At 38.3% G+C, this 144,179-nt stretch overlaps 6 protein-coding genes across 7 annotated transcripts in view; 2 read left to right on the top strand and 4 right to left on the bottom strand.

Moving 5' to 3' along the window:
• The window catches only part of drosha (drosha ribonuclease III), a 56,798-nt gene extending 19,861 nt beyond the window's left edge, over positions 1–36,937 (bottom strand). Inside the window, exons 1-21 of the mRNA XM_067430195.1 lie at positions 36,793–36,937; positions 34,783–35,519; positions 30,958–31,261; positions 30,534–30,675; positions 27,633–27,793; positions 26,011–26,091; positions 23,799–23,885; positions 23,623–23,709; positions 21,463–21,534; positions 21,072–21,153; positions 20,858–20,929; positions 17,758–17,927; positions 13,384–13,508; positions 10,473–10,572; positions 10,092–10,199; positions 5,816–5,923; positions 5,325–5,463; positions 5,175–5,235; positions 4,948–5,007; positions 4,663–4,762; positions 2,163–2,265 (exon numbers count right to left, since the gene is read on the bottom strand). Of these exons, the coding sequence (XP_067286296.1) occupies positions 2,163–2,265; positions 4,663–4,762; positions 4,948–5,007; positions 5,175–5,235; positions 5,325–5,463; positions 5,816–5,923; positions 10,092–10,199; positions 10,473–10,572; positions 13,384–13,508; positions 17,758–17,927; positions 20,858–20,929; positions 21,072–21,153; positions 21,463–21,534; positions 23,623–23,709; positions 23,799–23,885; positions 26,011–26,091; positions 27,633–27,793; positions 30,534–30,675; positions 30,958–31,261; positions 34,783–35,519 (2,899 nt within the window). The 5' untranslated portion in view covers positions 36,793–36,937. The remainder of the gene's footprint in view (positions 1–2,162; positions 2,266–4,662; positions 4,763–4,947; positions 5,008–5,174; positions 5,236–5,324; positions 5,464–5,815; positions 5,924–10,091; positions 10,200–10,472; positions 10,573–13,383; positions 13,509–17,757; positions 17,928–20,857; positions 20,930–21,071; positions 21,154–21,462; positions 21,535–23,622; positions 23,710–23,798; positions 23,886–26,010; positions 26,092–27,632; positions 27,794–30,533; positions 30,676–30,957; positions 31,262–34,782; positions 35,520–36,792) is intronic.
• Positions 36,938–39,215: 2,278 nt separating this feature from the next.
• lsm5 (LSM5 homolog, U6 small nuclear RNA and mRNA degradation associated) lies at positions 39,216–46,674 on the top strand. The gene is made up of 5 exons (XM_067429816.1): positions 39,216–39,332; positions 40,884–40,979; positions 41,334–41,361; positions 44,264–44,336; positions 46,436–46,674. Exons 1-5 carry the CDS (start codon positions 39,287–39,289, stop codon positions 46,466–46,468), a joined length of 276 nt encoding a protein of 91 aa, XP_067285917.1. The 5' UTR covers positions 39,216–39,286; the 3' UTR covers positions 46,469–46,674.
• Positions 46,537–54,466, bottom strand: psme2 (proteasome activator subunit 2). Its single transcript, XM_067429815.1, has 11 exons — positions 54,309–54,466; positions 53,934–53,966; positions 53,780–53,842; positions 53,541–53,627; positions 53,409–53,454; positions 49,924–50,021; positions 49,772–49,840; positions 48,896–48,963; positions 48,416–48,470; positions 47,234–47,320; positions 46,537–47,092 (listed from the first exon to the last, which is right to left on the bottom strand). Exons 1-11 carry the CDS (start codon positions 54,354–54,356, stop codon positions 47,012–47,014), a joined length of 735 nt encoding a protein of 244 aa, XP_067285916.1. The 5' UTR covers positions 54,357–54,466; the 3' UTR covers positions 46,537–47,011.
• Positions 54,467–57,842: 3,376 nt separating this feature from the next.
• emc9 (ER membrane protein complex subunit 9) lies at positions 57,843–65,721 on the top strand. The gene is made up of 6 exons (XM_067429338.1): positions 57,843–58,008; positions 60,521–60,715; positions 64,922–64,998; positions 65,077–65,146; positions 65,220–65,314; positions 65,398–65,721. The coding sequence occupies exons 2-6, from the start codon at positions 60,521–60,523 to the stop codon at positions 65,576–65,578; spliced, it is 618 nt and encodes a 205-aa protein (XP_067285439.1). The 5' UTR covers positions 57,843–58,008; the 3' UTR covers positions 65,579–65,721.
• Positions 65,722–72,436: 6,715 nt separating this feature from the next.
• On the bottom strand, positions 72,437–98,624 carry irf9 (interferon regulatory factor 9). The gene is made up of 10 exons (XM_067429268.1): positions 98,526–98,624; positions 97,319–97,375; positions 96,702–96,824; positions 96,040–96,220; positions 94,284–94,423; positions 93,966–94,047; positions 93,793–93,855; positions 93,279–93,683; positions 77,717–77,829; positions 72,437–73,225 (listed from the first exon to the last, which is right to left on the bottom strand). The coding sequence occupies exons 2-10, from the start codon at positions 97,373–97,375 to the stop codon at positions 73,103–73,105; spliced, it is 1,287 nt and encodes a 428-aa protein (XP_067285369.1). The 5' UTR covers positions 98,526–98,624; the 3' UTR covers positions 72,437–73,102.
• A 5,165-nt stretch (positions 98,625–103,789) lies between these two features.
• atp2a1l (ATPase sarcoplasmic/endoplasmic reticulum Ca2+ transporting 1, like) lies at positions 103,790–119,659 on the bottom strand. Of its 2 annotated transcripts, XM_067429335.1 has the most exons (24): positions 119,369–119,659; positions 118,257–118,274; positions 118,061–118,143; positions 116,439–116,543; positions 116,193–116,331; positions 115,534–115,614; positions 115,074–115,159; positions 114,452–114,749; positions 114,064–114,230; positions 112,062–112,150; positions 111,856–111,958; positions 111,642–111,773; positions 111,431–111,547; positions 110,992–111,210; positions 110,683–110,794; positions 110,349–110,572; positions 110,035–110,255; positions 107,797–107,999; positions 107,623–107,708; positions 107,398–107,531; positions 105,519–105,636; positions 105,316–105,433; positions 104,951–104,993; positions 103,790–104,114 (listed from the first exon to the last, which is right to left on the bottom strand). In XM_067429335.1, the coding sequence occupies exons 1-23, from the start codon at positions 119,484–119,486 to the stop codon at positions 104,989–104,991; spliced, it is 2,976 nt and encodes a 991-aa protein (XP_067285436.1). In that variant the 5' UTR covers positions 119,487–119,659; the 3' UTR covers positions 103,790–104,114; positions 104,951–104,988. The 2 variants fall into 2 exon arrangements, with proteins under 2 accessions (XP_067285436.1, XP_067285435.1); XM_067429334.1 differs by lacking the exon at positions 104,951–104,993.
• Positions 119,660–144,179: the final 24,520 nt, after the last annotated feature.

Genomic DNA, 144,179 nt, shown 5'->3' with positions numbered 1-144,179 from the left:
GATTCTGTCTCGAAATGGCCTCCAAGGTCGAATCAGTGCCCGGAAGCCAGCACTAAACAAAAGACAATTGAAAAACCGTGTGGCATTTGCCAAGGCCAACAGCCTGCTAAAAGGATGGACGCTGGAAAAGTGGCAGAAGGTGGATTTTACAGATGAATCTTCTGTTGAATTACACCACAGTCACCGCAAATATTGCAGGAGACCTACTAGAGCCAGAATGGATCCGAGATTCACCCAGAAAACAGTGAAGTTTGGTGGCGGAAAAATCATGGTCTGGGGTTACATCCAGTATGGGGGTGTGTGAGAGATCTGCAGGGTGGCAGGCAACATCAATAGTCTAAAATACCAAGAAATCTTAGCTACCTCTTATATTCCCAACCATAAAAGAGGCAAAATTCTGCAGCAGGACGGTGCTCCATCGCATACTTCCATCTCCACATCAAAGTTACTCAAGGCGAAAAAGATCAAGATGCTCCAGGATTGGCCAGCCCAGTCACCAGACATGAACATCATTGAGCTTATGTGGGGTAGGATAAAAGAGGACGCATGGAAGACGAAACCAAAGAATATTGATGAACTCTGGGAGGGATGCAAGACTGCTTTCTTAGCTATTCCTGATGACTTCATCAATAAATCGTATGAATCCTTGCCAAACCGCATGGATGCAGTCCTTCAAGCTCATGGAAGTCATACAAGATATTAAATTTGGATCTCACAGCACCACAACTTAATTTGCTGACATATTTTTGTATTTGCAGTAAATTTGTTCAATTTCTGTATAGGCGACAAAACTTTTGTCTTGCCAAAATTTGACCTTTCTGTCTTGATTAAATGATAAATATTTTTTCTGTGAAAATTATTTATTTCAGTGCATTAAACATCATTTGGGAGGGTTTTAGCTTTTCATATGAGCTATTTCTAACATCAATTAATTAATTAAAAGTCAGGTTAATATCAGGTATTTCTAGAAAATAGATAAGCGACAAGACTTTAGTCAGGGACTGTATAAGACGTTCCCATCAGGTTTCAGTGGACATATGTATAGGCGGAGTGTGTTATAATCAGTCATGACTTTGCTGTTGTATTTTTTCATACTATCTAGCTGGCATTTCAATTATATGCTAGTGAAATGGTTTTTAATCCTGGTTCTGGGGACATAGACTGGCTCTGCCCTCCTATGTACTTCCGCTCAATTGTAATTTTTCTTCAGTTTACGTCACTTTAGGTCAACATTCGTCAAGATTTTGCACAGATTTTCCATATAGTACTGGTAGTTCTTTGGTCACTTTGTGAATATAGAAGGCAGCGAAGTTAGTCAAGGACAGTGAGCTGTAATATTCATAAATATTACAGTGACAACTCTATTCAAACAAAAAAGTGAGGAAAATCTTTGCCCTCCTTCTCATCATAGTCTGCCTCCTTATCGTCTGCGCACAAATCCGCTGGCTTCTGCAGCACATCAACTTATTAATGAATGCGTAAATGTTGATTTCAGTAACCTGTGTTTAATTCAGTATAATTCCATGCATCTTTGTTCTTGTTCTTTTGTGAGTGTAAGTCATTTCAGGATCGTGACCTGTTCAGACTCAACATTTAAACATTTAAAAAAAAATAAAGAGCAATTATTTATAAATATATATATTATATTTATAAATATATATATTATAACGGTTGTCTTTCAAACTCCCTCTGCACGCGATAGGATAGTGCTACCACAACCAGAGCAACGAAGGTGAAACAGAGCTCGTTCATAGATTAAACATTCGCCGTATCCGGTCTTCCCTTTTTAAGAATGACTTCAGTGCCATTCTTTGTTATTTTCTCAGAGAAAAGCTTAACTCCAAGTCTTCCAGATTCGTGGTCAAAGCTGATTCAAAAGACCGCCGTTCGCCAGTTTCTGTGTTTACTAAAAGCACGCAAACCCAACTCGGCCGTCGTCATTATGGCCACGCACACCGACTCTGTACACGATGTGATTGGCCCGCCAAGAGTTTGCCGATTAAAGCTCAGAAGGGTATTGAGAGTTGCTAGACGACACACGCGGGCAGATTAGATTTGCTGCCGCTAGGGTGCGTCTAGATTTCTAGGCTACATTTTGACCCCAGTGTGTTAAAATATAGTATGAAAACAGACAGTCATAATACATGTGTGACCGCACTCACCTATGAGGGCTTCAAAACAGTTTGCCATGGCATGTCGGAGGTCTGATTCTCTGCACAGGTCAGGGCCGTGAGCATATAACATGAATCGATCCAGCTCCAATTTCTGGGGATCCAAAACAATGATAAAGATTAACAAACACAAATATGAAATTTGTGGGACGAGGAGTTGTCCAGTTGTGTCACAAGGTCTCTTCATTCAGGGTTCCTACACATTTTCCATTTCAAAATGTCATACTTTTCCAGACTCAAATTCCAACCATATTTAATTTCTGATAATAAAAATAAATAAATAAAAATAAAACAATTGTTGGAATATTTTAATTCATAAAAATACATTTTAATTCAATACAATCTCATTTAATTTCAATGTACAGTATTTTATTGAAACTGCAATGCTAAATTACAGGATTACAAATAATACTGTAACTGATATTTTGTTGTTTTTGAAAATTCAATTTTTAGTAGCATATGCTATTCATCAGTATAATAATGTTTGCTGTACTATAAACGAGGTAAACTAGTAATCTTTTTTAGGTAGTATGTTTACTGTCTCTTTTGGCCATTTCTGATCAAAGAAATTTAAAGAATATACTTTCTAGTACATATTAATATAGTATAGACTTTCAAAGCGACTTTTCATTAGGTACAGCATTCACGATTCAATATGCGAATTGTGAATTGCGTTTGTTTTCCAGTTTTGCATACATTTAATTATTTATTTACGAGAGTCTATGTGCTGATATGAGCAAATATCCAATCATATGCACTAAAGTTAGGGGGTGTTTAGCCACGCTTGAAATGCGGGTGTCAGAGAGTTATACTTACGGAACACTAGTTATTCGCAATCACGAATGTTCATTATTTGCATGCGTTTTAAAGCCTTGCCGGTTAAACATTTCATTTGCGTGCTATGCACTGTTTTACGTGCGCTGAGTGCGCGCACTAAAACTAAAAGCCTGTCAAACACACGTGATTACTGGCCTGTCTTACTAATACTGTTGAATACACAAAAGATTTATATATATAAACAGTCGGTTATGTCTAAAGTGAAAGTAAAATCGCGTGTGTATATCCAAAGCGATCATGTCTTAAATTGATAGCAGCACAGCCTAGAGAACACGCTGTCCTTAAAGGGACAGTTCACCTTTAAAATTATGTTAATAAATAAAAGTATGTTGTATATTAAAGACTGTAATTTTATTTTTAGCCTACATTTATTAATTCAATTTCATACTTAAATGCTACTGTACATCTCTGAGCTGCCACTGTAAATCTTTATATATATTTATTTTATATTATACATACACTAGGAATGTATACAAGGTTTTTTTTTTAAGTAAAGTTTTAAGTTTAAGTAAGGTTTTTCAAGTCTTTTAAGTAAAATAAAATAAAAATCTTAACGCAGCACTAGGTAACTTTTGCCCTCAGGGTCCCGCTACAGTTGGGAAAAAATATTGTCCTCTACTACTGTCGTAAACTCTGTCATCCTACATCAGGGGATGCGCGCGTGCATTTGTTGACATGACAACCATGATAGCCCTGAACTAGTGATGAGCGGGTCGTCTCATAACCCGCGGACCCCGTATGTCTATTTAATGGTCACGGGTGCGGGGCGGGTTGTAAAAATATATACAGTGGTGTGGGGCGGGCCAAATAATTTCATAAAAGCGGGACCTGCGGGTTGGAAAAAAAAACGACCCATGGATTACTAACAGTTACCCTGAACACTCTTCACATGCAGGAGTTCTGCTTGCGTCGCGTGTGAAATGTTTTCATCCCCGGTACAGTGGCATATGTTTCAGCATGTCACATGAATATAATTTCATGGGTTTTATTTTTTTCAAACGCCAAATGATCACGATGCTCACGTTTACAAGCCAGCATCATTATAGTAGCCTAGTCTATTGGTTACCATTTTACAGAATCTATGATACTTCAATTCAGTGTTTGAGTGGTAGGTAATAATAACCATAGCAAGCATCAGCCAAGTCAGCATCAGTCGGGCACGCCTCCTCCAGCTCACGCCAATGAGCAAACGCTGGCCCAGTGTTGTTCCTCATCCTGCCTTTAACCCGATCACTTTTTCGTTTCCTCTTATTGCTTTTCTTCAACAAAACCTTTGCTAGAATTTTGTAGTTCTTTTTGTTCTCGGGTTACTACCCGAAACCCAAAGTTTAAAAGTACGATTAAAAACGATACAGACCCCGTCAGGCTATGGCAGACGTGTAATTCAACCTATTGTAAGTCGATGTATCATCACAAGAGTCTAGAAAATATATTATGAAGGTTGAAAAGTGACCTAGTGCTGCTTTAACCTCTTTCTGTTCCTGTCGCCTAATACAATAGCAAAAACAACGAAAGCGAAACAAAACGAAAAACATGGTTAAAAACCGAGGTGTGTATTGAACCATGGACTAACTGTATTGTTGCATCCCTAATGGCCACACTTACTAGACTTTCTTTCCAAAAACACACCTTTCAACATCTAATAAACAGTCACCTTAGCAAGCATCGCAAGATGCTGATTCTGAACGATTGCTGTGCGATATGTGGCGAGTCCTCCTTCCTCCAGACTTGGGAACAGGTAGTAGAGATGAACACTGAAAAAGTAATGACAAATATAATACTTACAATAGGCAGACAAACGAAAGTTTGGGAGAACAACAGACTGCATTTGCAATCTGAGCAACAGCTCTGAAATCATAAGGAAACATCAAAAGCTAAATTTAGTGAGACACAATGTAGCGACAGATTTATAGCAATGGTGAAAGGTCATAGATCTCACCTGGTCAGGAACTCAACCACTGCATCACCAAGAAACTCTAAGCGCTCATTATGATTGATTCTGTTAAAGAGACAGGGACCTTTATAAAAATGTACCTATTTGTTTGATTTTGAATGGTTGTCTTTTCATGGACAAAATGTAAAAAGTATATTTTTTCCATAAATGAACACTAAATGTACAAAGTAACAACAAACTAATTACTTTTGCAAAAAAAACAAAAAACAAACCTGGAGGGTGATGGGTCATCCTGGCCCAATCGTGACATAATATTGATTAAGGTGTTAATTCCTGGTGGAAAAGGGACAGAACCGTCAGCAGAGTAGGACTTCTTCAAAAATGCTCTCGCATACAGTACATGAACTTTGAGATTTACTAACCTTTTTTCCTCATATACATATGATGCACTTTCCGGTCTCCATATTTGGGCTGGCGTATACCACAGTTGGACAGGGAGTTGCGAGCATGGTCAGGATTCATCCCAAAGTTAAGATGATGACTGGGGTGAGTCATTGCCAACTGAGTGAGAAAGAAAAGCAAATGAAAAACTAAGTGAAAATGATAATACATGATATGAATCACAGCACTGTCTGTTGAACACAGTAATGACCTTTTACGACCATTAAATACTTTAAAGCAAGGCTAACACGTAGTAATAGTTACATAATATGCTGTATTATGCATGCCAGACAAGTAATTTGGCAGTCATTTTGTAAAGAAAAATGACACGCCTGCGCATATATGTATTCAAACACGCTTGCCTATAGACAAATATTTTGAAGTTTACATGAAAATGATAACGGTATCATTTCAAAACAATTTCAAAGTTTGCGTTCTCCAACCAAAAACTGTTGCCATGCCATTCTCTCACCTGCAGCAGGCATCGTTCTTTGAACATGTAACCGATCAGTTTGTCCAAATGCATCAGGCACTGGTGGTAGCGGATGTGGTGGGTGAGAACTGGCAGCATCATGGCGTGCTGCAAAAAAGCAAAACCTAAGTGCTCTGAACACTCTCAAGACAACAGCATTTGGTTATACAGACATTGTACATCCAGATTATTACTTGTATGCTTTGATTTAAATATTTAATATTACTCAATTCAGTTAACAATTACAAAGATTTGAATAACGAATAATTTGACCATACATATTTGACCATACATCATACATATTAATTACCAGTCTGCAATTGCAATGATATGCCAATCAAGTAGTTGTCCTAAAGGTTTTATTGACTTTGAAGTGAGTTAAAAGTGGGTCCCCAGGAGCAGGGTTGAAGACCTCTGTCTTACTTCATACGCTAGAACGCCAGACTCTCTTAAACGCACATACGACAGTTAGCGGAAGTTAGAGATTACAATTTGTAAAGTTTCAAAAGGAAAAGGACAAAAAAGCCGCTCGGGCATTCATAACGTGGCAGAGCAAAGCAAGCCTTTTTAATGAATTCCTATGGTTAAGCTTCCATAGGCATGAACTGAAACCACGGCAGTGGACATGCGCCGTAATTTTACTTTCAGTTTAGAATTAACGCAAATTCAGGGACGGGTTGCTTGAATTGTGGGTTCATTAGCCTATTATTCTTAATGAAAAACACAACAACAAAACAGTACAATGACATACTCACTTAAAGGTCCACTGAAAACAAAATTTAAGTTTTTTAGCTTTTAGTATGACTGTGTTAGCCTTAAAGTTATGAATAAGCTGGTATTTTCCAAAATTATGATACAATTTGCATTTAGGAGATATAGGCATTCAAAATTTACAGTCTCCCATTTCCGTTAAAACGAATCTCAGATTTTGGTGACATCATCGCAGACTTCACTTTCTCGTCAAATCTTCTGTCCAATCAAAATGCTCTCTACAATCTAAAGCCCGCCCCCTACACTGCTGAAGCTAAGGCTGAAATCGGTTAGTTGTTAACACACATTTACTAATTTCTACATGGTGAAAGGCACATAGCACACTATATATGTGATAGGAAACGATTCAGTGTAAATATGCTTTCATTTGAGGCGAATAAAGTCTGTTTTCACGTTAGTTTCACACACTGCAGCAGCGCACACACCAACGGATCTGGTCTAAATTTAGACTACAGACACGAGAGTGCAGCGTGGATCATATGCGCGAGTCCACGCAGACAACAAACATATCGACCCATTTGAATTCTGCACAGAATGCTGCATTTCAAAAGCGATATGGAGGAGATTATGATGGTAAACAGTGTTAGAGGAAACTGGCTTTACCAAACAGAGAAGGTTTGCTCTTGCGCTCTAGTCAAACTGTATATTAACGAAACACTATTGGCTGTTTCAAAAAGGGGGAGGAGCGGCTAACAGCTGAAGCCGTTTCAGGGGAAATTACGTCAACACACTGAATAATGCGGCGCGTTTCAAGGCACTTCAGTGGGCCTTTAAATAGGCTCTTCTGGATTTAGTTTTAAAACCAAATCGTCCACGATCATCTTGTCTGTCAGCTCTTCGCACTCGTGATGAATGAAATCTGACTCCTGCTGTGTTTGTGCTAGGACTCATTCAGCTCATTAAGGCTATATTAAGCAGACATTTCAGTTTTTAATTGTAGTGTCTGTTCTCTAACTTAACCAAATGATTTTATTACTATAAAAATCAAAACGACAGTGGGGGCAGTGCCGCAGTGGGCAAGAGATGTAACTGGTGTTTCGCCTGAACACCGGCAACACCGAATATCACAGCTAGCCTAATTGAGGGTGAGAAAAATTTTTTTTCAAAGAGCATATTGCAGGTTAGAGACTCCAGTGAGTCAGTGTATAGAAAAATAATGTAGGACCTAGATTTTCTTTAAAATATACTTGTAAATACGCTAATAAGGCTTTTTGAGTCGTTTTTGTGAGAAAATTGTACTTCCCCATCTAAAAATGCCCAAACCGGAAGTGACATAACGAGAGGGAGTGCAGTGAATTTCAACGATAGGAAAACAATGGATCGCAATGACAGTTCTGATGCTGAGGAAATTATAAATGTTTATTAATACTTATATGGCAGACCACAGCCATACAATTATGACACACAATAAGAGACAGGCCAGTATTAGACAGAAAAATGATTAGAGGAGATTAATGGAGTTGTTGTGTGAGGAGAAACAGTGGAAAACGTTAAGCTCATAACGTTATACAGTATTATATGAACACTGTGCTCAGATTACAATACTTTACAGATAATTATCATGTATAAGGTAATCACAAAGCTATTGTCATTTAGGAGTATTGATAGCAGAAACTAATAATAAGTTTTGACCATCTGGTATAAGTCACACTCGTTAATATCCGTCCACACTAAACGTTAAAGCTGGCCGAACATTACACAGTGCGGCTTTTGCCGTCATACGAGCTCGCAGATGATTTCTTTCTCTTGCGTGGGCAGAAATACACGACGAGCCGAGCATGTTTCTCGCACCTCTCGATCTCACAATATTTTTTAAACATAAAAAAATCTGAAACTTTCTTCAGCGTTTGACTGTCCCCTATTGCCAAATCATGCTAACAACCATGTCACATAGGCTAGATCTATGAGTATTATTATGCTATAGCTCAGTGGCTGCAACCATATAGTGTGACGTTTTTACACACACACACACGCACGCACACACACTCTCTCTCGCTCTCTCTCTCTCCTCTCATTGTTTTTGTTGAAAGGGCTGCTGTTCTCTGCTTTTCAACAAATCATTTGCACAAAAATATTTATTTCTATCTGAAGCTATAGCAGCAACATTGAGTCTCTGTTTTGAGTCTCCAGTCTCTGTTTAATGCGAAAGCTCGAGTGTAGCTACTGTGCACTGCGCACGCCTTATTACGGTGCATAGTTCACGTGATTTCTTCGAGCTGCGTGACAGTCATACCTCCCGCCGCGGCCAAACCACAGACAGTATAATGTTAGTGTCATTGTGTGTTTTATGTGATCCTTTAATCACTGTGTCATGGGTTTGTGCTGATTTACCGTCGATAGTGTGAGGATGTATGACGTTTTGACGTGTATGTATTTGAGCATGGATAAAACATTGGCATGGATAAAACATTTACATTATCAGCACATGATTCAAAGACTTTTTGTAAAAGTGAGAGACTATGCATTTGTGTTAATGTAGCCTACATACTTTGTATTCATCAATGTTGAAATTGATTCACGTAATAACAACAACAAATAAGCATGGCGTGTGGGTGTTTAATCATTTAATATTATCCTTTAAAAATACAATGTTGCAATGTTGAACTCCATCATATCGCTGGTATGATAATCCGCGGTGTAAAGTGAACGCTACACACACCACCGCGTGTGTCAAAGCAGATGCAGAAGTGAAGGCCGTCTCTTCACCTGCACAAAATGCCACCATGCAGCTATTCAAACTTTTTTTTTTTTAGGAAACTTGTGGACTCGATGTCCTGACAGGCTGGTCATAATCATTTTTCATGACAATGATAAATTGAAATAGAAAAACTACCGAAAATACACTGATTCCTACAGAATACTATTCTGCACTGAGGCAACGCAGAGCTTGGCAGACGACTCCCTCTCATGACGTAATATGACACATAATTTTTCAATATGTTGAAAAAAACAGCTGTTTTTACAAACAGCCAACGAAACGACCACTTTATCTACTAAATTGTTGCTCTTATGTGTTTTAAAAACATTTTAAAGCCTGCATTACCTTTTCATATGGCATTTTCATATAAGGTTATATATTCATCTCAACAATTTTTTTTACCTGCAATATGCTCTTTAATAATTTACATTTTTGGGTGAACTATCCCTTTAAAACTTAAAATTTTACTTTGGGACAAGTGCAATGATAAGATGACTAAGTTAACTTATTAAGGAATCACCTTTTTTCACATTTTGCCGATTTTCACAAAAATCTTCACTCCATGTGATGTGACATAAAAATAATTTAAAGCATTTTAGCAATGAGCTAAATGTGAAGTAAAAAATAGAAATAAAATAAAAATCAAGAGATGTGAATACATTGTGTTTTTAAATTATTCAAATTGTTGCGAATCACTGCTCGCCACACATCTTAACTTCAAATGAACATGTGTATCTGGAAAAAATTTATTCAGTTTGATTCAGACACTCACTGTGTCTGTGTGTTTGTGTCTGCGTGTGTGTGTACCTGGCAGACATCAGAGCGGATACCAGTTTTCCAGAAACCCTGACTGCTGAGCTCCACTGTGACCTCCCTTCTCATCGTATTCTTCTGCCTGATTTTCTGCAGAGCTTCCTGTAAATCAGTTTTTGGACACAGTCTTCAGACTATTAAGACAATGTACTTTCCCAAATTTCTGGACTAAAAACTCTTGCCACTCTTCAAACTGCTCATGTACAGAGCCTTGTACATGTACTCATGCAGAGCCTTGATGTGGTATTTTTGTTTTTGTTTTGTTTTTTTGCATTTCTAAAATGGAAAAAAATATGCTACCCTTCTGCCATATTTGTCATTTTAATGTCATATTAGCTATTTACAACTACAGAAACAACACATGCAGACACTTACCTCCCTTTGTGTTAACTTCTGTTTGTCAATTTGTTTAACCTTCGGGCTGTTGGCTAACAGGTGCCGCAATTTCACATAACTCTTCCACAACTTTTGATACCTGAAATGAAAGCAGTAATCTACAGTATTGTATCCATTTCATTATATTATTATTAAAATCATTATTCATGACAAAAAAGGGCCAAGCCCATATATAGAATTCAAGCTAACAAATATGCAGGTGTACAATCTTTTCAAAAATTAGCTGGGATATTAGTTTAAATATGAATGCTAAAAAAGAAAAAAAGAAAAAAATGAAAATCATGATACTTGCAATTATAAAATCCCAAAGGCAACCATTTAAAAAAAAAAACAAATAAACATGTTTCTGAGTGAAGGGCAGCACTGTGTTTATTTAAACAAGCAGCTCATGATCCAGTGTTTTCTGTGCCTTGGAGTGACTCACACAGCAAATGCTGCTCCACACAAACTCCATCTCTGCATCTGCTCTGGGTTTGCGTTGCTTATAACATGAATTTGGAAATGCAACATGCCTAAGCTATTTCACTAGATTTATAATAAAAAGCATTTATAAACCAGTTGCCAACAAAAGAGAAACTTTAAAGCTGTAGTCCATAAATTTTGCTTCTTGGTCACCATCTCTGTTTGAAAACTGCAATTGCTGTTTGTTTGTTTTTCCGGAACGTGGGTTGTGGACTGTGTGTTCTTGACTGTTCTTCTGTGCCCCCGTTCTTTCATTTTGTGTGCATAATTGTGACAAATGTCAACATAGATTGACATAAAAGTTTTTTTAAAATATTTTTTTAAATTTTTACAAAAGATACCTACTGCAGATTTAAAGAGGAAACATTACATATGTTTGATTCATAAGTAGGACATTTAATGTTTGTTAGACGAGTCACTAGTCAACTTTCTGTTTAATCTTCAATTAAATTAGTTGTGGCGCAGATCTAGCCAGACAAGCCAGACCAACATCAAGATGATTGGTCTGGAAACTCACCATTGACAGGGCTCAATCCGAGGGGCGGGATTAACGGTTGTCTTTCAAACTCCCTCTGCACGGCGTGCACGCAATTGGATAGCGCTACAACCAACCAGAGCAACAAAGGTGAAGCAGAGCTTGTTGATAGATTAAACTTTCACTATATCCGGTCGGTCAACCAAGTCAACCAAGCAGGTGCCAGGTTGTGCTGAAAAACGAAATCTTCATCTCAATAAAGCTTTTCAGCAGATTGAAGCATGAAGTGCTCCAAAAACTCCTGATAGCTAGCTGCATTGACCCTGCCCTTAATAAAACACAGTGGACCAACACCAGCAGCTGACATGGCACCCCAGACCATCACTGACTGTGGGTACTTGACACTGGACTTCAGGCATTTTGGCATTTCCTTCTCCCCAGTCTTCCTCCAGACTCTGGCACCTTGATTTCCGAATGACATGCAACATTTGCTTTCATCCGAAAAAAGTACTTTGGACCACTGAGCAACAGTCCAGTGCTGTTTTCTGTAGCCCAAAGTGTCTTGACCTGGGGAATGCGGCACCTGTAGCCCATTTCCTGCACACGCCTGTGCACGGTGGCTCTGGATGTTTCTACTCCAGACTCAGTCCACTGCTTCCGCAGGTCCCCCAAGGTCTGGAATCGGTCCTTCTCCACAACCTTCCTCAGGGTCGGTCAGCTCATCTCGTTGTGCAGCGTTTTTTGCCACACTTTCTCCTTCCCACAGACTTCCCACTGATACAGCACTCTGGGAACAGCCTATTCGTTCAGAAATGTATTTCTGTGTCTTACCCTCTCGCTTGAGGGTGTCAATGATGGCCTTCTGGACAGGGTCGGGTCGGCAGTCTTACCCATGATTGCGGTTTTGAGTAATGCACCAGACTGGGAGTTTTTAAAAGCCTCAGGAAGCCTCACTTTTGCAGGTGTTTAGAGTTCATTAGTTGATTCAGGTGATTAGGTTAATAGTTTGTTTAGAGAACCTTTTCATGATATGCTAATTTTTTGAGATAGGAATTTTGGGTTTTTATGAGCTGTATGTCAAAATCATCAGTATTAAAACAATAAAAGACCTGAAATATTTCAGTTGGAGTGCAATGAATCTAAAATATATGAAAGTTACATTTGTATCATTACATTATAGAAAAAAATGAACTTTTATCACATATGCTAATTTTTTGAGAAGGACCTGTATATACATGTATCCCTGTAACACATGCATTCTCTCATATGTGTGAAAGCATCTAACCATATAAATAAACCTCAGTACCTTAATTAAGAATTTGGTTTAACACAGTCACCGCCAAAGGAACAAATTATCTTTTGTATATGTTCTTATTGGCCCGCGTACATGTAACCTGCGGCCCGAAGGGAGAGCCTCCAAAGCAAAAATGGAGCGGGTGAGATTCATTTGTCACATACTGAAATTGTTTTTTTTTTTCATAAGATGTGAGAATAGCTCTTGTATTGAAGTTTGTTTCTGGCTGGCTATCTTACTTGCTTCATTAATTACTTGTGCCAATTTATTTTTCTTCCTTATTGTTAAATTTCCATACCATAAAATGTTGTTATACGTTAAGATACTTTCGATAATTCATCTATAAACATTAGTTCAAACCTCAAACCAATATTAAAATTCCTTAATTTCCTAAGCAGACCTAAACGCTGTCTTCCTTTTTTGTTTATATGGTCCATTTTTTTCTGGAATGAAAGCTTATCATCAATAATGGTACCTAAATATTTAAACTTTGAAATTTGCTCTAACTTTGCACCCTTTAAAGTAATTTGTTCAAATAAAATACAAGCTGTAATGATCCTAGTTTGTTTCCCACAAAATTATACCTTTGTTTTCTCAATACCATCAGATATTAAGCTAAGAAGCAAGAAGAGAAGTGGCTAGTGCTCTGTCACACTTACTGTGGATCTCCGGCGTAGCTAAGCTGAGCAGGTCGGATACCAAAATGCACAATGATCGGGAAAGTGATGACACTGGAGTTGAACTGCTCACGGTCTAACTGGTCAATCCTCACAGAGCTGGGTTTCTGTGCAAGTACAGACACACATAAAGACACATTTAAAGGTGCAGTCGTGTTTCGATGCCATGGCCTCTGTCTTGAACTTAACAGGCTAAATATTTATCATATTGCAATTACAATATATGACAAAATAACAATGATATTTTAAAATTGCAGTAGCTATTAGACTCCTCCTAGTCAGCTAGACTAGTCAACTTTTTTGCACAATGGACAATACCAAAATGCACAATGATGGGGAAAGTGAAGACACAGGAATTTCGGCTCGCAGTCTAACTGGTCAATCCTCACAAAGCTGGGTTTCTGTGCGAGTACAGACACACACATAAAAAAACATTTAAAGGTGCAGACATGCTCTGATGATGTGACATCGGTCTTGAAATTGGACTGCAACAGTCAGGTTGCAAATTGCAACTTTTCCGCGATAAATTATAAATGTTAGCTAGAAGCTCATTACCTGTCTAGTGATGTACATTAATAGCCTGGCCCTGGTCCTACAAGAGTCTCATACATTTAATTTGTAGAGAGTCTGGCCACCCTCCAATGACAAGCATTTACTTCCTTGAAGGCAGGTACTCTGTTGAAGTTGGAAAACTATTGGATCTGCACAGAGCCACCCTGGATCTGCCATAACCAATCGCTAACGTGTGGTTGTGGCGTATGTCATCTCAAACCATAGACTGTAGTGCACAACATCAACATCATCGTTCTGAGCCACTCCCTCTGTTCGCTGATTGGACCCGTTAAAATTTGATCGGCAAAAACCAGAGAATATACCGCAATGCCAGATGGAGTACTGAAGGAAAATGAAAATTTAGAAGTAGTACGTAGGAGGGCGGAGTCAGGCTAGTACGTTTATGCTGAAATATAATTAAATAATGTTTTGTATAAAAAATAAATATTAAAAAACAGTCGCAAAACTTGTGTCATTATGTGTATAACTTCCATTAAGGGAACATGGTGAGCATCACACCCTATGGTTTTCATAGTGCATTGTGGGACTTTTTATGGAGCAAAAGTTTCAGTGGACTTGGATTGATTTTGCGATTGAGACAGCCCTTAAAATGGCCAACTCCCTCATAAATGCCCTGACTACTGAAATGCTGAGCTAAAAGAACCTTTGAACATTTTTCTTTGGACCTAAAGAAAAATAGTTCCCAGACCAACTAAACTGAAAAAGTGGACAGGCACATGTTAAAGCACATTTTTTGACATGCAGAATTACAGAAAAGCAAAGATTTTCAGCTACAGATATCAGTGTAGAAAGACTATTCTCACAGACACATCTCACCCATTCCTTATTTTATTCCACAATACACTCACCTAAAGGATTATTAGGAACACCATACTAATACTGTGTTTGACCCCCTTTCGCCTTCAGAAACGTCTTAATTCTACGTGGCATTGATTCAATAAGGTGCTGAAAGCATTCTTTAGAATTGCTGGCCCCTATTGATAGGATAGCATCTTGCAGTTGATGGAGATTTGTGGGATGCACAGCCAGGGCACAAATCTCCGGTTCCACCACATCCCAAAGATGATCTTGCTATTGGGTTGAGATGTGGTGACTGTGAGAGACATTTTAGTACAGTGAACTCATTGTCATGTTCAAGAAACCAATTTGAAATGATTTGAGCTTTGGGACATATATTTGGGACATTATCCTGCTGGAAGTAGCCATCGGAGAATGGGTACATGGTGGTCATAAAGGGATGGACATGGTCAGAAACAATGCTCAGGGAGGCCGTGGCATTTAAACGATACCCAATTGGCACTAAGGGGCCTAAAGTGTGCCAAGAAAACATCCCCCACACCATTACACCACCACCAGCCTGCAAAGTGGTAACAAGGCATGATGGATCCATGTTCTCATTCTGTTCATGCTAAATTCTGACTCTACCATCTGAATGTCTCAACAGAAATCAAGAATCATAAGACCAGGCAACATTTTTCCAGTCTTCAAATGTCCAATTTTGGTGAGCTTGTGCAAATTGTAGCCTGTTTTTCCTATTTGTTGTGGAGATTAATGGTATCTGGTGAGGTTCTGCTGTTGTAGCCCATCCGCCTCAAGATTGTGCGTGTTGTGGCTTCACAAATGCTTTGCTACTTACCTCGGTTGTAACGAGTGGTTATTTCAGTCAAAGTTGCTCTTCTATCAGCTTGAATCAGTCGGCTGATTCTCCTCTGACCTCTAGCATAAACAAGGCATTTTAACCCACAGGACTGCCGCATACTGGATGTATTTCCCTTTTCACACCATTCTTTGTAAACCCTAGAAATGGTTGTGCGTGAAAATCCCAGTAAGGCCCCGATCACACAGAACGCGTTTTTCAGGTTCGAAAACACAAGGCAGTTTTTAAAAAAAATGTTTCTAGGCAAGCCCAGAATCACCTGTACTGTCAGTCAAATCAATGTAACGGTCAACACAACGGAAGGCCCGTCTCTCCATTCATCCGATTGGACAGGCCCGCCTGGCACTAACAACCATGCCATGCTTAAAATTGCTTAAATCACCTTTTTTCCCATTCTGACATTCAGTTTGGAGTTCATTAAATTGTCTTGACCAGGACCACACCCCTAAATGCATTGAAGTAACTGCCATGTGATTGGTTGATTAGATAATTGCATTAATGAGAAATTGAACAGATTTTCCTACAGGGTATATACAGCAATCCTTAAGTTAAATTTACTACTTTTTAATACCTTTTTTACTACCTTCAGAATAATTTTTAAAACCATCACGACACTGAATTGCAAGTGTTAATCAGCGACCTTTCTATTATTTACACAGATTTTGACATATATAACATACAAAAAAGAATATTTAGAATCAACACCAGGAGGTAATCTGTTATAAGCTATCATTCAGACACAGTAAAATAAATCTCAACATTCACAAAGGTTGGTTAAGGAGAAGCATTACGCATACACATTTGATTTCATTTAATAATTGGTAATTCAGCAATTAAATTATTTAGTGTTTTTTTTTTCAACAATAAAACCTGAGCCAAATATTACATTTCTATAACTGTGATAAGTTGTTGAATTAAACAAAATACTAAAAACTAGTGCTGTCAATCGATTAAAAACTTGAACTTTAAATCACACATTTTTTCTGTGATTAATCGGAATAAAAAATAAATATTTTTGTACGTTTTTTTAATATAATAATTTCACAGTTAATCAAATTAATGTAGAAACAACATAAAAACAGTATATTTTAAATTCTTGTTTAAATGGCATCTTTTTATGAATGAAGGCCAGTAGCCTATTACTGATATTAATACAGCTACTGATTTTTTTTTTTTTTTTTTTTTTTTACATTTATTATTAGGCTTTAAAAATATAACAGTTTTTAATTTAAGTAAACTTAAAACAATGCTAACATAAACCCATAATAAATGTCATGTTTACTCCTGCCCTTCCTGTCTGAACAGTTAGGAAATATACAGACATGTAATAAAGTTATCAAAGTATAAAGTCTGCACTGCCTAAACTATAAATTAAATAGTTAATCCTTATTTAAGCTACAAAAGTTATTTAGTCAAGAGCAGCGAGTCATTTTCTCTGTTCCCTTTTTTCTTTAACTTTACTGACAGGAAGCTTTATTGGCTGCTGTCCCTTTAAGAGCAGACAGACACGCGGATCTCACTGTTTACTGTCTATGGATCTCGCCTCGTTCTCTCACAACTCTTTTTGTTCATTTTAGACTTTATATAAATCATTTAAGATTGCTCTTATGAGGACAGTCGTTGAAGATATGCCTTGAAGCAAGTCTAAAATAAAACGTAAGCCAGCAACTTGTGTTAAGCGTTCAACTCAGTGTTCTGAGATGATGCCGAACGACCGCTGAATATGACGTCAGCATCAAACGTTGAGACGAAAGATCTTTGCTTATGTGCCCAGATATGCTAAAGCCCATATTTAAACGAACTAACGCGAACGCAGATAGAATTTCAATCAGAATAGGACTACCTGATAGTCTGAAAAAATAATACCTAATCTGGAAAAAAATAATACCTCTGAGACCACATTTAACACTTTTAATGGCCTCAAATTTGACAATTTTGATTTATCACTTTTTAATACTTTTTAAAACCCCGCGGACACCCTGTCCTAATAATCCTTTAGGTGAGTGTATTTCATTGCATTAAAAAAAAAGTTAATTGACTTGCTCTGTGCCATTATCTCACAGAGGCATTTAAATATTCAGTCTGCTCCTGAACTGACATGCCACGTTTGTGTAAATGTGTTTTACCATGCCAGGGTTGGTGACGATCATGCCCTTGCACTCCTCAGCATATTTCTGCCACTCCAGTTCCTCCCACTGTAGCATATTTGCGATCTCCTCTTCGGGAACCAGAGCCGTGCTGCTACGCAGGAGATACAGCAGCACCTGGTGCATTGACAGCACCTCCTTTCCTCCATCTGACATAAAGTGAGCAGACAGGAAAACCCATGTGAAGTGGTTTATAATTTTATAAAAATGATTTGCTTGTGTGTGGACATTCACACATTAAACTGGTTTAGCAAACTAATTTCTTTATGCGAGTTTGAATAAAACAATGAGTTTCATTTGTATAACAGCGCACCAGTGTTTAAGCTAATCTAGATTTTTCTTTTTTAAGTGCGCCTATTATGGTTTTTCGAATATTCCCTTTCATGCAGTGTGTAATATAGCTGTTTGTGAAAGTAAACATTCTACAAAGTAGCAAAGCCGAAAGTGCACGATAAATAAAGTTATTGTTTCCCAAAATAAACAATCAACCCTGAACTGCCTTAACGAGTTGCTTTTTGTTAGAGTCCAACTGCGTGACAGTTCAGCATCACTAGAAATGATATTTGCATTACAACAACCTATGTTGTACGTTGTCTGCCCGTGAACAACTTGTTCATGTCCGGCCTCAAACACTTAATTTTACAGACGACTGCTCTCAAATCTCTGGGTTCACCCGGGATTCTCAAATGGCATGGGTCAGTACCCACTTTATTTGGACCAGCTTGCTGCTTAGAATCACAACCTGCAAGTATTATTAATTATCGATTTATTTATTTTATATATTTTCTATTTTTATATTGTGTATGGCTAACTCGTTATTACTGTCTTACTGAAATATTACTGTAAAGCAGCTGTGGGCCACTAATACCTAAAACTATTAATGTCTGTTAATGCAGATTCTCTTTTGTTCTTACTATTTTGATTAAAGAAAGGATTGAGCAAGATTTGTTTTGCAGACTTTAATGTTACATCAGTCATTCACATTAGTGCTTGGCAAACACGTTTGAGGTAAATAAATAATTTTGTAATGTGCTGCTGTTGCGGCTAGACGTGCAAATGTTTGGGTTTTGTTTCTGTTTTATAGAATTGTAAATATATCTTAAAATACTGATATTCAGAGGCCCGTTCTTCGTGCGTCGCTAACTCAGTTAGCTGGATTTGATTGTTGACGGTTTGGCTTGATCTCGGATTGTTTGGTTTTTTTCGAAGCTCATCCTGGACTTGATGTCATAGCAACAGGTCCATAAGCTTAAACCTGCTCGGGAGCATGTAAACAGGATTAGATTGCATCTTGAGGTGATACTTAAAATCTGTCCCAGCCACTGCTACTTTATTACAAGAGTTAATTCCTGAACCAGGGGCAATAATAATTTAAAATAATAATAAATATAAAAGTTTATTTGAAAAAAAATATTTTAATGTTGTGTAAAATGTGTGTATAAAACAATAGAGACAGTCACTTGATTGAGAGATTTATTTGTGAATTGTGATGGAATAATTACTTTATAGTTGTATTGGAGGTTTACACACATTGTGCAGTTAATCTTTGCCATGCATTAATTTGAGTGATGACGGATAATATGGGAGTGGATTGATGCACCGCAAGAGATGCAGATCTTATGATCTTGATTGTTAGGAAACTATAATTAATATTGTCACATAACAAATTTGCTTCAAATTGAATTAAAAATTAAATTACAACATTAATGTAAAATGTAAAGTGTGTACAAATATTATAAAATCGTGAATATAAATAATTGGGAATCATGTTCATCAAAACAGTGCACATTTAATTTATCTTACTTTAATGTTGGTTTGGTCGTTTGTCTGTTTCCTTATAAAAGTCCAGAAATTCGTGTTTTCTTCTTTTTTTTTCTTTGACAAGTTTTTTGCCAGGTGGCTTTTTTAATTATATGATGTCATTACGTTGTCTTGACGCCAGCCAATCGCTGCATTGCTGATCGTGGTTTCGAGTAGCGATGCATCTGCACTCTTCAGGGAACACAAGCATGAGCACTGATCTCAGATAATTTAATCCAGATATTTTAAAAATCCAATCCGCAAATTCGTTTGAAGAACCAAATTAGCCAGAGTTCAGTTATCAGGATTAAAAGATCTGGGATCAATCATCTCGGATGTATTAAGCGAGGTACGAAGAACAGGCCCCTGGTCTATAACTGTAAATAGTACTATGGTCAAAAACAGTGGATTTTAAACACGCGTGACACCAGACCGTTGCTATGGTTGCTTGCTTTTTTCCTTGTATTTACTAGTTTTTATTACATCCATCTTTGACAGTTGTGACACTCTTGAAGCAGCTTCCATTTTTATATTATTTTATATTTTATATTGTATATTTTTATACAGTGTTTTCCTAAATGTGCTGACATTAACCACTGAAAAAAAGTCAGATGGGGCATAATCAAAGGACTAGTCCCATTTTTTTAAAATAATGCAATAATGTAATAATGATTGAACGTTCCTCAAAAGCCTGTTTTATTATATTTAACACTTACAATTCGAGAAGTTTACAATTTTGTTTTCTAAAACTGTTGATGTATGGATAATCAAGTAAATCCAAGTTTAGTTAGTGAAATAATACTAACAACATAAAATATATTCATATGTTTACTTTATAAAAATTAGTATATATTTTATAGGCCTTTTTGTTATCATTTAGACAACAAAAGGCATGTAGAAATGTTGTTTTGTAGTAGAACATGTTCAGATCATGTTGATCCTTTAGAGACCTTAGGAATTTGTGTATCAAATATGTATACTTTGTAGGGATATCATAAAACTTTTAACTGATATATAAAGAAAGATTTATTTTACAGTGGATAGCAGCTTTACCTTGCTTCTGTCATTAGTAAATACAATCCACTTATATGTTCACCAAAATTTCTTTTAACTGGTTAGCGAAATTACATTTTGTTCTTTAAGATTTTTAAATCTACCAATCATTTGGCATCTGCATATTTGGAAATGTTCACTTTCATCTGCAGTATATTTGCCTGCTATCACAAGCTATATGACTGACACAATCACAAAACAACATCAATTAAATGAAGAAACTCACCTGGAAGGAACCGAACAAACCGTGGCATGAAATGAAACCTCTGACAACCTAAGGGGCCAGTTTCTTCAGGACCTGTATGACAGCAAAACTATATTACTATGGCTATATGCTTATAGCAAAACTCACTCAGTTGTTAAAAAATGAGTTGATGCACCCAAAAATGCACCCCTAGGTTATAGTGTGTTTGTTAGCTGTGTGTGCATGTGCACATTACCTGTGAGGTTCCAATCGTACAACTCCAAGATGTCTTTAAAGAGGTATGAGGAAAACAGCTCCAGGCCTTTAACGCAGTAGTTCTGGTGAAACACAAAAATTACTCTAGCAGAGCAATTGGGTCACTTCACCGGTGCTAGAAACAACCAAGATGTTCACAAGAAAAGTAACAGGTAGCTCACAAAAAAATATACATTACAACGGAAAAAGTAATTGCCAATTCATTTTCATGAATACTTGTTAACAGTTAAAAACATCAGGATATGCTTGTCTCATTATGAGACTGTTAATTGTATATATGAATATTGCAAATTATAACAAATGATAACTGGAGATTTGAACTGGAGAAGATGTGGACAGTGACAAATTTGATAATGTGGAGTGCCACAGACCTCAGGTGACATCTCTTCAATAAAGTGGATGGTGTAATCGATGTTGAAACGAATAACCCGACACAAAGGGATCTAAAATGGGGAGGAAAACACATGTCTGCATGTTAAATCTCATCAATACTCACCCCTAATGATACTGATTTTAATCCATTAACACTTTTGAGTTTATGCCAAGTTCAATAACAAACTTGTTGCCAATCAGCAGGTAAGGGGTATGTCTACTAATGATGGTGAGAAGAGAGGCTCAGTGCACATCATTATTCAAAACACACAAGTTACAAAGGAACGGACATTAGCCGATAACTAATATATGCTGGCTTTTGCTTGAATATTCTCGTATGTCATGTTTGCTTGTTTGTCCATTTGTGATTGTATTGTGTCTCACTTCAGCGATGATAAAGACCCGATCATTTCCACACCGTATGGAGCATCTAAATCTCCTCACTGTGTGTTTCAAGCGTCAGCTTACAAAATGTGTCCGACAAGTAAGATACTATAACTTACTCCTAATATATTTTTGTATCCTCTTTTCATGATAACCCTAATCCGGTCATAATTGTAATATGTCGTTAGCTGGACTGTTGTGCTCGTGTACTATCGAGTTGTCACGAGACCGGTTTGTGTTTCTCTGACTGCTATAACTCTAATCTTGTCATAATTGTAATATGTTCATTAGTTAGACTGCCGCAGTTGTGTACTATCAAGTTATAATGAGAACGGTTTGTGTTTTTGTGATGTAAGGTGTGACTTTTTCACAGAATATTCGACCTGGATTAGTAACACACAGATCGTGGCCTGGGTTACGTATGTGTGGGGCGGAGGTATCAAAACAGGGGCGAGACCCTTTTGGGGGTAGGGGCGTGTTTGTTTTTTTGGTTTGAAATATCAACAACGGTTACCAGAAAGCATTTACCCCACCTTTAAATACAACTGATGATCTATGAACAGTATCAGTAACATCCTTTCCACACTTCCCTCAATCAAAATCCACAATAATGAACTCACAAAAGAAGTATACTAGGCGAGACATTCACAAAAGTTTAAAATTAGATATCTACAGCACATGTTAGATAAACATTCTGCTAAACATTTTCTTTGGTGCTCCACAGAAGAAAACAAATCATACAGGTTTGAAATGGTATATAGATGAGCAAATGATTAACTAGAACATCAAAATGTATTTTAGGTGTTAGACTACTGTTATAAGCAGAAAAATGTAAAGCTTGCTTTACTGAGTTACAAAATGGCTAATCTGCTGTCCTTGTGCATTTGATGTTCAAGTAAACACAGACAAGGTTAATTATTTTTGTAACTGCTACATTAAATGGTAAATGGACTGCATTTATATAGCGCTTTTAACAGACCCTATGGCCATCCAAAGCGCTTTACATTTTTGCCTCACATTCAGCCATTCATACACCGACGGCGATGTCAGCCATGTAAGGCGCCATCCAGCTCGTCGGGAGCAGCTGGGGTTAGGTGTCTTGCTCATGGACACCTCAACACTTGGTCAGGTGGAACCGGGTTTTGAACCACCAACCTTTCGGTTTGTAGACAACCTACATGAACCACTGAACCACTGAGCCTCCGTTCATCTTCAGAACACAGTTTAAGATATTTTATATTTAGTTCGAGAGCATATCTAAGTGTATGCACACTATACTGTCCATGTCCAGAAAGGGAATAAAAACATCATCAAAGTAGTCCATATGTGACATCAGTTAGTTAATTAATCTCTTTGGTATGCTGATTCATGGCCATTTGAATCTTTATTTGAGGTTTGAAAACAAACGCAGAAGAGATGCAGAAGAAGACAATGCTGAATAAAGTCGTAGTTTTTGCAATTTTTGGACCAAAATGTATTTTCGATGCTTCAAGAGATTCTAATTAACCCACTGATGTCACATATGGACTACTTTGATGAGGTTTTTATTCCCTTTCTGGACATGGACAGTATAGTGTGCCTACACTTAGGTACACTGTCGGACTAAATATAAAATAACTTAAACTGTGTTCCGAAGGTCTTACAGGTGTGGAACGACATTAGGGTGAGTCATTAATTACATAAATTTCATTTTTGGGTGAACTAACCCTTTAACCACATAAGAATGCATTTATCTAATTATATAGTTTGAACGCAACCATGCTGCAGTTGCTTACATTAGTAAGTGGTGTGTGAGAAAAGCAGGAAAAGCCCTCAAACAGGTACTCATGATCGTCGTACTCAATAACTGTGGGTCTATCTGTCTGAAAGAGAGAGAAAGTTACATTGAATTATAGAAACAATATGAAAATTGAATTTAAATTTGTTAGTTTAAGACAACACAGAAACCTACCAGGAAGTTGGTCGGTGGGGAGACAGTTATTCTGTAGTGGAACAGCTTGCCGGCATTGTTACTCATCGGCCGACACTCTTTCACTGGCTGTGAGTGAGAGAGTTAGAGTGAGTGAGAGTGAGAGTGAGAGAGAGAAATTACCAATCCAATCAGCTTGATGTCCCAGACTGATGACTGACATTCAAAATGCTTGGTTTAAATAGATATTTTCAGACACAACAAAATGCAACATACTGAAAACTGAATACCAAAAACTGCACAATTACTGTAATAAAACTGTAAATCACCATTATGTCTAGAATTGACTTTAAGTTAAACCCTGCGGCTCGTGATGACACATTAATGTCTAATGACACGAAATGATCGATTTGTGTGAGAAACCGAACAGTATTTATGTTATTTTTTACCTCGAATACAACACTATGTCCAACAGCCGTGAGCTTCCACTGGATGAGGTTAAATTACACGATATGACGTACGATACACACGAGACATCACTTCTGCTGCTTGTATCCCATTGAGATACGCCATATCGTGTTCATTTGACCTCACCCAGAGGAAGTGATGGCGTGCTCGTGGGTGTTGAACAGTGTTGTATTTGAGGTAAAACATTATATAAATACTGTTTGGTTTCCCACACAAACTGATCGTTTCGTGTCTTAAAGGGTTAGTTCACCCAAAAATGAAATTTATGTCATTATTTTATGTTCCACACCTGTAAGACCTTCGTTGATCTTCGGAACACAGTTTAAGATATTTTCTATTTAGTCTGAGAGCGTATCCAAGTGTAGGCAAACTATACTGTCCATGTCCAGAAAGGGAATAAAAACCTCATCAAAGTAGTCCATATGTGACATCAGTTAGTTAATTAGAATCTCTTGAAGCATCGAAAATACATTTAGGTCCAAAAATAACAAAAACTACGACTTTATTCAGCATTGTCTTCTCTTCCGCGTTTGATTTCAAACCTCAAATAAAGATTTAAACGGTCATGAATCAGCGTTTTGATTTATAATTTGGATCGCGTGTCAAACTGCCAAACTGCAGAAATCACGTGACATTGGCGATCCAAATCATGAATTAATATGCTGATTCATGACCGCTTGAATTGTGTCTCACGAGTGTGGAACAACTTTAGGGTGAGTCATTAATGAAATAAATGTCATTTTTGGGTGAACTAACCCTTAAGACGTTAATGTGTCATCACAAGCCGCAGGGTTTAATTTGAAGATGTTTGTGCATGTTTTTCTTTACTCTCATAGAATTTGAGTTAAAAAAAAAAATCTTCATTTGTGTTCTGCAGAAGAAACAAAGACACCAATATCTTAGATGCCGTGGGGGTAAGCAGATAAACATAACATTTTCATTTTTGGGTAAACTATCCCAGCTACACATCTAAAACAAAATGGGAACTTATTTTATTTTTATTTATTTTTATTTTAACTTATTATTTTATTTGTTTTATACACCAGTGAAAATCAACCCTAACCCTTAGACATTGTACCTCTTACATCAAACAAAAAAAGAGCTAAAATTCTGCAAAATATCCTACTAATAAACTGACACACAACATCATTTAAATCTGACTCTTGCTCTGTGCTGCGACTCTGTAGCTAAGTTTATAATTGTTGCTTCTGTTTATTAACTGAACTAAATAGTTATTACTTTAATAAAAAAGCAAAAAGAAAGTGGTGCTGATGTCCAATAAAGTCTGGCACCTTGTGTGTTGTCCAGTTAAATGGGGTTTATCTTTAAAAAATGCATACTGAGGTTCCCAGATTTCCTTCCATTACATCACATTCTGTGTCCTGTGAATGGGCACCTAATGCAATACTTAGCTCAGATATCATATGCAGAGTCCAACCAAAGTATCCCATGAGAATATTTAGTACCAAGTGCTCGCAATAATAGGTCCATCAGAGTCCTGCAATCATTTAGCCCATTATGTAAAAATCTAGCTCATTATTAAGTTCCCAACTGTATCATTTCAGAGAATTACATATTTTTCTAACTCCTCAGTTAACAGTTTATATATGTCTGTTAACATATGTGATATGTCTTCTAAAGCTTCTCTCATGTACCCCTATAGTTTGCACTTTTCAAATTATCCAGAAGTCGTCTTTTTCCTCCAGTTGTCTTATTAATTCTAAAATGTAAAAATGTCATATGTTTAAATAAGACAGATGAGATGATTGCATGAAGGCATATATACCTGTTCACCAGGGTAAATACTGTGTCGAATGCCAGTTCGTCTGGCTTTGGCACTGCACTTGCATAATGGTCCATCATTCATCTGGGATTTAAGCATATGATCAAGAAAATAAGAATAAATGTAATTTAACCATAACAATAAATACATTAAACTTACAGTAATACTTTCAATTCAATTCACTTTTTTTTGTATACCGCTTTTCACAATACATATAATTTCAAAGGAGCTTTACAGAAAATGCATGTGTACAGAAAATGTCTCTACATAAAACATTTAGAATGACCTGTCATCAAAGGTGACTGTGTCCAAGTTATGCATTTTAGAAATGTACATATACAAATCACAGTTAGCTAATAATGTATTAATTTAAGCCAGAAACAATGCGATAATTATGTTAACAAATACATGTTGTTAACAAATGATAAGGATATATAGGAAATTTAGCATTGGTGTATGTTGATTTAGAAATCTGACACTCAATGTCATGAATTTATAATTAGTGGTTAATTCAGGGATTATTTTTCCTTTCCTGATCTGAAATCGTTACTGAGCAAACATCACTGGCTGTGGCATAGATGTGTACTAATGCTTAAAGAGAACCTTGCAGAGCAAGTCAGTTAAACGTGTCAGAAGCTCAACCAGACCTGCTTTACACGTGAGAACAAACCTCTTGTGGAAGCTCAAATGTGCTGTGTAACAGAGAATAAGCCTCATTGGTTCTCGCACGTCGCAAGTGAACATGCTTGAGCTTCAGTTTACCAAATCTGATGTGTGGTCTGATGAATGCTTATGTGTGAATAAAAGACTAAATTAATTTATCTTCAGAAAATTACTCAGGACTAAACCGCTCAATTCATATGGATTAGTTTTATGATCTTTTTATGAACTTTTTGAAGCATCAAAGGGGTAGTTTGAGTAGCTGTCAATAGAGGGACAACGATTTAATCAAAATAGCTTCATTAATGTTCAGAAGATGAATGAAAGTCTTACAGGTTTGGAATGACATGAGAGTGAGACATGAGAGTTTTGGGGGGGTGAAGTAACACTTCAATAAAAATATAATATTAATTTGTTTAAGCATTCCAAAAGTTAAATGAGTATTTCTGGATTTGTTTTCTGGCCTATATAAATATTGTCCAGATGTACATTTTTAACATAACTAGTTTAAAGGGTTCATTAACTGCACATTTTCAAATATGTATAAATGTTCTTTGAAGTCCACTTATAATGTTAAAACATCCTAATTTAGAATTAAATAGTTAAATAGTCTTTGAAACACTCGAAAGTAAACACTCACTGTTATGATTGGGTAACAGTAATACTTGAATATTAAAATTATTTCCAACATTCCTGTCATTACACATGAAAATGACAACCACAAGAGTTTGATCGTCACGGACACTACATCCATATTTTTTTTTTTTTTTTTAACAGTCTATGGTTTACATCAACGATACACATCACCACAATTTTTATAATCGTGATCTCGTTACACCCCTAGTCAAAAGATCGAAAAAATTAGATTTTTCAATTCATGAACCCTTTAAAATGGATCTAAGCAAAATATACAATACAATCTAAATTTTTCAGCACAAAGAGGCTACAGTGAAGGTGAAGCACACCTGTCCGGGGTCATTGTACCACAGCTCCTCATGGAGGCGGTCAGGGTGAGCTTTCTTCCTCTTGATCTCAGCGATGACATCAAAGACCTCTGAGTCTGAGCTACTGGAGCAACTGCTCCCTCCTCCATCAGACTCACACTCCGACTCACTGGAGCTCTCTTCTGCACAATTATAAAATATTTGTATATATTTATACTTCTAAAACAAACCAACAATCATCTTTTACAGCATGTCATTTTTGATTATATAAAATATCTTCGTCTTAAACATCTGCTTAAACATTGATTAAATTCTTTAAGGTCTTAAGGGGTCATATTTTAATAGGGGTACCATAATTCCTCAAATGAAACCCTGAAGTCAATAAAACGCCGGGCCTCTGATAGTGGCCTTGGGCGTGGTTACTGGTCAGCACAAACAATAATGTTTGGATAAGCTCCTAAATGCCTTTCATTTAATGTGCACTCAAGTTCATCATAATGTACAGTAGGGTTGTGCCGTGACGGCTGACCGACATTATCGAAGGAGCGCAACCATCCTGATGCCATGCACCCCGGCGTTGTGAGTCTTGCGAGTGCGACAAATTAATCCTGGTCTCTTCTGTAGTTAACCTAAAAACTTTGCAGGGATTGCTCTGTAAATTAAATTGAAAATATAACTGATGCATATATGCCATTTTAAATAGGCTACTGTTATGATCTACACAATATTAGCCTCTCGTCTTTTTTATATGTCTTATTCTGCATTTAACTTAAAATATTTTTTTTTTGTACAAGAAAACAGCATAGGCTTCAAAATAAACAATGTTGTTGACATATTGTAAAGTGGTCATATGAACTATGCTACACGAAAGACCGTTTAAAAAACAATATGCAAAATCAAAATGTAATATCTCCGTAATAGATTGAGAAAAGTGTATAAATAACGAAATTATAGTTTTCAAGAATAAAAATAAATAAATATGTAAAGAGACATAGGCTAATAAAATAGAAATTGTTTAAATGTGCACAACTCTTCTTAAGTGGAAGGAAGCTTTTTTCCAACCTATATAGAAATTAAGCAAGGATTTTTTTTCCACTCAATGGTGGTTACCAATTAGGCTACCATATTTCTGACCCAAATTGCTTTGTCGCCTTTCTGGCTGTTGTTGAATGGTGATATTTTTGCAAATGTTTCTTAAAAAAAAAAATAATAATAATATCTGTCTACTGGAACTCTATCTCTTTAACTTTAAAACGGTTTATTTAAAGCCATTATTTTTCAAACAGATGGAATTAGAAATACAGGCATGCCCCTAACAAAAGCCTGCCTCAAATAAAAGCCTGTTCCCTTCTTCAGTTCAGGTAAATAAAAGCCCTGGTCTTTATTTGAGGAATTACGGTATATGTTTTGCAAATAATTTGTTCCGTTCATTTTTAATTGTAGGAGAAAACTGCACAGCCTAGCTTTAAAATGAACCAGTTTCGCAATGATAGTACTAGGGATGCACCGAATCCAAATTTTTGGGGTTCGCTGAATACCCAATCCACTGGTTAAGATTCTGCCGAATTCAAATCCTACTCCTATCCTCAGTCCATTAAAACAGTAAAAAAATTACTGAAGTAAACAACATCCACAGCAGTGTATCTTTCATTTTATTTCATTGTAAGAAAAGAATAAGAAGGAAAAAAAAGAATAGCATTATGCCAGGATGAAAAACGATTTTGACAATTACCATTTCTGTAGGCCTACCTGAAAGTTGCTGCATTTTGGCTGTTATCTGTAGATGCACAACTGACTGTCCCATAATCAACGGTGGCGCAATTACGTCGACCAGCCGAGGGTTCGGTTCGGTGGAAAAAAAAAATCTAAAATTCGGTAGAAACCAAACCCTGTCAAAAAGCCCAATATTCATCATGGATTCGGTGCATCCCTAGACAGGACAAACCTTTTTTGTTCCTGGGACATCCAAAGATATACATAGACCCTGAGTCAACAAATGCAATTCAATGCAACAAATGCAATTCATCTACTGTGGGTGTAACCAGTCTTTATGGCCCCTTGATATAACCAATCAAACGTCTTATAAAAGCACAGCAAAATAAGCCTCAAAAAGTAATTAAAGACACTACAGTGCATTCATTTATTTTCTGCCCTCTGCAGCGTACCACGCCCACTTTTGTGGATTGCAGCACTTTTAGCAACAAATGGTGCTGAATCAGGGGCCTTTAACAGACAGGATGACTTTGTCAGTTTTGAAGTCCATTTGAAACCCCTTGTCATGTCTTAATCCTTCACCTTTAAAATATTACCCACCCACACCCATCTCTTCTCAGAGTGGTTTCATGAACGATTAGTTCAAAGCTGCATGCTAGTAAGTGTTAAATCTACAGGTACATTGTCGAGAAAGGCAATAATGTAGCACAACTTGTTAAGGCAGCAGACTCTGCACACAACCTATATGCATCCATATGCACATGGCTTATGTGGAAATGGATGCAGTCAGTTTTGACGTTATATTTTGATGTGGCATTTGGATTGGAAGTCATGCATTTACAGTATTGTGCCTGTTGGTTTTAATGTTATTTTAAAGTAGGGAAGAATGAAATGAACAGCAAAACTTAGCATTTTGTTTGCGTACTCCCTCTGTCACCTTAATTACCGCAGTTTGGGAACCACTTCATAACATCATGGGATGTTTTACTCCACTCAACTATGCTTGTGGCTTTTAAATGATTTATTTTGTTTTGTTGTAGCATTTTTAGCTTTATTTTACATACAGATTGAAATAAAAATGGAATAAAAAACTATATGAACTATTAAGTTGTAAGTTACGTTTAAAAATGGACTCATGTAGACTTAGGCCATATTATGTTGGTAAATATTTTAGAGTATGTGCATATTTAAAATCTTAGGACACGGTACCCTGATCCTGGTCCAGTTTGGTCTTGGGTGGTTCCCATTTAGGCCTGGTGGATTTGGCCCGCTCCTGCCTCCGGCCAAGCTCTTCCTCAAAGCGTTCGTACAGATCTCTCAACTTACTGGTTCCCACAACTGTAGAGTCACCCTATGGATGAATAACAACACATGGAAGATAAGTAACAACTTCTGAAGTATCTGATATATTTTGGTCATGACTCCATCACAATATCTGGTACAAAATGCTGCACATTTTAAAGGCGTAGAGTGTAATGTTTTTATTGTTCAGAGTCTCTAGAAGAAAATCATTGTTATTTTGACGAAAAGTTTGTAACAGAATAAATCTCTCAAAACATTAAACTGTTTGAGAAGCCCGACATGTCAACTTCTGTTAAGTTTGTCAGCTGTTTGTGTTCACTACGGTGTTTACCACTTGGTCCATTGGGTCATTGGAGTAGTAGTTCTCAGCATGTGTGCAGCGGATCCAGGCAGGTTTGAGTAACTCTTCCTCTCCTTTCTCCTCCTCATGGCGGTCAGTAGGCATTTCCTCTGCCTCTCTACTCCTACTCAACCCAGGTCTCTCTCGACTGCTAGAGCCTCCATCTGTTCTCCTCTCCTTCTCCTCGTCCACACGTCGGCGCTTTCTCTCTCGACTGCCTGAGCGACTGCGAATGTGTTTCCGGTGTCTGTCTGAGGGAGGCGAACCTGGATCGTCTCTATGACGATATCGTTCTCTGGTGGATGAAGGCAATATTACCGCGGTAATAATAACAGAGGAACAGACAACCCAGCGAAAGTACTTAAACTATCGCCCGTTTCACACATACTCCGTCTGCAGTCCATATGCGGTGCATATTTTTTCTGTACCCCTTTCACACTGCACGCGGATGCTGTCCATCAGTCCGTTCCAGGCGCAGTGTGTCTGCAGCAGTGCAGTGATCGTTTTCGTACAGGGTCTATTTTTTGCTGTGCTGCACTACTGCATTTAAGTGATAGAACATTGTTCGCATTAAAATAAACATGTACTGATGCAAAAATCAAGTAATTTCACCACAGATGCATATAATTTAAAATATACTCGTTTCAAAGTCAACACATGGCTTTTTTTTCTCAAGTAAAGCAAGGAAACGACACCTTACTGGCATTTAAGTTAAAAAAAAGTGTCATAATGGAGAGCACTCGTCCTTTCTTGGAGGTGGAAAGCAAAGTTCTTTATGACCTGCAGGATTTCTTTTAAAAGGGTTTAAAAACGAAAGACAAGATGAGAGTCGGATGTTTTTGAATATCCTATTGTATTGTTTCTAATTTAAAATGTTTGTGATTTTTGGCTATGACCTATGTTTAAATGTTTTGCCGCTTGTGTGAGCTAAATCTAAAGTACTAGGCTATATAAATATGAATGAATGTACTGAATAAAATGTTGTTTAAATGTAGTATGTTAAAACCTGACTAATCTAAGAGTAAACAAAGAGAATTGCAATTCTGACGAGCCATGTTCAGTAACAACTTTTGGATTTTAAATAAAAAATTATAAATAAATGCTGTGTTTGTGGTATGCAACTGCGGATCAGTTGCGGACTGCAAACGCAGCATATGTGAAAGCACAACAGGGCGTGTGGATCCTACACCGCATACGCACTACAGATGGACTTTGTGTGAAACGGGCGTAAGTCTATAAATAAGTTTGGGCAGTTTAAACAACTGAAATCACACAAAAATGAAGTAAAAAGTAACTTGCTTGGTCACCTGTAATATTGTCAGAAGGACCCAGAGATGACAAGCAATATTTCTTCTTTTCTTTACATAAATCAAATTCATGCAGTACCAGTAGTACCAAGAATTGGGTCAATTTGGTACCCGCTCATAGGCAGCTGCTTTCAAATGCTCCGGTATGTATTTGTGTGCACACTCTAAGAAGAACATTAAAGGTTTTTACAGCAACATGTTTTTGCTGCATTATAGCCAATCACAGACATTTTTTGTTGAGCAAGTGAACCCAATGGCCAATCAGAGGGGTTAAAGTAAATCTAGACCAGAGATTTGTTCAGCATGAGTTCAGCATGCTCACAAATCATTTTGCTATATCCAGCAAATTACATATGTAAAAAAATAAATAAATAGAAATGCACCGATCTCAATTTTCTTGGCCGATTCTGATTTTTTGTTAGTGAGATCTGCCGATATTGATTTTTGCCTATTCAGATTTTCTTTCTAAGAACTATAATTGACAGCATATACAAACTTTATCTTCAAAGCAATTTTTTTTAATATTATATAATAAATTATTAAACATTATTACAGGATCTCATCTCCATTAAACAACTCTTAAAAATAAGTGTTCTGTACCAGGAAAGAAGTAGACATAACAAATAACAAAAAATCTGATTTATGAAACAAAACATTATAAATTGACCTTTTTCTCTTTTTTACTTGTCTTACAAAAGTCAAAAGATCCTATGAATGAACAAATCTGAAGTGTACAATACTCCTCCAAATAATACTTCAGTAATTGGGTAATAAATGTTGCCAGCTAGGGATGTCACAGTACCAAAACTCCAGTAGTCGGTACCAATACCATAACATTTTTATGGTACTCTGTACCAATTTTGGTACCACAGCTAAATGTTAAATTTTTTATTTGATTTATTTAACCATTAACATTTGTTTTTATGTATTAGGTTTATTATTTATGATGATGATAACCATTATAAGTAAATAATACATAAACATTTAACGGCTGTATGCTGCTTAACAGTGGAAAAATAATCAACCATAAAGGCATAATTATTATTATTATTAACAGTAGCCTAACATATTCTGTCAATTAAAAAAAAAATTAAACCGAACTTTGATTTTGACGGGTGTCTGTGTTCATGATATGACCCTTTTCTCAAATGAAACGGAAATTCTCATGAAGGTTTATGCATTCGGCCTTTCATCCAGCGCCATGAATTCCATAACTTTCCTCATAATTGCTTTTGGTCCGGTTGCGCATCTTGTTGTGTGAGTGTGACACATTAATCTTCTTCTATAGTTTGCTCTGTAAATTAATTTGAGAGTTTTACTAATGCATAATGCATATATGCTATTTTAAATCCTGTAGTCAATGCCAGATATATATAGACTACATTTTAAAATAATAAAAGCTCAAACATCCATTTCATAAGCATGCATGTTTCTTTTCTGTCAGTGAAACAACACAATAAAGCCTGTAAAACATTAAATTGATTATAAGTAAATAATGGTAATATTAAGAATATCAAATATTTGTTTAAAAAATATTTGTTTCATAGCCTATTTCTCCACAAAGACGCTTCATGCCGGTCTGCGCTTTGAGATGAATGTGGGACATGAGCTGGATAGACAACTTCTTGAATATCTTCCTTTTAAAGGTGCACTATGCAACTTTCCGTCCACTGGAGGGCGCCTATTTTAAACAAAGGTGTAGTTTGATGACGCCAAGTGTGAGCGCAGTATCTTGGGACATGTGGTATTCACCTCACAGCCGGTGGAAAATAGGACACGGGCAGAAATCATGTTCATGAATCCGCTTTTTCCGGTCATGATTATAAGGTAAAGCAGCTCTGTTTATCATATTAGATACATTTAAGTGTGTTTAAAATTATGTTATGACGTTACTCTGTGCGTTCGCTTGGCGCTGCTGTGACATGTTCACACTGCTAAAAGAAAAGCGCTTCTGCAGAATAAAACTGAGGGTAGCGCAGATATGACGCAATTGACTTGGGACTCCCTCAAACGCTATGCTAACACGTCCCGGGTCCTTGGTTTAAATAGGAATTTTCTAACAATTTACAAATAGTTGGAAACATTTGGGATATTGTTAGTACTCAACTGAACAAAATATATAACCATGGCCTAGTGGTTCTTGGATATTTTACAGCAAAAATATTACATAGTTCACCTTTAAGTGGAAGCTCTTTTTTCCCTCACGTGCAACCTAGCGCGGATCAGTCCTTATTTGGGTAAGGAAAATAACAAAATGATAGTTTTTAAGTAGAAAATAGTATTCAGCCTATAGTAAATTAGATATTTTTATACTAATAAAAAAATGACGATGTCATCGTCCATCCCAATAAAGTGAACATACTTTTTCTAGCAAAGATTATTAAGGCTGGAATGTAAACCTTTTTTTTTGTTGTTGCTGTGATGGCCCGCGGTAGGCGTCATGTGATCGTGGTATTGCAGAAAAACAGTAACCGTCCCAGCCCTAGTAGTGAGCAGTGAAGTAAATTACCTGCTGCGATGTCTTGATGGCACACGCCCTCTATCGTAGTCCGCTTTACACCGCGGGCTGTCTGATCGCCTGCGCTCTGAACTGCCCCCTCTGTCCCGCTTCTCTCCTCCAAACTCACGGTTATGTCGGCTTCCATATCCTCCGTAACTGGGGCCCCTGTGCCGGTGGTCATCATGGTGACGTCTCTCAGGCGAGCGGGAACATGCTTCTGTCTTGTATTGCATAGTGCTCTGGCGTGAGCGTTCGGTTTTGAAGGAACCACCGGGCTGCACGTAAGTTGGGTTGAAACTGGGTGGAGGGGGGAGCTGTGGCTGTGGAGGGTAACTCATGGGATATGATGGTGAGTAGGGCATGGAGGGTGGCACTGAGGGGGGCACAGGTGGCAACGGTGGGGGTGGGACATTGGGCATCATGTAGGGGTAAGAGCTCTGAACTGGGATAGTAGCTGAGCCGTCTGAGCTGTGAGAAACAGGTGGTGGAAAAGGGGGTGGCTCTGGGAAGACCGGTGGACGTAAGGGACATTGGGGCAGAATGTTAGAACCCTGTGATGGTGGAGGGAAGTGGAAAGGCATGAAGTCAGGATAAGGCGGCATGTAACCACTGCCACCCTGAGGGTTATAGACAGGACCAGGAGGAGCCGGAGGGTCGTAATGATACCGTGGCGGAGCGGGCCGATACATTGGGCCCGGAGTGGCTGGTCTTCCCCTCGGGCATCCGCGGCCAGTGTGGAAAGACATCTGTAAAGAAAACATGGGCATAAGAAATATATTGATATAGAAGATTTTTGTATAAGGACGGGTTACACTTTACTTCAATTGTCCAATTTAGACATTCTTCTACTATAAGTAACTACTATAAGGTGTTAGGCTTCGGGTTAATAGAATAAGTTGGCATGTAGTTGCAATGTTACTTATAGTCAGTAGAATGTCTATTAGGGATCCATGAAAATAAATTGTTTGCAGATATTAAGCAGACAGTCTACTAACAATCTAACGAGAGTTAGATTACATGTAGTTACAAAGTTACTTAGTAGAATGTTTAAAGTGGAACATAAAAAAAAAAACAATTTGCCCAAGGATGTACTTAAACTAATCAGTCCGAATTGGAGGAACCATCAGAATTTTAAAATCTATTATTTTACTATTGAATGTTTACTTGACTTCAATACATTTTTAGTTATTTTATTAGTATAGTGTATTACAGTACTTAAACCGATATTTTATTTTGCAGCGTTATCTAAGTTGATACCAAGAATTGTGAAGTTTCATGAGCACCAAAAAAAAAGTAAATATCAAAACAATTTGCAGAAAAAATAACTACTGTGATATAGCCTTTTCATGAGATTGCCCTTCCCCTATATTACATGCTTTCAGGTTTCTACTATACTTTAATGGATGTTGAGAATACCATTGCTTTAAAGGGGTAGTATAGTAAAAATAAAAAATAAATCTTTTCTTTTGTGGGATATAAAACAAAGTTGAAGCCAATGGTAATTCCAACAGGGTTTGATTATCAACATTTTTCATAATAGAAGAATGTCACATCTAGATTAGGCACGAGATGAGGGTGAGTATATAATAAATTATTTTCTATGTGAACGAACAGTCTGATGATAAAATAGCTGGTAACGAGTAACGTGACAAGACATTTCTTTCGACAAAGTGGCATTTTCTAATTATGAAGCCAAAATAAAATGACGTCCCTATGGTCTGACTCTGGGATGCAGAAATTATATGGGCCCAGGTTTTTTGTTCGTTTTTGTGGTGGAAAGTGACATTTTTAACAGGGCAAATGAAAATTAAGTTAAACCCGCTTCGTGATACAGGTCTTTGGACGAGTCACGTCTTGTAGCCGTCTCGAAAGCTTCTTTTCTAAGGCCTTTTCACCTGGTGTTTTAACACTAAAAAAACGCACTACAGTACATCAGTTTCTGCATCTCCTATGATTCTATGACAGAACAGCACTTTAATAATAATGATGCCAAAAAACTTCCTGAAGAATATAACTCACCTTTAGAAGTCTTTGCTAAAGGTGAGGAACTAAATCAGTGGTGCTGTTTATAACGTTTTATGTTTACAGCGGTAAAATGCTCAGGTTGTGATGCTATCCTGTGCTCGTTGGTAATGCGGTGTGCTGCTCCTTCCAATCAGATTATTTAGGCTATATGAGAAGTGACCAATGACAACGCGAGAAATGACTCCACGCGGAAATACTCTTCTTCTTGTTCTTCTGGTGCATCACTGCCCATGATCACTGCCACCAACTGAACTGGAGTGTGAGGAGTCGATGCAGAAAGACAACTCTTCCTTTACAAGGGGATTTTTATTTTTATTTTTTACACATTGTATTCTTTAATCTAGTACACTTTCGCTTTGACAACAATTTTCCTATATGTACATTGAAGGGCAGCTTTTTGTTCAACCGTATAGGCGCGCTCCCAAAAATTACACATCCACAATGCCACCTTAGAATTAAGGCTCTATATGCATTTTCAGCAGTTTAAAGCTTCAAAGTTTTTTTGTATTCCATTCGATTTTGTAGATAGAACCTTTTTGTTTTTAAATAAAAAAGTCCTAAAATGTTCACAACTTAAAAAGTTAATTTAATTTTAAGGAAGGATTCTCTTTATAGAGAAACACACCACTTCAAAAACAACTATGAATTTCAGTATTGTATTTATCTCTTTTGATTTAATGACAGCAGCCCTAACTGACCCCAGCTAACAAAATATGATCTAAGAACATTTTGCGAACAAGACACTACTGTTATTTCTGAAATGTTCTCTATTTTTTTTAAAGTTCCTTTAGTTATGTAAATGTTAAAGGGATAATTCACCCAAAAATAAAAATTCTGTCCTCATTTACTCACCCTCAAGTTGTTCCAAATATGTGTGAGATTCTTTTTTCTGCTGAACACAAAAGAAGATATTTTAAAGAATTTTTACAAGCACATAGAGCAACCACCTAGCATAGTATCAACCCCCCCCCCCCCTTTATAAGGATTTTTTTTAAATGCCTTTATTAAATTTCCCAGCTAACAAAAAAATCTAAGAACATTTTATGAAGTTCTTAAATGTTATCTGCACGTTCACAGTAAAAAAAATAAAATAAAGATAGTTTAATGTTTTAAGAATGTTTAAGGGAACATTCCATTTGATCACTTTGCAAACATTATAGAAATGTTACTTTTGAATGTTCTCTGAATATCCTAAAACAAGTAGTAACAGAAAAAACAACAACAACAAAAACGTGAAAACATTAATCATCCACTAACATGTTTTTTTTGTTTGTTTGTTTTTTATCCATGAATGATGTAATGTTTTGTGCTAAGGTACAAGGAACATTATTGATAATTCTTAACAAATGTTCCAGTAATTTTATTGGAAGAGCTTTATTTGCTCAGAACTTGAGATACGTTCAAAGTTTTGAGAATGATCCCGTGTTAGCTGGGATGCTGATTAATCACATAGCAGAACCTGATTTCATCAAGTGTGACATTTTCTGAGACACCCCTCGCTGCAGCCTGTAGCACGATGACGTTTCTGGATCAGATCCAATACGTACTGGATGGTGGATCGTTATGGCAATGTCATTCATACAGATCTCTGAGTTAATTTATCATGCCTATGTGCTAGTCTTAATGTATGATCATTATTGTATATAGATGATGTTCTAAACTGTGTAGTTGTAGTACTGATAAATAGTATTAAGTAATTATTGATTAATAAATCATCTTTTCATAAATGTGATGCTTAAATTATCCTAGTTTCGCTGTACATGCATGCAAAACAGTTCATTTTTATATATTCGGATCATACTTGCTGTTGAGTGGAAGGAAAAATGAGTCAAGTAGCCTAATTGTCTCTGTAATTTTAATTCAACACGATCTGTAAAGAACTTTAAAATACCAGTACCCCACACATTCATGGGAAAATGCAAAACGTGTGTCCTGATGGCGTGAGCATGTTATTAATCGTTATTTTTGCGCGAGCGGTTTGAGTATTTATCTATCCAGCAAAACTCTCCTGTGCATTCAATGATGTCCCCAAAACTCTTCTGCGCATGCGTATATGACGTCATCGAATTGTGAATGAAACCACCGCGCATGCGCGTCCAGTACGCGTTGGATCTGATCCAGTACGTCATCGTGCTACAGGCTGCAGCGAGGACTTCTTGCATTTTCTGGATCAACGTTGGAGTTAAACTGTGCAGGACAATGGCCTTACAGTTTGATAACCCTGCTATATATAATTAATAAGAAAAAAAGAAACCTGCTATATTGGAGTTTGTTTGCTGTCTACTACTTTATTCTGTCTGAACGAGGAACGCAAACTGCAAAAAGTAGCAGCACCTCCTGCTGGTGTGTGTGTGTGTGTGTGTGTGTGTGTGTGTGTGTGTGTGTGTGTGTGTGTGTGTGTGTGTGAAAAGCGCGTTTCAAATCTGACATCGATTTCTCGTGTCTGTCATACGTTTCCGGTGACCGATTATTCAGGTCTATTATCAAAATGGCGGCAATAGCAGCTACAAATCCTTCGCAGCTTTTGCCTCTCGGTATGTGTGACTTTCGTTTTAAATGAATGTTTGCTTTATTGTTTTAACATTTTTAGTTATTGTAGTAGGGAGCATAAAGTTTCCTGTAAGTCACGTTCAAACCTCAATACTTTTTTATTGGACACACTACATACATTATCGGTATATGGTCCTAATCGTTTAAATAGTCTGTATAATTCAAATGAGTCGTACCTAAGATATAAACTGAAATCAGTCCCTACATCAGTATGTGTGAATTTTGTTAAAACGCGAGCACCACTGTGTCTGTGTCCCAATAGACTCATTCACTATTAGACTAAGTTCATTCATTTATGTGCCCTTCAAGAAGAGTCGCAAATAGCGTAATTACGAGTTACACACGCACATGAATGATCAATTAGTGTCTCGACCAATGCTGCCTTCACCTGCTATCGGAATTATGGTAAATACGAGTTTCCTATGTATAAATTGCACACGAACGCCCTCACATTACAAAATATGAATGCGATAAGCCCGTAATCACAACTTCAGAAGTGGTAACTTAATTATCAAATTTCCGATAGCACGTGAAGGCGGCACAAGTCGTTTTACAAGTGGATAAGCTCAGAATTGTCTTTTATGTGATGGACCAGTTGTCCATGCCGAGGTTTTACGTTGAAAGGGCCGTGTCGATTTGAAACTTTGCAGAAATTCTGTATTCTGAGTGGTAATAAATAAATGATTTAGCTAATGATTCTATTTTTACGTGATATTTCAGCCATTTGTGAAGATGTGATGTATGGGACAGATTAAAAAGAAAACAAAGTAGGCAGAAAAAACTCAAAAAATAATTTTAACTGTTCACACAAAATACAGCTATTTTTGTTGCAAACTCCAAATACAATGGACTAAAATTAATATTTAATAATGACAATTATCCCATGATTTACTCACACTCAAGCCATTCTCTCAAGCTGTATATGCCTTTCTTCTTTCAGACAAATACAATTAGAGTTATATTAAAAATGTCCTGGCTAATCCAAGCATTATAATGGAAGTGAATGGCAGTCCATTCCAGTGCTAGATATTTTACATCTCAATTTACATTATATTTTTCTCACAAAACTTCAACTATTCGCTTCAACTATTCGCTTCTACTTTTATAAAGGATATATACACTTTTTTGGGCTTAGTTTTGGGCTGCTATTATTGGAATAGCCAGGATATTTTTTAATATAACTCTGATTGTATTAGTCTGAAAGAACAATGTCCAATACACCTAGGATGGCTTGAGTGTGAGTAGATAATAGGGGTATTTACATTTTTTGGTGAAATTAAATCAACCTTTTGGCGTAAACCTTTAAATCATACATTCGCAGTTCATGAACACTTTTAATTAAAGGCATAACTATGACAGCTGATATCACTGCTTTATTAATTTTGACCTTTTTGGAAGGTCAAAAAAACCCTGTGTTACTTGCTGAATAATTCATGTGTCTTTGTATGTAGTAGGTTTTACACACAGTAAAATAGTCTTACACTGCTTCAGTTGTCTTTGATTGTGTTTGTCATGGCTTGAATGATGTCTTTCAGAGCTGGTCGATAAATGCATTGGCTCTCGGATTCACATCGTCATGAAGAACGACAAAGAGATTGTGGGAACTCTGCTCGGGTTCGACGACTTTGTCAGTATCCTTTAACTGCCGTAAAAAGGCTGACACATTTGTGATGGTTAATGGGTTAGATTTAACTTAATTTAGCAAGATACAAGTAGCTGATAATACAGGTAAACATTCACTTATTAATTTATTTGTCTTGCAAATGTAAGAGTCTTACATTTGTTTTAAAGCCATTGTAGTTATTGTTTTAATTGAGTGAAATAAATGGCAAATTACAGCTGCAGCAATTTTGCTGATGTGATGGAAAGAAAGAGAAAATGCATTGAATTTAAAAAGTGTCAGGAATGTACTAAAGATTCTCATTTCATAATGTAATGCATTCTTTGTGATATTTTAAATGTATTTCCTTGATTGTTTTAATCAGACATGGTCCTTGAGGATGTGACAGAGTTGTAAGTAAATGTTCCTACCCAAATCATGTCAAATATATTTTATCTAATCAACTAATCACATGGCAGTTGCTTCAATGCATTTAGGGGTGTGGTCCTGGTCAAGACAATCTCTTGAACTCTAAACTGAATGTCAGAATGGGAAAGAAAGGTGATTTAAGCTATTTTAAATGTGTGGCATGGTTTATTGGTTTCCTAGACGAGCCGGTCTGAGTATTTCACAATCTGCTCAGTTACTGGGATTTTCATGCACAACCATTTCTAGGGTTTACAAAGAATGGTGTGAAAAGGGAAAAACATCCAGTATGTGGCAGTCCTATGGGTGAAAATGCCTTGTTGATGCTAGAGGTCAGAGGAGAATGGGCCGACTGATTCAAGCTGATAGAAGAGCAACTTTGACTGAAATAAACACTCGTTACAACCGAGGTATGCAGCAAAACAATTGTGAAGCCACAACATGCACAACCTTGAGGCGGATGGGCTACAACAGCAGAAGACCCCACCGGGTACCACTCATCTCCACTACAAATAGGAAAAGAGGCTACAATTTGCACAAGCTCACTAAAATTGACAACTGAAGACTGGAAAAATGTGGCCTGGTCTGATGATTCTCAATTTCTGTTGAGACATTCAGATGGTAGAGTCAGAATTTGGTGTACACAGAATGAGAACATGGATCCATCATGCCTTGTTACCACTGTACAAGCTGGTGGTGGTGTAATGGTGTGGGGGATGTTTTTTTGGCACACTTTAGGCCCCTTAGTGCCTATTGGATTTTTTGTATGCGCGTGTGTGTGTGTGTGTGTATGTAATATATATATATATATATATATATATATATATATATATATATATATATATATATATATATATATATATATATATATACATACATACATACATACATACATACATACATACATACACACACACACAGGTCCTTCTCAAAAAATTTGCATATTGTGATAAAGTTCATTATTTTCCGTAATGTAATGATACAAATTAAACTTTCATATATTTTAGAATCATTGAACACCAACTGAAATATTTCAGATCTTTTATTGTTTTAATACTGATGATTTTGGCATGCAGCTCATGAAAACCCAAAATTCCTGTCTCAAAAAATTAGCATATCATGAAAAGGTTCTCTAAACAAGCTATTAACCTAATCATCTGAATCAACTAATTAACTCCCAGCCGGGTTCATTACTCAAAACCGCAATCATGGGTAAGACTACCGACCCGACCCTGTCCAGAAGGCCATCATTGACACCCTCAAGCGAGAGGGTAAGACACACAAAGAAATTTCTGAACGAATAGGCTGTTCCCAGAGTGCTGTATCAAGGCACCTCAGTGGGAAGGAAAAAGTGTGGCAAAAAACGCTGCACAACGAGAAGAGGTGACCGGACCCTGAGGAAGATTGTGGAGAAGGACCGATTCCAGACCTTGGGGGACCTGCGGAAGCAGTGGACTGAGTCTGGAGTAGAAACATCCAGAGCCACCGTGCACAGGCGTGTACAGGAAATGGGCTACAGGTGCCACATTCCCCAGGCCAATACAAGCCACTTTTAAACCAAAAACAGCGGCAGAAGCGCCTGAACTGGGCTACAGAGAAGCAGCACTGGACTGTTGCTCAAATTTTGCATGTCATTCGGAAATCAAGGTGCCAGAGTCTGGAGGAAGACTGGGGAGAAGGAAATGCCAAAATGCCTGAAGTCCAGTGTCAAGTACCCACAGTCAGTGATGGTCTGGGGTGCCATGTCAGCTGCTGGTGTTGGTCCACTGTGTTTTATCAAGGGCAGGGTCAATGCAGCTAGCTATCAGGAGATTTTGGAGCACTTCATGCTTCCATCTGCTGAAAAGCTTTATGGAGATGAAGATTTTGGTTTTCAGCACGACCTGGCACCTGCTCACAGTGCCAAAACCACTGGTAAATGGTTTACTGACCATGGGATTACTGTGCTCAATTGCCCTGCCAACTCTCCTGACCTGAACCCCATAGAGAATCTGTGGGATATTGTGAAGAGAAAGTTGAGAGACGCATGACCCAACACTCTGGATGAGCTTAAGGCCGCTATTGAAGCATCCTGGGCCTCCATAACACCTCAGCAGTGCCACAGGCTGATCGCCTCCAAAGGATTCCCGACCAAGTATTGAGTGCATAACTGAACATGATTATTTGAAGGTTGACTTTGTTTTGTTTTATAAACACTTTTCTTTTATTGGTCAGATGAAATATGCAAATTTTTTGAGATTTTGGGTTTTCATGAGCTGTATGCCAAAATCATCAGTATTAAAACAATAAAAGACCTGAAATATTTCAGTTGGTGTGCAATGAATCTAAAATATATGAAAGTTTAATTTTTAGCATTACATTATGGAAAATAATGAACTTTATTACTGTTTTCATTTGAGGCTTCCTTCTGTCTCATGAGTGTCTTTGCTTTGTTTCCCCAAAAAAAGCATCCACCTATCTTGCCTCCAACATTTCAGAGAAAACTTCAATAGCATTATTAAAATTTCTGCAAAATATTTTTGTATTGCAAAAAAGCCTTTCCATTCAATGTAACCAAAAACACCACTTCTGGGAAAACTGGCATAAAATATATTTTAATTTTATGTATGTTCAGGACCGGTCAAATTAAGTAATCTCATAGGAACCTCATTATATTTTATTATAAAGTGTTACTATATTATATACATGTTTGAAAACTGTTCAATGTGCATAGGAAAATATACCACTTTTTGTGTTCCACATATATTTGAATTATGAAATTAAGTATGTAATTGGATAAACTTGACAAAAATGTATGAAATAGAACATTTCTAAACTTAATTCATTTCATTTTTCATCATTTAAATATTATTTGTTATTGGGCCATAACAAAAGTTTTTTGTGTCACAGTGAAATCACTCCAGAGGGAAGAAGAATCACAAAACTGGATCAGATTCTACTCAATGGCAACAACATCACAATGGTATGGTCATTGAGTTCATCTTTAAATATCAATCCACATATCACACTTCATAAATCAACTGCATTTGCTTTGATGGATGTATGAATAGGTGTATGGATATGCATACGGGTAGTATTAGTAAAGCCTTTATGCAAGTTTATTTTTTGTCATAGCCTGTAGTTTGTTTACTTTTATTACACTTTATATGAAACCTGAATTTATAAAATGTATAAGCCCTAAAGGAAGCTGGCTCTTTAAATTACTGATTTGTAACTCTGTAGTTCCAATTACAATCTATTAGTCACTTGATAAATTACCATCAATGTGCAAGATATAGATATTCACAATGCATCAAATTTACACTGACAATCAACTGTTCGGATTCAGTTGAGCTTGGTCATGTAGATTTTTTTTTGACAGTTTTGTTTCAGAATATCACTAATGTTTTCATTAAATGAAAATCCACCTATAGACTGGGTAAACCCAGCCCAATCTGCCAAAAATTTGATTTGGCCTGCAGCTTAGGCTGGAAACCTGAATATATTTTTATCCTGCTTCTGTTACAAATTTGCAGGGACCAATCACAAACTGGCTTATCCATCTGGTGCGCTATTGGCGGGTTTAACACAATGACGGATAGAGAAACGATGGATCGTTGGTCTGATTGGTTGAAGGACTATCCAATTGCAAACAGAATTGTTTGAACTATGCCAGTTTATCACGCCTCTTGTGGTCTGATGTTTGATCTTACAAGTCTCTGTGAGATCTCCTCTCACTGTGAAAATGTTACAATCGACAGGTCTGTGGTCTCACGGTCTGGGCGAATCTTCTTGTGTGTGCATTCATAGGATTATAATGCTAAAAATACGTTGAAACTGTTCCCAAACACCAGCATCTGAACATGAATTGCGTTTAATTCATGGTGAATAAAAATAGGCCCACAGAGTCTTCTCAGATTGCAGCTAAAATTGCAACAATCCATTTTTATTGCAGCTATATTGCGACAATGTTCTAGGAAGGTATGCTTTTGTTCTCTTGAACACACGTGATAGAAACTGTGCTTTAAGCGCAACTTTGGAAGGAGACATAGCTAGCTACTGACACAAGTAAGTTTCTTTTATATGGACCATTAAAAAAAGTCCCCCTGTAGTCAATAATTCTATCCCTTAAAACTCATCTTTGATCACCAAAATACTTTTTTTTTCCTGTGAAAAAAATTCTTCATGCCTTAAAATAGCTTGACTGTAACTCAACACCCTTACTTGATTTAATATATGATACATGAATATGCAAATTAGCCCACCTCCATTCACTTACACCAGCTCAAGAGATCCACTCAACTTTACTATAGTTTACGCGGCACAATGGTATTACTCTTTACACCACCGGACACATTTATTAATTAATATGATTATTAGCCTTTGGCTTGACTACCTTATCAAGCTAATAATGTGTTGCTAATGTTACACAAACCAGACAGCGGCCTTCTAAATATCAGCATCCTTTGAAATGCTTTAAAGAACTTAGAATGTCAGTGGAGAAAGATACAGTTCATCATAATGTACATGTACATAATTTACTCACTATGTTGATAAATGTACATGATTTTTCATACCAAGAGAAAAATATATCTGCATATGTAACTTCTCTTGAGCCTCCACTGCTTCAGAGACTAGTAAATATGCTAAATCCGCCTGCACATTGACGTAATTGATTACAAGGTAGTTTGTGACTTAAGAAACATCAGCGATTTCAAAATGATTGTGCAGATCTTTGATTTTTGCTTATGTCGTTTAATGTAGAGACTCCTGAAATTTCTCAGCAAACGTGTAAACCAAGGGACTCTGAGGAAGCCCACCGATCTAAAAACATGCCTTAACACATCACTGTGGCACAAGTTATAAAGGCTATAGAAAGACTAGTTATCGGTCCATTATATTTCATGTCTTTTGATCTGTAACATCGGTCGAAATGTGGTTTCATTACTTGGACCATATAATCCATTTCATAACATTACCAAAACGCAACACAATTAAAAATGTCATTAATATATGAATGCTAATCAATGACACATCACTTTGTTATATATGATAAAACCATGTGTTTCTGCTGTTTTCCAGTTGATTCCTGGAGGAGAAGGACCAGAAGTTTGAGAAACGTATAGCACCTTCCAGAAAATATACAATTTATGTTCCTGTTTCATGAAAGAATTGATCGCAACTTTGTTTTTTAAAGTTGCATTTTTATTTCACGAGGAGAGTTTTTCCACATTAGTTATTTTATTCTTTTTGTGATCCAACATGGTTTTGTAAACATTCGTTGCTTGTTACAATAAAACAAATAAAATGACTTCATTGTATCTTCAAGGAATTTGGCAATTTTTGTTACATATTCTTGAAGTGGACTGATGATAAAACTGAGGATATTTTGGAAAATCATTGTTGGTTTTAATCTGGTTCTGTGCTTTAAGAATATGTCTTAAAGGTAAATTTGCTATTAGGGTTTCCTTATGTACCAGTCCACTGAGACTAATACAACACATTTAGCTACAAACCACTTCAAAATATGTCTACTGATAACTAATGTCAAAAGTGTCATGTATCTACGGTATCTAAAATGTTACAAAAAAAAAAGTTCAGAAAACTGGTCTAGTTGTACAACTACATAGTATATTTAGGTTCCAGTAAGCATTTGTCTCAGTACATGGATGGCTTCTCTTCTCCTTTGGGATTTGTCACTTTCTCCAGGTTCTTGCTGATGACATCATACAGTTCAGCCTGAGTACAAACAACAGATATGAATTGACAACCGTACTATGTCCACAATTATCCTGATTTATTCAGCCATATCTTTCACTTGTGTTTTTGCATTTCTCATTTAGAAGCTGTTTGCTAAATGAATAATTGTATATAACTCACGTAGAAACCACGTATATCAAGCAAAATCACTCTGATCTCAGAATATGCTGCTTCGTCCTTCTCGTGCACCAGAGAACGATAATCCATCTGTCAAAAGAACATGTCCTTTATTATAACACAAAAACCATGAAAGTGACTTGAAACTATGAGGTCAATGTGTAAATCTAAAACCTGTTGTACAAAGCCAACTTCCCTACCCGGACAAGTTTGAGATTATAGTTTGAGAAACAGTTTTTTTGGGCTCAAGAAAGATGGTAGATTGGGTTTTAGTGGTGTTCATTACCACGATAAAGCCCTGGAGCAGGTTTTATTCTGGGTTTGAGACTGCAAACCAAAACTGGACCAATCAGCTGTGCATAAAGTGACATATCTGAAGCAATAACGCCACTCCCTCAACATCTGCTTCCAATTAAAACAGATTACAGTGAATATATTGTAGAGAAATACTTAAATGGGTTTAACTGTGGTGTGCATGCCTTTTCATATTCTTAAAATTCCTTTCAGAGTACTCAGATTCCATCCTGACTCATGCATCAAAGGTTTAAAGGTATAGTTGACCCAAAAATGAAAATTACCCCAAGATTTACTCACCCTCAAGCCATCCTAGGTGTATATGAAAATCTTTCAGACGAATACAATCAGAGTTATACAAAAAATATCTATTTTCGGGCGGGCCGCGTTCCCTATTCAATTTACGGAAAAAGCGTAACTGGTGCATTTTGAACTGTTAGAGGCGTTACACTTTCTGCGCGAGTTGAATACCTAAGGTGGTCTGGCAGAAGAGCTAGATATAGTTACTTTATAAAGTTTTAAATATGGATATTTGTTTTACACAAATGCATCGCTTTGCTTCGGACGGCCTTTATTAACCCCCTGGAGCTGTATGGATTACTTTTATGATGGATGGATGCATTTTCTGGTCTGCAAATTTGTGGCTGCCAATGCTTGGGTTAGCCAGGACATCTTTTAATATAATTCTGATTGTATTCGCCTGAAAGAAAAATTTAATTTACACCTAGGATGGCTTGAGGGAGAGTAAATTATTGGATTGTTTTCATTTTTGGATGAACCATTGCTTTAAATAGCAAAAAAACTGAGAATATGATACTGAATGCCCTATTTAATGACTGTAGCTAAGCAAAAAAAGTTTACACTAATAAGTTGATTGGATAGGTCACTCACCACATGGGTGTCTTTAGAAGCTTTGGCCACTGCATCACCTCTCTCTGAGAAGTACCTGCAGATAAACCCACTTTTTGATTACCAACATGACAACATGACTGAGTGAGGGCAGAGTAAAACATGTCATCTTGTTTCCACCACAGAATAAAAAATAAAGAAAGCTAATTGCAACCTTTTTCCTGTTTTTGTTAGTTTATATATATATATATATATATATATATATATATATTTTTTTTTTTTTTTTTTTTTTTTTTTTTTTTTGCGTGTTTCAGTCTTACAATTCTGAGAAAAAAAATCAAAATTTACATGTATACATTTTGTTTACACCGAATTGTGACATAAGTTTGCAATAGCAATAAAAAAGTAGCAATTGTAAGATAAAAAGTCGCAATTATACTTTTTATTTTTTATTATGTGCTTGAAACAAGCTTCCATATTATGCATAATCAATGAACTGAAATAGTTAGGAACTACACATACTTGTTAATGTTGGTCTGAAAACCCTCCACCTTGGTCTTCACAGCGGTAATTCTCTCAAGGATTTTTTCCTAAAAGTTCAACCAGTCATGTTAACCGGCACTTATATTTAAAGGAACACTCCACCATTTTTAGAAATAAAGCTTATTCAACGTCTTTCCTACATTAGCATAATGAATGGACTCCTATATTGCCAGCTAGCATGTCCCGAGTAAAAGTAATCCAAAAAAAAAAAAACATTCACCCAATTACTTCTTGTAGCCTGCAAATTCACAACAAGTACAAGTAGAAATGCAGATTAAGACGATTTCCTATGCAGATATTGCCTTGGGACTATATTATGTGGAAGCACAGGCGGAGCACTTCTACTTGGGCGCAGAGATATCATGGCTCTCATCCTCAGGTCCTCCAGCTGTTGAGCGATCACAATGTGTTGCGTGATATCTCTGTGCCCAAGTAGCAGTGCTTTGCCTGTGCTTCCCCATAATATAGTCCCATGTCAATATCTGCCTAGGAAATCGCCTAGTCTAAATCTGCATCGCTATTTGTACTCATTGTGAATACGCAGCGGCAGGCCACAAGAAGTAATTAGGTGGGTGTTGTTGTTTTTTGGATAACTTTTACTCAGGACATACTAGCTGGCAGCATAGGATTCCTTTCATTAGGCTAAGCTAAGCTATGCTGCCCCCCTGCCAAACTAAAACAATGCATGTTCTGAGACAAAAATGCATTTGCCCACATATCTAAATGTAGGAAAGAAGTTGAATAAGCCCTATTTCTAAACACGGTGGAGTGTTCCTTTAATAACCACAGTCGATCACAGTCTATAACACTGTCTATAAACCAGCCATCTTCAATGAAGAATTAAGGGTTAATTACCTGAATTGCAACTCCAAAATCATTTCCATCTTCTATTTTTGGAATCAGATGAGCAATCCAGCAAGAGACCTGAAAAAAGTAAAGAACAATGCTGCCAAACTTTTCTGAAAAATTGCTGAAGACTGATCTAGTAGTCAATTTTGCTCACTTACAGTGATGCAGGTCTCCTTCAAAGCCATTATCTCTGGTTTTACAATATCCAGCAACTTCACAATCCGCTCATTCCCTTTGATGAAGCCACACTTGGGAGCTGACACAAGAAACGTTACAAAAATATTCCATATTAGTTATTTTATCTAAATTTTATCTTACCATCACTCAGAACATCCATCTTCATCTAATTTGTGTATAGTACTTTTACCCACTTTTTTTTATGTGCAGATTTTCCAGTCACACTCTTTTGCTGATAACCAGATTATTTTGTGCTGTTAACTTCACTAGTTTTTTCCTTCTAAACCAGCATTTAAAGGGTTAGTTTACCCAAAAATGAAAATTATTTCTTTCATTACTCACCCTCATGTTGTTCCACACCCGTAACACTCATCTTCAAAACACAAATGAAGATATTTTTGTTGAAAGCTAATGGCTGAGAAAGGCTTCAGATAGGCCTCCATTGGCATTCAGTACATTTCAACTGATCCACTCAAAAGACCCATAAAAGGCACTAAGGACGTCATTACAAAGTCCATCTCACTACAGTGGCTGTACAATAATTTTACCAAGCAACGAGAATAGTTTTTGTGCGCAAAAATAAATCTAAATAATGACTTTATCCGCCAAGTTATTGTCTTCCGTGTAGGTCTTGGACTTGAACTCACGCGATAGCAGCCCTCCCCCCTTCCGGGTCATGTATTGAAGTGTGGAGCTGCGTCATATTCTCGCGCATGTGTCAAATTCACGTCAATAACTTGGTGGATAAAGTCGTTATTTTTATTTTTGTGCGCACAATAACTATTTCTGTCGCATTGTAAAATTATTGTACAGCCACTGTAGTGAGATGGATTTTATAACAGCGTATTTAGTGCCTTTTATGGGTCTTGTGATTGGGTCAGTGGAAATTCACTGAATGCCAATGGAGGCCTTTCTGAATCCTTTCTCAGCCATCAGCTTTCAACAAAAATATCTTCATTTGTGTTCCAAAGATGAACGAAGGTGTTACGGGTGTCCAACGACATGAGGGTGAGTAATTAATGAAATAATTTTCATTTTTGGGTGAACTAACCCTTTAATGGTATTAAACTTGTCTGGCTATCACCAGACCAGGCTCAATTTAAAATTGAACATTGGTCTGGGGAGTCTGTTCTGTATTTTCTACTGCGCAAGAGGCATGATAAACAAGCATTATTCAAATGACTGTATGTAATTGGATAGTCCATCAAACAATCAGACCACAAGAGGCATAATTCACGGGCAATGACCCATCGTTTCTTTATCTGTCATCGTGTTAAACCCGCCAATAGTGCGCAAGGTGGATAGCCAGTTTGCGATTGGCTCCCGCAAAAGTGTAAAAGAAGCAGTAGAAATGAATGTACAGGCTTCCAAACAGAGTTGCAGGGCAAAATCTAATCACCGGCAGATCAGGCTGGGTTTACCCAGTCAGTCTAATATCAGACCCGTTGGACTGATTTTTGAGGCAGCTTCTTCAATAATCTACTATCATAAATATATATGATTTTCATTAGTTATTTTCACGTATTTATTTTCTGTGACTATTCACAAAGAGGTGTACAAAGTAATTGTACGGTAATTACGAAAAAGTAATTCTGGTATAAAAAAAAATCCAACAAAGTACTCCACCTACGCAACAGCTTGGTAGTACTGTGACATGTAGTGCGGAAAACCCCCGCAAAATATTAAATGTTAAAAAAAGTACTCCACTTCGTCCAAAATGCATCGACGGCTTCATTGAGAGTGAACAAAAGACTTGTGAGTGCAGCAAAGGGTACTGACAACCACATGAGTTAACTTTATTTTACTACACTATTAATGGTTAAAACGTGAGTTACTAAATCTATAAGGGGAAGCCCCAAGCTTCAAAAATTTGTTTAAAAGAAAAAGAAAGAATACCAGAATCATAAAAAACAAATTGACTTGTGTGACTTGATTTGTGCTGGTCAGATGAAGTACAGGACGAAATTCAGATGGTGTACAGATGAAAAAGGGGGGAAAAGTATTTACAAGTGAGATTATTCCATATACCCTGCTAATTTTTTGATCATAACTTCATCTCCGTTTTTTTTTACGGCTTCATCTGCCATCCTCTAAGACTAATACATTTGGATACCAGACAAAAAAAAAGCATCTGGCGTGGATATTGGTTACAAAGAGTGCATGGGAACCCTGAAAAACATTCACTTCCTATTTAAATAAGAGTTTAAAAAAAAAAAACGGTTTTAATTTACAGAAACTAGGAGTATTCATGCACAGATAAAAAAAATTTTTTGAATAAAAACTATAGCAATGCATTATGGCAACGGCTCAGACTGACAGATAAGTCAAAGTAAACAGAAATTTTCCGACTTTTGAGTGGATCATTAGTGTTTTGGCAGAAATAGTGCAATTATAAGTTCCGAGTACATGATTAAATGATTAGTTCACCAAAAAATGTCACTTATTCATCTTCAAGACTTTCGTTCATCTTCAGAACGCAAATGCAGATCTTTTTGAATAAATCTGAGAGCTCTTGTGCATTATTGAAGTTCGCTTGAGCTTCTGTTTGTTCGCTGATCGATCTTTATATGCGAGTAAAAGCCTAAATTAAATCTGTTCATCATAAAAAGCAATTGAGTCTCTTCAGAAAACGTGGACTAAACCACTCTATGGATTCATTTTCTGATCTCTTTATGAACTTTTTGAAGCATCAACGTTGCAATTGTCTAGTCTATCTATGGAGGGGTCAGCGAGCTCTCAGATTTAATTTACATTTTTTTAATTGGAGCGACATGAACATGTGACCCTTTAAAATGTGCTCTGAACTCATAATTGCACTAATTTCCTCTACTTGAAGGGCACATACCTTTCTGTAAAGTTCAGTAATTTGTATGATATTTACAGACTTGTGTTGAAGCAGGTTTGAACTGAAATCTGCAGGAAGGAGGATCTACAGGAATAGGATTGGCACCCCTGGTCAAGACAAAGGGTGTATCTAAATAACCTCCCTAGTTTAGTAGTCAGGGGGTGCACTGATCAGGAGTTTGAACATTTTTAGGACTGTCTCAATAGCAAAATCTATCCAGGGCACTGAAACGTTCACTCCCTAAAAAGTCCCACAATGCACCATGAAAAACAGGGAGCATTAATGCTCACAGTGTTCCCATAACAGAAGTTCTGAAATGCAAAAACTTAAAATCTTAAAAAATACAAACCATTATTTTATTATATTTTAGCATAAACATCACTATGCAGGTAAAGAACATAATCTAACATGTCATAAATACTAGAAGTGATGTTGAACAATGAGGACATTATCACCAAAAATAGAGTTATTAGTATCCCAATGTTTAATGAGCCTGGGTCCTTTACTGTCCTTACTAGAGCCCAAATTTGTGTACACCATAAACTGATTCATGAGCTAGGGAGCTGATTGAGATGCACACAAAGCCTTTATTCTCATTGAGACGTGTGTGTGCAAAATTACCTTTCTTCTTTTTCTCATCATCTTCATTTTTATCTGTCTCCATCTCCTATTAAAATATTTTAATAAATGTTAGGGTTAGGGAAAAGGTAATTTATTTCTTGCATCATTATAAATCCTGAGCCGGATGCCAACCTCATCCTCTGCAGCAGGGGGGTCAGGAATGGGAATGTCCAAGGGTGCATGGAGAGAGGAGAGGTCAGTGATACTGAAGTCATCCCCCTAATACCATAAAAGAGAAGTATTTTTATTTCAATTGTAGCTTAACTGGTAACAATGGGCAGCAAAACCAAGGTCATTAGGTAATTTTCCAAGGACACACAAACAGTAGGCTACTGACACATATGGAAGATCCAGGTCAAAATGAAATGTACCTTTAGCAGGTTGTCAAGCTGTGAGATCTTCAAAGGTATGTGATTGGAGAACAGCTCTTCTGCCTAGCGATATAATGACTATTGTAAGTACATAGAGCCACAGAGCAACGATCCCAAATAGCTTAAGTGTGTATTATTTGAAGTGAATTCATACCTGTTTATACAGTGACTGACGGTAGTTTTCTATCTGGATGAAGGAAACACAGATGAACAATTACAATATAAATATTTAGGATATTTATGTCCATGAAAATGATTGCGCCCTCAGGTAATGCCCGTGTTTACTTTCATTTTCAGCATTCGCGGACGAGGAAGTGACTCAGGATTTTTTTTGTTTTTCACATATAAAAAGATCGGTTTAAAATAGCATTTTATATTCAACAATGAAACAAATAACAAAAAGCCCTTCAAATCTTTGTAGGAGCCACATGCTATCACAGTTTAAACAGACGCAAACACGCAAGTTACTTTAAATTAGTTTGACTGCTGACAGCGAAAATACTAGGCTACAATTGCTATATGAACTTACCCTCACTGCATTATCAGAGTTTATCTTCAGTACTTTAGCTCTGGACATAATGAAAGCAAATTTGTTTGTGTTATTTTCAGAGGAAGAGATCAAGGTACACTAGCAGCAGACGTCCAGGTTGCTCGCGCAATTCACTTTCACTTCGCGATACTTTCGATTTGAAAATGACGCCCACAATCCACTAAAGGATTCAGTGAAGTAGGCTACAATTTTTATTATCATTTTTATTTTTATTATTATTTTAACGTTTTTAGATTACTGTGTGTAGCATTGTTTATTTTTATTTAGACTACACATTCATCATTACATTATTGTTTTTCAAGGGAGTGCACAGCACATGGTGCACATACAGCCTATGCAAGGCATGGGTTCAACTGGACGCTAGGGGGGGTCACAACATCACTTTAAAATTGTTTATTTCTGTATCTTACTGAAGGGGGGCTGGTCCCCACAATCTAGGTAATCTTATAGATTTTACTGTCCTTTATGGGGACATTTGGTCTCCACAATGTAATATAAACAAGGCACACACACACACACGCACGAACACGCACACACACACACACACACACACACACACACACACACACACACACACACACACACACACACACACACACACACACACACACACACACACACACACACACACACACACACAACAAACCCTACACCTAAACTTTAAACAGTTTATGTTGTTTAGGACACAGAAAGTGTCCCCATAAACCATGTTTACGTTATAATATGTCACTATTGCTGTTAGATCCAAAACTTTTGTGGTTAGCCTACATAATGTAGGCTACTGTAGCCTATATAATTATGTACATATGAATACACACACCTTTATGTATATAATTAAGATATATTACCATGTATATACTGTCTATTTATATAATTTATATTATATATAAATATTTTATATAATATAATAATAATTTCATTGCATTGCACTTTTAATACATGAAATGCAACACAAAGCGCTTCACAAGCATAAAAAGAAATAATAGAAATACAAATTGACACAAAGTCCATATAAAATATTAAACAACACAAAGGTTCAAAATGTAAAATAAATATTTGCAATACAATGTCACCTCAATATCAATAGAAAACACACACACACACACACACACACACACACACACACACACACACACACACACACACACACACACACACACACACACACACACACACACACACACACACACACACACACGTATATATATATATATATAATCATCTGAATCAACTAATTAACTCTAAACACCTGCAAAAGATTCCTGAGGCTTTTAAAATCTCCCAGCCTGGTTCATTACTCAAAACCGCAATCATGGGAAAGACTGCCGGCCCGACCCTGTCCAGAAGGCCATCATTGACACCCTCAAGCGAGAGGGTAAGACACAGAAAGAAATTTCTGAACGAATAGGCTGTTCCCAGAGTGCTGTATCAAGGCACCTCAGTGGGAAGTCTGTGGGAAGGAAAAAGTTTGGCAAAAAACGCTGCACAATGAGAAGAGGTGACCGGACCCTGAGGAAGATTGTGGAGAAGGACCGATTCCAGACCTTGGGGACCTGCGGAAGCAGTGGACTGAGTCTGGAGTAGAAACATCCAGAGCCACCGTGCACAGGCGTGTACAGGAAATGGGCTACAGGTGCTGCACTGGACTGTTGCTCAGTGGTCCAAAGTACTTTTTTCGGATGAAAGCAAATTGTGCATGTCATACGGAAATCAAGGTGAAGGAAGACCGGGGAGAAGGAAATGCCAAAATGCCTGAAGTCCAGTGTCAAGTACCCACAGTCAGTGATGGTCTGGGGTGCCATGTCAGCTGCTGGTGCTCAATTGGCCTGCCAACTCTCCTGACCTGAACCCATAGAGAATCTGTGGGATATTGTGAAGAGAAAGTTGAGAGATGCAAGACCCAACACTCTGGATGAGCTTAAGGCCGCTATCGAAGCATCCTGGGCCTCCATAACACCTCAGCAGTGCCACAGGCTGATCGCCTCCATGCCACGCCGCATTGAAGCAGTCATTTCTGCAAAAGGATTCCCGACCAAGTATTGAGTGCATAACTGAACATAATTATTTGAAGGTTGACTTGTTTTGTATTAAAAACATTTTTCTTTTATTGGTTGAAATATGCTAATTTGTTTAGTTTTTTTTTTTTTGAGGTTTGCATGAGCTGTATGCCAAAATCATCAGTATTAAAACAATAAAAGACCTGAAATATTTCAGTTGGTGTGCAATGAATCTAAAATATATGAAAGTTTAATTTTTATCATTACATTATGGAAAATAATGAACTTTATCATGCAAATTCTTTTGAGAAGGACCTATATATATGAATGAGTGTGTCTTGATATATACATAATAATTATACACATTATACACATATACATTTTGGATGCGATTAATCACGAATAATTGATTAATTGACAGCACTTCATTATACACAGACTTGTACAATGACTGTTGTTCGCTCTGACATTTTAGGTTACTTGTTCCTCTAAAGTCTGTGAGTTGCTTTGGTTAAAAGCATCTGCTAAATGCGTACATGTAAATGTACTTACTTTTCACTTTTCAGTAATATCTTGCCATTTGTCTTTATGCATAACGACAACAGAAATGAAACTTAGAAAATGTCAACTTGAATAAAATACATGTTTAAAAATATATGTATGCACATATGGATGGGAAAAGGGAGTAGAGTGAGTTTAGCAAAAGGCGGATTCGAACCTCAGGTCGATTTGCTTCGAAATTTGATGTTATGCGTCTTACCTCTACAATACCACTCTCGAAGATTTAGTAATTTTCGTAATTTTGTCTGGCCCAATCAGACATTTAGTAAATGGTGGCATATTTGTATTTAATGTAAATGGCATCTACTGCAGTAAAAAAAATGCAAAGCACTGAAGAGAAATTTGTCCGTTTAGGGCCATATATAGGCTACTGTAGAAACATGACGGTGCAAAATGGCGATTTCACTGTAAGGGGACCCGCGGTGTATGTAGAAAGAAATGGCTCATTCTAAGGTAAAAAAACATAACGGTACATTATGTAAGGTCTTAATACACAACTGAAACCATAGTTATGTATATTATATTGCATTTCTATCAAAAGAGCCTCATAAATATTACACACTGCACCTTTAAGCTTTTATAAAAGGTTCTGTAGGAAAAAAACATTACTGGTGTGCTTCTTGAGACAAAACAATGGCAATGACATATTTTTAGTTAGCTTATATCAGTTGAAGTTGATTTTATTTAACATCTCAAACAGGTATTTTATATTATAAGTAATATTGCATATTATAATTTTGATATTTAGAGGAATTAAAATATAAATATTCTATTGGTGGGGCATCTTACCCTGCCTTTCAAGCAACTTTTGTAAGGGAGCACAGAGTCTGCATACAAGTGTAAAATAACTAGGCCTACAACAAGAGTTGACGCTAAAACATGTGACATTAGTAATATGCATAGTATGCACATTGAGACCTGCAGGCGGCAGTAATGCGTGACATGTGCAAAAGAATGGCAATGACGTCACGAAGAAGAAAAGGACGCTGCACTTATCCTCTAGGTCCGCTTGCTAAAGCTTCCAAGTCCTTGTGAAGTAAACTGTCAAATATTTTTTGTTTTAATCTGATTTAATTATCGGCATTTCATATTTACTACTGCAAAAGGGATACAACACAAAGGTAACGTTAAGTGTATTCTTCTGTGGCCGTGATCAACGATTGATAGATTATGAACATTGGATTATTATTGTGAACCTCCCTTAGCTGGCCATGTAACGTTAACGTTTCTTGTACCTTTTGTCTGTGACTTTGCATTTTCATCCATCTTCCAAACAAAGGTTAACACAGACAGATTACACACATAGTCGAATAGCACTCATACACAAAGAGAAAAAGGGTGCCAACATTGTACCTTTAGGGGTACAACAGTTGGTGCTGGGGCAGTATGTTACCTTAAAAGGAAATTTTACCTTTTTTACTCCTAAAATATTAGTACTCTAAATACGTAACTTAATGTACAATTATTAACCTTGTGGTAATTAACGTTAGGTACAAATTTGTCCTTTTAAGGGTAACGTTAGTCCTTTCAGCGACAAGCTGTTGTACCCCGCCTGAAGGGTTTAATTTTGACACCCTTTTCTCTGTGTGTACACATGAGCAATTTGCTGTTTTCGATGCACCTGCCCTTCAAATCTTTGAATAATCCGGTAAAACCGGAGCACCCGTCAGAAAACACACATCAGCACAGGATGGACTTGCAAATCACACACACACACAGACAGACAGACACACAGGCCTCCTGTCAGAAAATTACCACAAGGTTCCTATATGGGATAATTTAAGATAAAAAAGTATTAAAATCTGCATTTATTTTATTAAAATGCTGTAATTCATCAGTGTTGTAAAATATTATTACTATTTAAAAAATAATATTCCTGTGATGGGAAAACCAAATTTTCCAGTCTTCAGTGTCACATGTTACTTCAGAAGTCATTCTATGCTGATTTGGTGCTCAAGAAACATTATCATCAAGGTTGGAAGCAGTTATAGTATGGAGCTAGAAATATGACAAAATTATCTGAATTTGAATTGAATAAATCTGAATTATTGACAAGTGTAATCTAACAAATATTGGCTAAATTTCTCATTTTTCATGCGTGGTTTACAAAACGCTGATTAGTGAAGAAAATATCCGCATTTGTTGTCATCTGTTGTTCTCCATGGCTGAATCCAAAATTGCCCCCATAACCGTCATTCACAATTCCTTACTTTAGTCCACTAACACAGTTCAATTAAACGAGTGTGACAAGTCGGACAGCCGTTGAGTGTACATCGGCTGTATAGCTATTGCAGTGTGGGGTTGAATGAGTGCACTCGAACATGTCCATGGTTTCGGACAATGGCTGTCCCCTTAAATAATGCCCTATTTGAGGGAATAGGGGGCTATTTCAGATTCAGCCCATGTCTGTTCAACAAAATAATAGTCTTATAGCAGTAGTGGGCTACCGCTTCTTAAACTGTACCGGGCAGGTCCTAGATCAGGCAATTTTTCTGTGCAACTTAATGCGTTTCACAGAAGAAAATGTGCATCCGATATATGAAATATTAATCAGCACCCGGACAGTTTTATTTAATTGTGCGGTAAACCACACAAAAAAATTAGAAATCTATCCTAAATATCATTATCCGTGCATTAATCTAAACTAAACAAAAAAGTATACAAGGGCCGTTTGATCTTCTCTTTATTCCATTACAAATAGGAAATAAAATGATCAGATGGTGCTCCGTTCGACTTTTCTGACATCCCTTTCTCTTCCCTGATGATGACCGCTGGCCTACTTTCTGTAAGATCTGAATTTCAGATTTCATTCAAATTGAATTTGATGATCTGAATTTCTTCTTCATCTGAAATCTTGAATCTGTATTTTCAAAAACTGAATATTTCCAGTCTATTAATTTAGAACAAAATATCTGCTGTTTGAAAATACATGTCTATACAATTTCAACATAAAAACATTTCAGATCTGTTCAATTTCAAATGTTCTATATTCAACTTTTAAAAATTCAAATTCAGAACTATGTAAAATGCAATATTCAATTTTGTTAGATTACACTTGTCAATAATTCAGATTTATACAATTCAAATTCAGATCATTTAGTCATATTTGTGAAAACCATGATACAGTACCATTCAGGAAAAAAAGAAGAGAAAACACTATCAACATCAAGGATGCATTAAATTGATCAAAAGTGACAATGTTACGGAAGATTTCTATTTTTAAATAAATGCTGAACTTTGTTCATCAAAGAATCCTAATAAATGCTATCATTGTTTCCACAAAAATATTAAGCAGTAAAACATTGATAGTGATAAGAACTGCTATAATAATAAGAACTGTAATAACTGAGGACCAGTAATAATTGATGGTAATTGCACAAAACATAATCACTTTATTACATTGATTTCTGAAGGGTCATGTAACAGAGAAATTATGCTGAAAATTCAGCTTTGTCATCACAGGAATACATTATAAAATATTAAAATAGAAAATTGTTATTTTAAATGATAGTATTATAATTATTATTGTAGTAATATTTTATACAATATAATTGTTTTTACTGTATTTTTGATCAAATAAATGCAGCCATGGTGAGCATAAGACTTTCCAAAACATAAAAGGTTTTTCCTCAGATGGGGGAGGTGGAGTTGTCCTGTCTGGCTTATGCCAAAATGTACCTACATGCCAGTCAGTTTCCACGCTGCAGTGTGAACGGCCTGCTGTTGTCCTCCGGTCCAGCTGGGGGAGCTGTATGTATCACAGACTGTGTGCCTCTGCTCCACTCGCACTTGTCTTTGGCTCCAATCACACAGGTCGCTCTTACACAGGTAACTACACCTTTAATGTATGTTGGCATTGGAAAAATAGCACAGCAAAAGAAAAGTGGAGATAAGGTTAAAAACCTGGTCTAAATTGTTTTTGAGGAAATCTAACACATCAGACCAGATTGCTATCGTAGTATAAATGCACATGTGGTCGAATGCTTTCGAACAGCCACAAAAGACTGCCTACTCTCTGCCTACTGACCTAACACATGAACATTACGGGTTTAAACTTTTGTTGGCTGAAGACCACAGTACAATGTTCTCTCACCATTCTTGGTTTCTGTCACGCACTCACCGCAATTGGCGTTGTCTTGTGGCTGTCAGAGCAGAAACGATAGCTGCTGCTCTGTTTTTCTGCCATCTCCGGGTGTATTCATATGTAAAATGCGTAAACTTATTTCACCTGTTAGATCAAAAGATCTAAAAAAGGCTCATACATTTACCTGCCCATAGATCCTTCCCTCAAAGAAAACTGGACAGAAGTGGTTGAAAGTGGATAAAAGAAATGGATAAAAACATCAGGGACCTTATGTATAAAACTTTCCATAGATTTTATAATCTATGTTATATCTAATAAGTTCTAATAAGTTTTTAATCTAATAAGTTTTTTCTATCAAATACACACGTTTTCATATCCATAAAACCATATGTAGGCCAGAACCAGCGCAAAATTCTCTTTATAAAACCCAGTCAGCAGAAGATTGTGCGTGCATGCACTTCCACCCCGTCTCCTCCCCGAAATAATCATATACAGTGCACCCGGAAAGTATTCAGCACTTTTTCCACATTTTATGTTGTTACAGCCTTATTCCAAAATGGATTAAATTCATAATTTTTTCCTCAATTCTGCAAACAATACCTCATAATAACCATGTTAAAAAAGTTTGTTTGAAATATTTGCAAATGTATTAAACATTAAAATAAATATCACATGTACATAAGTATTCACAGCCTTTACCATGACACTCAAAATTGAGCTCAGGTGCATCCCGTTTCCACTGATCTTACTTGAGATATTTCTACAACTTGAATGGACTCCACCTGTGGTAAATTCAGTTGATTGGATATTATATTTGGGATGGCACACACCACAGGTCCCACAGTTAACAGTGCATGTCAGAGCAAAACAAAGCCATGAAGTCCAAGGAATTGTCAGCAGACCTTCGAGACAGGATTGTATAGAGGCATACATCTAGGGAAGGGTACAGAAAAAAAATCTGCAACATTGAAGGTCCCAATGAGCACAGTGGCCTCCATCATCCGTAAATAGAAGAAGTTTGGAACGACTAGGACTCTTTCTAGAGCTGGCCGCCCCCCAAACTTATCGGGGAGAAAGACCGTAGACAGGGAAGTGACCAAGAACCCGATGGTCACTCTGACAGCTCCAGCATTTTACTGTGAAGAGAAGAGAACCTTCCAGAAGAAAAAATCTCTGCAGCACTCCACCAATCAGGCCTGTATTGAAGAGTGGCCAGGTAAAAGCTTCTCTGGCCTGAATGGCAAGTGTCATGTCTGTAAGAAACCAGGCACTGCTCATCACCAGGCCAATATCATCCCTACAGTGAAGCATGGTGGTGGCAGCATCATGCTGTGGGGATGTGTTTCAGCTTCAGGAGCTAGGAGACTAGTCGAGATCAAGGGAAAGATAAATGCAGCAATTTACAGAGACATCCTTGATGAAAATCTGCTCCAGAGAGCTCTGGACCTCAGACTGGGGCGAAGGTTCCTCTTCCAACTGGACAATGACCCTAAGCACACAGCCAAGATAAAAAATGAGTGGCAATGGGACAACTCTATGAATGTCCTTGAGTGGCTGAGCCAGAGCCCAGACTTGAACCAGGTTCCACATCTCTGGAGAGATCTAAAAATGGCTGTCACGGATGCTCCCCATCCAACCTGATAGAGCTTTAGAGGTCCAGCAAAGAAGAATGGGAAAAAGTGCCAAAAAATAAGTGTGCCAAGATTGTCGCATCATACTCAAAAAGACTTGAGGCTGTAACTGGTGCCAAAGGTGCTTCAACAAAGTATCGCGCAAAGGCTGTCAATACTTCTGTACATGTGATTTTGTGTTTTTTATTTTTAATTAATTTGCAAATATTTCAAACAAACTTCTTTCCCGCTGTCATTATGGGGTATTGTTTATAGAATTGAGGAAATTATGAAGTTAATCCATTTTGGAATAAGGCTTTAACTTTACAAAATGTGGAAAAATTGAAGCGCTGTGAATACTTTCCGGATGCATTGTAGAGCTCACAACAGCTAGTTTTACTATGCATAATGTCATCTTCATATTATTTCTATGCATATTCCCATTCAAGTGATACCATGTTTAACGATACAAGACGTTAGGAAAATGTGACAATGCAATTCGTGCCGTCACATTGCATTACTAAAATCATTCAGTGTCCTTCACTAGTTTTAGATTAAATAACTCAAAATGTATATAAGAAACATTTTTCAAAGAGATATTCTCCATCTTTTCCACTGGCCAAATAGTATTTTTAATTGCTGAAGTTTAAACAAATCAAATTGATCCAATTTTGCAGATGAGGTACACATATATTTTAGTAGTATGTTTATATGTCTGCACATGACACCCACAGAACACCTGCATGCAGCAGAGGTTGTAGTCTACTACAGTACTGTGCCATCGCTCCTGTTCAAACCGGCCAATAGACCGTTAGGCCGGAGACACACTGCAAGCGTGGCGTTTCTGCTGCGTGTCATCCGCGGGGCGGCTGCGCAGGGTTTTCTCTGTCTTTGCACACCAGAAGCGTGTCTGACGCGGCGCTGCTGCTGCTGGGAAGCCCTATACTTCATGTTAAATATAAATATATTGCCTATTGATACAGCAAAGACAACGTCGGCAGTAGCCTGACCATACATGGTATTGATGGCAAAATAGGCTACAGAATATTTCGTTCTGTAGGCTATTGACAGGTTTAATATTTCAAAATCGATAATTATGTTGTTTTTTATTATTACAATTAGGCCTATATCTGCATTGATGTTAACCTACAGACTTTCAAACATGAAAATGTCATTTATTAATATGTATGCGTGTCAAAATGGCATATAAACATCTTTTCCTATGCTATTTTGCCTAGAAACGCTTCCAACACGCTCGCGTGTCGCGTGAAAAATAGGCGACTCTTCTATTTGAAGCATGCACGCGTTTTCCGTGCGGCTCGGACCGCGCGTGAGCCGCGCGGCTGACGCAGGCAGTATGCAAGCGCTAACCGGTTAACATGGGAGCCGAAATAAAAACGGACACGCCACGCAGCCGAGACGCTCACGACACGCTTGCAGTGTGTCCCCGGCCTTAGATCATCGAGCAAGTCCGTCTGGTCACCTTCATTTATATAGCGCTTTTAGAAATATTTTTTCAAAGCAGCTTTACAGTGATAATAGGAAATGAAGGGAAGAGAGATTGTTTTGGTTGTACATCAGCTCTAGAAAAAGGTTATTGTCTAGCTAAAATACGTTTTAAAATAAGTAATTTTAATTGTAAAAAATCACGTTACTTTTTTTGCCCATAATTTCATAAGCCATCATGTTGTTTTATTTGTAACTCTTTGGTAGAGTATACATTTATAATTTATATTAAATTACTACTAGTACTGTTACTACTAATAAAACACATCTCTTGGGGCCCCAAAAGTGTGTGTGTGTGTGTGTGTGTGTGTGTGTGTGTGTGTGTGTGTGTGTGTGTGTGTCCAGCGGCGCCCCTGCTCCCTTGTCTACTTGTGATCTGATCAACCAAAGCACCTTAATACCAGGGCCAAAGGATGCTTTCTCAATTCCTGTTCAAAAATTATCTGGCTGGCTATAATCAGTTTGGGGCCCCAATATTTTGTTGGAATATTGTCCTGTTTAACACTGTGAAGCTGCTTTGAAACAATCATCATTGTAAAAGCGCTAAATAAATAAAGTTGATTGATTGTCATTGGACTAAAGCTTTTGTTGTGGGGGTGACAAATTTAGAACAGATTTATTTATTTATAAAGCTTGACTATATAGGGTTTTTATTTGTATTTCTTTTGAAAGTTTAAAAAACATAAATGTATCTTACAATGCCTAGTTTTACTATGCAAAACGTCATTAATAATTTTCTAATAGTTTTAAAAGAATTGAAAAGTGAATAAATGTAAATGTAATGACGTTTATATGCTGCTTTAGTTGAATTCATGTTAATATTTTGTGTTGTAGGTCGATGTTTGGTGTGCACAAACACAGCAAAGGATTGTGGGATATTATCAGGCCAATGCTTGTGTGTCAGACAGCAGGTAGTCCTTCATCTTTTCTAATTTCTAAAGTTCCTTATTTTTCAGTGCATTTCACTTTCTCCAACTGTCTTTTTCCAGCCCTACACCTTGTGCGTTGAAGATCGCAGAGAAGATTTTTGAGCAGTGTAACAATGCCGTGTTACTTATGGTAATTTCCTTTTCAAATTTTCTTGAAAATGTCACCTTGTTATTAAAGTTAATTTGAAATTTTTTTGTCACAGATTGATGGAGAAAAGATGTCTCCGGGCTGCCGTGTCCCTCCGCTTGTGATGTATGAGCGCAAAGACGCCCGCTGGGCACTCAAAGACAAACACACGTAAGAAAATCTCTAAGAATGCGCTGCTTTGTTTTTGATGATAATGTTGTAGTGCTGCTATTAATGACGTGTTTTTTCATTAGAATAATGCTTCGGCAGTGGGAAGAAACCTGTTCCATAGTTAATCAGCTTTTCAGCTCTGGTGATCAGGCATTATTGGTGGATTTTGACAGCCATTTGGATGACATCACAAAAGATTGGACCAATCAGAAACTCAATGCCAAGATCATGGAGCTAGTCTCCCCAGCCAATGGAAATGTTTAACTAGACAGACTAAATCAGCTTATGTCATAGTGTTTTGTTTTCTTTCTGTCGCCTCAAAATTCAGTTTTTAAGATTATTTGACTGTATATTGTTATTAACTTTGTCATATGTATGTGATATAAATGAAATATGCATAAACATTATTTTCTTGTTATTTGACCCTAAAACAACACACACACAATTACACTGAGGTGGACTCATAATACAACCAGCGTATTTCCTTACTTTTATCATTCTACATGTCATATTTAAGTAATATAATAAGTTATAAATTGTTTTTTAAAGATCTATCTAAACATTAAGTAATACTGTAATACTAAAATGTTGTTCAGGTGCTTTTCTTACATAGCATTTTACGTTTTATAGACTAAATTATATAAACCATTTTTACACATCCAGAATAAAACAGGAAAAAAAGTGAAATGTAGAATAGTCTATATGTTCAGCTTTAACTAACTAAATGAAGGTGATTGTATTAATGACTGAAGAACGGCATGTACACTAATCAAGTCTCTTTAGATGGACAGGTGGTTCCATGCAGCAAATTTAGACCAAATCAAAGTACTCAGAGCAGCATGAGTGTGTGAATTCATTTAAATGTGTCCTACAATATGAGAATATTCGGTGTCTGGAACTTTTATTTGCTGTTCTTTTGCATTTGTATGATTTTCTTTCTTCTGTGGAGCATAAAAAATATTTTGAGAAATGTCTCAGATTTTGTCCATACAATGAAAGTGAAGTGTTGCAAAATTGTTTGGTAACCAGCATTTTTCCAACATTATATATAGATATATTGGGCAGCAAATTAACATTTTGTCCTCAGTGTGTAATAAGCAGGAAAAATAGGCAACCGCAAGATTTAAGCGAGTTTCACAAGGGCCAAATTGTGATGGCAGGCTAGACCAGGGGTTTTCAAACCTGTCCTCTAGGACCCCCAGCACTGCACGTATGTCTCCCTCATCTAACACATTCAAATCATGAGCTCATTATTAGAGACTAGAAGACCTGAAGTGGGTGTGTCTAATATGAGAGACATAAAAAATGTGCAGGGCTGGGGGTTGAAACAATATGTTAAATTATGAGTTGAAATATGTTAAATTATTCTCTGATATCTACATATCCGTTTTACAGGTCCATCACAGCAGTTCAGTTGTTCAGCGAAGCGGCTCGTGAGTCCTGACCATCCTGACAGAACACAGACCGACTGAATGACACTTTAAGCAGAACATCTCAAATGGAGATTGCTAAAATGCAGCTTACTTGTTTATTGGTGTTTTCAGATCATCCGCGCGTGCGAGAGAGTGTTCGTGCTTGCGGTTGCCAGATTTCAGTAATTTAAAGCTCCCGGTGTTTTACCTAAACATGTCCAATTTGGCAACCATATGCACGCGAGCTCTCTCTCTCACGGGCGGATGATCTGAAAACACCAATAAACAAGTAGGTTGAATTTCAGCAATCTTCATTTGAGATGTTCTGCTTAAAGTGTCATTCAGTCTACATTTTAGACTTTTTTTTCCTTTTTTTTTTCGTTAACGATATTGCATGTTTATTGAACGTAGTCACAATGTAGACTACGCCAGCCTTTCTCAAAGTGGGTGCCGCGGCACACTGGGGCCCCCAAAAAATTACGTAGGCTAAAAAATAAATAAATAAAAAATTCTGAAATTTCATATATAAAATATATTTGAATTTACATAAATACATTCTTCTTTTTAAACATATGAGCGGATTAATAAAAATTGTAAATTAATTTATATATATATATATATATATATATATATATATATATATATATATATATATATATATATATATATATATATATATATATATAAAATTAACCATAAAAATCTGTCTCACATCAGTAACTGTCAAGACGTCCCCGTGACTGTGCAGTTGGCTATATTGTTTTATAATTTAACCGCGAAAATACATTTGATTTCACAAAAAACAAGAAACAAGCAACAGCAGCATGGATCGTTTTTTAAAAAGAAAAGCCCCACAAGAATCGGACAGTTTTTACAGTGAAATGGAGTATTATGCTGTGTTCATTACTGTCCTGTTTAAATAAACAGGACATTTGCATTTAAATTTGGGTTATGCAGTGTTTTTAAATTATATTTTAAACTGTGGTGCCTTGAAATTTTATGCACTTTTAAAAGGTGCCCTGGCTGAAAAAAGTTTGAGAAAGGCTGGACTACGCAGTGACTGTGATGTACTCTGAAATACAAGCATGCAAAAACATCATAGGCCTACTTCAGTTCTCAAAAATATAAATATATAACTTATATTTTTACCAAATGAATAGCCTTGTCAAATTTGAACTTATATGGTGGACAAGGTGATGAAAAGGTAGAAAAGGATTAAGTGAACGATCTTTAAGCAACGTATATGTTGCATTTTGTAATACAAAATATTATTAACCTTTGTCATTAGACACACTATTTAGTTTGGTACTTGGAGTTTCCTATTGTTACTGTACTAGCAATACTGTCTCTAACAATGCTGTCTCTAAGAAACTTTCAATTTAATCAGAAATTGTTTAAACAGCTAGTCAATAAGTGAATTATCACTACTTACTTCTTGCAGGAATACAGTTCCCTTTCTTCAGTTTAAGACGCTGAGCGAAGTTTGCTTGAAATGGGCCGGACAAACGAGCGATTTTGAATCAAATTGTTGTGGTATCCGATTATAATAAACCTCAACCATGACTGTTGACAGATGAAAAGTCCTCACGTCTCCTGCACAGCCTGGAACATGACGTGTGTGCATGAGAGCTGCCGTTTTTGCTATCCTCAAGTGTCGCTTGTTTACCTGCAGTCCCGATGATACGGCTCCGTTAGTTCCCCCTGACAATGAGCATGTTTGGACAGATGCAAATATTGGGGGCGTACATATAAATGATCCCCAACGCTTGCGTCACGGTTGGCGTTATGTTGAGAATCACTTATTTTTCTGTGGTGTTTTTCATTCACGAGATTTACATGAAGGAGGAAGCAATGGTGTGAGAGACTCACAGTATGTGATGTCCATGTATTGAACTCTTATTATTTCACTATGGCAAGGTTAATTCAATTTTTCATTCTAGGGCACCTTTAATATACACACACTTTTCATTCTAGACACTCATTACTAGACACTATCAAATATCTTTGCACTAATTCTAACAGGTAAAAAGTATGTTTTATCTTATGTAGGGCAAAACAACAGAAAAATTATTCAATAGATGTTGGAGCTAAATACATAAACAAAACAAAAAGACAACAACCAGATAAAATATGTTGGAAATTATCTTAGCTTCTTTATTAACACTGAAAACTGAAGATCCCACTGGTTGCAAATGCATCAATATGGGATACTTGTACACCAAATTAAACCCTATTTCTTCTGATGTTTAGCTACCAGAATTTCAAACATTAGTGTCCTTTGTTTTGCTGCCTATTTTTCTTTGACGCATTTATTTGAACTTTTAATTTGTTTCATTACCTTGTAATGTTACTTCAAAAAACGAGATAAAAAAAGATCAGCCTAAACAATGTCGGTGCATCCATGAGTAAGCTATTAAACTATACTAGTTCTCTTTATATAGGTGTGTGTGTGTGTGTGTGTGTGTGTGTGTGTGTGTGTGTGTGTGTGTGTGTGTGTGTGTGTGTGTATTGCGATTAAACTCTCAAATGCACAAAAGGTTATGTCAGAAACACACATGAAAAGTTTACATGAAAACAGTTCGTTATGTCAGTGCAGGAAGTACAGAAATCCTGTGTGTATATTAGATCTGTGAAATGTTATTAAAGTGAAAGCAGTATAATATACAGTATTAGCTACTGCTAGTAGTATATCTGCTGTTAATATGAATCAAACGACTAAAGATGCAGAACATTTCTCACTGCTTTTGTCTGAAAGAACTTTAGTAGCATTTCAGCAATCATTGATTGTACTGTTAAATTGTCTGGCTGTCACCAGACTATGCTGGTGGTGTGTTTAACTAGACAGCAAGTGTGTATTGCTGTCAATGCATAATGATTATTATGCCCTTTCTTTGGTGGTGGTGTAAGGCCGCCCAAATCGTCCCAACGGAGGCTAACGATTGATGGGTGAAGGTCGCTGCGTGTTCGGTCTTTTCAGCGGGGAAAAGGGATTTTATTCCAAATTCCTCGTTATCTGACTCCATTTAATCATAATTTAGAATTTAGGTTTAGAATGCCAATTTATTTGGTCATTTATATTTAGTAGTTTAACTACACATTTAATTATTCTGTTTAACCCTTTGTTGAAATTATGCCTGTCCGTAACCTGAATAATTCCAGAGCAAGTCAGAATCAATCAAAGTGTAACAATTTATTAACAGTCAGGTAAATGTATAATGCCAATTACATAATCAATTCAAAGGTAGCCTAATCCATATAACATCAAGTACTCTGAAGGTAAGAATGATATATATACCTGCTTAATAATGCTGGCTATCTTGAAACGTCCAGCAATACGGGCTGGCCTGACTACAGAATCGAGCCCCGAGCTCTTTGCAACATTTCCTTAAATACCCAGAACCAGGTATTTGGTATTGAATCTCTATTAAATGTAATCACAAGTTCACAATAGGAATTTGCATTAATCAAGTCCGATAGACTTCGCACTGAGGCATTTCAAATAATATCAAACACATAATACTGTATCGTGAGGATTGACATTGTAACAAAGATTTCTGGTGCATTTCAGGTGATCTCAATATGAGGGGGAGCAGGAGTTTGGGGGAAGTTTGATGTGAAAGGAAAGGCATGTAAATTAGTGTCATTCCTAGATGATTCACTCAGTGTGATGTCGTCTCGGACAAAGACGCTCACTGTATGAATTAGTTCAGATGTTAATTTCCTTTGTTTTCTCAGAGCGATTAGACATTTTGGCATCAGCTAGTTTTTCCAGCCTTACAGTGGTGTATTTTGTCTTCTATAAATCAGGGCTATTGGTCAGCCTTTATGTCTGTCTGTTTGTCAAATATTACATAATACTACAAATATTTAGCCAATAAAAAGTATTAAAAGCTTGTGACTAAATCTTGTTGGACCCTCAAAATATCAGTAAACTTCATAACTCTACTTTCTCTATCTTGGCTGAATGAACTGAAGTTCAACAGCAATGAAAATTAAGAAAAATGTTTAAAAAAAGTGGAAATAAACTTTCTAATGTGTGTTTAATAATAAAGTGTTAGTAGTAGGTGAACAGACCAGCAGTTGCCCTTGGGAAGCCTTTTTTCAGTTTCAGCACGTCTCTCAAAAAGGTCTGCGTGCGCAGTCCTGCTCCCAATAGACATGGCATACATGAGGACTATATATATATATATATATATATATATATATATATATATATATATATAATACTGTATCGTGAGAGAGACTAGGGGAACACATGACTATGGCAACCAATGAGCAGCCAGAACTCGACCACATGACAAGACAATAAACCAAGGAGAACTATGAACACATGACTAGACCAACCAATGAGAACATGACACACAGAGAAGGGAACCAATCAGAACAAGATACATGAAACTAGGGAAGCACATGACATGATCACATGACAGGAAGGGAATCACATGACAAGACCAAGAACGTGATACATGCCTTTGAAATTAAAAAAATAAAAGACATGAAAACATAAACGTGAAACAAATCCCGAAACCAACCGTGGCAGTACATTGTACTTATCGTGTTCATATTGTATTGCAAAAGACTTTTTCTGCTATTGAGTTGGGATACGGGTTAGGTTAGGACTGTGTTTGATTGTATAGGTATCAGGGTAGGTCAACAGTGTAATAATAAAGGCATGATGTGTTCGGAGTTTTGCCGACCGGATACAGCAAATGTTTAATCTATCAACAATCTCCGCTTCAGGTTGCTCTGGTTGGTTGTAGCGCTATCCAATTGTGTGCAGAAAGAGTTTGAAAGACAACCATTTATCCCGCTCCTCGGATTGAGCCCTTTCAATGTAGAGTTTCCAGAGCAAACATCTTGATGTGGGTCTGGCTTGTCAGGCTAGTAATTACATGCAGGTATTCAAAAAATATATATATATAAGTACAATGTAAATACATGCATGAACACAATTAGTGCATTGTATCAAATTATTCATTTAAATGTTACATAGTAGGTAAAGTCACTTAATATAAAGTGGGACCAAAGTCTTTTTTCTCTCTCCTGTTTTTTCTACGTCTTATGAGAGCAATGGTTTACTGACCTTTAAAGATGGTGTGGAAAGCAATTACATGATCATTTTGTCTGCATCCATTGCATTTCACACCATTACTTCCTTTTCCGGGTCATAACGTCTTGGGCTCTTTTGCCAGTGTATAGTGTAAATGCTAATATCGGATACGGTCGCTTTATAAATGATGTAAGCAAAAAAATCCCTAAAAAATTGGATAGTGTCACCAAATCGGAATTGTGCATCAAGACCTGCAGTGTAAAACGGATGCATGACACCCTGATACCTGCATGGTTAATTATTTTTGTATAGCTATTGATAACTAAAGTTGGTATAAGGCAGGGGTCCCCAATCTCGGTCCTGGAGGGCCACTGTCCTGCAGAGTTTAGCTCCAACCCCAATCAAACACCAATCAAACACAGCTGAACAAGCGAATCAATGTCTTACTAGGTCCTATAAAGGCATTGCTTAGCTGTTTCAGGTGTGTTTGATTGGGGTTGGAGCTAAACTCTGCAGGAAAGTGGCCCTCCAGGACCGAGATTGGGGACCCCTGGTATAAGGTAAAACAATTAGCCTCAAACTTATTTTTTTGAGGATGAAATCCAAGAAAAAGTGAAGCTCACAGTTTCTACAATGATGATAGTGACAGCAGAGAACAAGGCAAGTGACAACAACATTTATTGCCATTGATTAATATAAAGTGACAAATTCAATGATACATTAGCGTTGGATGGAAAATATACAATGTAATATAACAATCCATTTGTAGTTAACCGTGTACATTGATATTAATGCATATAATAGGATTGTTTGAATCTATCTTTTTTCAGACTCCACTATGCCAGATGGGATATGTGTAGATGTACAAATGACAAAATACCTTTCTTGCTTTTTATAACAGTTTGCGGTTAGACATACAGTGCCACATTGACCAAAGAAGCATCTTTGTATTACTTATAAATATTTAACTGCTTACTGGCTATATATTTAAGCAAGTATTAATTGCAACTACTTAGTAAACAAGTTGTCTCTTCATTTTGATCCATAACCCACTGAAGGTGTTTTGGGGCCCTTTAGAAGTTTTGACATGCTCTGACCTTTGTTCTTTTTTCAGTTGCTTATAAACACATTAATGGCAAAAGTGTAATTACACTGTATTCACCACAAACTGGGCTACCATAATATATGAGCAACATGTATACATGCTTGTATTTTTGAGAGAATAATGTTTATTCGTGGTTTTTGAAAAAACAAAAAATTTAAGTACTGAATTAAGTATGCAGTGAGTGTTATCTCAAGAGTTTTGTTATTGGTTGTTGTGATACTTCAACAAATGTTCAGCGTCACTTCCCCTGTAGGAGACTGGCTAGCCAAACATTTGAGGATTGCAATAGGGTCTCTGAGAGTCTTGGCCTCTTCTATCTGAAACTCAACCCATGGGAGAGAGATCTGGAGAGAACAAATGAAAATGAAAAGTGCACCCAAAAACAACAATTCTGGCAAACATTTTTTTGTTGTACATCTTTTCTTCTGACATAGCTCAAAAACTCTCCTTCATGTTTATTTTCAATTCACTACATTCAAACATGCCTCAACACAAATGGTTTAAACATGAGCTTGACTGCCCCATTCAATTTCAGTCTCAAAAAGCCATGTTTCCACCGAAATTACTCGAAACAATTTGTCCCAGGAACTTTTTTTCCACTCAGACCTGTTGCTGTCTGTGTTTCCATCATGGTCTAAAATACCATGAAGATTAGGACTGCATGCGACTTTTCAGAGCACACTGGATTTCGTTTAACGCAAATACACATAATAAAGCCTGAACCTCATCATGGGTTCATCGGTCGTAACTTTTCAACTTCATTGTTGATTCGAATAGCATACAACTCTCACTGAACGCACCGCAACTGACATTTAGGTTCAAATAAAAGTCTAGTGAGCTCAACCAATTAGCATGTTCAGCGCCTGAGTCCCACTCCCGAAAGTTCCTGAACTTTAAAAAAGTACTACATCGAGAGCAGGGACATTTTGAGGGGGACATTTTTTTCTCTGAACTTCATTTAGGTTCTGGTTCCTGCGTTCAAAACACACTGAGTACCACAAAGTTCCTAGTTGCTGCACACTCAGAAAAAAAGGTACAGTGGAGGTACAATTTTGTTCCATGGGGAACAAAACGTATAACTGTACCTTAGGTACACAATTGGTCCTTAGGGTACAATTATACCATTGTTTTTCTCAGTTCGGTCGTAGTGAGTCGCTGTCCTACAGAGTTTGGTTCCAACCCTGAAACACAGAAGCTCGTATTGAGAATTAACATGCTTAAATTTTGATGTTTAATCGCTAAAGTTTGCTCACCATTCTGGTGATCAGTGTTTTCTTTGGCAGTTTGGCTTGGATTTTTATGTAGAGTTTGTGGTTTTTGTTACAGTTACATTGTTCAAAACAAAATAAGCCATGAACAAAATTTATCTGGAAAAAAAATGTTTGACTAAACTCATCACTGAACAGAGATGTATAAAGTACTAGAAACCAAGACTTGAGTAAAAGTTCAAGTGCTCTATCAAAAAAGTGACTTGAGTAGAAGTCCTCTTTAAGCAACACGCTTAAGTAGAAGTACAAAAGTATTCAACATTTTTTGTACTTAAGTATTGCAAGTAGTTTATTTAAAAATTAACTACTCAAGTACTGAAAGTAAAACTACAAGTATCGTGTTATAGTTATTAAAGAAAGTAGTCAAAAGTTTGAACATCATATTTCATTACTAAAAAGTTTATTTTGACTTATAGTCTAATTTTCTACCATATACAATTGAATACAATCAACAGCTAGCTTACAACAACTTGCTTTGCACTTTTTTTCCTGTTTTCACCTCACTCCAGTCTAAATTAGGCTAAATTCTTTTTTTAGGTAATTTTTCTACACATTGTCATATACATAACCCAAAAATACTGTAGTTCATTAAGATTAAATCTAACTAACCACTCTTACTAAAAACAAATATAAGCAAACTTATATTCTTATTTCAAGATGTGTTCTGAGTAAATGATTTGTTTGTATCACATTATATGGTTTGATTAGTTACCATTACATTAGTTCCCAACCTTTTTTCAGTCATGGCACCTTTTGAAAATGTTCTGAATGTTGTGGCACCCCCTTGCATACGTTACACTAGGGGTGTAACGGTACAGATTGCTCACGGTTCGGTTTGTATCACGGTTTTAGGTTCACGGTTTCAGTACAGTTCGGTATTTGCTATGTTCAGGGAAAAAAGGACTACTGTCAAATAAAAATAAAGAAAATACGAACAAATAACTTAAATGCAAGAAGAAGCACAAATAAATACTATTGACTAAAGATACTAATAAAATAAACAATACTTTTTAGGTTTTACAGGTTGATCTAACATTCGTTTTTAGGTAGAGAAATTAAATAAGTAATCAAATGTAAAATAATTGCATATTTAACTGTTTAAATTAAAAAATGTATCATTATTAAACTTACAAAAGCTATTCAATCAAGAGCAGTGAGTGATGTCCTTATATTTTGTTTAGACAGCAGTAAAGGCTACTGCCCCTTTAAGACCTAATGCAAGGATAGTTGCGTTTTTCTCAACTGTATAAAGTTCTCTTAAGGCATATTCAGAGTATGTCTGCTTGGATACTCATCAAGATGGACATGTTGACATACTTTTTGTGTGAGTTTGTCCATTCAAGCGCAAGATTTGAAAGATAACTCAATATTTGCGTGCTGTGAGACGAGTGCACGCTTTTGGACGAGTGCACAGAGATCTTCTCACAGCGTGCACGAGTTCTCATTCACGTCTTCTGGCTCTACATCCAGGTGATGACCGCGAAAACAACAGGCCATTTTCGGACATACAGCAGCACTCGCATGCATTGAACATTTTTTTACAAAGAGAGACCGCTTTAGCCACGTTTTTCTTTTATTATCACTGTTGTTTTGCTGTATAACTGAGGAGCCAGTACGTGTATCCATCGACAGAAACATACATAAAGCATTATTTTCCAGTTACAACCCATAGAGACGCAGAATCCTGTTTAGGAACCACTGGATTAGACTAATAACTAACATGAACTAACCATGATCAATACATTTGTTACTGTATTTATTAATCTTTGTTAATCTTAGTTAGTAAAAATGCAGCTGTTCATTGTTTGTATGTTACTTCACAGTGCACATTAACTATCTAAACAAATAGAGAGCAAGACAGCGCTTACGTTGTTAATGCTGCTTTCACACCGCACGCGAATGACGCGAATAAATCGCGCTATTCGCACGAAGTTGGACGCGTGAACATTTTGAATCCATTCGCTTCATTCGCGTGTGACATTCTATTTTTTTACAGTCTATGGTGACATTCCCTACACAACAGACGCGAATTCGCGTCATGGGAGGGGTTTCTGCTAGTCATTTTGACTGGGTCACTTGACTTCTTTTCTGTAAAAAATACTACTGTTAATGTGTGACAAAACGTAGTTTGAAGACTTTTTCAGGCGATAATATTGTTGTTTAATGCTCAAATCTGTGTTTTTTTTATACAAAAAGTGCTCATTCGCGTGTGACATTCACTACACAACAGACGCGAATTCGCGTCATGGGAGTGGGTTCTGCCAGGCAGCGGCAGTCGGCAGAAAGACTATCCGAGTTAAGGCTGCTCTCACCGGGGTTGATGAGCGCTGAGCTCCGATGATCGCCTGGGTCTCACACCTCCGAAAACACCAGATCAAATTTTCAAATAGGAGCTCTCTTAATAAATAAATCACATATTTGAGCTTTAAACAACTACATTCTCGCCTGAAAAACTATTAAAAGTACATTTTGTGACACAATAGAGCAGTATTTTTAAATTACTCTTTCCCATCCGTCACTTCACCACGAGACCTCAGTAAGCAGGCTCCTCATTGGTTAACGTGACGCGAATATCCGCCAAAGTTCAGATTTTTCAACTTGAGCGATTAGCGTGTTTCGCGCGGTTCGTGCGAATCACGCGTTCAAAACGCTCAATTCGCGTGATCATTGCCGCTTCATTCGCGCGAATCGCGCCATTCGCACCGCCTCATTTGCGCGAATCGCGCCGCAGAATGCCTATTCGCGTCTCTGCATTGACTTAACATGTAAATCACTCGCGCGAATCGCGTCATTCGCTCAATGATGTGCCAGCTTCATCAAACCTGCCATCTACTGTTCTGGCAGTGGTAAATAATGTGGGTTTGGAATTGCATTGGAATTGCATTTTTATAATTGTAACAAGTAAATGCAGCACATAAAAAAAAAAAAAGGAATAAAAGTATTAAACTCATCGAAATATGTAGGCTATTGAAGTAAAAGTGGAAGTAGGAGAAAAAATAATAGTCTCTAGAAAAGTACAGATACCGCCTTTTAGTAGCCTACTTAAGTACAGTAGTGAAGTAGTTTTACTTTGTTACGATTTATAAATAATGGTCACCAGCAATACACTCTTGCCACAGACATTCTAAATTTAGATTTTTAAAAGCTTTCTAAAGGGGAAATGTTTAGACGCACACAGATATCAAGAATCAGCATATAAATCTCAAAATGGTGACATACTTAATGCTGCAATGCATGCTGGGAGCCATGAGTTTTATACTGTGGTGGCTTAGTAGTGTTGGAGCTAAACTCTGGAGGATCTCTCTAGGACTGAACGTGCCTACCCCTGACTTAGAGGTACAAAAATGTACCCTTAAATGTACCACCGCAGTGGCGGCCACTTGTACATTAAAAGGTACAATTTTGTAATCTATTTTTTTTATTTTTTTTGACAGAGTGGGTAAAGTTCCTGTGGTGGAAACGCAGCTAAAGAAGCAGCCTGGACATTATGCAAAACAACTTTTCTAAAGCATTCACTTAAAGCATCTGATCTATATACATCCATTATACTTCACATCAGGTCTTTACCTTAATTATGATGTGTTTATCAGAGATGTTATCTCCATCATTCAGTTCTTCTCCGAAACACAGTGTGATCTCACTTTGAGGTTCTTTTCCTCCATTGCGGAAAGCATCCAACTCTGAGAAAAGGAAAGAAAATTTAAATGAATGCAGTAATCATGTCAAAATCACTTGGTATTATCCAGGGAATCAGAAGAAAGAAAAACAGCTAGCTAATGGTGACATTATGTTTACACTATATAACCAAAGGAGAACAGACCCATAGTATTTTTTTCAACACCAACATTTTTCGTTCCTTGCCACGATTAACTCTGGTTCACACTGTCAGTCCAAATCTGATAATCTGTTCATCCAAATGCATTGTGTATCACAACCTCCGATTTTTGTGTCCCTTTCATTCCCTAAAATATCTGCATTGCTTTTCTATAACGGCATTGTGTTGGAATGTCTAGACACCAAGCAACGACAACAGAAACATGAAGGCGTCAGAGAGGTTTTTTGCTGTAAGCTGTCCATCTTAGGCTATATTTAGGGGCCAAGCACCGAAGGTGCGGAGGCACCTATTGAAATCGTTAGTGTTCCTATTATTATTATTCTGCTTCTTCTTCTTCTTCTTCTTCTTCTTCCGCCATAGGAGTCTCTGGCAGCCCATAGAACCGTATGGTAAAAAGTTGTGAAATTTGGCACACTCATAGAGGCCAGTCTGAGCTGTCACTATAGCAAATTTGGTGCCTCTAACTCAATCCCTCTAGCGCCACCACCTGTCCAAAGTTTCACTCATATTTATGCTTATAACTTTTGACCCCTAAGGGCTAGAAACAAAATTCTTTTTTCATCGGATTCCTTGGCTCAAGCCGATTCGATTTCACCCTATGATGTCATTTTCCGGTATGCAAATTTTCCCGCCATTTTGAATTTTCTGAAAAACCTACTTTTTCGAACTCCTCCTAGGCCGTTGCTCCGATTTTCACGAAAATTGAAACAGATCATCTTCAGAGCATGTTGACAAAAAGTTATGGAATTCAAGTTGATTCGTCCAATCGTTTTCAATAAACGCACAAACAAATTTTACGTGGAGGTTGCAAAAACACACTAAAGGCTATATCTCCGCAACGCTTTATCGTATTCAAACCAACCTTGGTACATGTCATCACAAGCATGACTTGAAGCAACATGCAGCGTTTCGGCGCAGCGCCACCTACCTGTCCGGAGATACGAAAAATGCCTATTTTGGCTTATAACTTCTGAACCGTTTATCCAAAAATCATAAAATTGGTCTCATTAGATTCAGGGCGTCATGCCGAGTCGACTGATATCCAATTTTACCATGTCGGCCATTTTGGATGTCGGCCATTTTGAATTATGTGCAAAAATGCTGTATTTTATGAACGCATGAACGGATTGTTATGAAACTTGGTATGGGTCATCACCACGATGCCCTGAAGTAGCCTGAGAAGTTTCGAAACAGCGCCACCTAGTGGAGAATTTTTTTTTTCAAACGCTTATAACTTTGGGTGTGGTTGACATATTTTGATGGGAGTGTGTTTTTTGGTCTCCTGAATCCTTGCCGACTCCAACGATACCAGACTTGCCAGGTTTCGGCATATGGTTTGCGCAGAGTTGTAATTTAGTGCTTAAAAAACATTTGCTGATATCTTCGAAACCGCTAGTCCGATCGAGACGAAACCAGCCTCAGAAGTTCGGAAACATAGGTCGATAGCCATACGCTAATGCCCAAATCTCAAAATATTGATAGTAAGGGGTAGTAAAATCCAATCAAAGTCAGGTGTCAGTCCTTTTTTACGTGTTTTTTCATATAAATGTCTATAACTCCAAAACAAAATGAGATATTTTCACCAAACTTGACACACATATGTATGGGCTCACTACGAGGACACATAAAAAAATTGGTGGGATTGTGCCTCTTGGTGGCGCTATAATAAAACAAAACATGAAATTCCCATTGACTTCAATGCAGTATTACGGTTTAAAATGCTAATGCTATAATTTAAGAATGCATTAGCGTATCGTTACAAAACTCGGTATGTGTCTTCCGCTCCATGTCCCGAAGATACTCAAAAAGTTTCGGGGCAGCGCCACCTTGTGGTCAAAAGTTGTAATAAAATGTACAGAAATGCGAATAACTTTTGATTAAATTAACCCATTGTAATGAAACTGGTCATAATACAGTCAATGGCTCATGCCGAGAACATGGATACCAATTGTGCCATATTTTGCAAACCTATCTGTCCTCCGTCTTGTTATTTGTTAAAAACCTACTTTTTCAAACTCATCCTAGACCGTTTGTCCGATTTTCACCAAAATTGATCCGTATCGTCTTCAGACCATGCTGACAAATAGTTATGGATTTCGGATTGATAGACAAAACAGTTTTCATATACCACTGCAACAGAGTTGAGCCATGATGCAAAAATTACTCTTGAGGCTGTATCTCTGCAATGCTTTGACATATTGACACCAAACTTTGCATGTGTCATTGTCATCTCAATCTGACTAAACCACATCAGTTTCGTAACAGTGACACCTATTGGTCGAAAGTGATAAACCATTAAACCATTATTATTGACTGTATTTAAAATTTGACTGCTATTTTGCCTAAAATCAACTTAATAGGTCCTTAATGGCTCATTGTTGCAGTTGGCTTGAGACTTCCAGCCATGCTGGCATGTCTTGTCTTCTTCTTTGCGCTTGGCCCCGATAATGGCTGCTTGCAGCTATATTTATGTTTATATTCATATTCATGAAAATTATAAAACAAAACAAAATGAAAGCTATTAATTTCTTACAGCCATAGGTATGGATTTTAAGTAACAAAATTTAAAGTACCAAAAAAAGTGTTAATACACGTTTTCCCAGAATGTTTACATTTTCTCAGAGTATAAAAGTTTCTAAGTGCATTAAATGTTTAAATTACAAAATTAACGCCGCTTCACTTTTTTCCATATTTAGTTTGTTACAGCCTTATTCCAAACTGGATTAAATTAAATATTTCCTAAAAATTCTCCAAACAATACCCCATGATGATAATGTGAAAAACGTTTGTTTGAAATATTTGCAAATTTATACAAAAACAAATAATAAGTTTGAGTTTATTACAATAAGTCTCCAATAGGGCTGGGTTTAGATTCAAATTTCAAGAATCTATTCGATTCCGATTCTCAAGATCTTGAATCGATTATCATTATGTAATTCGATCCGATCCGATCTTCGAGATTTAGATAAGTGTTTTTGAAGAAAGCATTTTTTTCCAGCTGTTACCTGAATTACAGGACTGTAGTTATGCAACATATTGATACTATTATTATAGACATTCAACTGCAAATTAATGGAGTATTGATGGTCGTAAAGAACATTCCCCCTTCCAGAGCTGTGCTGTCGCGCCGTCATGACAACGCAGCCATCACAACTTCCTTGGCAGTAAGAGCGCGCTGCAGTGAGAACGGCTGTGTTCTTCAGCACGGTGACGGCAGTATAACGTTAGGCTGTGTGTCCACCAAAGCGTTTTTAGCCAGCTGAAAACTCCTCACTGTGAGCGCTTGAGAGCGTTTTGGCAGGCAGCGTTTTTTCTCCTCAGTTGAGACTTGCTTGTTGTTATGATACGGAAAATCCGCGGAGATCTTTCTAATATCACAGGTAGTTTGTTGCTGTATTGATTCTATATAAAATTGCAGATACAATGTAAAGTATTTGCTCTGGCATTTGTTTTAAATCATTTTGTTTCGTTAATATTGCTTGTTGTCATCTGATGACGACACGCAGAATGTGGAAGTTGGTCTGTGTTGTGTTTGTTCCGTCCCTCCTCCACTGTGATTGGACGGCTGGGTGAAAAGTGACAGTAATGAGCGCTGCGTTTTACTCAAAGTTGAACATGCTTCAACTCTCGGCGACCAGTAAAACTCGCTGATCGTTCAGCGCGTGAGTGTGAAATACTCGCTCAGCACCTCAGTGCGCTCCAGGCGTTCTTAAAACTCGGCGCTCTCTTTGAAAATGCCTGCCAGTATTCTCTGTCCGCGGCGTTTCTGGAGTTTTCAAAGCTGTCATGTTCGTTGTGTTAATGTCCTTCCAACTCGCGTGCATGCATGAATCCAATGACGTGGCAAATTAAAATTCAATCTAGGCCTATTATTAAATCGATCCTCTGAGTTACGGATCGATCTTTAGAACTTAATATGAAAATCGATTCAGAATTGGTGAATCGATTTTTTCAACACAGCCCTAGTCTCCAAGTTCCTACTGCTGAAAAACATCCCCACAGCATGATGCTGCCACCACCATGCTTCACTGTAGGGATGGTACTGGCCAGGTGATGAGCGATGCCCGGTTTCCTCCAGACGCTTACCATTCAGGCCAAAGGGTTCAATCTTTGTTTCATCAGACCAGAGAATTTTGTTTCTCATGGTCTGGGAGTCCTTCAGGTGCCTTTTGTCAAACTCCAGGCAGGCTGTCATATGCACTTTACTAAGGAGAAGTGGTTTCCGTCGGGCCACTTTACAATACAGGCCTGATTGGTGGAGTGCTTCAGAGATGGTTGTTCTTCTGGAAGGTTCTCCTCTCTCCACAGAGAAATGGTGAAGCTCTGTCAGAGTAACTATTGGGTTCCTGGTCACCTCCCTGACTAAGGCCCTTCTTCCCTGATCGCTCAGTTTGGCAGGCAGCCAGCTCTACGATGAGTCCCGGTGGTTCCAAACTTCTTCCATTTATGGATTATGGAGGCCATTGTGCCTACAGACAATTTCTTGGACTTCATAGCTTGGTCTGTGCTCTGACATGCACTGTTAACTATGGTAACTTATATAGACAGGTGTGTGCCTTTCCAAATCATGTGCAATCAACTAACTATACCAAACCAAACCATCTAATTTAGACATTTAGTTTATTTTAACACAGATCAACGCACATACATAACATAAGATCGAATAAAATCGATCTCATAAAATCTCCAGTGTTCGTTTAAACCAATGACATTTAGATCTTATAATATTTGGACACGTATTGCACTATTTACATTCTTGTTAGACATAACCAAAAGTGTTTATGTGAATTCTCACTAAAGATGGACATTTGTACATAATTTTGTGTAATTGATTGTTAATTGAAACTTAATTTGGAATGTGCAAGCTCTAAGTTACAGGCTTGTGTGTTCGTCGTTGGTATTCGAGCTCCTATACCATGTAACAGTTATTACGAAATGCTATAAAATCGCTTGCATGTTCAAATTTGATTTCCGTTATCCATCCTGAAGCGAACGTGAAAATGTTGCATTGGAGCACGCGGATTTCTTTAGTGTAGGTGCGATGTCTTGAAGCTAGAAGCAATTTGCTCCTTTTGAGAGAATTTTGCTGGAATGATTTCTCACAAGAAAGTTTTCAAATGACTGATTTGATGTGATAATCTTTGTTGATTAATTTACTATTAAACATTTGTGGTAATTTCCCACTTTATAAACTCGAAACTTGCATAATTGTACTCATTCTCGTGCAATATACCCGCGTCAATATCAGACCGTGTGGTATCGATTTATTATCGGTATTAGATTGTGGTACCGTACCAAAGCCAAAATTGGGGTATTAAGCCATCCCTAATGTACATGTGATATTTTTTCATTTTATATTTTTAACAAATTTGAAAACATTTAAAATAAACTTATGTCAAGTTGTCATTATGGGGTATTGTTTGTAGAATTTTGAGGAATCCATTTTGGAATAAGGCTGTAACATAAAATGTAGAAAAAGTGAAGCGCTGTGAATACTGCAGCGTTTATAGAATACAGATTGTTACAAAGGAGCTTTACAAGTGATAACAGGAAAATTATTCAATGATGCAAAACCAAGTTAATGTATGGCTTTACAGCAGCTCTAAAAGAAAATAGTGTCATTGTTTAGTGTTGTTCAAGTTAGTGATTCACACACAGAGCGAGGCGCATTTCAGATAGCATGCAAACTCTGTATTGACTCTTAATTCATGTATCCTTGCACTTGAATGGACACAAACACACAAATATGTTAAAATACTCACTTCAGCAAGTATTCTCATGAATACAGTCAGTTATGTCTTAATTGAATGTAAACCGTTGAGAAAGAAATTGGATGTGTATTCTTATTTTGGATCTGTGCATTAGATCTTAATCCACCCAAACTTGGGTCTTCAGCCAACAAAGTTCAAGCCCCATCTGGCTAGGGTGCTTTCCACAAAAGCAATCTGGTCAAATTCGTTTTTGACTACCTCTGGAAGTAAAAGATTTATGGAATAACCTTCTAGGAGAAAGGTGAGTGCTTTGACCTAAATATTGTGCCATGAGATGGGTATCTAATATTTTGGCCCTGGTGATATATCGGTGGACCTAGTGGTTTAGAGCCTGTTATTATGCTTAAAAATAAAGGTTCTTTATTGGCATCTCTGGTTCCATGAAGATCCTTAAAGGTGCCCTCGAATGAAAAATTGAATTAACCTTGCCAAAGTGAAATAATAAGAGTTCAATACATGGACATCACATACTGTGAGTCTCAAACACCATTGCCTCCTACTTCTTATGTAAATCATCGTGCATGAAAAACACCACAGAAAAATAAGTAATTCTCAACATAACGCCAACCGTGATGCAAGCGTTTGGGGTCATTTATATGTACCGTATTTTCCGGACTATAAGTCACACTTTTTTTCATAGTTTGGCTGGTCTTGCGACTTATAGTCAGGTGCGACTTATTTACATTTACATTTACATTTACGCATTTGGCAGACACTTTTATCCAAAGAGACTTACATTGCATTCAAGGTACACATTTTTTTTCCATTATTGTCAGTTCTTGCTTTCCCTGGAAATCGAACCCATGACCTTGGCATTGCTAGCACCACGCTCTACTGGTTGAGCTACAGGAAAGCAGCATATCACTTATATATCATAAACATATATCAAGACAAGAAACAAGAATAAACATACAGTATAGCCGCGAGAGGGCGCTCTATGCTGCTCCTGTAGCCCACCCCAGAAAAAAATAACTGAAAACAGAAAAAAAAAACTCTTAACTTAAATATTAACTTGGAGACAACAACTTAGAAAGACTGAACACAAACAAAATGCCCCCATAAAGAAAATCTTATTCTGCAAATTACAAACTGCATGTAGTAAAATATGCAGCGGAGAACGATTCACACAGCGTTTGTCTCGCGAGGCTGAGCCTCTCCTGGCAGAGTTCAAGCATCTGTGGACTCGTTCCTTCAGCTCTGGCCATCTTGCTTACAGTCCGCCATTTGCTTTCTTTCTTCTTTTCTTTCTTTCTTTCTTTCTTTCTTTCTTTCTTTCTTCTTCTTTCTTTCTTTCTTTCTTTCTTTCTTTCTTTCTTTCTTTCTTTCTTTCTTTCTTTCTTTTCATCATTACAGTTAAAGTAACCTCTGCTTTTCGCCAGTCCCTCAGAAGTTTCTCACTCACTACAAACTTTCTTTCTTCTGCTCGGTTATGCACAGTGAGCGGGCAGTGAGCGGGCACGAGCGAGTGCATGCAAGCGGGTGCACGCATGCGTGCGCGGCTCCCGCTCTGCCCTAATGCGACTTATAGTCCAGTGCGACTTATATATGTTTTTTATATAAGTAAAAAATTAATTATATAAAAAAATAAGTCGCATCCTTTTTTGACTGATGCGACTTATACTCCGGAGCGGCTTATAGTCCGGAAAATACGGTACGTCCCCAATATTTGCATCTGTCCAAACATGTTCATTGTCAGGCGGAACTGACAGGGCGAATCATCGGGACTGCAGATAAACAAGCTTCACGCGAGGATAGCAAAAACGGCAGATCATGGACACGTCATGTTCCAGGCTGTGCAGGAGACGTGGGGACTTTTCTACCCTCCCCACAGATAAACAATGTCAACAGTCATGGTTGATGTTTATAATCGGATACTACAACAATTTAATTCAAGATCGTTTGTTTGTTCAGCCCATTTCAAGCAAGCTTCGCTCAGTGTCTTAAACTGAAGAACGTGGCAATTACAACTTTATTCCTGAAAGCAGTAAGTAGCGATTTTATCCACTTATTGACTGTTTAAACAATTTCTGATTAAATTGAAAGTTTCTTAGAGAGACAGACATTTTAATAAAACCCTTCTTAAGTGAATAGATGGTTTTTTTTAAAGGTCCCGTTCTTCGCGTGTTTTAGAAGCTTTGATTATGTTTACAGTGTGCAATATAACATGAGTTCATGTTTCGCGTGTAAAAAAACAGTATTTTTCACACAATTTACTTATCTGTACAGCGCTGTTCCCTCTGTCCTAAAAACGGCCTGATGATTTCCTTGTTCTATGAAGTCCCTCCTTCAGAAATACGCAACGAGTTCTGATTGGGCCAGCGCTTCCCGTGTTGTGATTGGACAGCAGCGTAGTGCACTTTGCCCGGAAAGGTCCCTCCTCTTACCATAACGGGGCGATGCAAGCGCTGAATGCGCGCTCTTCTCCACGTGGGAGAGCAACAAGACCACGCCCCCTATTTTGCGTGTACTTTTGGGCAGAGGGTTAGTCAACAAACGGTTCTAGTGACGTCATTCATGCAAGGAAGTGCAGGGCTGTAGTCCAAACCGGCTAGGTTTTGAAAGGGAACTTCTGTTAAATAAAATATCTCGTTTGGCATTGAACTTTGAGCTTTATAATTTTTAATGTAAGTTGAATACGGAAGACGGTCTGCCGAAAGCTAGATATTTTACTTTATACATTTTTAAATATGGTTACAAAAACTCATTGATTCGCTTCAGAAGGCCTTTATTAACTCCCCAGAGCCGTGTTCTTCAAACTGAATGGACCCCAGTCACTGCCGTTATAAATTTTGGAAGTGTCACTATATTTAGTAATATACTGTAACTCCGATCATACTTATCAGAAAGAAGAAAGTCATACACACCTAGGATGTCTTGAGGGTAAGTAAATCATGAGGTAATTTTCATTTTAAAGTGAACTAATCCTTTAACACTAAGAAAAGTGGTTCTGTGGCAAGCAGCGAGAAGAGGGACCGTGAGAGCGGGCCAGTGGCGAGTGTTAATGAGCGCCAGCTGCGCGCCACACTGGTCTTGTCTCACGGCGGAGTGACAGAAGCATAAAAGAAGGAGCGAAGGCAGTGGAAGACGAGAGAGGACCAGGCCTGGACTTTACGTTGAGTTTTGTTTATGTTTTGTTATGTGTCCTGCCTCTCCTTCCTTCCCATATACGAACAGCGTTACAGGTTAACTGAAAGGTTCTTTGGTAAACTCAAAAGGCTCTTCTTTGGCAGGGGTTCCCAATTCCAGTCTGGAAATGATCATCTATGCCTATGCCAAGAGCCCTTGAAGTGGGGATTTTGGTAAAAGCAAGGCACTTGTGTGTCATAATAATCTGTTTGGAACACACTTGGCGAAGGGAGCCCACGTCATTTCCTCATTAGCTTCACATGGAATGTTACCACTACAAATAAAAACAAAAATGTTTATATGTGTGCATGTGTTCCAGATCTGTTCTCATCTTTATAAGTCAAGCATTAAACATTTCTTACCAATGAAACGTTTTTAAACTATAAAATACGATATGAAAATGAGTAGTATACAAAACAACTTGAATTATTCTTGTTTATACATTAACTCTCCCACCATATCTAGATTTAAAATGAATCTTGAAGTTTCGCCACCCTGAGACACATGACCATAAATGATTCAATTACTTCCTTGAAGTGACCATTGCATGTTTCCTTTGCTAACGGACTTGTGAAATGGCCCTTCATGAAGGGATTCAGTTGTTCACTTTCATTTTTCATTTAAAACACCCCTACAAATGGAGTCCCCTTTCCTTCAAGAGTATAAAAACAGCATTTGGAATTAGCCCTGCATGTCTCTCTTATCTGACACACCTGATTCAGATCATAAGCTCTTCAGAAGAGAGCTCCATGAACTCGGGTGTGTCCAGACTGACAGGGTTCCTACACAGTTCACTGCCCCCTACTCCCTGAGCACGGGATATCTGTTAAAGTTCACTACACAAAATGTTTTCAGCCACAATTCCCTGCAAAGTCCTCAAACAGACAAAACTCAAGTTGTGCATTTCAGAGGGGTTTAAATTTTGATGCCATAACATATTTTTTTAAATAGATAAATATAATATAAATGACCACATTTTCATTTAATATACGTATAAAAAATATAAATCCATAAAAATATTTATTTTATTTATATAGTATACATATTAATTACACATTTCACTTAATCTAACCTCTCAAATTCAAAAGCCTTAAACTGAATGATAAATGTATGTTGAATGTTTAATATAAAACTAAATGTAATTTGGTAACATGTCTTTTTTTATCTTATTTAACCTGTAATTGTGATAGTTGGCTTGTAACTGTTGTGCCTCATGCACTTTACACCCATGAACAGCCGCATACAAACACACCTTCGGTGGAATCTCCCTTAAAGGAACACTCCACCGTTTAAAAAAATAGGGCTTATTCAACTTCTTTCCTACTTTTAGATATGTGGGCAAATGCATTTTTTTCTCAGTGCATGCATTGTTTTAGTATGGCAGGGTCGCCGCTATCTTAGCTTAGCATAATGAATGGAATCCTATGTTGCCAGCTAGCATGTCGCGAGTAAAAGTGATCCAAAAAAAAAGATAAAGACTAGGTGATTTCCTAGGCAGATACTGACTTGGGAACCACAGGCGAAGCACTGTTACTTGGGCGCAGAGATATCAGCCGGAGGACGTGAAGATGAGAGCCATAGAGTGTCTGTGCTGTGTGTTGCGAGTACTGCAGTATGGATCAACGCCCTGAAATATCTCTACACCAGCAGTGCTCCGCCTGTGCTTCCCCATAATATACTCCCAAGTCAATATCTGCCTAGGAATTGCCTAGTCTTAATCTGCATCACTATTTGAATTCGTTGTGAATACGCAGGCCACAATAAGTAATTAAGTGTTTTTTTTAATTTTTTTTTTATTAGTTTTACTCAGGACATGCTAGCTGGCAACATAAGATTCCAATTTATTATGCTAAGCTAAGCTAGCAGCGACCCTGCCAAACTAAAACAATGTATGCAATGAGACAAAAATGCATTTGCCCACATATATCTTACAGTGACATGGCTTACAGCGCTGATTATGTTTGTAAAGCCTGACAAGGAAAAATTGTGAAAGAATATTATAAACCTGACAGTGTGCACCCGGGATTAGTTTTGTTGCTGTCACGGCATATAATAACTTTTGGGACCGTGAGTGTGTTGTGGCCATGAGATCTTTTAAAGGGGAATCTAAAGGGGAGATCTTTTTTTGTTCGTGTCTATGAGTTTAAAGCGATGGTTAACCCAAACATTAATATTCTGTTATTTGCTCGCCCTCATGTTGTTTCAAACCCGTACATTTGTTCCATCTTCAGAACAACGGTTTTGTCACAAATCAGACCTCTGGGGCTCCCTCTGATCGCCACCAGAGGGCTCCTTCTCCTCAATATTTATCCCTCATACGGGGCGGCAGTGGCTCAGTGGTTCATGTAGGTTGTCTACAAACCAGAAGGTTGGTGGTTCAATCCCCGGTTCCACCTGACCAAGTGTCGAGGTGTCCATGAGCAAGACACCTAACCCCAGCTGCTCCCGACGAGCTGGATGGCGCCTTACATGGCTGACACCGCCGTCGGTGTATGAATGAGTGAATGTGAGGCAAAAATTTAAAGCGCTTTGGATAAAAGCGCTATATAAATGCCCCACTCCAGACTTTATTACCCATAATCCTTTGCCCTGACTCATCAGCCATCATTGTTTACACCTGTGTGCCATTAGCCTCATCACCTCAGTCTATATAAACCATGTTCACTCTGCCATTCACTGCGAAGTCTTATAAAGTGTAACACTACAATTCTGAGCGGTCTGTCATGCTTTCAGGTCTCTTGGTTTTGGATCACCTGCCTGTTTCTGGACTGCTCTCTCACCTACGTTCCCTGCCTTTGAGGGCTGAGCGATATGTGAATTTTTGGGGGGGGATAATCGCCTTCAAAAATATTGCGATATCCGATAATATCATCTACTCCGCACTGACCCTGCCCACTCCCCAAAATTTTCCAGGCATAAAATGGAGGACAACGGCTTAATATCCAAGGAAAGATGTACATCGGTAATTTGGCAGTATTATGGATTTAAACCAAATGCAAATGGTAAACCTGCGGATCCAACAGATGCTATCTGCAGGCTGTGCAAAAAAGAAAAGAAAGTGAAGGTTAAAGATGCGCAGACCACTAATCTCCGCAGCCATATCCACATACACCACCCAGCAGTAGCGGCCTCATTTGAGCCCCGCTCTGCAGCCGCTTCTCAAAGAAGAAGGATAGGATGTAGTCGAGCAGTAATGACACCATAAATGTCAATTAGAGCTTAGATAGTGCTCAAAAAAATCAAGCCCGACCCTACCCGAGCCTGTGCACGTTGTGTCCGAGCCTTGCCTGGCCCGGCCCGACACATTAACTGTAATTATGAGAACGAGCCTGTAATGAGCGAAGCGGACTGGTGTGACTCATGTTAAAACTAACATGAATGAAATAAGCTGAAAACATCACTGTTTTCCCAGAGCGACTGTACAGCCAAATCAAATTTTGCTGCAATATTGTCCTGTTTAACACTGTGAAGCTGCTTTGAATCATCATTGTAAAAGCGCTATATAAATAAAGCTGACTTGACTCAGATCAATAATCCGCAGGCGCGTGCTCATGAACCGCTCACCGGTAAAATAATCAAATCCAGCTCAGATGTTTATCTGTAGCTCACTTTGTTGTAGCCATTAACAATGTTTGTCTTCTTTCTTTTTGCATATGTTTGAATAGGCCTATTATAATATTATTTTTTACATTCATCTGATTATGATAAATGCAAAGGTGCGAGTGAGTCAGAAATGATTTTGGTGGTTATATTTAGTTTAATATTAAGTTTTGTTTTGTAGAAAGCATTCTTTCGTTTTGTATAAATTGTATCTTAATTTTAATAAAGGTTTCTTTGGCCAATTGCTGTGGTTTAATAAATAATAAGCAAATAGCAGACATTAATCGTGACGAAGTCACCGGAGTGATCGCTTTCATTGCTCATGAACTGGAGCGCGTCTCATAAATAAACCGAAACGCAGCAGGCTACTTGCCTCACAGACATGAGAAATATGCGGATAGAAAGCTTAAAATGTCCACTTTTAAACGAAACGATTCAAAACGAAAAATTTTAATTAAGCAAAGTGCAGTGTTGACGCGAATAGCTCATGCGTTTCTGTTCAGAATACTGCGCTCCGTCACTGTACGAGCTGTGAGTTTAACGTGCATTTTTACATCACTTTAATATATTTTTCTTTCATTTTTTATATTATAATAATTTTATTCTAACACCTTTATTTTATAGTATTTAAAATACAGGCCTATGGTTAGCTTTTATGTACATTTTCAACTGTTTAAAGTTGAGCTATTTTCGTTTTATTTTTAGCGTTAGTAGGCTATTTTAAATGTTTTCCAGGTTTCCATGTTTGATTAATGTTTGTATTATTAATAGGCTATTATATTAATAATTTAGCCTAATAGCCAATAATATTTTTAGAATGGTTTTAAACATTTAGCCAAGCCAACGTGCTTCTCTTTGCACGTGTATAATGAAAACACAACCAACTTATCCATAATTCAATGTTTTGCTTTAACACATATAGGCTACTGTAGTTGTGCATCAAAAACACTAAAAAGGTGAGTGTATGGTAACTACTATTTATAATGTATCTGGCAACGCAATGTCCTGTGAGTTTATCAGTCGTCATTTTTATGATACTGTCGATTATCGTCTGATAACACTGACTGTTATCAATATCAAGATATTTGCGAGACATCGTCACTATATGATAATATCGTCATCTCGCCCAGCCCTACTGCCTTGTTGTGTTTGTTGTGTTTGTTTGGACTGTCTATGTGTATGTTGATCTTGCCTGTACTCTAGACTTCGATTGTGGACTGTTGTCTCAATAAAATTGCATTTGCATCCTCAACCTGTGGACTCATCGTTACAGGTTTAACCTCAATTTTATAAAGTGGCTTGAGTGTTTTGTTTGCACATACACAAAAAGGTAATTTACCCCTTATTTTTTGCTTATAGCACGATGATTTTTAATGATTACTTTTTATCTTTAATAGGGAATAAAATATTACTGTGGCCATTTTTTTTAGCAAAGGAAAAGTGTGTTTAACACTTTGTGTATATATTAATATTACTAATAATAATTATGAGTATTATTATTATTGCTAAATAAAAATATTTAACAAGATAAGAAATATAAAAATTACAAAAACATGTCCGTTTTTTTGTCAAACATTTTCGTCATTAAGAAAAAATAAATATATATAGTGTAGTTTTTTTTTTTTTTTGATGAAAGAATTATATTTTTGGGTGAACTATCCCTTTAGTTTAACATTTATTTTAATCATAATTATGCGGACCTAGCTTCCAGGTTGTATTGTGGTTAACATTATTTAAATGTAACTTTTTATTGCAGGTGCAGTCAGTTGAAACAACGTGAGTCCCAGCAACACACTTCCAACACTGATTGGAGACTTTCTATCTCTTTCTTGTGAAGTTGTTGTTTGTTATCTTTAGCAAGTTACTGTGACCCCCCCCCCCAATTCTTCTTTAACTCTCATTACTAGTTGAGCATAATACACACTTCAAATTTGGTGTCTAGACTCTTTGAATGCTATTTATATTAATATTTTTGGTTTCTGAGTAACTGTAAACATTGTAAAATCAAAAGTAAATTATTGAATACATTTTTTTTTTGAGTGTTTTATTTACCATTGAGTTAAAAAGACTTTTACATAATACTCAGCCATTCCATATAAGGCCCACATAAAATTGCATTGTTTGGCTCATGTTTGGCAGAGTAATGGCACTGCTTTGGCGGATCTGTGGTAAAGAAGAAGTGGGCCAGATCTGGGCCGGCAAACACAATCTAATCTGGGCCACATCTAAGCTGTTTATCTAGGCCAGATCTATGCCAAAGGAAATTTGCTGACGGGTATGTTGCTTTCGTACATCAATTGCAGCTTGCAGCTGTAGAACAGTGAGAGATCTTGAGGCAGCTAGGCGAAATGCATTTAGTTAGTGGTGAATATTGACCTATTGTGCATACTTCTTGCATACTGTAGTTTGTGTAAAAAGAACAGCGTTGCACGATCAGCGACACTCCGGCCTACTAGCTCTTCTCCACAGCAATAAAACATTGCCTTGTTGTATTTAATATTCTTGGAGGAGGGGTTTATGTAAATATTGGGGCTGGTGATGTCAGCAACCCTGGAGGAATGTCTATAGTCCCTCCTGGCCGTTTGCTGTTGTCATCAGAAATTGATTTCTTGAAAAGCAAAAATCTCCCTTTGCTTTAAACTTAGAACGTTGTAACTTTGCTTTGTGTATGTTGTTTATGCTCAAACGGCAACATTACACACTAGCTAAAGTTAGAAAAGTGAAATCGTGTTTTACCACTCAAGTAATGTTTTATATGGGTTTTTTAGTGCAAAATATATGCTTGCGAAACACTTACCCTGTCTGAATACATCCATGTTGAACAGCTGGGTGGGCTCGCTTGCTCTCTCCATTTTACAGGGTCCCGTGGTGGTGTTGTGCGGCCCTCTCCAGAACACCCGTCCCTGACAGAAGCGTTTGGCATAGATTCCTCCTCCTGTCAAGGTCAGCACTACTCCCCGCTCCATGAAGGGCAGCAATTTGTTAAGATCGTTCAAACGTGAGGCAAGGCTGGGGTCGGCGACCATGTCTGATGGGGGGTCTGGGAGAGGGATTCGATGGAAGCCAGTGCCGCTCAGAGACTGTGGAGACGGAGGGATAGGTGACGGAGGCAAGTAAGCGATCCGAGCATCATTTCCCCTCACTTCTCGCCGCAGAACCTCCTGACCAATGTAGTGCACGGTTACGTCGAAAGTGTTTAGCACTGAAATAACAAAAGTGTTTTTAGAAACATCTGCCGATAGGTTGGTTAAACAATTGAGAGATCAGATTTGTTCTGATCAATAAACAAATCAAATTTTCGTTTTAATTACCTCGCTTTTCTTCTGGCAAAGGAACTGCTTCAATTGTTAAGTTTAACTGGATGTCTTCAGCACCTCAAGAAAGTGTTAAATAATCAGTCAGTCAACCACTTCACATTATTAACATCAGCATTAACCACAAAAGAACTAAGTTGAAAATTCATAGAGTAAAATCAGATAATTACTGTCACTCTTTAAGAAGATTGTCTGCACCCCTGCTTGAAATGTAATCTCACTTGCTGTATGTGGGGCAATTTCCTGTGCACTCTGTAAAGATAAGAACGTTAAAATAGAGCGCAATTAATTATAGACTCATACTCTGCTTTGCATTTCAAAACTAAAAAGTGGAATGTGATCAATGCATATCTCAATGGCTTTTTGACAGTGTTCAATGCTTTTGTAAAGCAGGCTTTTGCTATTTACCATGCATGTTGCAAATTGCATCTTTAATATAAATTGAACAGCTCGGCAATGACAAGCTACGATGTGCTGGATGTTTTTACCATGTTGATGGGCTGGAGCACAACAACCTCCTCTTTGATCTTTTTGCATTCAATCTGCTGATCATGCTCGGATTCACTGCGTCTCCTCCTGCCGCTCCTCGCTGCTTTCTGTCCATTCTCTTTTTTTACTTTAACCACTCCTATGATGAGAGGAAAGCAAACTAAATAATTACAAAAAGTAATTCCTTTACATACTCATTGCAGTTATTGCCGACATTTTGCTGTTCATGAAAGTTGTAGGAACGTGCAAAACTTCAAATGTAATTTTTTTTAATGATCAATCAGTAGAAGGTGTTTATTTGATGTTTAAGAAAGCTAAAAAAAGACAGACCACAACAGAACAAACTACAGACTACAGGATATCTTATGCCGCTTTCCAGGCAACCCGCAACCCGTGTTTTTATGCGCTCTGACGTAGCCCACAAAACAACAATGGCAGCCCCTACGGATGCGGCACCATATACCAAATACATTTCCAATAATGTAAAATAAAAGGTATATCAGCTTCTCTTGCCTTATGTGCCATTTTTTCTCATCCGTTTCCCTCAAGTAAGCAAGGAGTAAGCACCGTTCGCGATAGAAATGATTGTAAATGAGCATAAGCCCTGTATCCGTGGTCCGGCATGCTTAGTTTACATCTAGCTACCACAATTCCTTGCGCTAAGGCAGTTTAGCCTGACTTTGCCTGGAATATTATCAAGTTGTTAGTTGTGGTTTGAAGTCGTAACTTACGGGCTCAAAAAACTGCCTGGAACACGCCATTAAGCTATACATTTTTTAAAATGTCAACCTCACTAACTAGCTCGTCAGTTGCTGGATGACTAGTCAGTTAGTTAGCCATCTTATGACACGCCTAGAAATAAATAATCGTGTTGGATTGACTGTATCAGGGTTGCCAACATTGGTTGCCAGGCAAATTACTCAAATATTTAATGAGCATTTCATTTAAATTAACCTTTAAATTAATTTCCCCACAATCTAGCTAACTAATATTACCAGAGGGTATTTTATGTATCTCATGTAATTTACCAGACTGTCAGTCTGATTTTAGTCAATACGAGTCATTTGTATTTCGAATCCTACTGCGTGAAAGTTCTATGTCACTAGAAAATACATTTGCATAATGCCTGCCTATGTTGAATGTTGTCCGCCCTCGAACAAATTGACATTCCCACAAACACGTCATTTTACTGACGACTGCTTCCCAAATATCCGAGTTCAATGCGGGATTCACAAACCTCTTCTCTTGAAAGATGGGTCAGTACTCAGTTTGGACCCAGTACAACCTACCCTTGTGTTTTATATTGTAAGTTTCCGGCTAACTGCTAACTGGCTTATCAGGCTACTATTTTCTTACAAAAGGAGTTTATTCAGCATAGTGAAGCCTCTCCTCCAATGACATCCATTAAAAAACATTCTTCTGTCCGGTTCCCTGCAGGGTTAACAGGCGTTGCGCTTTTTTCGGGTAAAGGTTGCAGGCTTCCCTTTAAGTAGCTTTGGCTTAGGTGTATTTTATTAGGACTTGAAATAAACTCTACTGGATAGTGGGCCCAGAACTGGACACCCTTGGTTTAGACCAAACAAGCCTCATTATGGTGGAAAATGCTAGGGATTTTTGTGCCAATTTAGGAATTTATTTTGTTTTTTAATGTATTTGGGTGGCGTGAGAGCAAGAGAAAGAGACTGAAAGTGTAAAATGTGAGAGTTGGCAACACTGCTAATATTACAAAGAAACGTTTCCACATCCATTGGTTACCTTGTTCTTCTAGTGGTACGAGGCGGTAGACTTTGTAGGGTTCTGAGATGTCCAGCTGAGATCTTTCAGTGACCTCACTAAACTCTGGACTTTTGTTGAGGGCACACCGAAGGCGGGTTTTCCAGGATGCAGGGTCAGAATCTCCATTCTCCAAAAGCTTCCCTTTAAACTCTGCCCAAGCCTTTCATCGGAAAAGTTCAAATTAAATTTCAAATTAAAATTTTGAAAGGCTTGCATGCTTAAAATAATTACTACTCAAACTATCTAATTATAATTAATAATGTGAAAATTAATTATCATAAACATAATAATTTAGAAATCCTTGGTTATCAATAACTATAATTGTGCAAGTCTAGGAGTCATTGTCTCACACTTGGGAAGAACTACTCGAGAAGAAATACATTAAAAGACAGAGGTGGAAACAAATAAATTGATATACTAGCAGAACAAAAAGTATACACACTGAAAAGATCCAGTATATATATATATATATATATATATATATATATATATATATATATATATATATATATATATATATATATATATATATATATATATATATATATATATATATATATATATATATATATAGTGCTTAGCCAGCCAAATTCCACAATTAATTGTTGTATAATGTAATATGTAAAGTGTAATATTTGCACCTTGAAAATAGCTGCATCTTCCTCACTTCGGAAATCTTGTTTTCCTGCATGTTTCCATGGAATACGAAACATGGTTTTCTCAGTGTTGTCCCACACTAGGCCATGATACTTCCCACTGTTTACCTACATCCCAAAGCACACAAGTGAGAACCAATTATAATTACTATTATAACTATACTATTTCTGTCCTGAGACCCGTAATATTAGGCAGCTAGATACTCTGCCTGCACATAACAATAAATAAATGAATAATAATTTGTGAACTATATGGTAAAAAAAAAAATAAGGCATCCAGAACCTGACTGTACATATAGTAGCAACATTTTATATTTTTACAGATTGGAAAAAAAAAAAAGAAAATTTATATATATATATATATATTGTGTCATATATATATATATATTGTGTCACCGCTAGCACCAGGGCCCCAGGAAGAAGGACACCTACAGCGCACCTGCACCTAAATCACCACGTTTGTCACTGTTCATACAAATAAATCCACCCTCTGGGGGCTTTGCACCAATTTCATTGTTGCGTGATCCTTCACCCTGCCACACTGGTGGAGAATGCGGGCAAGAGCGTGAAGGACCACCAAACACACATACACAAACACACACCTGTTCCACTATCCAGGAGCGCAGACGACGTGTGGAGCGAATCCTTCCAGACGCCATCTGAAAAACAGTTTGACAGATGCTTATCTAAACACTTAGGCCATGTTTTTTCATTAACATTATTTTATATACATATATATATATAACAAATGAATGGTACATGGGTATAATTTAAGCCATATGTGAGTATTTTAATGTCATGCTTAATACTTAATTAAATAAATAGGCCCATTTTGATTTTAAATCATTTTTAATTGGCCAGAGGTGGGTTACAAATGTGGACTACAATTTTAATATTTGACATTTTGAGCATCCAGTCAACAAGTAGAGAACATAACCGCTCAGTCTAGGCTTTTGATCCGGGTGTTACTTTAATCTATCTATTATATTATATTATTTTATGAAAGTCTGCAAAATCTCGGACTCTCTTAATATTCTTGTTAAGCTTCTGTAATTGACTCTGGTTTCCTCTGTTTAAGGTTCTTCATAACAAATCCATATTGTTTTGTCAGAGCAGCAGTTTTTTGTTGTTGTTGTTGTTTTGTTGAGACTTCTCTTATTTTTAGGTCATGCTATTGTTTTCAAAGTGCCCATTTTGTCTCTACAGTGAAGAGAATGTACAAGTTTTTGAATCAATGCATGTGTTTTGAGCACTATGAAATGAGATAACGTTAATGTTTCTGAACTTGTTCTTCTGAGCTTTTGGGGCTTAGGAACGACAGTGATTCATAAAAACACTTGACAAAAACAATACTTATGTAACACGCACTGGTTATTAAATCTTATTTGGACTCTAGACGATTCTTAAATATTTTAAATTGTTTTTATTAGTGAAAATCACCTTCGATAGAAATCGCCGTTTGGTGCCCCTTGGTGCTCTCTCTGTACCCGGGCTGCCATGCCCACTCCGCGTAAAGGGAGCGACGGTAACGTTACTATTTTGCAATCATGAATAAGACTAGGCTACTATTAATATAGGCCTACCAACTCTATAAAGACACATTCACAGTAAATAAATAAACAGCTGAAATAAAAATCCAATAGATACAACAAGGTGTTTTATAATTTAAACAATTTATTCGAAAAATATATCCACATCTAAATTAATGTAGCCTAATATTTCGTTATATAAACAAGTTAGCGGACAAAACGGCATTTTTGTTCAAACATTCGGAAGATTATTAGGTCGTTTGTTTGTAGTTTCGATTACCTTTAGTTTCGGTCCTGTAAACTGTCAGCAGTTCTAGAGATCACACCAGCCCATCGCAGATCGCACTCGCTTGAAAGCGAAACAGAGGAGCGACCAGAGCTGTTCACTACTTGGCATTACAGGGGGCGCTCAGCGGCTCACATCACACTGTTCCTCGATAATATGAAATCAGTTTCTTTGGAAAATCCGGGATATTTTTTTGAATTTTTGCCGAAGGTCAAGGCATCACATAAAGAAAAAACATTGCTAAACTTTAATGTTACATAATAATTAAAAATGCATCTTCCTCGTTGTGACTGGGCCAACTTCACCAGTGTCTTATACCACGTGACGTAATGTGCGGCGCTCTTTCATTATGTTTTTATTTTACTTTATGTATTTATTTATTTTACTATGTGGCACATTCCTAACATCAGCCACATTAATCCCGGGAATAATAAATATTATTTACTACATTGTGAGCAGGTATTATGTGATACAGGCATCAAAACTCCGCCCACTTTGGTATTTATTTTCATCCAGCCAGTTTCCCTTCTGCCAGTTACATTCGTTTCAAAAGAAACGCCGCTCTTCCCAGAAACCACGTGATAGCGCGCAGAGCTCATTCAAGCCTTCAGGAGGCAAAAAATAAAATAAAATAATAATAATATTCATAATGTTATTATTAATAATAAAACCTGTAGAAATGTGTTTGTAACCTACTGTGTCAAATGTGCTGAAATGTAGCCTAATGTAAAGTATCCACTGAAATTATTTTATATAGCCTACATTTTTGGGTACAATACGTTTCATTAGTTAACTACATGAGTTAACATGAACTAATAATGAACTGCATTTATAAAGCATTTATTTATCTTTGTTAATGTTAATTTCAACGTTTAACTATGCATTATTAAAATCTTGTTAACTGTAGCGGCACAATAAAAACAATACAAAACCGCTAAGGAGCTGAGTGCAGGAAAAACATGTGACACGCCAATTCTTGCATATTTCACCTTGCTTTATTGTTACAGTTTGCATGGTCAACAAAAGCATGTGCTACTGAGAGGCTTCGTATGTGTAATGAATGACACTCCCCTTGTCACATGACTTGCACCATGGCTCCTACAAGTTATTGCATTGTCAACTAATATTAGTTGACAGTGCATTAACTATATTAACAAGATTTTAATAATGCATTATTGAATGCTAAATTGTACATGTTCGAAAAACAAAATATTATTTAGGCTATAAGCTGTTTTTTCTTCATGGGGAGTCAATTTTTTGTAACATAATAATAATAATAATAATAATAATAATAATAATAATAATAATAATAATAATAATAATAGGGGGAAAATATTTTGTTATTTGTTCAAAATAATAGTACACTGATGCATTTAAGTTTGGTCAACTATATTTGGCTGGGTGGAGCCATTTTGAAATATGTATTTCTCAAGTGGAGTGACCTGAATATCTAAGACCTGAAGATGAAATTACAAAGTTCTGGCATGAAACTAGATAGCATAGTCTGAGGTCCTTAACGGGTTAGCTCACCCAAAAATGTAATTTCTGTCATTGATTACTCACCTAGCCTAGAAATCTAGATGCACCCTAGCGGCAGCATATCGAATCTGCTGCGAGTATCGTCTAGCAATTCTCAATACACTTCTGAGTTGTTCCGCTTGCGTGCTACAAGTAAACATAGAAGCTGGCAAACGGCAGTCTTTCGAATCAGCTTTGGCCGTGACTCTGGAAGACTTGGAGTTAAGCTTTTCTCGGAGAAAAGAACAAAGAACGGCACGTCATTCTTAAAAAGGGAAGATGTGTTTGGAGTTTTGCCGACCGGATACAGTGAAAGTTTAATCTGTCAACGAGCTCCGCGTCACCTTCGTTGCTCTGGTTGGTTGTAGCGCTATCCAATTGCCTGCAGAGGGAGTTTGAAAGACAACCGTTTATCCCGCCCCTCGGGTTGAGCCCTGTCTATGGTGAGTTTCCAGACCAAACATCTTGATGTGGGTCTGGCTTATCAGGCTATCACTCACCCTCATGTCGTTCCAAATCCGTAAGACCTTTGTTCATCTTCGGAAAACACTTCTTTTGATGAAATCCAAGACAGCAATGTCAGGTATCTTGAAGAAAGCACTGATAGGCTATCTGCAGTTGTGAAAATAGTACTGAAAATTTGAATACTCATGAATAACTGTTACATTTGCTGAAATAATATTCAATTACAAGTAAAATTCCGGTCCAGATATCAGGGCTTTTATTTGTCCGAAATTTGCAATCGGATATCTTTATTGGCTACCGAAATGCTGGTCTAAGGTTTGCATATTAATGCAAATTGTAGGTGTAGGCCTACTAACGAATTGTGATTTTAAAAGTAACAGTAGATTCTTTAGCTTAATTTGTACTTAAAGGTGCACTGTGTTAATTTTAGCGGCATCTAGCGGCAAGGTTGCGAATTGCAACTGCCACCGTTCAGCCCTCCTCCTCGAAGCACATAGAGAAGCTATGCTGCTGGCCCACACAGGACGAAGATGAGGTCGTCTTTTGACAGCAGAGAGTGATTAGTGCTCTGTAGTGCAGTCTGTCCGTCCATTATATATGCTGAAAAGTTATGTATATTGCACTTCTGTAAATAAATCCTCATCCATTACACACTGGACCTTTAAACACAAGTAAAATGACAAATTTAAAAACATACTAAAAAAATGACTTAATTACAGTTATATGAGTAGTACGTTATTCGTTACTTCTCTGTATTTGTTTGAAAGACCACTAAAAAACACAATCAGTACATATCTTGGACTTGTGGAGCTGACAGATGCTGATGCTGAAGGCATATCAGACACATTGTTGCCTTCCTATCTCAGAAAGGTTTTTTTCCCCTATCTCGGACAGTGTTTACCCTAATTAGACAAATGCACCCAAACAGCTTATTCGCTATTTGCCATTCAATTGACATTGATGAAAATAAAGCAATTCTTCCGGGTAGCATAGAGTACATAGAGAATTGAAATGTTGCGCAAAATTTTCCTTGGTCTCGCTTTTGAAAGATGGCACTAGAAATCGCATGGGACTACTGATTCTATTCAGCATCTTGTGCATACCGGCCTGGCCAGAAATGGCTGGACCGCTGCAACTTTCAAACCTCAATTAAACAAATAGCTGTCGTATAGTATAGTGTATGTGTGTGTCTGTATCTAAAAAGTGGACTTTGGTCTAGCATTTGTTTTATAACAGTATGCATTTTGGGCTAGTATATATATTTTTTAAATGGCCGTATTTTAGATATTATCAAAGACTACTTTCTATCACAGTTTAGATGAATTTTTTTTGTTTAAAATGTTGAACATTCTGGCTCAGCTAACTGGTAAACAGCCTCCAATTGATCCTTATGCCTGGTACATTGTGTGATTTTGGGCTGTCCCAGGCGAAAGATGGCCACTCATGGCTATTTCTGTGGTTGTGGCTCTTAAATGGTCCTACGTTGTACAGTGAGAGGGGTTCAAAGACGGTCGTTGTCAAGGTCTTGCTACCAAAGATAGCCTGCGATAATCTTCTGACAGTGTCAGAAATTTAACATGATCATCTCAGAGTGTGTTTGCTGCTACAACCTACACAGAAAGCTCTCAGATTTCATTAAAAAGATCTTCATTTGTGTTCCAGAGGATAAACAAAAGCCTTACAGGATTTCACATGACGTGAGGGTGAGTAAGTATTGAAAGTATTTAAATTTTTGGGTGAACTAACCCTTTAAGGCCACAGCTGAGTATGTGCTCTGGAATATGCATCCTAACACTGGGGGAAGTGGAAAGAGGTGGGAGACAGAAAGAGAAAGAGAAAGAGGAGGGGAAAAAGAAAACTATGGGGGAGAGGGACAGATAACATTTGTTCCTGATAAAGTATGAATGAAACGCTTTAGTTGGTCATGTTTTTTTTTGCGTGGAATGACCATGAGGGAAGCTGTCCAGTCGAGTTCAGCCAGATCGGAGCTGTTTAGACAAGAAAACAGAAACTAGCCAAATCCTTCTTACATGTAGGCCTACTGTAGATAGTTTAATGCAGTTTTGCAGAACAGACTAAATTAAGTTTCAAGACTACAGGCCAGTTTCATATTTTGTGTCAAAAATATTTCAGCATTTGTTTTATAAACACTTTACAACACAAATGAGACCAGAACTATGCTTGCCATCCAAAGGCTTCATAAACTATCTAATTTTTTGGGTTTTCAAACCTATGGCTTCAAAAAGGGGACGCAATTAATAGGTTAATACAGAGGTGGCAAAATTATTAGAACACTTGGCATCTGGGAGTCGTCTTAGGCCTGGATTTATTTTCCAGGACAATGACCCAAAAACATTTTTATTGCCAAAACTGCCTGTGACAGAAGGAATCTGCTGGAACATTGAAAACGATGGATCTATTGTACATTTAAAGGAAAGCCTTTGGCATCCGTTGCAGAAGGCATGGGATGACATTAGTTCTCAGAGCAAATATATTGACTCTATGCCAGAGAGATGTGCTGCTGTAATTGCTGCTAAAGGTGGACATACCAACTATTAACGTTAAAAGTGGAGAAAAAAACAGTATGACTCACTTCATCTGATATTTGATGTTCAGAGCAAACGTCCGCATGTTTCATGAACATTATGAAATGAAATCTTGTTTTGGCCACCACTGTATGTTGAGTGAATTTATTTTTTATTTTTATGCTTCACCAATTTGTACAGATGTGTGTTTCTGTAGCGAGGTAAATAAAGGAATGGAATTAGAGGTGCAGTAGGCAATTTTTCAAAACCGTTGTAACCAAGCATCACAACAAACATGTAGCCAATCAGCTTAGGTGTGTATGATGGTGGAGGGGAGAGAGAGAGAGAGAGAGAGAGAGAGAGAGAGAGAGAGAGAGAGAGAGAGAGAGAGAGAGAGAGAGAGAGATTTGAAGAAAGTGCAGTTTTGAGCGTCATTGTTTGGCCAACTATTTGATCTCAAGAGATGCAGTGGCACCTGACGTTAGAGATTTGCAGTGTTTAATGTCCTTGTTAGCGTGCCGCAGGGTTTAAGACCAGCTCAGAGCTGCAAGAAAAGTTTTCGTGAATTTTGGAGGCGGACCAATGAAGAGAGGGGTGGGTTGGTTTGGTTTGATTTAATTGCATATCTGTTCAAGTGAAAACAAAAAGGTAAGTGCTCAACAACCATTTTGGGAGATCGCATACTGCACCTTTAAAACACAAAATGTGCTGGTATAGAGGTTGAATGAAGAGAAATAAAAGACTATAAAATGGTATACAAACAAAAAATGTTTAATACACTTATTAGTCATTTTAAGAATAAAACAATTCATCATTCAAACACTAATTTGGAAGGGCTGACCTATATATTAATCTCTGTTCCTAAACTTAGTATTGTTTAGTTTTTCTGTGGTTTTCTTATATTTTCCAATCATTTTGTGCTCTCCATTCTATGAATGGGCTCATGAGAGCTTCTGTCTCAATAGATGTAAATACTCTCTTCTCCCATGTTTCCTCATTCATTCTCTTGCCATTCTCTTCTTCATCTTCTGTTATTTTCACTCCCACATCTTTGTCTTTACACTTCACGCGCTACCTAGGAATCACAAAAAGAGGAGTTTCAATAAACAGAAGGTCAACAAATATTTAGTAGCACTAAATGTCATTGTGAAACCCTCTGGGTATCATCCACTACCTCACAACATGATATGTATCAAAATACATGCATCACTATACCATATACCGTATTCCGATATATCACAAAGCGTCAAAGTCACATTGAAAACAATACAAAAACAAACTAGCAAGTGCCTAAAAAACATTTGTCCCAAACAAATCACGGTAAACTTTTTACTGGAGCTCACCAGCCACATTCCCTTACATTACAATACATATTATTGTACTATAAACTAATTTATTCATTCACAACACTGTATCTTGAAACTCCAAATAATATATTTCAGTTCAACATGAATTACACAAGCAAACATGTTCTTAGAACACGATTTACCCAAATAGGACATTCCTGGATCATCCTTAATGGTCCTGGAACAACATATCCTCTAAGTAAATCAGATGTTAGGGTTATGTTAGGGTTGGCAGCATGCACACTTCAGATCCACTGAGTTACATGCCATTTAACAAGTAGTTAGTTAACATCATGGAAGTTAGTTTATAGTATATTTGATGTAAAATATAATTTCTCACTTAGTAGAAATAAGGTGTTTTTGTATTGGGCTGACAATGCAATCAAAAGTTGGTGCAAGCTGTGAACTAGATTAAACCCTTGTCACTAAAGGTTTGTAAAACCAATGTAAAACTACATGTTTGCTCTCTCAAAGCAACACCAACAAACCCAACATGCGCAAGTATAGAGATAAACACGTATAAAGACAGGTACAGCACAACAGCTCCGACAGGGGTATTGGATACCTTGCTTCTGTTACTTGAAAACTGGGAGGTGGGACTGTTTAGACTAGAAATGAATAGTAGGTTAGTGGGAAATAAGTGAAAAGAGTGTGAAAGAATAGGTAAAGGATAGAAGAATAAGTGTGGGATTAAAAACTAGCTTTTTAGTGCAACCATGTCAAGATTAATAGAAAACAATTAATAGAAAACTTTAATTACAATTAAGTCTAAAGAAGAAATTAAAATATCAGCATAAACAGTATAACATGGCAAGTTTAAATAGAGTATAAGTATGAATGTAGTTTGTCATTTAAAATGTGTTTACTTAAATGCATGTTATTTTATAATTATGAGAAGACATGCATATTTACATTTGTTTAAGAACTTACCTTCAATGTAGTTGCGGGCAACGAACTTCAATACCTCATCAATGAGGATGACAGGGAAAGAAAGCTTCAGTACCACCATCCACTGTTCCAAGTCCAAGTTAGTCAACTTGAAAATCATCTGTAATAGGAAAAGAAATGTTGTGGCCAGTATAGAGACATAGTCAAATATAAAGAACAAGATGAAATAAATGTGAGCGACGTACAGGCAGGGGGTCCACAGAGAGGATCATGAAGTGAAGGGACATGGAGAGGGTCATGGCAGAAAGGAGCCAGCCATTACTCCATGGGGGCATACGCAAAAGGGACTGATTCTCAGACAAACTAATGAGAAAGACAGAAACACAGAGAGGAATCCTTATTACCACCATCAATGTCAGGGTAACATGAGCTCTATTCCAAAACCTAACAGTATTGTAATGCATCTTAGGTTCCATTAACACTGGGCAGTGACATGCATCTCATCTGATGCATCTCCTCCTTCGACTTGTGATCGAATTTCCATTTTTCTAATGCAAAATGACAAATTTTGACACACCAAGTCAACATCAAATAACTAGTGGTGACAAAAGCTGACTGTGTCGTCACATCACGTCTGGGCCAAAAAGCTGCGCTTGAACACACCAAAAGGACTAAAGGTCACTGCCGGGCCACACAGTACTACATTTTTAATGTAATAAAGTATTAAATGATATTCCATATGAAATGTATTGCAGTACAATACTATATTATGTATTATGTTTTGGAATGTTGTGAAGTAAAAGTTTTCCAAAGAAGAACACTGATAAAGTACATATACTTGAAAAACAAAATTACTTGGAAAGTAAAAGTACTTAAACACTGTCCGCCTCTGATCACTTTCTTCATTCCATGGAAGCTCTTCGTTATGAAAATATTCACTAACTAGAATGCTCAGGTTAGCTGACGTAAAATTAGTACAGCCTTCCTAATTGACTTTGCTCACTTTCATCACTTTTGCTTTTTCTCTTATACATTGACTTGCTAAAACTTAACTTCCAATAAGAGCAATCTCTTTCACCGACGCTCCTGACGCTGACTCAACATGCTGCATCAAGCAAACGTGAACCCTGACGTAAATCGGACTAGAGCTGATGTGTGGAATAAGCTACAAAACCTAGCCAGACACACACTCACAGATGGCCTAACTGTCGGCTTGGTGTGTCAAAGCCCTTAAATTAACTGATTAAATGATTTGGTAAATATATTTAGTTCAGTAGTTTCAGTAATAATGTAATTACACTGTACATATACTTAATTAAATACCGAAAATTTACGGTATTAGACAAAACAAAAAAATTACAAAACTATTTTAGTGATACATATAGGTTAAGTTGCTTCCTGTGTAGAAATCATTTATGAGGAACATTTTGTTTACCATACTGCCTAGAAATTAGACCAGCGAGGAAGCCCACTAGATTTTGAAATAGAGCTATTGAGTTTCAGAAGCCCTAAGGGTGCTTTCACACACCTGAGCGTTTGTTTTGGAACCTTGTGCGTTTTCTCCCTTGGTTTGGTTTGTTTAGGCATATGTGAACATGGCTCAGATCCGCACCAAAACAATCGTCTTAAACAAGGTGGTCTTGGCCCGATTGCAAACGAACTCTGGGGCGGTTCGACAGTGTTCAAGTGTGTCTTGAAACAGTTAACCTCTACACGGCACTGTGAGCTCCAGAGAGAGCATGTTTGAATTTGCAGCAGTATTAAAATTAATGTAGTTTATAATTTAACAGTGGGAATGACGGCTTCATCCGTATTGTTTGCCTTCCTAGCCAGTTACAAATAAAGCCACAATAAGCTCATGGAGCGAACTTGTCAATCATCTTAATGGATGACGGCAAGGAAACTTTGACCAATAAGAGGACAGTTCTACACGCATGCGACTTACATAAACACATTTTGGTACACTTTGAAATGTAGCCTTGTGAAATCAAACCGAACCAAGAAGAAAATGCAACATCGTAACAAATTAAGTCCTTGTTTCGGAACAAAACAAACAATCTATCCATGTGAAAAATGCTAACTTCATTTAAGACATGTTGTTATAAACTGAAGTGAAGATGTAACCTGTTAAGAGCATTGAACATCTCAATTGTGACCAGGACAGACAGAGCCATGGTCATGGGTGGACAAGCCTCAAACACCTCACAATCAACACCAACAAAGTCCTCATTCTCTTCGTGGCACTGCATGAAGTGAGACTATAGCAAGAAGAGAAATAAGCTGGCATAAACATATATGATAAAGAAGCTTTGATTAAAATAATAATGATATGATGGAGATATTGCTCACCAGCTGGTAGTAGGTGACATGAGGACCCCCCTCATCATACATAAACCAGTGGGCGGCAGCTCCCACAGTGGCAGCACCCACATATCCTGAGGAGAGTCAAATCATTAGATGAACGAAATTCACACAGAGAATGCGAGTAAACAGATATCCCACAGAAATAACAAGGATACCAACCACCAATGGCCATGTATCTGAAGAACAACCAGCCAGAGATCAGGGGCTCTTTGGGAGAGCGGGGGGGCTTGCCCATGATATCAAGATCAGGGGGGTTGAAGCCCAGGGCAGTGGCGGGCAGACCATCAGTCACCAAGTTCACCCAAAGCAGTTGGACTGGGATCAGAGCCTCAGGCAGACCAAGAGCAGCAGTCAGGAAAATACTAAAGGAATACAAGAAACGAGAAGAATGCCACATGTGAGAAGGGGCGTAAACGTGCAAAGAAATTGTACTCAAGTTAAAGTACAGATACTAATTAAATGAATTAAAAATACCCTACCAAAATGAGTGAAAGTAAAAAATCAACAAAAGTATTCCAAAGTTAAAAAATTTGTAGTGTTTTAAAAGAGACCGAAGATAACACTTTATTCTACAGTGTCATTGTTACATATGTTACATATAGTCACGTTAAATAGTAATAACTACAAATTATGCATAATTACCAAACTGTCCTCCAAACAAATATGACTATAGGTCGTTTTTCAAGCACCTTATTATGACCTATATTTACGTTTTAAAGTCATGCGCCCTCTAGCTGGCGTAAAAACGTCTGACATCATGAAATGACGTATGACTGTCATTACCAATAAAAATGCATGTTCGTTTTAACACTAATCATTTAATTCTGGACTTTTGTCATATTTCCATTTAGCAAAAATATTTATTTCAATTTACAACTACACCCACCCCATCCCTAAACCTACCCAGTGATTTATAGTGCATACATTACACACTTTATGAGTACGTGTTCCCTGGGATGGAACTCACGATTGCATGATAACATGTTGTTGTATAGTGCAATGCTTTACCAACTGAACACCAAGGGAAAAAAGCTTTAAAATTAAAGTGTCCTGCCATCAATAGGTGCACAACTTTAGAAAATGCACCTATGGGTCGTATTTCAAGCAAGTGACAAACAATCTAAATAGGCATATTGGTTGGAGGACATACTGATAATTACATGCAACTAACTTAATCCTAAACCAAACTCTAATCCTAACCCTATAGTAAGGTAATGTAGTTACTTAATATTACTCAGTACTTAATTACAATGTAATTACAGTGTAAAAAAAGGCTGAAATTTGTCAAAAAGTTTGACATTTGAATATAGTGAGTTTTAGACTAATAATCAACACTTATCAGGAACTGTGTTCACACTTGACTCAAGGTCATCCATCTACAGCAATGTTTATTATAAAACCCACATTACTCTCGTTCACCCTTCTCTTTAATTGAGAAACGATTAAGTTGCATGACGTACTTTGTACTATTAAGCCTACATAAAATGTTTTACCATGTAAATGTAACTAAGTACAAGTCTTTTTAGGCAGATCTCAAAGTAAACAGATTCCCCAAAATAATACCCATATAGTAGTGAAGTATTCAAATCCACCTCTGAGTGCAGATTTCCCAAATTTAATACCCAGGTATAGTAGCAAAGAACTCAAATCCACCTCTGGGTGAGCAGATATCCCAAAATAATACCCAGGTATATTAGCAAAGTACTTAAATCCTACTCTGTGTGTGCAGATTCCCCCAAATAATACTCAGGTATATTAGCGAAGTACTCAAATCCTACTCTGTGTGTGCAGATTCCCCAAAATAATACCCATATAGTAGTGAAGTATTCAAATCCACCTCTATGTGTGCAGATTCCTCAAAATAATACCCAGGTATAGTAGCAAAGTACTCAAATCCACCTCTATGTGTGAAGATTTCCCAAAATAATACCCAATTATAGTAACAAAGTACTCAAATCCACCTCTGTGTGTGCAGATTCCCCCAAATAATACCCAGGTATATTAGCGAAGTACTCAAATCCACCTCTGTGTGTGCAGATTCCCCCAAATAATACCCAGGTATATTAGCGAAGTGCTCAAATCCACCTCTATGTGTGCAGATTCCTCAAAATAATACCCAGTTATAGTAGCAAAGTACTCAAATCCACCTCTATGTGTGAAGATTTCCCAAAATAATACCCAATTATAGTAACAAAGTACTCAAATCCACCTCTGTGTGTGCAGATTCCCCCAAATAATACCCAGGTATATTAGAGAAGTGCTCAAATCCACCTCTGTGTGTGCAGATTCCCCCAAATGATACCCAGGTATATTAGCGAAGTACTCAAATCCTACTCTGTGTTTGATCAAAACACGAGAATGTTAGACATGATATCTAACAAGGCCATGAAATCTTACCAGACGACCTCTCCAACATTGGAAGAAATCAGGTAACGGATGAACTGCTTCATGTTGTTGTAAATAGCTCTGCCTTCCTCAACAGCAGACACAATGGAAGAGAAGTTGTCATCGGCGAGGACCATCTCAGAGGCTGACTTGGCAACGGCAGTGCCAGAGCCCATGGCAATGCCAATTTCTGCCTTCTTCAAGGCAGGGGCATCATTGACACCATCACCAGTCTAGAGCAAAGATAATGACATTACTGTATCACCTTACATTTTCATGTGACATAGTGTTGTGGCTTGTAAAGTGCAAGTGCACTTATGTCTCACCATAGCAGTAATCTCATCATAGCTCTGCAGGTACTCAACAATCTTAGACTTGTGGGCGGGCTCAACACGTGCAAAGCAGCATGCCCTACAGACAGCTTCACTTTGCTCAGCATGGGGCAGGTCGTCAAACTCACGGCCAGTGTAAGCCTTGCCGGTCACATCCTCATCCTCAGTAAAGATGCCAATACGACGGCAGATGGCCACAGCGGTACCCTTGTTGTCACCTGAGGGTTTACAGTTTTTATTCGATTTTTTAGTTATTTGGTGGACATGTCAGTTGTTGCAACATATATTGAAAGAAATGCCTGATGGAAAGGATGGATAAAAAGCATACCGGTGATCATGATAACACGAATGCCAGCAGCCCTGCAGAGTTCAATGGAGCTAGTAACCTCTTTACGGGGGGGATCCAGCATACCAACACAGCCAACAAAGGTCAAGTCAGTCTGAACAAGACAAGGAAGTAACAAGACAAAAACGTTATGTAGTTTAGACTTTTCATATTCCCTAATGTATCATTCTTGCTGGACCGCCATGGCATTATCTCTATCTCAATGTTTAGTCAGTTTAATTTACAATATGCAATGTTTTGGCTGGCCTCCAGCATGGGTTGGCAGCCTTCTTAGCTCGATTAAGTGTTCACCTCATAGTCAGCAAATTTAGTAGAATCCTCAAGGACCATTTCCTCAACTTTCAGGGGAGTGTCCCGGGTGGCCAGTGCCAGGCAACGCAGAGTGTCACGGCCAGTACCCCATTCCTTGATGGTTGCCATGATCTTATCCTTTACACTTTCAGACAGGGGTACACGAGTAGCACCAACACGTACATAGGCACACCTGTCAATCACACCCTCTGGTGCACCCTATTTGAAAAAGAAGAAGATTCAGAAGATGGATCTATTATTGGGGGAAGATCACCATCAATATTTACCATTTTAGCAACAACAACAACAAAAACTGATGGCACTGTGGTACATTGATGTAGCAATGCACTATGGTACTACCATATCATATTGAAGGTCTTGCAACTTCCAAGAAACCATGAAACTCTTGAGTGAGAGACATGATGGTGAAATAGCATACCTTCACAAACATTTTGCTGCCTGCATCACCCTTGGTTGGGGTACAGTACACAGACATGGATTTCCTGTCACGGGAGAACTCCAGAGTAAAGTTCTTCTTCATTAGCTGCTTAACAACCTACGCAAGATGAAAATGGAAACACATTTGAGTTACATAACAATCAGCTCCAGGCTACATCACTGATGTTTTAGGAAGATAGACCTCTACTTACACTACAGCAAGCATTTGCTCTCTCAATCTTGGACATGTTGTTGACGTTGGACTTGAAAACATTCATCTTCTCAACCAAGCAACACAAAGCAGTTTCAGTGGCCTCACCGACCTTCTCAAAGATCTTCTTGGACTGTAACACAAAGGATGTTTCAAGTTTTTTTTAGACTAAAATAGATAAGAAAATAAAAGAAGTATGAAAGAGTGTCTCTCACCTCATTGTAGTCAAGGGAGGAATCGTTGCACAGGGCACAAATGGTGGCCAACTCAACTAAACCGTCAATCTGACTGCAGTCAACACGAGCACCACCCTTTGTGCTGAGAAAAAGATGCCACTCAGATTACATTTATGGTCTTAAATGGTTGATAGCCTGATAATGAAAAGGAGCATTTTAAGAGAAGTGTTTAATTGTGTACTTACACCTCACCCTCGGGAGTGTACTTAGAGCCAGAGATATCAAAGCAGTTAAGATCAACGTGATCACCCTCAATTCTATCAACGATGAACATCTGTAATGACACACAATTTCATCTTAGTCTGAATGTAATAATATGTACATATTAATATAAATGTATACATGTAAAGACGTATAGGCTACTTTATGTCCAAAGGTAAAGTGTGTAATTTTTGCTCCAATTGCAGCACCCCGATATAATGTGCTTCCAAACACACCTACTTGCTTTTCCAAGCTGCCATTGTTCAAAATATTGTAATACCTTCCACAAACTCTTAACACATGTTACAGGGTTGCCTACATGGTTGCAACTCTCAAGCATTTGGCCAAATTGGCAATCCAACTTTTGATATGAAAAAAATTATCAGCTTTCAAATTTTGTATTCAAAAAATGTAATATTTCCATCCGCTAGAGGGCGCCTATTCAAAACAAAGGCATACCCTACGTCTCAATCAGCTCCCTAGTTCACTAGTCAGGGCACTGATCAGGACATAAGTCAATGGGCTGACTCCCTGGTCAGTGCCCTAACAACTGAACTAGGGAGCTGATTGGGACGCACCCATAGTTCGATGACGCCAAGTTTGAGCGGAGAATCTTGGGACATGTGGTTTTCACCTCACAGCCGGTGGAAAATAATCGTGATAGGACTCGGGCAGAAATCATGTTTATGGATGTGGTTATTAACATTACTGTAGTATGAAGCAGAGCAGGACTGAGTGTTGAGGAAGCTGAGCAAGGCGACTGGTGCAATTGTTACGCAAACACATGACTCGCGAGCAATAGGACTTTTATTATGAAGGGACACAGTCGCGGTCATGAGTAGGAGGTAACGTAGCTCTGTTTATCATATCAGATATGTTTGAGTGTGTTTGAAATTATGTCATGATGTTACTTTGTGCATTCGCTCAGTGGCTGCTGTGACACTTGTTTACACTGCTAAGAGTAAACCGCTTCTGTAGAATAAACAGAAACAGAGGGTAACGCAGATATGACGCAATTGACAGGCGACTCCCTCAGATGTCACGGCTACTTGGTTAAAATAGCAATTTTCTCACAATTTACAAATAGTTGGAAACATTTAGGATATTGGAATAACTCAACTGAACAAAATATATAACACTAGCCTAGTGGTTTTTGGATATGTTACTGCAAAAATACAACATAGTGCACCTTTCATATGAAATTCAAACAATAAACAACGTTTTAGCGCACTTAATATGGCATAACAGATTGCTGTATAGCGCCATTGAAAACAGCGTCGCCACCAAGTGGCATAACACAACAGCTTCACTATACAGGTATTTACAGCCATTTTTAGTAAACATTACAGCATACCCTGTTGAAAAAAACAGCATATGCTGGTTAGGTATGTTTTGAAGCATGGCAGCTGGTTTGAACTGGTTTATACTGGTCTTTAGCTGGTTTAAGATGTTCAAGTGTGGGTCCTAAGAAACTAACTCCAGCTCAGGACCAGCACTTGACTGGCTACCATACTACCATAAGTTAAGAGATGGCAACCCGTGACATTCTACTGGGAGCTGTTCACATCCTCAATTTCAGTCTCAGTTTCAATAGCAAAACTAAAAACAGCGAAATGAAACTGCAGCAGTCATGTAGTACAGGTCAGTGCTCTAAGTTGTTTATGTTCATTATTATTGTAATGTTATGAACTTTGATACGTGTGGTAGTTTAACGCTGTGACACTTTGTAGAGTCTGCTATAACTGTGTGTGCATGTTTATGTGTTTTAGAGGAGGCGGGGCTTTGGACAGCATACTAAAGGGAGGGTTGGGTCTTATGCTTTCAAAGCTAGCTCGCTATTGCTAGCCACTCTGAAATTGCCTACCCTACCTTTAAATTGTTATGAGTTCATTTTTCAACCCTGGAAAAGTTACACACTTCACCTTTAAGATAACAGTATATCTGTATTAGCTTCATTATTTCTTAGTGGATCCATGCGGCACCTACTTTGGTCACACACATCTGATTGGTGGTCAGGGTGCCAGTCTTGTCAGAGCAGATGACAGAGGTACAGCCCAGGGTCTCCACAGAGGGCAGTGAACGGACAATGGCATTTTTCTTGGCCATACGTCTGGTACCAAGAGCCAGGCAGGTAGTGATGACAGCAGGCAAACCTGACGAGAGGAAATAAGTGTATGGATGGATTAATATCTGTCAATAATATTGATAATCTTGATAGATTTAGATGGTAATTATGCATCTTGTAAACTAAAGTATAGACGAAAGGACAAGGTTTTAGCCCTCTTGCGGGCATAATGTGTTTTGCGGTATTACATAATAAAACGTAGGTGAAAATAAACTTTGAGATATGTGGTGCATGTGTTATCATGCTCACCCTCAGGGATGGCAGCCACAGCCAGAGCAACAGCGATCTTGAAGTAGTAGACAGCACCACGGATCCAGGATCCACCATGGACGGGGTCATTGAAGTGACCAATGTTGATCATCCAGACAGCGATGCAGATCAGAGTGATAACCTTAGAGAGTTGCTCACCAAACTCATCCAGTTTCGCCTGCAGGGGGGTCTTTTCCTGCTCTGTGGCAGCCATCTGGTCACGGATTTTACCAATCTCAGTAGATACACCAGTAGCGACAGCAACACCAATAGCCTTGCCAGCAGCAATGTTTGTGCCCTATAGGTGGGAGAGGAAACCAGTGATTTACCAACAAAGTATTTTTCCTAGATAAACGTTGTGTTCCTGGATCAATATTGCTCTTTACCATCAAGATATTAAAATTAGGCTGGTGTTGAGGAATGAACAATGTTCTTATCTGCTTAGCCCTTCAAAAACACACTCTCTACTGGGCAAACTCATGGTCACCAGGTTGGGTTAGGGTTATCATTATCTGAAAGGAACTTTGTTCCAGAACCTTGTATGTATGGAGGGATATAGCTAATTGGAGAGGTAGAAAACTAATCTGTATATTGTGGGAGGAATGTATGGATGAAAACTCACAGAGAAAAGCATGTTCTTTTTGTCTTGATTGACGGCTCTAAGGTCGGGGACAACATCGGTGTGCTTGATCACACTGACAGACTCACCTGTGCAAAAATATAACCACATTTACATACAAATACAATAATAAAGAAAACTAAAATGACCATCTACATCCCAAAAAAATGCTACATAATTATGGGGATCATCTTCTAATGATGAATATTTGTGTTACTCAAATACATTGGAAAATTGAGTTCTCGAGACTTTGGAAAATATAGGGACTGCTTCAAAAGTACAGCTGTCTGACAAATGATTTTTTATTAAAAAGGTGTAATGTTTTAGAGGTTATATAGTTTTAATGATCTTACAATTTTAACACTAGTGGGCCAAATTTCATGATCTCACCCAAGGCTCCAAAATCTGGCCCTGAGTGCGTTTTTTTCAAAATCCATAGATATACACTGCTAAAAGCACTAACCAGTAAGGATGGACTGGTCAACGCGAAGGGTGGTGGATCGGATAGCAGTGATCCTGATGTCAGCAGGAACCTTATCACCGACTAGGGAAGAGGAAACAGAGAGTTTTCAGTATGGAATGATAACGGTGATTCATAACCAGTGCATAAATGAAGCCTGAAGCCTTGAGTCTGAAGCAAAAATCAGACCTACAGAAAGCATGAAACGACTAAATATATATGATTTTAATATATAGGACTACAAAGATTATAGTGTATGTGCCCTCTGTGCCAGTGGCAGCAATGCCACATTTATGGAGAACTACTCTATCATAATGACCTAGACATGCTACCTCAAGCTATAAATGTAATGCTGTGAGTAATTCTTTACTACACAGTATGTAGCCTTATAATATGTCACGTCTTATTGCTTATGTCAGTCAAACTAGCCTTGCAGGTTTCTGTAGTGTGTTTCAATAGGGCGCATCAATTTCATCTGGCCTGGGTGTATCCCTTCGACATAAACCTCAACACTCCAAACAATCATTTCAAATCCATTTGGTGTAATAGAGAAACTGGAAACCAGATAATGATTGATCAGGGGTTTCTCTACATGCAGAAAATATGCAAACTGTGCAAAGTATATTCCAAACTAAAGACTAAATGACATCCTCAGGTCTTACCAGACACCTCCACAATGTCACCGGGGACAATCTCCCTGGCCTTGATCCTCTGGACGCTCTTTCTGTCAGAGCGGTAGACCTTGCCAATCTCAGGTTCATACTCCTTCAGAGCCTCAATGGCGCTCTCAGCATTACGCTCCTGTATGACAGACAAGACATTTGCTTGTTTTGCATGCAGATGCCTATGAGTTAAGCATTCACATTTAAAAATCAATAATCAATAATCAAAATTAAAAAGTGCATTACCTGCCAGACACCAACGATGGCATTGGCGATGAGAATGAGCAAAATGACGAAAGGCTCAACAAAGGCAGTAACAGTCTCTTCACCCTCCTCAAACCAGGCCAGGACCTAAAAAACACAAAATTACAGACTTTACAGACCAGCACAAGATACATATTGCTTTTGATTTCCATTCAGGGAGAATATTTCCACTTTTACAGCAGATCATGCTAAGACTTTGCAACTTGGTGGTATCCTCAGAAAATTCATGGTAAATATCTCGGAAGAAATATATGTAATAAATACATGAATGATATTTAAAAAATATATGGTTCATATATCATCAATAGGGTATACTGAAATAACTTCCATAAAATATTTTTAGAATGTACTTGATGTGCTTGTACTTTAATGTTTTGCAAAGTATTGTGTCATCATACTCAATAGGTTTTTTATGGGACGAAAGATCGGGAGTATATCTGGAGTCAAAGTGTAGTACAATTTCTCTGCAATTATTAAATTAATATGTACTTTTTACAAGTACCTATATCTGCCTGTATAAACTCTTGATTTATTGATCAGCGGCTTAAATTCTCACTGGGCCAACACTACATTTTACCTATGGACATGAGAAATACTATTCTTACATCATGATGCTGTTGGTTGCCTAATTTCTATTCTTGTGCAATGCATGCATACAATAAAACACATCAGAACATTATTTCACAATATTGTTGCACAACGGGCCTACAGTTATATTCTCTCTCCCTTTACTTTCTCTCATGCATCTCCTTTGACCTTTTTAAAGGATAGAGTTTCAGTTTTCAACTTGAGTCCTGCTTAAAATAAACCCTGCCGCCCTTTCACACGTCTTGTGAGCACCTCAATATTTTCCTTCTAGGGTCATTCGAACAGCTGGTTGAGGCGCAGTGTGGCGGGGGTTGGACATTAATACCCCCCATCTTCACCTTTAACCCTAATACCCGCAGAACCTTCCAAACATCCATCTTACAGAGTCTTTCCTGCTTAGAAAACTATGGGATAAGTAACACCACTCGTATGGCTTCCTGACACAATATCAATCAACTATATAGGAAACTGTTTGATGCTACATTGCAATATGTAATGCTGCCATCATATCTTCAGGCTGATGCTATACTGTTAACAGTACTAGACCTTTGCACATAACCTTAACTCTAAATAAAATGGCAAATTAGCATGTGTATCTTAATAAATGACCATACGAGGCCGTGGTGTATGTTACAGCGTTAAGTTCAGTAAGGCAACCAACACCATGTTACAACAGCTGTTTACACGACACACCACTCAAGTTTAAAGGGTATGTTTAAAAGTGTGTGACATGCTGTATCTATATGCTGACAGATCTGATTATATCACTTGGAAAGTGTTGGTTGACAACCATCACTATGACAACAAACGAATTAATGTCTTTGTTGCGTCTCGACTTGAACTATTTTTTTTTCTGTCTTTATTGTCATGTTCTCTATATGTTCGATATATTTTAGGTCCAAAATATATATACTTTTGTTGGTGAGATATTAATATTTAGGTATGTTTTTAACATCTTAAACATGGAACATGGATATTTCTCTGTGGTTGCTGATTTACACTTTTAAGTAACTCACGAAAGAGATGCAGGCAGCAAGCAGCAGAATCCTGACCAACAAGTCTTCAAACTGCTCAACGATCAGCTCCCATATGGATTTTCCTAAAAGGAATAAGATTTTAGTTCAATCATTACTTAGTAGATTTTGAGATTTTATTCATGACTTGTTAATATTTCTCATGTTGTTTATTTATTAGCAATATGTTTGTACATACCCTCCTCAGCTGGCAGCTCTGTGAGAGAGAGAGAGAGAGAGAGAGAGAGAGAGAGAGAGAGAGAGAGAGAGAGAGAGAGAGAGAGAGAGAGAGTAAATAATTGACCAAAAAAACAAGACGGCACAACAACATTAAACTGGCCAATATTTTACTGTATCCCAGAGGAGCTATTATGGCATAACCATTTCTAATTGATTTCATATGAATCCTATAAAAAAGGAACTTGAGGCATTTCAATAATTATGCAGACGACTGACAGGAAGTGTTAGTATGGTGTATCTCACACAGGAACAACTATTGGACATGAAATGGACATTTTTGAAAGCAATGCTTGCATTCAGTCCCAGCTTCAATATTCATATTATATTATAATTTAATATATTTGAGAACACATATCATAAATAGTTCAGTGTTGAAATAATAAACATATACACTTTTAAAATCAATATAAACATTTAATAATGAATATAAAAATGCAAACAATAACTGATATTAATAATAATAATGAATAATACTACTAAATGAACATACACCCTGAACAGTAATGTGAAACCTGTTTTCTAACAAGGGGCGTTTTCCAACACATGGAATCGTTATATTTGAATTTTACAAAGTGCTTGTGCATGCTAAGTCCTCTCAGTACAAGTGGCCATGGTTTTTAAATCGTATCTAATAACTCAGGCCAACTTCAGCCAGAGCCTAAGAATTCCCTACCCCCATCTGCTTGAAATATTGCTAATCTAATAAGACCTCTCAAATATCCAAGCAAGGCCGTTGTGCCATCACCTGTCTTTCTTCCCTTCTCCTTCTCTGCCAATGTCTATTTTCAGTCCCAGCTTCTGTGCTACAACCTACTGATGTTCCTTGAAATGTCACGGAAGACTCTGAACATTTCAGAATATACTAAACCATCCATTATCAAAATTGTCTAAGATCTGTGCAAAAGTATAAACTATTTTGGCTATACTATTTAAAAGTTTAACTCAAAAGCTCTACTGTACTATCTGTCTATCTGTATGCCTTCCTAAAAAGAAATGTTGCATCATTTAGAGTGTTTGGTTGTCTTTCTATTAATCCCTACATGCATCTTTAAGTCATATCATTAATCTCACCATTGAAGCCGTACTTATCCAGGCTCTTCTTGAACTGTTCAGGGCTAAGACCGGTGGTCTCATTAACCGAAAAGTAGGCCAGACATTCAGCCGTGGTCTTGGCGTATGCGTCCTCCATCCTGCCAGGGGTGAAGGATCTTTAGGAGTGGTGAAAGCTTAGTTAAACAGGTCTGTCCGTTCCTTTTAGTCTTTATTGCTCTTTTCGCTCTCTGTACTACAAAATCTGCCCCCCGTTACTTGGACCCCCTCCTTACAGGAGTGATGGACTGACAGAAAGAGCGAATAAATTCACACATGTGCAGAGTTTTATACTGCTGCCAGCTGCTCTATTGGTCAAAGTTGCCCATCGCCACACCCCGAAATTCCAGTCACTTGCGTATGGCTTGGCAGGACTGAGTTATAGTCTAGGGGTTGAACGTCTTCGGCGTCTCAGACTTGAAGATGTGGGGGGGGTTATTTGGTGGGCAAGTAGCATGAGGGGAGAGCATACGTAGGGGGTAGCACTGAAATGAAAAGCTGTTTTTGGAACATGCATGGTCAGTGGAATAGTGAGAGTGGAGAAGGTGAGAGAGTTAGAATGAGTGATGGGCCAAATGGCCTCTGATAGGAGGGGGGAGTTAGAGGAGTGCTGGAGGGTTAATTTTGTACAAGCATTAGAGGAGTGTGGTTACATGGGAGGCTTAAATAAGAGAGTCTCACACTGACCACACATTAGTTTGGCATGAACCAAGAACACCATCATTTCCTACGATCCTTTACAGATCTATCTTAGCACTCATTTTGAAACTAAAATCAAGTAGTGTATTTACAGGTATTTCGCACACTCTTAAACATACATTATATTGCCAAAATTATTGGGTAACCCTTCCAATTGAATCATTGAATTCAGGTGTTCCAATCACTTTCATGGCCATAGGTGTATATAATCAAGCAACTAGACATGCAGACTGCTTCAAACATTTGTGAAAGAATGGATCGCTCTCAGGAGCTCAGTGAATTCAAGTGTGGTACTGTAGGTTGCCATCTGTGCAATGAGTCCATTTTGGAAATGTCCCTTAATACTAAATATTCCACAGTCAACTATTAGTGGTACAGCAACTCAGCCATGAAGTGGTAGTCCACATAAAGTCACATTAGGCTCAGTGCATGTTGATGTGCACCTTATGCAGAAGTTGCCAACGTTCTGCAGTCAATAGGTACAGACCTCCAAACATTGTGTGTCCTTCAGATTAGCCTAAGAACAGTGTGCAGAGAGCTTCATGGAATGGGTTTCAATGGCTGAGCAGCTGCATCCAAACTTTACATCACCAAGTGTAATGCAAAGCATTGGATGCAGTGGCGTAAAGCACACCACCACTGGACTCTAGAGCAGTGGAGATGTGTTCTCCGGAGTAATAAATCACGCTTCTCTGTCTGGCAATCCGACGGTTTAGCGGTTGCCAGAAGAACGGTACTTGCCTGACTGCATTGAGCCAATTGTAAAGTTTGGTAGAGGGGGATTATGGTGTGGGGTTGTTTTTCAGGGGTTGGGTTTCTGTCACGGTTCATGGATTCCCTGTCTCACTCTTGGGTGCGTGTTGAACGTAGGTGAGGGCGGAGCCTGGGATTGGCTCATCACGCACCTGTGGCTGATCACCTGCACCAGCTGCAACTCATCACCTTCACCCTATTTAGTCTCTCTGTTTCTCTCTTGTCTTTGTCAGAGCGTTGTTGGATGTTTCCCCTTGTGTCTCCGTGTTGGTTGTCGTTTCCCCCTTCCGTGAAACGCTGGATCCCTTCCCGGAATACCTGTACCGACCTCCCGAGTCACAGCTGCTCACAGCCTGCCCGTGTCTTTGGGGAACGGCGGTGTGGGAGAATCAACATCCTTGCTGCTCCTCGTTCCAGACGCTGGCGGCAGAGATGAGAAGGGTGTTTGACCGAGCGGTGACCGGAAGAGAAGCGGCACGTCAACTCGCAGAGCTCCGCCAAGGTAACCGCTCGGTCTCGGATTATTCCATCGAGTTCCGCACCCTGGCCGCCGAGTGCAAGTGGAACGAGGAGGCACAGTGGGACATGTTCCTGCATGGGCTGGCTGACCGCATCCAGAAGGAGATATTCACCATCGACCTTCCGGAGAAGATTGACGGTCTCATTGATCTTGCGTTGAGGGTGGACGCTCGTCTGAGTTGGCTGAGGTCCAGGATGGAGCCTCAGCATGGGAGTGTCGAATGCCCTCAGACCAGCGCTACCGATGCGGTCAGCTACACCTTCGACCCGGAGCCCATGCAGGTGGGTCGAGCTCGGCTCTCCCGGGAGGAGAAGGCGAGACGGAGATCCCGTGGTCTTTGCCTGTACTGCGGCGGGAACGGACACCTGCTAGACTCCTGCCCGGTAAAAGACCACGCCCGGCGGTAAAAGGAAGGCTACTGTCGGGCGGGATCTCCGTGGAAAAGACCTCATCCTCCACTCTCCTCCCGGTGAGATTGCTGTGGGCAGCTCAGGATTATTCCAGCCTCGCCCTCCTCGACTCGGGAGCGGAAGGTAACTTCATTGACTCTGCCCTTGCTCATAAACTCAACATACCCACCATTGCACTCAAGAACACCATTTCTGTCAACGCACTCAACGGACAAGTTCTCCCTGACATTTCATTCACCACTGAACCACTTACACTGATCACTTCCGGCAACCACACTGAACGCATTTCATTTTTCATCCTGGACTCCCCTTTGGCTCCCGTTGTCCTCGGTCACCCTTGGCTGGAGTTACACAATCCAAGGGTTGACTGGGGACAAAACTCTGTGTCTGCGTGGAGTGATAAATGTTATGAGTCTTGTTTGGTGTCTGCTTGTTCGTCTGTTTCTCGTTCTGTTTTTCAGAGTGAGATGGTGAATCTGTCTAACGTGCCTCCGGAGTACCTCGACCTGAAGGAAGTGTTCAGTAAGTCCCGAGCTGCTTCTCTTCCTCCGCATCGTCCATATGACTGTGCTATAGATTTACTCCCAGGTAAGTCTCCGCCTAAGGGCAAACTATACTCTCTTTCTATTCCAGAGAGGGAGGCCATGGAGGAATATATTTCTGATTCTCTAGCCTCCAAATTCATCCGCCCTTCCTCTTCTCCAGCGGGGGCGGGGTTCTTCTTCGTGGGGAAGAAGGATGGTTCTCTGCGACCTTGCATTGATTACCGAGGGCTGAATAACATCACGGTAAAGAATACCTATCCTTTGCCGTTGATGTCTTCAGCTTTCGAGAGGTTACAGGGAGCATCCGTCTTCACGAAGTTGGACTTACGTAACGCTTATCATTTGGTTCGCATCAGGGAGGGGGATGAATGGAAAACCGCATTTAACACCCCCAGGGGGCATTTTGAATATTTGGTCATGCCTTTCGGCCTTTCCAACTCCCCAGCGGTTTTCCAGGCACTCGTCAATGATGTGTTGAGAGACATGGTCGACCAATTCATATATGTCTACCTGGATGACATTTTGATTTTTTCTTCGTCTCTCCAGGAACATGTTCGACACGTCAGACGAGTGCTTCAGAGGTTGCTAGAGAATGGGCTTTTTGTCAAGGCGGAGAAATGCGCTTTTCATGCACAGTCTGTTCCTTTTTTAGGGTACATCGTGTCATCGGAGGGAATGCGCATGGATCCCGACAAGGTTAAGGCTGTGATGGATTGGCCAAGTCCAGATTCCCGTAAGGCCCTACAGAGGTTTCTGGGGTTCGCCAATTTCTATCAGCGTTTTATTCGCAATTTCAGCCAACTAGCCGCACCTCTGACTGCCTTGACCTCTCCCCGAACGACGTTCAGGTGGTCCGATACAGCCGAGGCTGTATTCGCCAAACGGAAAAGCCGCTTTGTTTCGGCTCCCATCTTAGTCGCCCCTGATTCCACACGTCAGTTCGTGGTAGAGGTCGACGCGTCAGAGGTGGGGGTAGGAGCGGTTCTTTCACAGCGCTCTCCGTCAGATGACAAGATGTACCCGTGCGCGTTTTTCTCCCATCGTCTTTCTCCTGCCGAACGCAATTATGACATTGGTAACAGAGAGTTGTTGGCCGTCAAGTTAGCGTTGGAGGAGTGGCGTCATTGGCTTGAAGGGTCGGGGGTACCTTTTATTGTATGGACGGATCATAAGAACCTTGAATATATTAGATCTGCTAAAAGACTCAACTCCAGGCAGGCTCGGCGGGCCCTTTTTTTCGGACGTTTTGACTTTGTTCTCTCGTACCGCCCCGGGTCTAAAAACATCAAACCCGACTCTTTATCTCGTATTTTTGATGCTTCCGAACGCCCGGTTACTCCTGAGTGTATTTTGCCAGAGAAGATAGTTATCTCTACACTCACATGGGAGATCGAATCGAAGGTCAAAGTGGCCTTAGAAGGGGTAACGCCCCCGCCCGGCGGCCCACCGAGTTGTTTGTTCGTTCCGGAGGGGTTAAGATCCGAGGTCCTCAAATGGGGTCACTGCTCCAACATTGCTTGTCATCCAGGGGTAAACCGCACTTGCAGTTTAATAAAGCAACGATTTTGGTGGCCACTTATGGCTCGCGACATTCGCAGTTTTGTTTTGGCTTGCTCGGTCTGTGCGGTTGGTAAGACATCTAACCAACCTCCCCATGGGTTACTTCAGCCGTTGTCTGTTCCTTCGAGACCCTGGTCCCACATCGCTCTAGATTTTGTTACCGCCCTCCCAAGGCAAGACGGTCGTTTTGACCGTCGTGGACCGATTCTCGAAGGCAGCACATTTCATTCCCTTGCCCAAATTACCCTCAGCCAAGGAGACAGCGGTATCTGTAGTAGACCACGTCTTTCGGTTACATGGCCTCCCGATGGACGTGGTCTCCGACAGAGGTTCCCAATTTGTGTCCAAATTTTGGCAGGAGTTTTGTAAATTACTAGGAGCCACGGTTAGTCTGTCTTCGGGTTATCACCCCCAAAGCAACGGTCAGACCGAGAGAGCCAATCAGGATCTGGAAAGAGTGTTGCGATGTTTGGTATCCAAGAATCCTTCATCCTGGAGCCAGCAACTCTCTATGGTTGAGTACGCTCATAACTCGTTACCAGTGTCATCTACGGGCCTTTCGCCATTTGAGTGTAGTGTAGGTTACCAGCCACCTATTTTTCCTAGTCTGGATTCCGAGGTCGCGGTCCCCTCTGTTCACGCCTTTATCCAGAGGTGTCATCGCACGTGGACCAGAGCCCGTGAAACTCTACTCCAGGTGGGAGCGCACCAAGGCTAAAGCCGATCGCCACCGGTCTAAGCCTCCCGTTTACGTCGTCGGTCAAAAAGTGTGGCTTTCTACCAAGAACATTCCTCTCCGCTCCGTATCTAATAAACTTGCTCCCAAATTTATCGGCCCGTTCACTGTCACCAAGATCATTAGTCCGGTGACAGTCCCTCCGGCGTACAGGAGGATTCATCCCGCCTTCCATGTATCCAAAATCAAACCTGTTTTTCACTCCCACCTTAATTCGCCAGTCCCGGTTCCCCCACCGCCGCGACTCGTAGATGGGGAACCAACTTATTCGGTTAATCGCATTCTGGATTCTAGACGGAGGGGACGCGGTTTCCAGTACTTGGTGGACTGGGAAGGTTACGGTCCGGAGGAGAGAAGTTGGGTTCCTGCTAGGGACATTCTGGATCACTCCCTTATTGATGATTACAATCAACAGGTAAGGTCGGCTGGGAGCGTCAGGGGACGCTCCTAGGGGGAGGGGTACTGTCACGGTTCATGGATTCCCTGTCTCACTCTTGGGTGCGTGTTGAACGTAGGTGAGGGCGGAGCCTGGGATTGGCTCATCACGCACCTGTGGCTGATCACCTGCACCAGCTGCAACTCATCACCTTCACCCTATTTAGTCTCTCTGTTTCTCTCTTGTCTTTGTCAGAGCGTTGTTGGATGTTTCCCCTTGTGTCTCCGTGTTGGTTGTCGTTTCCCCCTTCCGTGAAACGCTGGATCCCTTCCCGGAATACCTGTACCGACCTCCCGAGTCACAGCTGCTCACAGCCTGCCCGTGTCGCCAACAGAGCCTCTCTCACTGCTCCGTCTTATTCGGACTTCTTCAGTGTTCTGAGTTTTGACTTCTGTGACACTATCTGTCAAAATAAACTGAGTTACTTGCAATTGAATCCTGCCTCTGTGAATCCGTTACAGTTTCTTAAAGGTGCCCTAGAATGAAAAATTGAATTAACCTTGACATTATGAAATAACAAGAGTTCAGTACATGGACTTCACATACAGTGAGCCTCAAACACCATTGCCTACTCCTTCATATGTAAATCTTGTTTGTGAAAAACACCACGGACAAACAGGCTATTTTCAATATAATGCAAACTGTGACGCAATCGCTGAGATCCTTAATATGTATACGCGCCCAACATTTGCATGTCAGCCCATGTTCATTTTCAGGCGGAATTACGCAGTGTACGCAGTGCGCGCAGTCGGGAGTTCAGCAGATAAACAAGCATCACGTAAGGACATCGAAAACAGCAGCTCTCATGAACACAAATATCATGTTCCAGGCTGTGCGGGGGATGTGAGGACTTTTCGTAGTCTTCCCACAGATAAACAATGTCAACAGTCACGGTTGATGTTTATTTACAATTGGATACCGCAACAAAGTAATTCAAAGTTATTTGTTTGATGGCCAATTTCACCACAGAGAGTTTTTCTAACCTGGGGCAATATTGAAGGATTTGCTCAGCGTCTGATATTGAAGAAAAGGCAGATTTCAACCATATTCCTGCAAGCAGTAAGTAGTGATTTTATCCACTTCTTGACTGTCGAACCCATTTCAGATTTAAATTGAACGTTTCTTAGACAACATTACGATAATATCCCCTGTGTTGTCTAGATCTAAAGCAGGATGCTAAAGTAACAGTTGGAAACTCCAAGTAGCTCACATAACAGTTTGTCAAATGACAAATGTTAATATTATTTCCTGCCAGTGTTGTAATAAAATACAACAGTAGATACATATGTTGATCCCTTTTGATGGATTGAAATCTAAATTAGCCTATATTTCATCATTAACACATAACTCAGAAACTAACTACATTTACTACTACTGTTTAGTTGCTTACAGATCGCTCAGTCGATCATTGTGGCTAACGTCACCTTCTCCACCATCTAAGTTGAAACGATAGTCATTTGACAAGACTTCTAGTCAATTTGTTAAATAAATATACATTTTTGAGAACTGAAGTATGATTACTTTGCAGTGGGTAAGAAGTAAACAGGACACTGACTATTTTGAGTGGCTTCTACATTACTTTGTTTGGCCAAATAAATCGACTTTTAAATCAGCAGTCTACTGTCAAACTGTAACGTTACTGTACAAACAACATATTTGCGCGCTACCCAGTTCAGTTCGTGATTCAAAGTTGAGAAGCTATCATTGCAAAACCATTGCCATGACAGATGGTATAGATGTGTGAGCTGTCATTGAGCAGCAGTGGAGTGAAACAGCCAATCAGAGCAGAAATCTGCATTAATATGCATGACCCATCCAAATAAGGCAAAAACAGACCATTACATCCTAGGGACAATTTCTAGGGTTGTAAATGGACCCATAAAACTTTATCTGGACAATTTTTGACCTTTAATAAGCCACATACCCTCTATGTAGATATCAGAGAACAATTTAACATATTGTTTCAAATTATTCTAGGGCACCTTTAATGCTTCAGCATACAAAGAGATTTTGGATAATTTCCTACTCTCAATTTGGGAACTGTTTGGGGATGGCCCCTTCCTGTTCCAACATGACTGCGCACCAGTGCACAAAGCGTCGGTAAAGACATGGATGAGAGAGAGGTGTGGAGGAACATGACTGGCCGGCACAGTGTTCTGACCTCAACCCAGAAGAACACCTCTGGAATGAATTAGAGGGGAGACTATGAGCCAGGCCTTCTCGTCCAACATCAGTGCCTGACCTCACAAATGTGCTTCTAGAAGAATGGTCAAAAAATCCCAAATACACTCCTAAACCTTGCAGAAAGCCTTCCCAGAAGAGCTGAAGCTGTTATAGCTGCAAATGATGAGCCAACTCCATTTTAAACCTTATGGATTAAGAATGTGATGTCATTAAAGTGTCCCAAAACTTTTGGCAATATAGTGAATGTATGTTCATCACTCTTATAGCAATTAGTAACTACTTTTTATCTGCATAGACCTCACAGACATTTAAGGTATGAATACAAATTCATTTGAAATCACCAACTTTTCCCATGAGATTGGGTTGGTTATGTCATTATCATCACTGCTTTTGGTTGTCAGCCCTTTGAAACAGTTAGCTGTATTTTATAGACATTAAAAGGATAGTCCCTGTTTGTTTCTTTTTCAAAGGAAGACAATTAAATAATTGAGAGATTGAAAGTTCTCAAAGGTCTCTATAATTTAACCACAGTGCGCCTAGCCTCTGAAGGAAGAACAGGATCAGTCCTTCCAAGGAAGCATCCTTGAGATTGAGAAACACCTAATGGCTGCATCCGAAAACCTAGGCAGCTGACTCGTTGCCTCGCTGCCTCATCAGACAATGACTCTGCAGGCAGCGTTTTGTGCATGAAGGCACGTCATGAAACCAATTTCAGACAGACTTCTAAGGCAGTGTAACAGTTTAATGATCTACAGCTAAATAGAGAGAGCTCTAGTGATAACAAAACACATATTTAATTACTACAGTAGTGATTTCTCGCTAGAAATGATATCAGAAGTGGAATATGTTGGTAAAAAAACGTACATTTACACACAAACTGTCCCGCAAACGCAACTTCTGGACGCCATCTTTTTTCCCCAGCTCAACTGTCACTGAATAGAAAGCACAGGATGGTGGGATATCCAAGGCAGTGAAGGACACATGTATGCTGCCTTCAAAAATCGATCAGATGAAGGTACCTCAGGAGACAGGAAGTGAAGCAAACAATTGATTCGGACGTGGCTCGATGCCTTCCTGCCTTGAAATGTGTCCTCCGAAATTTTGCAGGTTTCTAACGCAGCCAATAACTTGGCGGATAAAGTCATTATTTAGATTTTTTTTGCGCACAAAAACTATTCTCATCGCTCCATCAAATTATTGTACAGCCACTGTAGTGAGATGGACTTTGTATCGATGTTTTAGTGCCTTTATGTGTACTGTGAGTGGAAATATACTGAATGCCAATGGAGGCCTATATTAAGCCTTTCTCAGCCATCAGCTTTCAACAAAAATATCTTCATTTGTGTTCCGAAGATGAACGAAGGTCTTACGGGTGTTCAACAACATGAAGGTGAGTATATAATAATCAATAAGAAGGTGAATCATTTTCAATTTGGGGTTAACTAACCCTTTAATACAAGGTAGAAGTGGGGCCTCTGTCAAAATGGTCCCCCAATTTTTTGACAGACTCATAAGAATAATTGTTTTGGTTTGATGTTAATTAATAATTGAAACACAAGTATTATGAAGAGGACTAAAAGGTACTGATGGAGAAATTCTGCATCAAATTTAGTTTTATCAGGACATTCAATCTATTCATAAATTTAACAAATGGTGAAGACAACATTTTAACGGCTTGCTGAAGGCAACATATGGGCCAGGTAAACAGAACTTCTTGGTTTTCTTGTTGAGGAAATTACTTTTTTTTTTCCATTTCAAACCTCAAATTATCTTAAGGTTAGACACTTCATGAACTTAAGCTTGAATTTTGTTCTCAAATTTTCTTTTTTAAATCTATGAAAATGAACAAATGGCTATTTTTAGCTTCTGACCAAGACATAGAAATGAATTAAAATGTTGATAACATGCATAAGAAATAAGAGTACCATGTGTAAGAATTAACATTTTAAAAAACAAAGACAATTATAACAGTTGTGTGTGTATATATATATATATATATATATATATATATATATATATATATATATATATATATATATATATATATATATATATATATACAGTCCCTGACAAAAGTCTTGTCGCTTATCTATTTTGTAGAAATACCTGATATTAACCTGACTTTTAATTAATTAATTGGTGTTAGAAATAGCTCATATGAAAAGCTAAAACCCTCCCAAATGATGTTTAATGCACTGAAATAAATAATTTTCATAGAAAAAATATTTATCATTTAATCAACACAGAAAGGTCAATTTTTGTCAAGACAAAAGTTTTGTCGCCTATACAGAAATGGAACAAATTTACTGCAAATACAAAAATATGTCAGCAAATTAAGTTGTGGTGCTGTGACATCCAAATTTAATATCTTGTATGACTTCCATGAGCTTGAAGGACTGCATCCATGCGGTTTGGCAAGGATTCATACAATTTATTGATGAAGTCATCAGGAATAGCTAAGAGAGCAGTCTTGCATGCCTCCCAGAGTTCATCAATATTCTTTGGTTTCGTCTTCCATGCATCCTCTTTCATCCTACCCCACATATGCTCAATGATGTTCATGTCTGGTGACTGGGCTGGCCAATCCTGGAGCATCTTGATCTTCTTCGCCTTGAGGAACTTTGATGTGGAGATGGAAGTATGCGATGGAGCACCGTCCTGCTGCAGAATTTGGCCTCTTTTATGGTTGGGAATATAAGAGGTAGCTAAGATTTCTTTGTATTTTAGACTATTGATGTTGCCTTCCACCCTGCAGATCTCTCACACACCCCCATACTGGATGTAACCCCAGACCATGATTTTTCCGCCACCAAACTTCACTGTTTTCTGGGTGAATCTCGGATCCATTCTGGCTCCAGTAGGTCTCCTGCAATATTTGTGGCGACTGTGGTGTAATTCAACAGAAGATTCATCTGAAAAATCCACCTTCTGCCACTTTTCCAGCGTCCATCCTTTTAGCAGGCTGTGGGCCTTGGCAAATGCCACACGCTTTTCAATTGTCTTTTGTTTAATGTTGGCTTCTGGGCACTGATTCGACCATGGAGGCCATTTCGAGACAGAATCCGACAAACTGTTCTGGTTGACATAGGGACTTCAGGTGACCAGGTCTCGTGGAGCTCTGCTGCAGTGGAAAATGGGCTGGCCTTGGATTTTCGAGCCAACAAACGGTCCCCTCGAGCAGTTGTCTTGCGGGGTCTGCCTGACCTGGGCTTGTCAAAAACGTCTCCAGTCTCTTCAAATCTTTTTTTTTTATCCTCTGTACTTGACGCTGAGACACATTGAAGGTGTCTGCCACATCAGCAGTGGATCTGGTCTTCAGCCTCTTGATAATCAAAACTTTAGTCTCAGGGTGAATCTTAGGCATGTTTGCAGAGGTCTAGTTGCAGTTGATGTGAAGGTCTAGCGTACTGTGGTTCTTTTTATACACACTTGAGACCTAATTGATCCATTATTAGTCACAGGTGAAGCTCATATGACAAGGTGACAACACTTATGTCTTTGCAAAAATTGACTCAATGGCCTTTACCAAGCTGTGAATATTAGAATACTTTTTGAAAGTTTAGTTTTTCACTGAAACATTATCACAAAAGCTGGTGGGATTAAAATGAGCCATTTCCTGTAAAAATATCTTGATTAGAAATATATTTCAGCGGCACTTTAGGTCAATTTGTACACAAGCGACAAGACTTTTGTCAGGGACTGTATATATATATATATATATATATATATATATATATATATATATATATATATATATATATATATATATATATATATATATATATATAATACAAATAAAATGGTGAGAAATAGATCCCCATCTACATGAGTATAATCTCTGATATTAGTGCTGCATCACTATATAGATCATAAAATAATCTTAGATCGACTGTTAATGTACACTGATATAGGTACAGGCATTAAAGTGGATCAGATCATACCAATCAGACAGTTATCATTTGGTCTATTTTAATTTAAATGTGAAAACGTCAGTAAATATGGTTTGCCGCAAGGATTTGTTTTAAATTCAGATAAGACTGAGATATTACTTGTTGGACCAAAAACCTATACACAGAAACTTTTAGAAAACAGTTTGCATTTAGAAGGACTGTTACTTCACCCCCTACAGTCAAATACCTGGGTGTTATATTACACAGCAACTTTCGGAAATCCTATTTCATCTGTGACAAAAACAGCCCTTCTTCCACCTCAGAAACACTGCTAAGCTATGGAACATGCTATCTGCTTCTAATGCAGAAAATCTTTTTCATGCATCCATGACCTCTAGACTAGATTACTGTAATGCATTACTAGGTGGTTGTCCTGCATCCTCAATAAACAATCTAAAATTAGTCCAAAATGCAGCTGCTAGAGTTCTTCTCCAGGTCAAGAAAATATGATCATATAACACCAATTTTCCGGATCGATTACAAAGTATTGCTACTGACCTATAAGGCCCTAAATGGTTTAGCTGTGTATTTAACCAATCTTCTGTCGACCTACAATCAATCACGCTCTTTAAAGTCACAAAACTCTGGACTTTTGGTTGTACCTAGAATATCCAAGTCCACTAGCAGAGGGGTAGCGGTTTTGTATTTCACTCCTAAACTCTGAAATAGCTTTCCTGATCATGTTTGGGGCACAGACTCACTTTCCCAGTTTAAATCTAGATTATGGACACTTCTCTTTAGCCAAACATTCACATAATAGTAAACTGACTGCATACATAGCGCTTTCAACAGACCCATGGCCACCAAAACACGTTACATATGGCCTCATTTACCCATTCATTTACTTATTCATACACCGATGGCGGTCATAATGCATCTCATAACCTTGTATTCCAGTTATATTAGATCAAATGCACATAATTATCTTTGCCCCTTCTTATGAACAGCAGCTATGCTAATTATTTTTTATTTGCTTTTCTGTTTTTTTTTTTTCTCGGGATGCCCAACATTAGGTAACAAGAGTACATCAGCTCCAGTTTGGATCATCTGAAGTCAATTAGTCATGTCTTTACAGGTGTTGTGGAATCTCAAGTCTTCATAAATCAACATGCACTAATGCTACATTTCTGTTATCATATAACCATTATGTTCACAACTTGTAATAATGACTCAAAAGAGCTCATTGTTTCTGCTTTAAATGAATACATTAATACATTAGACAGAAATTGTAATGTACTAGATATGCATTTCTGTAAAGCTGGTTTGAAACAATACAAAAGTCACTATAAAAATACTGTCAATTGAACTTAATTTTTGAAACTGAGTGTACATAAACTGTTAATAGGCTACATATAATTTTTCCTTAGTACCACTGCTTAAACTTTTAACACATTTTCCTTATTTTAAGGCAAGTATCGTCCTTTGTGCAAACCTGTGCCCTATGTGCTTATTGGTTCCTTGTCGTATGTGTCTCATTTTGATTGGTTCTCTGTCTTTATTGTTCACAGGTGTTCCTTGTTTGGTCATTAGTCTTTGTGTATAAATAGCCCTTGTGGTTTTATGTTCTCTTGTCGAGTATTGTTCCCTGTAACTGCTGTTGGAGAGGCTCAGGCATATCGTCTTGTCATGTCGAGCTCGTGTTTAATTTTACTTTTATGGTCATTAGGGATGTGCTGAAACAAAGCTTGTGAAGCAATGGGACTTTTACAACAAACTGCGTTGGTGCTTTGAGGCTTTTTGACACAGTGCTCTACTTTGCCATCTGGTGGTCTATAAAAATTACTACACCAACTGCGCCATTCTGATGTTTTGTTCATTGGGAGGTTTGTTTGTATATTTAAATAATTTATTTGTATTTTGCACAGTACAATGACAACAAAGGCCTTCTGTTCTTTATGTTTACTCGTGTCAAACTTCTAAACAGAATATTAAATGCGCCAAATTAGGCCTAATTCGTTTTTGTCCCTTAAAAAAACAACACAAACTTTGCATTGTTAAAAACACAAATGCACAAATACAAATGCAGTTACATATTTTTATTCAAGAATGCTATTTGTTCCACTGTGCTGGAGCGAAATTAAACACAAATGTGAGCTGAGGACAGTGTAAACAAGCCACAAACAAATTGTGGTTGAGGAAGGACATGCATTTATTTTTTGGGGAACAGTGGTTGAGCTGAAGGTGTTAAGGAGCACTTTACATTTATACAACAGAAATTCGCATTTTACTGTTTTTAATAATAGTATTTTAATTAAAAAATACACCAGGTAAAAAAAGTTAGCAGGAATGGGACAGCGCAATCGATGTGCTTTATATATTTGAGCCCGGCGTGACAAGCAGTGAGGTGACGAAGCTACATTTCCACAGGTCACAGCCTTATTTCAAGCAATGCTCCGGAAAACACTTTTTTGTGTTTCTCAAAACCTTGAGTTGTGTGTCAACACTGGGTGTAAAACTACCATCCCTAGTAGTCATGTTTTGCTTACTGTCAAGCCTAGTTTAAATTATCGTCTTGTTTAGTTTATTCTGGATTATTTTCAGTAAACTGCACATGGGTTCAACTACAACTCGCTTCAGTGGACTCCTTTACAGGATACTCGACCTCCAACTATGAACCTAGCAGTTGCCCTGCTTCATCTCTGTCAAGCTGAATGGACGATTGAGCATTATGTGGAGGACTTTCTTGGACTAGTTAGCAGGTGAATTTCAATAATGTGGCCCTTATAGTCCAAGTGATACAAGTTTCAAAATCTTTAGTTCATTAACCATGACAATACAGTGATTTAAAGAGTAGAAGATTCAATGTGATCGTAGCAGCATATTGCCATTATTGGGACACCCTAGCCTGACAAGCCAGACTCACATCAAGATGTTTGGTCTGGAAACTCACCATAGACAGGGCTCAATCCGTGGGGCGGGATAAACGGTTGTCTTTCAAACTCCCTCTGCACGCGATAGGATAGTGCTACACCAACCAGAGCAACGAAGGTGAAACAGAGCTCGTTGATAGATTAAACATTCGCCATACCACTACCACTTGTGTTTAATTATGTTTAATGATCTGCTACTCCCGAAATTTTGCTAATAAAAACATCACTTAACTGTCTGTGTTTTTAAGTTTAATTACACTGTGATGATTTAGTGTTCCCTTAAAAATTTTTTTACAATTTATTTCAGTAACACATTTGATTATTTTGTTGTTGAACCAATTCAACAACAAAAGAACCAACAATATTCAATGTCTCCTCTAAATTGACACATAGCTGTGCACTTTAACGAGGCTTTTTCTGTATTGCAGCCACAATTTAAGGGTGCTTTCACACCAGCACTTTTGGCGCGCACCCGGGTTCGATTGACACCAGAGTTGGGTTCGTTTGGATGATGTGAATGCTGTCTTTCGAACTTGGGTACACACACAATAACCATTCCTGAGTCTGCTTAAAAAAGGTACAGTTCATGTGAACTCCAGACTGGTTAGCTGCTGATAGGAACACAATCATACTAAATCACAGAAGTAAACTGCTTTTAATGACGTATGATTTGATTAAAAAAAAATTGTTTTAGGTCCTCCACTGCTTCATAGTTCACTGCTTCAGGACCAAGGTCCTCCACTGTTTCATCGTCCACTGCTCCATGGCCCAGATCCACCTCTGCTTCACGGCCCAAGTTCTCCTCTGCTTCATGGCCCAGGTCCATCACTGTACCATGGCCTAGGTCCACTTCTGATTGGTTATCTGTTATTGTGATCTGATTGGTTGAAGAGCTATCCAATTGTGTACAGAGTCATTTGAATTATGGTTGTTTATCATGCCTCTTATGGTCTGATTGGTTGAAGAACTATCCAACTATCATACAGAGGGATTTAAATTATTCCCGTTGATCACACCCCTTGTGCAGTAGAAAATACATAGCAGACTCCCCAGACTAATGTTCAGTCTTAAATTGAGCTTGGTCTGGTGATTGCCAGACAAGAAAAAGGTATCTGTCAGGAGTTATTAAATAAATAAAAAGAGATGTAAAAAACTTTGCCCAACTTGTTTACTTATCACTTCTGTTCTCACACACAATACGTCAGAACACAACAGTTCAGACTTCCTTTTCAAAATAGTAGTCACAATACAATTAATGAACACAACACTGTTTACACCTGACTTTTGGTATTGTCTTCTTAAAACATTTTCTGAGATCTTTTAAATGACTCAAACTTAAAGGGGTACTTCAGCGAAGGGAAGATGAATCTGTATTTAAACTGGGTCATTAATGTAATAGAAATTTAAAATTATTTTTGAATTTGGTGCTTTCTAGACTGAGAAAAGACAGACAATTTATTTTTGTCTGTATGGAGATGAAAGACAATTCCCAGAATGTTTCGCTGCCCTGTGAGGCCACTCCTAAAGACACCACTGTCACTGTGACTGAGTTGGAGAACAGAAACTACAATTAAATACTGAACGTGTCTGTTCAATATAATGAGTGAGTCGCGCAAGTGTCACAGCACGAACGCTGCAGGAGACAGATTACATTCACTGTCATGAATGAGCTGAATGAGCTCTCGTGATGGGAGCTGAGGTAAACGCGACCACTGCCACCAGGCCCAACTCTTCACTACAGACCGCAGCTTTCTCCAGCACTGAGCCCCACGTCATAATGACAGCTTCCACTGACACAGACCGCTTGTTTAGTGTGAGTATACCTCTGCCAGCAGTGCAGGCTCCGCTATCAAAGCTTTTTCCTCCCACTTTCTCAAACCATTTCCCTTGGCCTGCAGTCCCACGATCAAACTCTAGCGCAAGGCTGCCTCCGCTAGCGGCCCAGCTGCCTTTTTGTCCTCCCCAACTTTCCTCCTTTCCCATCTTTCCCGTTCCTCCTGTGTCGAGGGCTGACCCAAATGTGAGGTTGCCTCCGCTAACGGTCTCTGCTCCTGCTTTCCCAATGCCTAACAATTTTTCCCAAACTCGTTTTCCTTTCACTTTATTTTCTGCAATACCGATGCCCATTTCACCGAATGCTACAGCCTTGGAACCACTCCCTGTCACCAGCAACATCAGAGCACAGATAGAATTTCAGGCTGTTGGCACCAGAGGTGGACCGATTCCTAACTCCAGTACCTCACTATTCAGAGCTAATATTCCCATCTGACACTGACAATCACGCAGTGTGAATAATCAAAGACGCGATCAGAGAGAATCGCCGACGATTTGCCGACGCCGGTGAGATATTTGGTATGCTAAATATCTGGACCTGTCGGCGATTGAAACTCCTGCTTTATGAACTGCGTTCTGACTGAAAATTACTTCGGCGATGACCGACAGCCAATGAAAGAGTGAGATACAGGGCAGCAGGACGTTCAGGGAGGAGTTATACAGCAGAATATAAGTATTTTTATAGATATATTTACAATTCTATCAAACAGAAACAAAGGCCAAAAATTTGTACATCCAGTCACAGCAGCAGCACATTACAAAATTGTTTATTTACCTCAAACTCTCATTGCAGAACATAATCCTGGCTCCCTCTGTCTCTCCAACAATTTCTTCGGCCATAATCTGTTTTCTTTTTCTCCACAAATCAGCGCACATACAATTTTAAGCAAACTTTGTGCAGTTTATCATTTTTAATATCAATTCAAAATCTTGCACGAGAACTCCGGTCTGACGCACTTGTGATCTTGCGTTGTTTACTTGTCACAAATCGCACATGTAGTTACGAAACGTAGTTTGCGCACCGGAGAGAGAGAGTTGTCGGCGATTCTTCCTCTTGTTCTGTCATGCAGTGTGAACTCCTCTGTCATTAAACCATCGTGCAGTGTGAACACAGCAGTGACTGAATGATACCCCAGATAGTCATGCAGTGTGAAAAGAGCAGCGACCTGATGAGTTTGAAAATCGTGAAGTCTGAACTAGGCTTAAGACGTCATGGTTTGAAATCATACATGACCAAAATGGAACTTTCCCTACTATGAAGCATGGGGATGGTAGCATCATGCTTTGGGGTTTTTTTTCTGCACATGGGACAGGGCGACTGCACTATATTAAGGAAAGACCGGGGCTGAGTCTTCCAACATGACAATGACCCAAAGCACACAGCCAGGATAATCAAGGAAAGAAGCATATCAAGGTTCTGGTGTGGCCTAGCCAGTCTCTAGACCTAAACCCAATAGAGAATCTTTGGAGGGTGCTCAAACTCTGTATTTCTCAGCGATAGGCCAGAAACCTGACTGATCTAGAGAAGATCTGTGTGGAGGAGTGGGCCAAAATCCCTCCTGCAGTGTGTGCAAACCTGGTGAAAAACTAGAGGAAACATTTGATCTTTGTAATTGCAAACAAAGGCTACAGTACCAAATATTAACATTGATTTTCTCAGGTGTTCAAATACTTATTTGCAGCTGTATCATATAAATAATAAAAATAGTTTTAAAAATCATACATTGGGATTTCTGGATTTTTTTTAGGTAGGGTAGGTAAGAATGATCTAAAACACTTTTGTTCCAAATTTGTTTAAACTTTCTTTATATTTCAATACATAATTAAAATTTCAATACATATTTAAAATGCACCCTCCCGTCCACACACACCGATACACACGCTAATGGTGAAAGGAAGATTGGTAAGTGTCGTGAGTCGTGTGATACAGTCAAATGGCTTGTTTCCACCGAGTGGTACAGTACGGTTCAGTACGGTACGGTACGCATTTATTTGCGTTTCCACTGGTCAAAAGTTGTGACTGGTACCAAAATGCCGAACCGTACCATAACACTTTTTCAGCTGTGTTTTTTTTGTAAATTGTAAGTTCTTTTTAATTACTGCTTACCTTTAGCTAGGTTTTCTTGAGGTAACGGAAAGAGGATATTTTGGTTTGCTATGGAAAACTGTAGTCTAGCTAGAGTGAATAAGCAAAATACAAGATTTTGCTAACAGCCATGCTAACCCGGGCAGCCGAGAGCATCGGGCTTGAGTGGAATCCTCCGCCATGTCCCGAGCGCTCAAGGCTCGATGATCGGTATTTGGGGCAGCCCGCACCAAGTGCGCCCCTCAGCGTCCAGTGCCTTTCTTTCCCGAAGTGCAGGAAGAGGTGTCGACGTCGTGGAAGGCTCTCATGTCTTATCACGACTGCCTGGGACTGGCTTTCTGAATGCTCCCATCTCCCAGGCTGGGCTATTCGGTGGGGCGGTCAAGGACTATCCCTAACAGTTCTCGGCCGCTCAGAGACAGACTGAGACTATCAAGCATATCCTGCCCCGGTGCCTCAGTCCTGCGTGAGGAGATCGACAACCTACTGGCGAAGGGTGCCGTTGAGATCATCCCTCCGGCTGAGATGAAGTCCGGCTTTTACAGCCCTTACTTCATTGTACCCAAGTAAGGAGGTGGGTTACGGCCAATCATGGACCTGCACATCTTGAACCGAAGCCTGCACAGGCTTCCCTTCAAGATGTTGACAGCCAAACGCATTTTTGAATGCGTTCGTCCACGCGATTGGTTTGCAGCGATTGCTCTAGAACCTCCACGTGTGGTTCCAGGACGGGAAGCGGCAGGTTTGGGTAGCTTACCACCACCGGTGGTAGCTACCCTCACTTCAGCGCAAGCCTCATCCACGAGACAGGCCTACGCTTTGAAGCGGAACCTCTTCATCAGCTGGTATGCTTCTCGAGGAGAAGATTCCACCAAATGTATGGGTATGTGCTCTCCTCGAGTATGTGCTCTCCTTCCTCCAGGAAGGGTTGGAGAGAAGGCTGTCTCCCTCCACCCTCAAGGTCTACTTGGCGGGAATAGCTGCTCACTATGACTTGCTGGACTCAAAAATCGTGGGACAGCACGACCTGATCCGCAGGTTCCTCAGGGGGGCGAGAAGTCTAAATCCACCTCGCCCCCAACAGGTACCCTTTTGGGACCTCGCAGTGATCCTAACTGCCTGTGTATGGCTCCCTTTGAGCCTCTGCAAACTGTGGAGCTTAAGTTCCTGTCAATGAATACAATCGCTCCTCGTTGCTCTGGCCTCGATCAAGAGAGTGGGGGACCTGCAGGCATTTTTGGTTGTTGAAGCGTTCCTGGAATTCGGGCCGGCCAACTCTCACGTTATCCTGAGACCCCGACCTGGATATGTGCCCAAGGTTCCTACCCCTCCCTTCAGGGACTAGGTGGTGAACCTGCAAGCGCTGCCCTTGGAGGAGGCAGACTCAGCCTCGGCACTGATCTGTCCAGTATGCGCCCTGCACATAAGTAGACAGGATACAGTGCTTTAGGACCTCAGACCAGCTCTTTGTCTGTTATGGAGGAAAGCAGAAAGCAGAAAGGGAAGGCTCTCTCCAAGCAGAGGCTGTCTCACTGGATAGTGGAAGCCATTGTCCTGGCTTACCAGGTTCAGGGCTTGCCACACCCCCATGGGGTCAAAGCACACTCCACTAGGAGCGTAGCTGCCTCTTGAGCTTTGGCGCGTGCGCCTCGCTGACAGACATTTGTAGAGCTGCAGGTTACGTCCCCATGCCACATATGCTTTACCCAGGGCCGTGTCAAGCCTTTGCGGGGCCCTGGGCTAAGCTTTAAAAAAATCTAGTCTTTAATTTTTAAATCTTTTAAGAAATCCTGCAGGTCATAAAGAACTTTATTTCTCCGCCTTCAAGAAAGGACGAGAGCTCTCCATTATGTCTCCCTATTTACCTAAATGTGTTTGTTTTCTTGCTTTACTCGAGGCAAAAAAAGTAATTGAAACAGATTAGACTTTAAATGATATGAATCTGTGGTGAAATAACTAGATTTTCTCTTCAATGCATGTTTATTTTAATGCGAACAACATTCCATCACTTTAATTCAGCGCAACCAGCACAAAATAGACTCTGTGCAGAAACGATCGACGCGCTGCTTCAGACGCACAGCTCCTGGAAAGCACTGCCGGACCGCATCCGTGTGTAGTGAGAAAGCTGAAATCTAACATTGGGACGTAGGCTATAACAGGCGATCTATTCGTGATCAAACTATTTGCGTTGCAGATCTAAGCAGTTCATAGGAGTCATTTGTTGGACTACAACACAATATTAGAAAGACGTAATGTAAATGTAATGTAAATCGGTAGAGGAACAATTTATATTTTATGCATAGGGAATTTGGGATACACTAGCTTGCCTGCTGGGGTGGCAATGGTCTTTCTTATGGTGGTAGTTGAAACCTTGGTAGATCCGCCCCTGCCACTGTCATATTTTATTACATTTTCGTTCGACATGTTGAGGTGAAGATGTACTGGGTGTCCGCTGTGACTTGATTCGGGTGTGTGAGAACAATGCTCAACGTACGCATAAATACCTCGATCCAAAAAAAAAAAGGATAACGCAAAAGAGAATTGTCTCAGGGGCCCCCTGGTGTTCGGGGCCCTGGGCTGCAGCCCATGTTGCCCATTAGGATAACGCGGCCCTGGCTGTACCGCTGGTATGGCCGGGGCAGCAGCTAATTTAAATGCGTGACTGTTCAACGCTGTTTATACCCACGCAGTGGGGCGGGGATGCATCTTCATGTCATTGGATCGTTTTGATTGAGATTGAAGGCAGCTGGCTTTCTAAGCGAAACCCCCATTTCGTCAGTACTAACGATTAGTTAGTTTACTCATTCAGGAAATGAGGGTAACATACGTAACAAGACGATATTTTAATGGTGGAAAACAAGTCAAAATACAGAAGAAGAAAATAATTTAATTATAATTTAATTGGAAAGCAAGGAAAGGCTATACAATGCCTATTTTAATAGATTACTTTCACCCAGACATGCGCCTTGAGTTCCACTCACATGCATAAACATGAAACTTGTGGCATGCGACCAAAAATGTGGCAACCAGCAAAGGGTGTTAAAAACCCATTGAAGAAATACATAAAAGCATAAACAAAAACAGCTAGACAGTAGCAGTCTTATGACAACTTAGATTCATGGTAAAGCGTTGACTAAATCATATTGGATTCTTGTCTTTGTTAAATAAACAGAATCATGGTTTTATCCTTGTGTGGATTATTCAACGCTATCTCATGACCAATTCATATTTGTACCAATTGGCTAATTCTTCTAATACTAATGATTTGTCTATACTGCAGTGATGACAATTGGATTAAAATGGTGAATTATCTTGTCTATTTTTAGATGATATGTGGAGGCTCTGTGCTAAATTAATGTATGGTGATGAGGCTGTGTGATAAAGTAGTATTAAGTGTACTGTATCCTTGGCAGCACTCAGTAGGCAGCATGTATGTGTTGTGTTCTGAAACTAAAGGCAGAACTTTAGAGGATAGCTTTAAAAAAAAATGTATAAGTGCCACCACAAATGCAGATATCACCACTATTCTTACTATTCTTGGAGTTTCCCTGATTCACAGCATTCACAACACCACTAATTATAAAATTCTCCCGTTCATATGCCGGATATAAGTCACACATGTCTACAAAATGTAAATTGACAAGAGTTGGGACTTAAGAATGATAAATATGAGATATAGCATAGCTCTGTGTCTTGACGGTGTAGCTCAGCTGTTCCAAGTCAGCAGAAAAAGGGAACACCAGCTTAAGCAACTCTAAATGTGTCTGTGTCAAGTTGTAGAAGGGGACTGTAAGGCAAGGGAAAGGGAACAAGAAAAGTTCATGGTGTCCTTACTCAACATGAATTCATTGAGTTATGTACAAATTTATTTTATTTTATTTTTAACCCCCAAATCAAATGTATGGTAAAAAGATATTATATAAGACATTTTTTTGTATAAATGAAGCCTATTTTTAGGACCTTTTTCGCATTGTGACATTTGATAGATAAGAATGTGAGAAATAAAAATCACCACTGAGAATAATGAAAATTACACAGCTGGCGTGCAATCTTGCTTGTATACTCATATATTTCATAACTCAGCTTTTTGAATTAGTAGATTATATTGGCAAGATAGCATGTGGTCAACCGGAAAATACTGGAATACATAAAGAATAAGATGTACTCTGTTCATGGAGTGTAAGTGTGAAAGAGTAAAGTAAGATTGATGGATTGGTAACAGCTAATCCCCTGTGCTGTTAATGCTGGGCAGGGAAGAGGATAGTCTGTCCAGAGAGATATTGAGTTAAATGTCACTGGGTTCTCGCAGGAAAACTACACACCCGCCCCCTTTGCTATAATCATCGAGAGTGTGTTGCTTGGACTACATAGAAAGCACTGACACATATTTAAGACTCCAAAGGGCTTTTCACACTGCTCTTAACCCTAAGATCTTTTAACCCAGTGTTTCACACTTCAAATTTTGAAAAGAGCTTATCACTGCCTTTAACCCAACCCTCCTAAAAAAGCCCCCCTAAAAATGGGCGATTAACTCTGTTCACTAATTCATGATTGCCTCATTGCCCTTTAAAGGCTCACTGAAGTGCCTTGAAACCATAGACTGTAAAAAAATAGGCTTGAAACGTGCAGCGTTATTCAGTGTGTGTTGACATAAGGGCGGAGACATATCAAGTGTTTCTTTTATGGATGTTTCTGCAACCTAGGGCACATTTGAAAAAAAAATCAGTCAATAAAATACAGATTTTAATGTGGAACATGCTTATTTTTTATGTTTTTCATCTCTTCTTACAAAATGTCCTTACCACAACATTACAGTAACAGTGATTTTTACACTTTTCTTTTTTAATTTCTATAAAATGTAAGACATTTATACAGGTATAGGTAATTTCCAGATTTTCCATTTTTGTAAATACTTGTTATTACTTGTTTTTGTAAATTATTTAAAATTAGGGGATTTTATGATTTCCTTTATGCCATGGAAAATGTTGATGCCAACCTCAATATGCCAATATTGTATTGTTTTCATCAAGCCAAAATATATTTTTTTGATTTTTATGAAAAATATTGTCATTTTAATGTGTAAATCATCTCCCACTTAAAAATATGAGAGAGGCCTTTAATTTTCTTTAATTAGGTACACTTCAACTATGAGAGACAGAATGAGAAAAAAAATCTAGGAAATCACATTGTCTGATTTTTAAAGAATTTATTTGCAAATTATGGCAAATTTAAAAAATAAGTATAAGTACAGTCATGACAATACGTAATTGTGACAATTATATTACAGCTCGGCTAGATCCGTTGAGCTTGTTTGACAGCTTAGCACGGTGTAATTGATTCCCCTTTTAGATTTAATGTGAAACTGTCACTAAAGCAAAACAGTGGACATAATGCTGAGAATGAATGTGTTGTTTGAAAAGTGTGTCATTTATTTTGGTAGATGGCTTAATGTTATCTATTGTACTTGTCAGTGCTGTTTCTAATGCAGAGTCTGTCTAACCGTTTCTCCTCCTAATCTCCTCGACATCTCTTTAAAATACAGCATTGTGTGAAGAATTCAAATGGGTCATATGTTTTGTGGTCTGCACCAACTTATGCATAACACTTTGTGCTATCATATGGAGGAGACGCTGGTCTGGGTTTTGTTTGTGTTCATGTCTTTTATTTTGAAATAAAAGTGTTGTGTTTCCTGGTTTCTTGTCATGTGACTTCCTTGTGTGATCATGTCTTGTGCTTTCTTTGTTTTATATGTCCTGTTCTGATTGGTTGATCGTCTTAATTGTTTTGTACCATGGCAAACCAATCCTTTGATGATTTTTTTATCTGCTCACATTTGAATTTAATAAAGCTGCACTTTGTGCAGTTTATCTACACTCATCTTTAGTGGACTTTATTACAGAGAGCTAGACTCTTTACGTCAAGGAAACCAAACTATTGAGGACTACTGAACCCGTACATCAGGCTTTCTGCTTAGTGGTTCCTCATTTACTGTTGGAATTGTGGAAGAGGGACCCCTCAATCCTACAGTTCCTGCCACACCAGAGTCTGCTCACATCATGCTTGCCAAGCCAAAGCCTGTTTACATGATTCCTGCCAAACAAGGGCATCTTGACATCACTGCTGCCACACCAAATTTAAGTAATGTCAGGGCCGCTCAGCCAACATTTCTCAATGGCCCTGGCCCCCATACCAAAAACAACGCAAAGCCTAA

This window comes from Pseudorasbora parva, chromosome 21 (assembly GCF_024679245.1).
Source record: "Pseudorasbora parva isolate DD20220531a chromosome 21, ASM2467924v1, whole genome shotgun sequence".
Taxonomy (NCBI): domain Eukaryota; kingdom Metazoa; phylum Chordata; class Actinopteri; order Cypriniformes; family Gobionidae; genus Pseudorasbora; species Pseudorasbora parva.
This window is presented reverse-complemented; position numbering and strand designations above follow the sequence as displayed.

Excerpts from the sequence above, each read along its gene's own strand:
- lsm5 (XM_067429816.1), top strand. The coding sequence starts at position 39,287 with ATGGCGGCAATAGCAGCTACAAATCCTTCGCAGCTTTTGCCTCTCG. Across the intron at positions 39,333-40,883 it reads TTCGCAGCTTTTGCCTCTCG|AGCTGGTCGATAAATGCATT; the intron begins GTATGTGTGACT and ends GATGTCTTTCAG. Across the intron at positions 40,980-41,333 it reads CGGGTTCGACGACTTTGTCA|ACATGGTCCTTGAGGATGTG; the intron begins GTATCCTTTAAC and ends TGTTTTAATCAG.
- psme2 (XM_067429815.1), bottom strand. The coding sequence starts at position 54,356 with ATGTCCAGAGCTAAAGTACTGAAGATAAACTCTGATAATGCAGTGAGG. Across the intron at positions 47,321-48,415 it reads CTTCTAAAGACACCCATGTG|ATGGATTATCGTTCTCTGGT; the intron begins GTGAGTGACCTA and ends TTCTTTTGACAG. Across the intron at positions 47,093-47,233 it reads TTGATATACGTGGTTTCTAC|GCTGAACTGTATGATGTCAT; the intron begins GTGAGTTATATA and ends GTTTGTACTCAG.
- emc9 (XM_067429338.1), top strand. The coding sequence starts at position 60,521 with ATGGGGGAGGTGGAGTTGTCCTGTCTGGCTTATGCCAAAATGTACCTA. Across the intron at positions 64,999-65,076 it reads GCTTGTGTGTCAGACAGCAG|CCCTACACCTTGTGCGTTGA; the intron begins GTAGTCCTTCAT and ends GTCTTTTTCCAG. Across the intron at positions 65,147-65,219 it reads ACAATGCCGTGTTACTTATG|ATTGATGGAGAAAAGATGTC; the intron begins GTAATTTCCTTT and ends TTTTTGTCACAG.
- irf9 (XM_067429268.1), bottom strand. The coding sequence starts at position 97,375 with ATGGCGTCTGGAAGGATTCGCTCCACACGTCGTCTGCGCTCCTGGATA. Across the intron at positions 94,424-96,039 it reads CGTACCACTAGAAGAACAAG|GAGTGGTTAAAGTAAAAAAA; the intron begins GTAACCAATGGA and ends CTCTCATCATAG. Across the intron at positions 93,684-93,792 it reads TTTGCCAGAAGAAAAGCGAG|TGCTAAACACTTTCGACGTA; the intron begins GTAATTAAAACG and ends TTGTTATTTCAG.
- atp2a1l (XM_067429334.1), bottom strand. The coding sequence starts at position 119,486 with ATGGAGGACGCATACGCCAAGACCACGGCTGAATGTCTGGCCTACTTT. Across the intron at positions 115,615-116,192 it reads TGACATTGTGGAGGTGTCTG|TCGGTGATAAGGTTCCTGCT; the intron begins GTAAGACCTGAG and ends CCTCTTCCCTAG. Across the intron at positions 110,795-110,991 it reads CTAAATTTGCTGACTATGAG|ACTGACTTGACCTTTGTTGG; the intron begins GTGAACACTTAA and ends TGTCTTGTTCAG.